The sequence below is a fragment of the Mixophyes fleayi genome, chromosome 4 (genome assembly GCF_038048845.1).
Source record: "Mixophyes fleayi isolate aMixFle1 chromosome 4, aMixFle1.hap1, whole genome shotgun sequence".
Taxonomy (NCBI): domain Eukaryota; kingdom Metazoa; phylum Chordata; class Amphibia; order Anura; family Limnodynastidae; genus Mixophyes; species Mixophyes fleayi.
In genome coordinates, this window is record NC_134405.1 from 23879745 (window position 1) to 24023923 (window position 144179).

The window sequence follows — 144179 nt, forward strand, 5'->3', positions numbered from 1 at the left end:
TCTCCACTTTCAGTTTCTCAGGCAATTAATGCTAGGAAAAAACTTATCTTTCCCAAAAGACCCAGGAATGATGCAGATGACTCAGCACAACATTTTGACATCTGGGGGTAAATGTATGAACTAGGGATGAGCTCACTCGGATTTATGAAATCCGAGCCCACCCGAACGTTGCGGATCCGAGTCGGATCCGAGACAGATCCGGGTATTGGCGCCAAATTCAAAAGTGAAACTGAGGCTCTGACTCATAATCCCGTTGTCGGATCTCGCGATACTCGGATCCTATAAATTCCCCGCTAGTCGCCGCCATCTTCACTCGGGCATTGATCAGGGTAGAGGGAGGGTGTGTTAGGTGGTCCTCTGTGCTGTTTAGTTCTGTGCTGTTTAGTTCTGTGCTGTTTAGTTCTGTGCTGTGCTGTGCTGTGCTGTGCTGTGCTGTGCTGTGCTGTGTTCTGCAGTATCAGTCCAGTGGTGCTGTGTGCTGTGCTCTGTCCTTCTGAGGTCAGTGGTGCTGCTGGGTCCTGTGCTGTGTCCTGTTCAGTCCAGTGGTGCTGTGTCCTGTGCTCTGTGCTTCTAAGGGCATAGTTATTTCCCCAATATTCCCCTGTGTTTAAAAAAATAAAAAAAAGTTTTTTTAAAAAATACCAAAAACTACTTTAATTTTTTTTAATTACCACAAAATTTGCACAACCAATCCTGCAGTATAAGCCCATTGGTACTGCAATATTACCAAGTTCACACATTCAGCAGTAAAAGTCCAGTGGTACTGCAATATTACAAAGTTTACACATTCTGCAGTATCAGTCCAGTGGTGCTGTGTCCTGTGCTCTGTCCTGCTGAGTTCCGTAGTGCTGCTGGGTCCTGTGCCGTGTCCTGTTCAGTCCAGTGGTGCTGTGTCCTGTGCTCTGTGCTTCTAAGGGCATAGTTATTTCCCCATTATTCCCAAGTTTTTAAAAAATAAAAAAAAAGTAAAAAAAAATAAAAAAATTTAAAAAAAAAAAAAATATATAATAATTATAACCAAATTTGCAAAACCAATCCAGCAGTATAAGTCCATTGGTACTGCAATATTACCAAGTTCACACATTCTGCAGTATCAGTCCAGTGGTGCTGTGTCCTGTGCTCTGTCCTGCTGAGTTCCGTAGTGCTGCTGGGTCCTGTGCCGTGTCCTGTTCAGTCCAGTGGTGCTGTGTCCTGTGCTCTGTGCTTCTAAGGGCATAGTTATTTCCCCACTATTCCCAAGTTTTTTAAAAATAAAAAAAAAGTAAAAAAAAATAAAAAATTTAAAAAAAAAAAATATATAATAATTATAACCAAATTTGCAAAACCAATCCAGCAGTATAAGTCCATTGGTACTGCAATATTACCAAGTTCACACATTCTGCAGTATCTTGTGCTACATATAATGGAGACCAAAAATTTGGAGGATAAAGTAGGGAAAGATCAAGACCCACTTCCTCCTAATGCTGAAGCTGCTGCCACTAGTCATGACATAGACGATGAAATGCCATCAACGTCGTCTTCCAAGCCCGATGCCCAATCTCGTAGTACCGGGCATGTAAAATCCAAAAAGCCCAAGTTAAGAAAAAGTTAGCAAAAAGAGAAACTTTAAATCATCTGAGGAGAAACGTAAAGTTGCCAATATGCCATTTACGACACGGAGTGGCAAGGAACGGCTTAGGCCCTGGCCCGTGTTCATGACTAGTGGTTCAGCTTCACCCACGGATCTTAGCCCTCCTCCTCCTCCCCCCCCCTACAAAAAATTGAAGAGAGTTATGCTGTCAGCAACAAAACAGCAAACAACTCTGCCTTCTAAAGAGAAATTATCACAAATCCCCAAGGCGAGTCCAAGGATGTTGGTGGTTGTCAAGCCTGACCTTCCCATCACTGTACGGGAAGAGGTGGCTCGGGAGGAGGCTATTGATGATGTAGCTGGCGCTGTGGAGGAACTTGATGTTGAGGATGGTGATGTGGTTATTGTAAATGAGGCACCAGGGGGGGAAACAGCTGATGTCCATGGGATGAAAAAGCCCATCGTCATGCCTGGTCAGAAGACCAAAAAATGCACCTCTTCGGTCTGGAGTTATTTTTATCCAAATCCAGACAACCAATGTATGGCCATATGTAGCTTATGTAAAGCTCAAATAAGCAGGGGTAAGGATCTTGCCCACCTAGGAACATCCTCCCTTATACGTCACCTGAATAACCTTCATAGTTCAGTGGTTAGTTCAGGAACTGGGGCTAGGACCCTCATCGGTACAGGGACACCTAAATCCCGTGGTCCAGTTGGATACACACCAGCAACACCCTCCTCGTCAACTTCCTCCACAATCTCCATCAGATTCAGTCCTGCAGCCCAAGTCAGCAGCCAGACTGAGTCCTCCTCAATACGGGATTCATCCGAGGAATCCTGCAGCGGTACGCCTACTACTGCCACTGCTGCTGTTGCTGCTGTTAGTCGGTCATCTTCCCAGAGGGGAAGTCGTAAGACCGCTAAGTCTTTCACAAAACAATTGACCGTCCAACAGTCGTTTGCCATGACCACAAAATACGATAGTAGTCACCCTATTGCAAAGCGTATAACTGCGGCTGTAACTGCAATGTTGGTGTTAGACGTGCGCCCGGTGTCCGCCATCAGTGGAGTGGGATTTAGAGGGTTGATGGAGGTATTGTGTCTCCGGTACCAAATCCCCTCGAGATTCCACTTCACTAGGCAGGCGATACCAAAAATGTACAGAGAAGTACGATCAAGTGTCCTCAGTGCTCTTAAAAATGCGGTTGTACCCACTGTCCACTTAACCACGGACATGTGGACAAGTGGTTCTGGGCAAACGAAGGACTATATGACTGTGACAGCCCACTGGGTAGATGCATCCCCTTCCGCAGCAACAGCAACAGCTGCATCAGTAGCAGCATCTACAAAATGGCTGCTCATGCAAAGGCAGGCAACATTGTGCATTACAGGCTTTAATAAGAGGCACAACGCTGACAACATATTAGAGAAAATGAGGGAAATTATCTCCCAGTGGCTTACCCTACTTAGACTCTCATGGGGATTTGTGGTGTCAGACAATGCCAGTAACATTGTGCGGGCATTAAATATGGGCAATTTCCAGCACGTCCCATGTTTTGCCCACACCATTAATTTGGTGGTGCAGCATTACCTTAAGAGTGACAGGGGTGTGCAGGAGATGCTTGCGGTGGCGCGCAAAATTGCTGGACACTTTCGGCATTCAGCCAGTGCCTACCGCAGACTAGAGGCACATCAAAAAAGCATGAACCTGCCCTGCCATCACCTCAAACAAGAGGTTGTGACGCGCTGGAACTCCACCCTCTATATGCTGCAGAGGATGGAGGAGCAGCAAAAGGCCATTCAGGCCTACACAGCCACCTACGACATAGGCAAAGGAGTGGGGATGCGCCTCAGTCAAGCGCAGTGGAGACTGATTTCCGTGTTGTGCAAGGTTCTGCAGCCATTTGAACTTGCCACACGAGAAGTCAGTTCCGACACTGCCAGCTTGAGTCAGGTCATTCCCCTGATCAGGCTGTTGCAGAAGCAGCTGGAGAAAGTGAGGGAGGAGCTGGTAAGCCATTGCGATTACACCAAGCATGTAGCTCTTGTGGATGTAGCCCTTCGTACGCTTTGCCAGGATCCGAGGGTGGTCACTCTTTTAAAGTCAGAGGAATACATTCTGGCCACCGTGCTCGATCCTCGGTTTAAAGCGTATGTTGTGTCTCTGTTTCCGGCGGACACAAGTCTACAGCGGTGCAAAGACCTGCTGGTCAGGAGATTGTCCTCTGAAGAGGACCGTGACATGCCAACAGCTCCACCCTCATTTTCTTCCACATCTATGGCTGCGAGGAAAAAGCTCAGTTTTCCCAAAAGAGGCACTGGCGGGGATGCTGATAACATCTGGTCCAGACTGAAGGACCTGCCAACCATTGCAGACATGTCTACTCTCGCTGCATTGGATGCTGTCACAATAGAAAAAATTGTGGATGATTACTTTGCTGACACCATCCAAGTAGACATGTCAGACAGTCCATATTGTTACTGGCAGGAAAAAAAGGCAGTTTGGAAGCCCCTGTACAAACTGGCTCTATTTTACCTGAGTTGTCCCCCCTCCAGTGTGTACTCGGAAAGAGTTTTTAGTGCAGCGGGGAACCTGGTCAGTGAGCAGCGAAGGAGGTTGCTTCCTCACAACGTTGAAAAAATGATGTTTATAAAAATGAATAATCAATTCCTCAATGAAGTACAGCACTGCCCTCCAGATACTACAGAGGGACCTGTGGTTGTGGAGTCCAGCGGGGACGAATTGATAATGTGTGATGAGGAGGAAGTACACACTGTAGGGGGAGAGAAATCAGAGGTTGAGGATGAGGACGACATCTTGCCTCAGTAGAGCCTGTTTAGTCTGTACAGGGAGAGATGAATAGCTTTTTTGGTGTGGGGGCCCAAACAAACCAATCATTTCAGCCAAAGTTGTTTGGTAGGCCCTGTCGCTGAAATGATTGGTTTGTTAAAGTGTGCATGTCCTATTTCAACAACATAAGGGTGGGTGTGAGGGCCCAAGGACAATTCCATCTTGGAACTTTTTTTTTTGCATTATATGACCAATCAACAGTCGTTTGCCATGTTCAAAAAGTAAAACCAAATGTAAAAAAATTCAAGAAATTAAACCAAAAGTAAAATGCCCTGTCATAATTTAAAACAAGAGGTATTGACGTGCTCTAAAACTACTGTATTGTTGTTTATATTTTATAAACACTACACTTGAAAGCTTGAGTCTTTCAATAGAAAAGTAACTGTCCATTGCACGAATATTTGCAACAGGGACAATTTTAGGGTTAAGAAAGTCAACTAATAACACTTCGACGCTGTCTGTCTTTATAAACACTACACTTGGAAGTTGGAGGAGGTATTGTGGCCCCGGCACCAAATTTACTACCGGGGCCACTCCACTGTGCAGTCCATATTTAGGTGTATCAGATATTAAACAACGGTGACAGTTGATGCCCAATTTTTTAATTATATTGTGGCCTCGGTACCAAATTGTGTACCGGGGCCACCACACTACGCAGTCCAGATACTTGTTTGGTGGAATTCAGACCAGTTGAGTGTTTTATTATTATATTGTGTGGACCACTCTATCTATACCACACTACAACTCTATACCACTCTATTTCATACTTTAATTCTATTTCATACTTTAATTCTATTTCATACTTTAATTCTATTTCATACTTTAATTCTATTACTAATTAATTACCATAAAGAGGAACAAAATAAACCAATTTTACCAAAAGTATAATATGACTTAGACTTACAAACACTACACTTGAAAGATCGTGCCTTTAAATGAAAAAGTCAGTCTTCATTGCACGACTATGTGCAACAGGGACAGTTTTTTGGGTTTACAAAGTCAAACAATAACACTTTGACCCTGTCTGTCTGGGATCTCAATGACGAATTGTCTGTACCATGTTTGGAGGAGGTATTGTGGCCCCGGTATCAAATTGGGTACCGGGGCCACCCCACTATGCAGTCCAGATACTTGTTTGGTGGAATTCAGACACGTGGAGGGTTTTTTAATTATATTGTGGCCTCGGTACCAAATTGTGTACCGGGGCCACCACACTACGCAGTCAAGATAGATAGATGCGTATTGCGTATCATAGATAAAGTACATTCAGTGGTGTGGGGCAAATTGAAAAATATTCCAAATGCACTGACATTATCAAAAACAAGAGGTTGTCACACGCTAAAACTCCAACATGTATATGATGGAGAGGATGGAGGAGCAGCCGTATGTGTAGTGTAATGCAGATCTGTTGAAGGTTTTTTATATATTTTATTGTGGTGCCCAGTGCCCACTCCTCTACGCAGTCCAGGTACAATTATTGGTGCGAATCATAAAAGTTCAGGGTTTTTAAGATATTGTGGTGACCCACTCCTCTACGCAGTCCAGGTACAATTATTGGTGCGAATCATAAAAGTTCAGGGTTTTTAATATATTGTGGTGACCCACTCCTCTACGCAGTCCAGGTACAATTATTGGTGCGAATCATAAAAGTTCAGGGTTTTTAAGATATTGTGGTGACCCACTCCTCTACGCAGTCCAGGTACAATTCTTGGTGCGAATCATAAAAGTTCAGGGTTTTTAAGATATTGTGGTGACCCACTCCTCTACGCAGTCCAGGTACAATTATTGGTGCGAATCATAAAAGTTCAGGGTTTTTAATATATTGTGGTGACCCACTCCTCTACGCAGTCCAGGTACAATTATTGGTGCGAATCATAAAAGTTCAGGGTTTTTAATATATTGTGGTGACCCACTCCTCTACGCAGTCCAGGTACAATTATTGGTGCGAATCATAAAAGTTCAGGGTTTTTAATATATTGTGGTGACCCACTCCTCTACGCAGTCCAGGTACAATTATTGGTGCGAATCATAAAAGTTCAGGGTTTTTAAGATATTGTGGTGACCCACTCCTCTACGCAGTCCAGGTACAATTATTGGTGCGAATCATAAAAGGTCAGGGTTTTTAAGATATTGTGGTGACCCACTCCTCTACGCAGTCCAGGTACAATTATTGGTGCGAATCATAAAAGTTCAGGGTTTTTAATATATTGTGTTGACCCACTCCTCTACGCAGTCCAGGTACAATTATTGGTGCGAATCATAAAAGTTCAGGGTTTTTAAGATATTGTGGTGACCCACTCCTCTACGCAGTCCAGGTACAATTATTGGTGCGAATCATAAAAGTTCAGGGTTTTTAAGATATTGTGGTGACCCACTCCTCTACGCAGTCCAGGTACAATTATTGGTGCGAATCATAAAAGTTCAGGGTTTTTAATATATTGTGGTGACCCACTCCTCTACGCAGTCCAGGTACAGTTATTGGTGCGAATCATAAAAGTTCAGGGTTTTTAAGATATTGTGGTGACCCACTCCTCTACGCAGTCCAGGTACAATTATTGGTGCGAATCATAAAAGTTCAGGGTTTTTAATATATTGTGGTGACCCACTCCTCTACGCAGTCCAGGTACAATTATTGGTGCGAATCATAAAAGTTCAGGGTTTTTAATATATTGTGGTGACCCACTCCTCTACGCAGTCCAGGTACAATTATTGGTGCGAATCATAAAAGTTCAGGGTTTTTAATATATTGTGGTGACCCACTCCTCTACGCAGTCCAGGTACATTTATTGGTGCGATTCATAAAAGTTCGGGGTTTTTAAGATATTGTGGTGACCCACTCCTCTACGCAGTCCAGGTACATTTATTGGTGCGAATCATAAAAGTTCAGGGTTTTTAATATATATTGTGGTGACCCACTCCTCTACGCAGTCCAGGTACATTTATTGGTGCGAATCATAAAAGTTCAGGGTTTTTAATATATATTGTGGTGACCCACTCCTCTACGCAGTCCAGAAAGATACCTTGTTGCAACGTTTTGGACTAATAACTATATTGTGAGGTGTTCAGAATACACTGTAAATTAGTGGAAATGCTTGTTATTGAATGTTATTGAGGTTAATAATAGCCTAGGAGTGAAAATAAGCCCAAAAACTTGATTTTTAAACTTTTTATGTTTTTTTCAAAAAAAATCCGAATCCAATACCTTAAATCCGAACCGAGACCTTTCGTCAAGTGTTTTGCGAGACAAATCCGAACCTCAAAAATAACGAAAATCCGGATCCAAAACACAAAACACGAGACCTCAAAAGTCGCCGGTGCACATCCCTAGTATGAACCTCCGATTTTTTCAACTCGCCGGAAATCGGCGACTTTGCAGGTAAAATTTAAAGCAGCGATGGCTTGTAAAGGCAAGTTTGCCTTTACAAGCCATCACTGCTTTAAATTTTCACTGCAAAGTTACCGATTTCCGGCGATTTGAAAAAATCGGAGGTTCCTACATTTACCCCCTGGTCTGATCTAAAAGAATTGACAAAAAAAAGTGACACCTCTTCAATAACGCCACCTGATTCTACTTTCAACATCCAAAGGATGGTGGAGGATTATTTTAACGACAGCATAAAAATATACACATCAGGCAGTCCCTTTACACACTGGGAGGAAAAAAAAGGAAATTTGGAGACCCATGTACCAACTCGCTTTGCACTGCCAAAGCTCCCCACCCTCCAGTGTGTACTTGGAAAAAAAATTCAGCACAGCCGGGAACTTTGCCAGCGATCAGCGTAGTAGGCTACTTCCTCAAAATGTGGAAAAGATGATGTTCATAAAAATAAAGTACAATTTCCATGAGGAAGGCCTTTACCGCCAATTACATCAAAATACAAAGACTTCTGTGATGGTGGATTCCAACGGTGATGAATTAATAATGTGTAAGGATGATGTACACACTGATGAGGGTGAGGATGAGGCTGAGGATGATGACAACACCATCTTGTAAAAGTAGAGTTCATTAACAGCACTTTTACCTTCTGTGCCTTCAGCTCATTGTTAGCTTGTTTTGTGGTGACCCAAACAAACCAAGCACATCAGCCATAAAAGGGGTAATCCTTGTCGCTGAAGTGCTTGGGTTGTTAAAGTGTGCATGACCTTTTTAAGATCCAACATATCGGTGGGTGGGAGGGCCCAAGGACAATCCCATCTTGCACCACTTTTCCTTTTAGCTACAGCTGTGTACCAATGTTACCTACATGTGCTATATATCTTTGTGTGCTTTGCAAAAATTAAAGACACCCATTGATGATGCAGATGACTCAGCACAACATTTTGACATCTTATCTTGTCTACTGTAAAAAAATTGACTAAAATTAGTGACACCTCTGCTGTAACTCCATCTGATCCTACTATCAACTATCAATATCCAAAGAATGGTGGAGGATTATATTTCATTTTTATGAACGGTATAAAGACAACAGTTTTATTAACAAAGAACAACGTTGCTTGCAGAAATAATGTAACCATGGGTGTCTAAATAGACGTGTATATGTATTACCTTCCAGTTTGCTGCTGTTTCATCATTGCACAAAGTGTTTGTAATCTGCAGTTTACGTCAAAGGTATCTAACAATTTTATAATTTTTGGGGAATTGGGGGGCTGATTCGAAGCTCAGTGATGACCTTGCTTTCTTGCTGTGCATTTCAATGGCTTTTTAGCGCATTGTCTGGAACAAGATCCGATATACTCATGTCAGAGTGATCATAGACAAATTTTGGACACCTGGCGAATTTACCCTTCTGAAGTTTGCTTTCAATCATACTTTCGATTTGTTGTCTCTCGTACGTGTGACCACATACTTTGTTTTTCACTGGGTTCACCATCTCCAACCCGCCGGGGCACCCTGGATTGGTCTTGGTCTGATAAAAGCATGCATCCAGAGGGGGGTAGCACTCGTCACTATGTATTAGCTGTAGAATTACAACAGTTATCCAATGAACGGGTGGAGCGATCAAAAGAACCATAACTGATTTCATGAGCCATTCTCAGTTTCACTGTACCGGCCGTGTGCTCAGAATGACGGCGAACTCCTCATCTTGATCTTCCAAAAGATTAGTATCCAGGGGCCGGTGACAAACCCATTTGTTTTCTCAGGTCTCTTAGCTGTACTTTAAACTGGACATATTTATCGTCTGCCTCATGGCCTCCTCTGTATTATTCTTCTGAAGCGCAGTGTATCTTTCGTGTGCTCTCTTAAATCCGGGATCTCATCTTTTAATTTAAGTACGGTCCCCTCAACTGAATCTATATATTGCTTTAAATCTCTGTTTAATGTGGCGTATTCCAACATGACAGATTCCATGCTGCCCACATGATCCGTGACACAGTCTGTCTGAAGCACATCTAATGTCACTCCGGTTGTAATATCCATTCCTGTGTCTACATAAGTTGTGTGGCAATGTTTCCTAGATGCGCTATGAACTGCCGTGTGTTTATGTCGTTGCTCTGCTGCTTAGCATCCAGCCAGGTTGCTGCAGTCTTTGTCAGAAAGTGTATGAAAATAATATTGTGACCTATTGTGGTCAAAATTGACTGCAAATGACTTGAAATTAGTGTTATTGAGGTTAATGATAATGTAGGAACAAAAAAAAGACCAAAATTATGTGATTTCAGCATAATTTAGCAATTTTTCTAAAACAAACAGATCCAAAACCAAAACACGCGAGGAGGGGTTTCCAAAACCAAAACCAAAACCAAAAGACGAAGTTAATCCAGATCTAAAACCAAAACCAGAACACGGAGGTCAGAGAACATCTCTAGTAAAAAGCACTAGTGCTTGTAGAACTACAAGTGCCAACATACCCAAACCTCTCAACTGCCCCAATTTCAGTGATACAGCTTCGAATTTAAGGCTCTGTCCCCCGGTGGGAATGTTGCAGAAAGGGAGATTGCTAATGGGCAGCCTAGCGCTTTATAGCATTTGGCAGCCTCAGGGGCATGGCCATACCCCCTGTCCTGCTGCCAGGGCTTGCATGCTGTGAGTTATGCCTGCCCATGGCTGCCACAACATGTTGGCTCTTGTAGAACTACATCCAGAGTCTGCTGGGACCTATAGTGCACCTGCAAAAAACACTGTTTAATAAAAATACTGACACTTTGACAAAATAACTTATTAAAACACTTTTGTATTTTTGCTCAAATATATTCAAGGAAAGATACTTCCTCTAGCTTTTAATCCATGTAGGGAAAAAAACCTTGACAGCAACAAGAACCTGCTCTGCAAGGAACAACAACACTACTGACAACAAGCCAGGAGGTCTCTCAGCTTCTTATATACAATACAGAGCTGCTTCTTTCTGATTGGTCAGAGCATGGTAAAGCCACTCTGTCTTTGTAAGCACTGTTTACTAACCGAAAGGAAATACACTGATACAAGGTAGCTCATTAAAATGTGTCAATGCAGTACACTGTAGTTAGACCCCATGTGGGAATGTGTCACACACTGCATCTTTGGGCACCATTTGACTAATCACTGTGTTAAGCTTATAATCATACTTACCAACTTTTAGTTGGAGCGCTCTGGGAGATCCAAGGGGCAGGTGGGCGTGTGGAGGCGTGGCTCATCGAATTGCTTCACTTGGCCCCGCCCCCTAACCAGGCAGTACAATTTTACCTTAATCCAACAGCGGCGGGGCCACGATGATGCAGGAATACGCATCACTAAGCCCCACCCCCATCCTGTTAACTAACTAAGGATGCTGCATGCGGGAGGGTGCCAGAAATTTGGGAGTCTCCTCTACTTTCCGGGAGAGTAGGCAACTATGCTTATAATAAATTCTCTGATTTACACTATCAACATTTTTTTTCTCATGCCTAACTCATTTTTGGACTTCCCATGCAAGAGATCCCAGAGGGGAGGTCAAAGGGGAAAGTGCGGGGGCCTGATGGCGTAATTTCCTTCATCAGGCACTCCCATAGCTGCATGATGAACACAATCATGTCCTCTAAGCAGCAAGATCCAGGTGTCACCTGGACTTTCAGTGAAAGCAGGCAAGTATGTTTTTTTTCGCTTATGGTAGTGTTACATTGCTACTATGAACATGCTGTATGCAAAGTTCTCAGAGCATAATAGCTCCTGCGTGATGAACACAATCGTGTCCTCTAAGCCGCAAGATCCAGGTGTCACCTGAACTTTCAGTGAGAGTAGGCATGTATGTTTTTTTTTTGCTTATGGTAGTGTTACATTGCTACTATGAACATGCTGCATGCAAAGTTTTCGGACCATAATAGCTCCAGAGTGATATGAGAGGAGCATTTTCCATTCAATTCGAAGTGTCAGTTAAGTGTTGAAACTGCCATTGTGGCATCTATCACAAAAAGTTTTTCCAAGTTCACTAAATGAAAAGAGGAAGTGAAAGTCATCATATATTTTGCAGAGATACATGTTCCCTTTTTTGTCACACTCAGTGCAGCTCAATAATTCAACATTATGTCCTGTGTGCTGGTTGTGTACTTGCTGTTACTATGGGGTATGTACTGTATATATAGTCTGTGTCTTCTATGTACTGGTTATATTCCTGATGTTACTATGGGGTATGTACTGTATATACAGTCTGTGTCTTCTATGTACTGGTTCTATTCCTGATGTTACTATGGGGTATGTACTGTATATACAGCCTGTGTCTTCTGTGTACTGGTTCTATACCTGATGTTACTATGGGGTATGTACTGTATATACAGTCTGTGTCTTCTATGTACTGGTTATATTCCTGATATTACTATGGGGTATGTACTGTATATACAGTCTGTGTCTTCTATGTACTGGTTCTATTCCTGATATTGCTATGAGGTATGTACTGTATATACAGCCTGTGTCTTCTGTGTACTGGTTCTATTCCTGATGTTACTATGGGGTATGTACTGTATATACAGTCTGTGTCTTCTATGTACTGGTTCTATTCCTGATGTTACTATGGGGTATGTACTGTATATACAGCCTGTGTCTTCTGTGTACTGGTTCTATTCCTGATATTACTATGGGGTATGTACTGTATATACAGTCTGTGTCTTCTATGTACTGGTTCTATTCCTGATGTTACTATGGGGTTTGTACTGTATATACAGTCTGTGTCTTCTGTGTACTGGTTCTATTCCTGATATTACTATGGGGTATGTACTGTATATACAGTCTGTGTCTTCTGTGTACTGGTTCTATTCCTGATGTTACTATGAGGTATGTACTGTATATACAGTCTGTGTCTTCTATGTACTGGTTCTATTCCTGATGTTACTATGGGGTATGTACTGTATATACAGCCTGTGTCTTCTGTGTACTGGTTCTATTCCTGATGTTACTATGGGGTATGTACTGTATATACAGTCTGTGTCTTCTGTGTACTGGTTCTATTCCTGATGTTACTATGGGGTATGTACTGTCAGTGCCGTAACTAGACATTTTAGTGCCCTGGGCGAGACAGGGCACCGGCGCCCCCCATCTAAGTGGGAGGGGCATTTGACAAGTGGGTGTGGCCAACCTAATGTGTGGGTGTGGCTAGCACTTTACTGAAATAATTCTGTTACACATATTTGCAAATGCATGATATATATATATATATATATATATATATATATATATATATATATACACACACACACACACACAGCGGTGGGATTGTTCCTGTCATTTCGTCCAGCTGCACAAAACATAGACCATGGATTAGAAAGTGTGCACACATACCTGTCGTCCTCTCAGGCCTTTGTACCGTTTACTAGAAAACACACTCAGGTTCTACGTCCACATAACTAGAGACAAGTACAGATTTAGGCAACGTCAGGCTCTGCAGCTGCTGTTTACAATTACAATTCACACATCACACCCTGTCAGGAGCTCATCAGAAATTAAGCTATTGAAGTTGTAATCATGGGGGGTGGGAGATATTCTTCCATGCACAGCAGACTTCCTGTCAGTAATCCTACTTGAAGGACACTGCCATCAGCCTCCCCTCAGCCTGAAATGACTGATAACATAAATCAATAGCTTGCACTTGTCAGAACTTGACACATTTCACATTGCATCTACAAGTTCTAGGACTTTTACTTATACATTTGAGAAACTTACTAGCAGCACTTTCATACAAGGCAACTTGGATATTAGGTTTAATGGTCTCGTGTTCAACCCAATAATTGAAACACCTCTCTTTGGTTTGTGGGCTGCCTTAAAGCTAATGTAGTCATTGCTGGGTTTTGCCTCCTTCAATTCGACTTTAAGTGTAACATACTCTTGCAAGGAAATTATTATTGCAACCATAATTCTAATATTTTTGACAATATTGCCAAAAGTAATGTGCAGATAACCTGAAAAAAAAGCATAAATGAAAGAATGAAAAGAGCTATATTGTGCAAATGATGTTTGTATTGGATGTAGTTTCCTGAAGGGATTTATACTATACAGAATATCTCTGATAGTGGGAGTGACGAACGTTCTGGGAAAAATATACTAGTCTTGTGTCTGCTGTCTGAGCACCATTACAAAATACCTACTGACCTGAACTTTAACCCTGAACCGTGACTTCTGTCCTTGCCTGCAGATGGTAGGTTTAAAGCACTACGGGGGACAGAGATGGATGATCTCCCCTCCTCTTTCAAATCCCTAGTCTCTTCTTACCTCGCTCTTACTGTCGTATATCTTACTAAAAAGCAACCACTGTACACATTATAGAGGAGCAAGACAAACTGGCTGTTTAACATCACAGAGGCAAAGAAAGTAAGTAAATCAAAGTTAGATGCAGTATTAGAACCAAACTGTCTCCAGCTCACCGACATCCAGCTCTGAGCCGTCAGTCGTGTAAAAAATTACATACTGAACGGGGTAAAATGACATTACAGCGAGTAACTGTGAAGTTACAAAGAAGGTAATATATCACTTATTGGGAAAATATACCAAGCAGTAATTAAGGTTTGTGTTATAAAGCACCATACATGTGCTAAAAAGTCAAATCATTTTAAAACAGACTTACGGTTACATTATCCTTTCCATCATGCTAGTTCACACAATTCTGCTTTTAAATAAAGTTTACCTAGCATTTCTCCCTACTGTACATGTCGCAGTGCTACTCACCCTACTTCCTTATGAACTTCCTTTTCACCTCGGGATAAAGTGTGCAGGACCCTAACAACAGGAAGCCAGGTGCCGGAAACCCACTTATAGCATGAGAAGGGCACACAGACTGAGCAGAGAGGGAGAACGAGACAAGGCAGAAAGAGAGAGATATTCTTCATCCCCTAAGTTCCGCAATGGAACGCATATGCGTTCCAAATGCCAAATTTCCTGTTAGTGGAACGCACATGCGTTCCACTGCGGAATTTAAGGGCTGAAGGTAGAGGCAGGTAGCGGGCGGCTGCTGCGCCCCCTTGGCCTTGCGCCCTGGGCGATGGCACCGCCCGCACCGCCCTCGTTACGGCTCTGTGTACTGTATATACAGCCTGTGTCTTCTGTGTACTGGTTCTATTCATGATGTTACTATGAGGTATGTACTGTATATACAGTCTGTGTCTTCTATGTACTGGTTCTATTCCTGATGTTACTATGAGGTATGTACTGTATATACAGCCTGTGTCTTCTGTGTACTGGTTCTATTCCTGATGTTACTATGAGGTATGTACTGTATATACAGTCTGTGTCTTCTATGTACTGGTTCTATTCCTGATGTTACTATTGGGTATGTACTGTATATACAGCCTGTGTCTTCTGTGTACTGGTTCTATTCCTGATGTTACTATGGGGTATGTACTGTATATACAGTCTGTGTCTTCTATGTACTGGTTCTATTCCTGATGTTACTATGGGGTATGTACTGTATATACAGTCTGTGTCTTCTATGTACTGGTTCTATTCCTGATGTTACTATGGGGTATGTACTGTATATACAGCCTGTGTCTTCTGTGTACTGGTTCTATTCCTGATGTTACTATGGGGTATGTACTGTATATACAGCCTGTGTCTTCTATGTACTGGTTCTATTCCGGTTGATACTATGGGATATCTACAGTATATACCGCCTGTGTCTTTTGTGTACTGGTTCAATTCCTGCTGTTACTATGGGGTATGTACTGTATATACAGCCTGTGTCTTCTGTGTACTGGTTCTATTCCTGATGTTACTATGGGGTATGTACTGTATATACAGCCTGTGTCTTCTGTAAACTGACACTTTTCATGCTGTTCCTTTAGTCTACACAACCTGTGTCTGTGCTCAGTAGGACCTGTTTGCTGGTTCTATTCCTGCTTTTGTTGTGGTACATGGAATGTTTATACACTTGGTGTATACACTCGTGTTACGTTGACCAGGGCTAAATTTGCCACATTTATGGTATATTGTCATTACTCATTATCAGTTTTTCATGATTCGTCTCTACTGTCACAAAATTACATTTAGTATTCATTTGAGTTTGTCGAATCTATATCAGATTGTTCACCTGTAAGTGTCAGTTTATCAGTTATGAGCTCATCAGCTGGAGAGCATTAAATACATTGCATGGTTTGAGTGTACAATAAACTCTGCTTTATTAGTTACAAGTCCCTATCTATATAGCAAAAATCACGTACACATCTACAGTCTACAGCAAAGTAACATAATGTGCAATCAATATTCCTCCTGCTTATATCAATGAACACCACTCTCTGGTCTCCCTTGGACATTTAAAAACTTGTAAAATACATTTTCCTCAGACTCCCCTTGTCTGAAGATCTTGCAGTGGGATGCGTGTATTCAGGTGTCATTTCCCTGTACTTCCACTACCATGGGAGTCGTCAATAAGACCTTGTAAGGACTCTCATATCTGGGTTCAAGACTCTTCCTGACATGCTTTTTCACGATCACCCAGTCCCCCCGGTTGCAGTTTATGGATACCTGCATCAAAATTAGGGCCTGGAATGGAAGAAGTCACTTAACCATGTATTTCAGTCAGTTGTTTCTATAATAAAGCAACATAGTTCAACAAATCACCATGTACATGCTGTAGTTGCTATGGAAAGTAACAGCCTGTTCTGTGTGCTGTGGCAAAACAGTATCTGATTTGGTGCTAAACCTGTGTCTTTCCTAGGAGTGTTTCCTACTGAGATCCATGGCAGACCTGTTTCAGCCATTATTTTCAGTATTTTCAATTGCAGAGTACCATTAAGATGCTCCACACATCCCGAACTTTGGGGTATGTGAGGGGTGTGAAGGGCAGATATGATTCCCCTGTCTTTTAACAGTTCCTGGAATCCTTGCCCCGTAAAGTGTGTCCCTGTCACTTACAATGACCTCTGGTACCCCATATCTGCAGATTACCTCACTCGTAAGTTTCTTGGCTACTGCTTTAATATTTGTTTTCCTATACAGCCATGTCTCCAGCCAGTGACTAAAGAGGTCGACACAGACTAGCACATTCTCAAAGGCCGAGCATTTGGGAAGTTGTATATAGTCTATATGTATCCTCTTATAGGGATACTGTGTCTGGGGTGTGGTTTTCCATGGGACAGACTTACCCAGGTTATTCTATGCACAGATTAAGCATCCTGCTACTAACTCCAGTGCTGCTTGGACAAACCCTAGCGCTATCCATAACCTGCTAGTGAGTGCAACCATAGCATCTTTCTCCAGATGCACTTTCTCATGCCCTATATTAGCCATAATGGGGTAAAGGGCTTTTGACAGACACAAACGCTGACCTTTACACCACTCTCCTTGCACTTCTAGTGCTTCATAAGTTGGAGTGTGGTACGTTCAAATTTGGGGTCAGGGGGTCACCATGTAAATAGACTTCCCTTGGGGTACTGGGGCTATGGTGGCTTCTCGTGCGGCCTGGTCTACCAGTCTATTTCCCTCAGCTTCGAGGGTAGTGTCTCTGTGTGTGTGTTCACCTTTATCACTGAGTTTGGAGGGCAGCTGCAATGCGTTGACCAGTGCCCTGGTATGTTCAGCATGTTGACGGGTTTGCTTGCTGAACCTATAAAGTCCCCAATTTTCTATATAGGGCTATAATCATGCGCACTTAAAAACGCATAACTTGAATCATTGTAAATGTTTACTCCTTGTCCTTTTGCATATATGCATGCAAGTGTCAGGGCCTTTAATTCAGCTTCTTATGCTGACATGTGACTCAGTAGATTCTGTTGAATCACTCTTTCTGTGTGTGTGGTTACAGCACACCCTGTATAAGAAACACCATCTATGTGGTAGCGTAAGATGTCTGCATTTGATAGCGGTGTATCTATGTCAGATAAAACCAAAGATCCTTGTCTCATTAGTTCTACACGATCATATTCAGAAAAATTTTGTGTTTGCATTTTTTTTGCTTCCTAGGGGAATCCCTAGGGGAACCCCGATATATACAGGTACTTCTCCCATCTTTTGAAACTTGCGCAATAAGGCAGCAGGATTCAACATTGTGCACCACTTAAGTGTAACGCTACAGGGAGTTAGCAGTGCTACTTAGTCTGGCTGCTGAGAAGTGTTTTGTTTGTGATTGATTTAAAATTTCTGTTACCGCATGTGGCACCATTAGGGTTACTGGGTGCCCTAGCACAATTTCTGTACTTTTTCCAAACACGATGGCCGCTGCAGCCATCGCTCGTATGACTGGGTCCAATTGTGCAGAGTAGCATGCAAGTGACCTTAGCTAGCGACCATGTATCTGTGTCAGTACTCCTTGTGCATGTCCACTTACTTTATATCAAAATAATGTGAAAGGCTTGTCATAATCTGGCAAAGTCAGTGCTGGCACTGAAGTTACTTCAACTTATAATTGGTTAAACATTTGGCTCTGCTCAGAGGAGAGTATAAATGGCTTGCTATCATCCAGAAGTGCTATTGCAGGAGCACAGATAATAGCTCATAAAGTTTTAAGGCTTTTTCATTTATGTACAGACATTGAATTCCCATCAATGCATTACCATACCATGATACAAAGAGGTATTTACAGTATATGATGATTATAGCACGGTAAATAAGGGCAGTGAATGCCTTTATAACACCGATTGACTCAAAACTATTATGAGAATAAAAAATAATAACCTTTGTTATCTACCATAATTTGACATTGCATTGCATTACTTTCTTTCAAACCATCTGATATGAAATTTGGTTAAAAAAAACCCAAAATAAACCTAAACACTATTTCATATTCAACTATGTTAGTCCATTTCTCATTTTCTCTTTAAAAACATATCTTCTCACCTTCTACGACATACAGAAAAATTACCTAGTTCATGCATTTGCTATGCGAATAGCCCATAAACTCTAATATCTCTTTCCAAAACAAGGTAATCATTACTCAACGGGGTCTACATTCTTTGAATCCTTCATTAGCCTATGCTTATGTTTGTTGTGGCTGTAGACCAAAATATATTGCAAACTTCTATTCATTGATAGTTGGATCAATGCAATCTGGATTGCCTAATGGGTCTTTGCAGCTGGAGACCTGCAAAGACAAAAAAACTTTTGCATAGAGATTAACATTTATTCACTAGGAATTACAGTAACTATCATTCTTGTCAGTATCAGTACACCGTTATCAGGTAACCAGTAAACATTTTTGTGCAGTGAACAGCTGCTAAAAGCTTAACTGTGACGCTATGCGTTCCATGCCCTGATTTCCTCAAAGGGGCAGTCACTAATCTCACAAACAGGGAATGTCAAAGTGACGAGACCTGGGCGTTCAAAGCCACTCCTTTCTCATCATCACCTAGTACAGCCCCTTTGAATGACACTAATATTTTTTTCAACCTTGAAACATGTCTCTTGTAAAACGGTCAAGACAGACAAACACGGATCTCCCTCACACACAGTAAGACGGAGATAAAACTCACATACAGAGAAAGAAAAATTAACTGTTATCTTCCAGCCTACTGCTGTGGAACTACAAGTCCCAGCATTAGACTAAATACAAGTTAGCTTCAACATGTTATTATCGCACTCCGGACATATAAACATACTTGAAAAACATTTTTATCAATGTTACATATATTGCCTGATAACAAAATAAAGTCCTTTTTATCTCAACACACTGAAATCTTTTACACAGAATAAGGGAGGGGCACATTTCACTCTTCAGCTGCGCAGCATCAAACATACATTTTTAGTACACAACCTACTTGATTCATTATTTTAGTCATTACATAATTTAGCTTGTGATACATTTAGCCTATCCACATATCTTGTGACTTTCCAGTTCTCTTAACTTTCCTTTGCCACCTCAAACTATCTCTTGGGGTTTGGGATCAATACCACTTTGTTCTTGTCACATTACCATGTGCAACACCCTTGTTTCTCCATTAACACATGTCAATTCCTTCTTTGGCTATCCCCGCTTTCTTGACAAGACCTCCTACTCCCCACACATCCTAGAAATCTGCGCAACATTTCTATGGGGGGGTTGCTGTCATCTATCTGTTTACTGTCTATATTCCCCTATAGTGACAGTACTTTTGAGTCCCAATAGAGACTCTGGTCTAGTTTCTGTGGGTTGTCCCAATAGTGGAATGTCCCGTTCTGTGGACACATTGGGGTGGATGTCTGATTCTTTGGACTCCTTACACTGGATGTCCGGTTCTTTGGACTCCAGACACTGGATGTCCGGTTCTTTGGACTCCAGACACTGGATGTTCGGTTCTTTGGACTCCAGACACTGGATGTCTGGTTCTTTAGACTCCAGACACTAGATGTCTGGTTCTGGATGCCCCTGTGCAGAATAGCCTGACAGTATCTGAGACGAAGGTCTGAAAACTCTTTCTAAACTTCTTGACAAAGTTCTGGGGATGGTGTATCACACATGCACTTAAAATTTACTCATCTTTCAGAAATCGAATTACCAATACAATTACAATAAACAAATTGTTAGTAACTGTATAATTCTGAGACTTACAGATCTGCGTGCCTGAGACCTTAGACGGACATGAGGAAGCTCTAAACAGAGGAGCCTGACGAGTAGAAAACTTTACTCACCCGGGTTATAGTCAGAGTCCTGTGTCCAGTGTGACCTCCAGTTCTGTCTGTCCTTGGCTCGGTCAGCAGTCTCGGTGGTACCTCCAATGCTGTCGAATCTATATCAGATTGTTCACCTGTAAGTGTCAGTTTATCAGTTATGAGCTCATCAGCTGGAGAGAATTAAATACACTGCATGGTTTGAGTGTACAATAAACTCTGCTTTATTAGTTACAAGTCACGTATTACAGAAAACTACGCCCCAAAAGGTTTTAACCACTAATGTTCCCTTCACACAGATGTTAGTATATTCTCTCATTATCAACAAGAAAACTCCCCAGGGGAAGGCTGGCTTATCTCCTGTCTGCTATGTCCAAGATTATAAGCATAGCCTTGCAAATAATGAATTACTCCTACAAAACAGATGCATCCAATGTGTATTTAAACTATAACAGAACAAAATGGCTATAAGGCATCAAGATGGCGTCAGCTTAGCAAAATCACATTTCTCAAGTTTAAGGGCATGTTTTATCTTGGGGGGTGATTCTCCATCGAAGTTATTCATTTATAGGATATGGAAAATTCCCAGGTATATTCTATATTGCTCAGCTGCTTTCTTGCATTTGGATACAGCAACTTGATAAAGTTTTCATCCCCCTAAACAGTCAACAGATTTGTCTGTATTAGAAATGAAACTTACACAGATTGTGTCAGGCAGTATTTTTATAGCAAACCAGTAGGCTGTTAAAGTAAATGTTCGAACACAAAATTTAGTATTTGTCTGTAGATTAAAAAAAACAAAACAATAAAAAACTGAGAAATGCTGTTTGTATAGGTATCCAACACCTACAGACTATTACTTGTTGGAACCACCTTTTGCTCTATTAAGTCTTTTGGGGCATGTTTCTGTTAGGTTTGCACACTCTATGGAAGGAATTGTTACACATTCTTCCTTGCAGATTTGCTCCAGGGTGTTCAGGTTGGTTCAAATTCTAAATTGGATTGAGATCTGGGCGTTGCTGAACATTCATCTTTTTTTGTTCATCCACAGCGGTGCTGCTTTAGTCTTGTGTTTGGGATCTTTGTCCTGCTGAAAGGTGAACTTTGTCCCAATATTTAGTTTTCCAGCAGACTGAAGCTGGTTGTCTTGCAGTATCTGCCTCTTTTCTGGCACCATCCATCCATCCATCAGTTTTAACAAGGCGCCCAGGAAAAGCATCCTCACAACATGATACTGCCACCCTCAAACTTCACTGGTTGGATGGTGTTTGTTGGGAATATAGTATTATGAATTGGGGCCAAATATCTACAGTCTCAGTCACTGATCTCTGTAGCACTTTCATAGTGATAGTTGGCCTCTCTGTGGTTTCCCTCACAAGTCTACATCTTGTTCTGACGCTTGTTTTGAATAACGACCTTGTCTAGGCAGTGCTTGGGTGATATGATACATTCATATTTAATAAATATGAATAATTTCCCCAGATACAGCCCTGACATTAAATTAATAGCTACCATGTTTAGTAATTAGTCCTCATACCGCTAAACCAGACAGACATTATAGCATCCTTATCCCCAACTATACCCGACATTAAATTAATACAATTCCTATTTAATAAACTGACCTATTCCTCTCCCAAGCAGCCTTGACATTAAATTAATAGCATTCACATATAATAAATGGACCAATTTCACCCCTCACCAGCCTCAGCATTAAATTGATAGCATTCCCATTTAATACATAGGCCTATTTCCCCCACCAGCCCCACAATCAAATGAATGGCTTACAATTTTCCCCATATTTAATAGAGATTATTATTACTAGCGAACACATCACCACCATTTTGAATATAGTAATTATTTATTTACTTATAGTACTTATTTAGTTACTTATAGTTGTATAGTATTAATGTAACATATTTATGTACCCCAAATAAACCCCCAGAAAAACAGTGGTAGTTGTGAGTGCGAGATAGCTCTATCTGACCTGTCGGCATGTTAAAATGAAAAATAAATTTGTTAAAAAAAACAAAACATCCTCCCCTTTATTATCTAGCCGTGTTACTTAGCATCTGTCCTTGCCCTCTGAGGGGATAAGAGGGCGAACCAATATTCAGGCCCCTGCACCTAGGCATGATGGACCCAATCCTGGTGAGTAGAAGGAAAAATAAACAATGTGCAGACTACAGTAACCTAAAAAAATGAATGCACTGTGATTCTTAACTAATTAAATAGTGTCTCTTTCATAAATGTAATAACATTAGAGAGAGCCCTGTAATAATGAAAGACTGCCCTTATTATTATTTGCATAATAAATACAGTCATGGCCTCATTTTTTATGATGCCAATTTGCATATACTCCGGAATGTCATGAAGAGTGATGAGATCACTTAATTTCAAAGTCCCTCTTTGCCATAGCAATTAACTTTATCCCCAATACAACATTTCCACTGCATATCAGCTCTTTCACAAAAGGACCAGCTGACATCAGGTCAGTAATTCTCTCGTTAACACAGGTGAGAGTGTTGACGAGGACAAGGCTGGAGATCACTCTGTCATGCTGATTGATTTAGAAAAACAGACTGGAAACTTTAAAAGTTCTTCCTCTGTTAATAATGGTTATCTGCAAGGAAACACATGCAGTCATCATTCCTTTGCACAAAAAAGGCTTCATTGGCAAGGATATTGCTGCTACTAAGATTGCAACTAAATCAACCATTTATCGGATCATCAAGAACTTCAAGAAGAGAGGTTCAATAGTTGTAAAGAAGGCTTCAGGGCACCTAAGAACATCCAGGAAGCATCCAGACCATCTCCTAAAGTTGATTGAACTGCAGGATTGGGGCACCACCAGTGCAGAGCTTTCTCAGGGATGGCAGCAGGCAGGTGTGAGTGCATCTGCACACACAGTGAGGCGAAGACTTTTGGAGGATGGCCTGGTGTCAAGAAGGCCAGCAAAGAAGCCAGTTCTCTACAGGATCTGGAAAATCGTTTGTTCGGAGATGGAAAGGTGAGCGCTGCCATTAGTCCTGTGTCATTCCAACAGTAAAGCATCCTGAAACCATTGATGTGTGGGGTTGTTTGTCAGCCAAGGGAGTAGGCTCACTCACAATTTTGCCTAGGAACACAGCCATTATTAAAGAATGGTACCAAAACATCCTCCAAGAGCAACTTCTGCCAACCATCTAAGAACAGTTTGATGACGAACAATGCATTTTCCAGCATGATGGAGCACCTCACCATAAGGCAAAAGTGATAACTAAGTGGCTCGGGATAAAAACATCAAACTTTGGGTCCATGGCCAGGAAAATCCCCAGACCTTAATCTAATTGAGAACTTGTGGTCAATCCTCAAGAGGCGGGTGGACAAGCAAAAACACACAAATTCTGACAAACTCCAAGCATTGATTAGGCAAGAATGGGCAGCCATCAGTCAGTATGTGGCCCAGAAATTGATTGACAGAATGTCAGGGCGAATTGCAGAGGTCTTCAAAAAGAAGAGTCAACACTCCAAATATTGACTCTTTGCATAAACTTAATGTAATTGTCAATAAACGCCTTTGACACTTATGAAATGCTTGCAATTTTACTTCAGTATACCATAGCAACATCTGACAAAAAGGTCTAAAAACACTGAAGCAGCAAACGTTGTGAAAATCAATGCTTATGTCATTCTCAAAACCTTTGGCCAAGACTGTATGTTTTTCAGTAGTATAGGGTGAGATATACTTACTATTTTCTTTTCTTGATCCAACATAATCCATCTTAGGAATGGATTCCAGTGTATGAATTACATGTATAATAAAACACATGGGCTATTTAAGCTCATGTTTTTAATGGTGGCCTAGTGGTTAGCACTTCTGCCTCACAGCACTGGGGTCATGAGCTCAATTCCCGACCATGGCCTTATCTGTGGGGAGTTTGTATGTTCTCCCTGTGTTTGCGTGGGTTTCCTCTGAGTGCTCCGGTTTCCTCCCACACTCCAAAAACAAACTCGTAGGTTAATTGGCTGCTATTAAATTGACCTTAGTCTCTCTCTGTCTGTCTGTGTGTGTATGTTAGGAAAATAAGACTGTAAGCTCCAATGGGGCAAAGCTCCAATGGGGCAGGGACTGATGTGAGTGAGTTCTCTGTACAGGGCTGCGAAATTAGTGGCGCTATATAAATAAATGATGATGATGATGCGGTCTAGGCAGCTCTACCAATGATGTCAGCTAAGGGGAAGCCATTTTCACAAACCACATAGTGCATATACAGGATTTTTTAAGCACAGTAAAAATATTATTTACAAAATAACTGGATTTTCTGGTAATACCATCAGCGCTGTACCAGTGGAACAAACATACCACACTATGACTCCTTGGACTATTGTGATATAGAACCATCTACTACTTGGTTAGTGATTCTGTATAGATCACTTTTTGTATTGAGAAAAGACCACATAGCACAGTGTGCAGTATTTGGTTTTATGTTATTCTGTTAACATCCAGATACCCTGTATCATCTTGTTGTGGAAGAGTCTATTTATTACATCATTTGTAGCTAACTAGCAATGCTAATAATCAGACAGAATTGTCTCAAATTCTAACTTCATCTGTTATTTAAACATCTGTTATTTTCACATTTGAGTAAGATACACTTAAAATATAGTATATGCTAAAAACGTACGTTACCATTAAGCTTGTCTTGTGGTGCCCGTCTTTAAAAAATTATTACATGGGAAAATCCCAAACTATACAATTGAATGTAATGCACTTCAATGATTTTTGTTCCCATGGGTCTAGTGAGAGCAGGTTGACCGTTATTTGTTAAGGGTTGTTTTTTTCATTAACCATTGTAATGCCACCCTGGACACCAAGGAGGCACAGTGGCCTAGTGGCTAGCACTTCTGCCTCACAGCACTGGTATCATGAGTTTGGTTCCTGACCATGGCCTTATCTGTGTGGAGTTTGTATGTTCTCCCTGTGTTTGCGTGGGTTTCCTCCGGGTGCTCCGGTTTCCTCCCACACTCCAAAAACATACTGGTAGGTTAATTGGCTGCTATCAAAATTGACCCTAGTCTCTGCCTCTCTGTCTGTCTGTGTGAGTGTGTGTCTATATTAGGGAACTTAGACTGTATGCTCCAATGGAGCAGGGACTGATGTGAATGAGTTCTCTGTACAGCGCTGCGGAATTAGTGGCGCTATAGAAATAAATGATGATGATGATGTCAGGACCTAAAGAGTTTGGTAAAGAGGGATGTGTGTGGCTTTATTTAGAATAAATGTGTTTTTTTACGTTGTGTTTTTTACCATACTTTTTAAGGTGTGCTGCAGGACCCAGTGGGCTATGGATGCCAGGGCATACTGGCACTTCTAGTTCTGGCACTGGTATCAGTATTTTCACGGGACTCCCAATTTTGCCTATACCAGCGTAGGCAGCGATAGAACTGGTTTGTATTTTTTTGGCTGGTTTAGGCGCATTCTTTTGTTTAATTCTAGTGCAGAATTCATGCTGCTGATCATCATCCCAGGAGGGAAACATCCGCAACATAGATGCCTCCTAAAAGGTGCTTCTCTCGCTACATCATCCTCTATATAACACATTAGGTGCATGGAACACCATCACTGTACTGGGGCTATGCCAGCCCGCACCTGCCCTCCCCTCTTCTGACTATCTAAGTGCAGAGAAGCACAACAGGCAGATACTTTTAAGTCTGCATATAGATTTAGGAATATATTTACTAAGTGGTGGTTCCGAAGAATCGCCGAGTCTCCGCCGCTTTACCGTTCAGTAGATATACTGCGTAGACTATGCCATTTACTGCGCATGTGCAGAACAGAATAGTGCACTTTGCTCTTCAAAGTTGGACTTGCATCTAACTTTGCATGAGGCCCTGTGTCTGTCAGATCGGTCAGCTTTCCCAGCACCACCCTGTCCATAGGAAATAGAAGTCTTTTAAATTGCACACTCCTCCCCAGTTCTAGCCTGATTGACAGAACAGCTTCTCTGCTTTGTCTGTCTGTCTCATGTGGCCACATCCTGAAGCCTGTTAGCTATGAAAGGAAATATCCTGCCAAGCACACGTGATAAGTCCCATATTTTACACAATAGATATATATATATATATATATATGTATGTATGTATATTTACCCCTTAAGAGACCTGTATGCATGAGCGTAGGGACAATGGGGTGGTGTGCTCGTATTGTTATTGCAAAAGACTGTTTGTATTTTTTCCATTTATCACAACCAACCGCTGCCAACAACTAAACCTATACCCCCTCACTTGGTACAATAATCTAACTATATAGTTGTACAATAATTTATTAAATCACCTATTTGGCCTATTGTGCCAATAACATGTCTATATGACTCTTGTGTCAACTAATTATTACATTGATAAGCGCAAGCATTGATGCCAGCGCACTGTATAGGGGTAGTTACCTGAACTACTGCCATGTGTGAGAAGTGGAAACACTTGTGCACCAAGGAAACAGAAGCCTACAGTAGGCATGTGTTACATTGCTAAACTATTGACTTTACTTAACTAACCAATCGTGGCCACTACTGGGAAGTCCAGCGCCCCCACAATAACCCCTCACTTGATCCGATACTCGTTGTGAGGATTAGGGCGCATGGCATATGCTGGCAAAACATTTACCAGGCTTATCATGTTCAGCCAGCCTTGTAACCAATAATAGCATTACCAATCACTTCAGCTGTAAAGAGTTCATACTGTATAGTGTACAGAATAGAATATATTACAGCATGTTTTTTATAATGTAAATAAAATGAAAACAACTTCTTGGTGACCTGCATTATTATTGAGTTTCATAACCAATAAAGACATTTTTTACCTGTCCCATGAAACGTACAGAGCACCGCAACATTCATGCCTCAGTGTGACACTAGATTACTGCTATGTGCTGTCGGAAGAACCAGCTCCTTCCACTGTTTAACTCTCAGTCTGTGTCTTCCTGCTTCCTCAGTTTCTCTCCACACATTACATGCCTCATTTTCATCATCACACAAGTGGACAGGTCACTCCCTCCCACAAGGTCAGCAGACTCACAACTCACCTTCTGATAATATGTCGCTGTAAAGTTTCCAATGTTCTGATTGGCTAAAAAAATTGTGACATTCTTTCATGAATATTGCCATCTATGTAAACCACAATTCAGCTTTCAGCACAATGTGCAGTAACTGACAGTGAGCTAAGTAAACTGTTCTTAGTGTGATCACTGGACCCTCAGGATTCCATTTGTAAATGTCATATTGAAGTGACATGACAAAGCATGAGATGAGATTTATAAAGTCTTTTCAACATAATATAAGACATTCCCAACTGACACCACATTCAGACAATAACTATCTTAATGTGTATTCAAATATGTCACATGATTAGCATAGAAGTGTTCAGTTTTTTTATTTGTTTTTGCTTTAACATTTTTACGATGGTTAACATATTTCTCTGTGTTATTCTCTTTAAAGGTCAGGTCTGTGACTCTACAGGACGATACTGTGTGGATCAGCCCAACATAGCGGAGTCACTAATAGGAGAATCTATCACCTTCTCCTGCAGTTATGTGTATCCGGAGAGTGAAGACAGCATCTCATCAGTGACTATCTCAGTGAAAGCAGCTGGCGACCATTATTGTGGGCAAGGAGATACTGAAATTTACAACAGTGACAGCAATTCCTCAGCTCGTGGATATGAGGGAAGATTATCTGCAATGCTGGACAGAAATACCAGGAGTGCATTAATTACCATAAAAAATTTACGGAGTATGGACAACTCAAGGTATTGTTGCCGTGTGAATATCGAACGTAAGAATCGCAGCCCTGAAAGATGGCAGAGTCCTACTGGCACTAATATCAAAGTGAAAGGTAAAACAAGACACAGGGTATCCCCGTCATTCAGAAATATATATATTCCTTCCCCTCCCCCCGATCATAGGCTTTCTGGTTTACACATTGGTAAACATATAATATCTTAGAAGGTACAGTCACTATATTGGGTCCATTATCAGGATGTTAATTTTTGGGTGGTATTGGTTTTATTAACTTTATTGCTCTTATTGACTACTATAGTCAAGGCTCAGAGATATAACCAGTAGGTGTTATCCCATAATATTAAGATATTAATGCTTGGTCAGGTTGATGATATGTACTAAGCAACAAAAATTGGTATCTGTATCTGATATATTGTCACCAGATTTGAGTTTAGGTATATGGATATAGATTAATCCACTGTTTGACAGATATGATTAGGTTATATGCGATTATGTATGTGCATGTATATATGTGTTTTCTGTATATGTTTTATATATTATGTATCACATCATGCATAACTGTTTTTAATGTTTTTTGTATTGGATGTTATATTACTGATTCCGCTGGCGTTATGGGGATTATGTAATATGTGTAACCATATCCCTTTACTGTATGGCGTGGCTAATGAGAGCAGATATCTCGATATTTTGTTGGTGTCTGTTGAGGGGTATATGGGTGGCTCCACTGGAATGTCACGCTGCATATGCGGGATTATTGTTCCGTCTAGTGTTTTTGTGATTATGAATAAAGTTGTTCTGACGCATGCGCAGTAAGTGGCGGCATCTGCGCATGCGCCAAGATGGCGTCCGGGCTCTATTTAAAGCCGGCAATGTAGCGGTATAGGTATCTGCTGTTCTCCTGCTCCTGATGAAGTCCCGTTTTTACTGGGACGAAACGCGTTGAGCCTACTACTTTAACATCTATCTGCACTCCTTGATGTAAGTGCATATATTTATTTTTTTAATAAAGCGCTATTGTACTTTTTACACCTCCTTTCTTGTCATTATTGCTGCCAATGACTGAGATTTGAAGAGAGGGACTATACAACTGATCCTCCAAAGGATTGATTTTATGCCAGTTTGAAGAGACCATCTGGTACGCAGTTTATATTTTTATACCCTTTTTTTGGGCTGGTACACACAGGTGTCCTATATATCATAATTGTTGATTTCTGGGCATATGTGTTTTTGCACGATAAGGAAGTCCCATAGGTGGTGTATATTCCACAGGTGGTGTGATTACACATCCTGACAATACTACTCTATGTTATATTCTGTTTTCTGCATTGTCCATTATTTTACCAACTGGGAGGAATAATTTATGAAGAGGATCCTCCTTATCTGATTAGACGACCTATCAATACCTTATGGTACGCATGATATTACATCCATTTATACTATACAAGTGGTAATACACATTGAGGCGCCCTGCCTGTCTTCTGTTACAGTGTCTTCATTTCCGGATTAACCATCTGGCTACAGGATATCGTGGCTGCCGCTCATACTTGAGCTATTTTACATCTGGAACTTTTCTGCTGCTTATTATATTACAATACTGTGACTACGTTGTGGTTGTGAGCGCCATTTTATATATCTGTTTGTTTGTGTTTTATATATATATATATATATATATATATATATATATATATATATATATATATATACACATATATACATATATATATATAAAACTCAGATTCTAGCTTTCATTTGTCTAGTGCATTCTACACTAATGACAGCTAGAATTTTCAAACTCTCAGTTTAGTATATATACCCCTTGGGGTAAATGTATCAAACTGCGAGTTTGCCAGCTTGTTTAAATCACGGCAAATCACGGGTGTTTACCCGCGATTTTTTTAAAAAAAACTGGAAATGTATCAAGCTGCGATTTTGACACTCATGTACAAAATCGCTGGTCATCTCTGGCGATTTTGAGCGATGTAAACACTCCCGAGTTTAGCTAACTCTCCTGTGTTTGGCAAACTCTCCTGTGTTGTAACAGTGAGTTGTAAACACATCACTGTTACACTGACCTGTCATACAGCTGCCGGAGCTCCGGCAGCTGTTAAAATATTATAGACAGGGCCTGATTAAGGGTTCTGGCCGCCCTAGGCTAATACGGCCGCAGCGCCCCCCCCCCCCCCCTCCTCCGAATATATAGGTGTATAGGAACACTCCTGAATATGAATGTTCAGGTGTATTCTCCAGCATTCAAATTTAGACAGATTGTGCCATTGTCTCTTACCTGTCCTTGCTCTTCTCTCTTGCAACTTTGTTATCCTCTCGCTGGCTTCTGGAAAGTTGGCGTCCTTTTTTGAAAATGCAAAAATGTATTATAATGCAAACCCTGAATGATTAGGCCCTTTAGTTAAAACAAAACACTCCATTATGGCCAGCTAAAAGTACCCCATTGGACAGGCATATATAAGCAATATCTGAATATTTGTTGTCAATCAAATACAAACCTCTACCAGCCCCATCTCACTAATATTTAGTATTCTAGTGATTGCTGAGACCACCCATGTGACCACCACACAATCATGAGATTCTGCCCCCCAAAGCTGCTCTATTTTTTAAATACCCCCTGCAGCCATTTTCCTTAACCACAACCCCCCCCCCCCGCACAGCCATTTTCCTTAACCCCTGCTGCAGCCATTTTCTTTACCTCCCACCCTGCATCCATCCCCCTTGCAGCTATTTTCCTTACCTCCACTCTGCTAGCTAGCTATCCCCCCCTGTCACATCAAAACTCCCCCAGTCACATATATCAGCCCCCCTCCTCTGCCCTCCTTCATACATATCAACCTCTCTACCTCCCTATAGATTTTCATGGCAGCCCCCCCTCCCACCCTATAGATTTGTATGACAGTCCCCCTCTCCCTCCCTATACATATGCATGACAGTCCCCCCTCTCCCTCCCTATAGATATGCAGGGTAGTCCCCCCCCCTCCCTATAGATATGCAGGGTAGTTCCCCCCCCCCCTCCTATAGATATGCAGGGTAGTTCCCCCCCTCCCTATAGATATGCAGGGTAGTTCCCCCCCTTCCTATAGATATGCAGGGTAGTTCCCCCCTCCCTATAGATATGCAGGGCAGTTCTCCCCCTCCCTATAGATATGCAGGGCAGTTCCCCCCCTCCTTATAGATATGCAGGGCAGTTCCCCCCCCTCCCTATAGATATGCAGGGCAGTTCCCCCCTCCCTATAGATATGCAGGGCAGTTCCCCCCCTCCCTGTGGATATGCAGGGCAGTTCCCCTCCCCTCCCTATAGATATGCAGAGCAGTTCCCCCCCCTCCCTATAGATATGCAGGGCAGTTCCCCCCCACTCCCTATAGATATGCAGGGCAGTTCCCCCCCCTCCCTATAGATATGCAGGGCAGTTCCCCCCCTCCCTATAGATATGCAGGGCAGTTCCCCCCCTCCCTATAGATATGCAGGGCAGTTCCGCCTCCCTATAGATGTGCAGGGCAGTTCCCCGCCTCCCTATAGATATGCAGGGCAGTTCCCCCCCCCTCCCTATAGATATGCAGGGCAGTTCCCCCCCCCTCCCTATAGATATGCAGGGCAGTTCCCCCCCTCCCTATAGATATGCAGGGCAGTTCCCCCCCTCCCTATAGATATGCAGGGCAGTTCCCCCCCCCTCCCTATAGATATGCAGGGCAGTTCCCCCCCCTCCCTATAGATATGCAGGGCAGTTCCCCCGTTCACTTACCTGTAGTTGTGCCAGCGTCGCTCCTCTCCTCAGATCAGCAGATAGGAAGTGAAGACGTCCTGCTTCCTGTCTGCTGCACAGCAACAGGCAGCCTGGCGATTGGCTGTGTGTTGCTAACCACTGACCACCAATGCTTTTGATCGTCGAGCCCTCCACCCCCCCGCGGCGATCCCCATAAATAAATGAAGAAAAAAAAATTAAAAAAAAATACCCACAGTGCAGCGCCCCCCGGGACCCAGCGCCCCAGGTTGCAGCCTGGTTATCCTAGTGGTTGATCAGGCCCTGATTATAGAACAGATAAAAGTTAAAAAAAAAAAAAAGTGTGGGGTCCCCCCACTATTCATGCTTGATCCTAGTGCTGCCTGACTAGTGCTGGTCCCATGAAAATTGGGGAAAAATGTTGCGTGGGGTTCCCCAGATTTTCCCTTTACCAGCACTAGGCAAACCAGCCAGGGTTGGCGGCACTATAGCAGAGGGACGCGCGGCAGGGGTCCACTTGCCATAATGACTAACCAACCCTAGACTGTTCAGCGCTGGGCTGGATTCCCTAGGGAGTGGGGTCCGCTGAAAAAAACGAGCAGGCCCCCCCCTAGAAAAAACCAGCCCAGTGCTGATAGCACTAGGGCTCTTCCTACTACCCCTGGGCTGTGGGTAGTAGGGTAATACGGCGGTAAAGTAGTAAAAAAAACAAACTGACACCAATTTTGTTTGTTGAACTACAAGTCCCAGCCAGCCAGGTTGCCAAAAACAGTGTGGCCATGCTGGTGCTTGTATAATTACAAGCACCAGCATACCCACGGCAGCCAGGGCATGATGGCACTTGGAGAACCACAAGTGCCAACATGCCCTGACATCCCTGGCTTGCTGGGCCCTGTAGTTCCACAAAGAAAAAAGTTTACAAAGCCACAACACCCTCTTATAAACCACAAGTATTTATTAAAAATAATAAAACCCACAATAAAGACACTAACCACCCTCTTTTAAACCACAAGTATTTATTAAAAATAAAAAAAAACAAATACTTACCGATGATGCCTTCTTTCTTGATCCAATGTCACTTATTATTTGTAAATCCATCTTGCCGGCTTGCCCCAGTCCCAGCTATTTGTACCTCCATAGGGGAATCTTTTCCAACAGGAACTCTTCGCCCAGAAGGGGCACATATTTGTACATCCCGACTCTTTAGTGTTGCTTGAAGATAAAAAAAAAAAAACCAGGAGCTGCCGCAAACACCTCCTACCTAGTAGGAGGTCCGTTTCGCAATTATTATGTCAAAGTAGACAGGAGACTTCACATTCCATCCTCAAGGAGAAATACGGGGCTGTATTCAGTGTCAGACTGGAGCATGAAGGGCCCACCGGGGAAACCAATGACTGGGACCCACCAATATCATGTCGCGGTGCAAAGGTTGTGTTGGGGGTCTGTTTAAGTGAAAAAGATACATTTACATTTACCATACACATTTATAGTGAAATATGTAGTTAGGTGTAAAAAATGGAGAAATGTATTATTATTCTTACCTATACTTGACAAATACATGTGATCTTCTGATTCTCAGACTGTGCTGAAGCTGGATTCAGGCTGGTCTGGTCCAAGTCCCCTAATGCAACTCATTTCTTGCCATTCCCTTGCTCTCTTAGCTCTCTCAGATCACCGGCTTTTCCTGTTGATTTGGATCGATTGTCAGTCCAGAGCATCCCCGAATCTCATACCCTATGTCTGCCCCTTTGTTGGCTCTGCTTATCTGCCTCTATGTCTGTCCCCATTGCCTCTCACTGACTCTTCTCTTAAAGAATATATGGAATGTTAAAATATATATATATATATATATATATATATATATATATATATATATATATATTAGAGATGTTCACTGACCCCTGTGTTCTGGTTTTGGTTTTGGTTATGGATCTGGATTAACTTCTTGTGGCAAAACCGCGCTCGTGTGCTTTGGTTTTGTATTCTTTAGAAAAATTGCTAAAATATGCTAAGATCACATAATTTTGCTCCTTTTATGTTTCTACATTATTATTAACCTCAATAACACTAATTTCAAGTCATTTGCAGTCAATTTTGACCACCTCACAAGTCACAATATTATTTTCATGCACTTTCAAACAAAGATTGCAGCAGTTCTTGGCAGTGAAAAGAAGGCCATTGTCATGCCATTGTTATTTTGACACAAATTCTGACAACAGTTGTCTAGCCATTTGTAGCATTGTAAAGCCCCAGTCAGTAGAGGTAGGGACCTTAACCATCTAGGATCCTCATCCATGTTATGCCATTTGAAGCAAGTTCATGGAAAGCTCTTGGGAAAATCAGAAACTTATGCTAAAAAAACAACAAGCAATCCAGCATCAGCTACCTCCCTTCTTTCATCTAGATCTCAGCACCTGCAATCTACATCCCCAACACTTTCATCATCAATATCCTCACAAGTGATCAGAGTTAGTCCTGCATGCAAGTTGTTAAGGTGAGATGACTCCTCCCCTATCCAGGACTCCTCTGAAGAATCCTTGAGCTTTAGGCCCACTGCTACTGCTCCTGCTGCTGGGGTTGAATCTTCAACCCAGAAGCAGACCAAGAAGAAGACTAGTAGTAGTTTACAACAATTGACTGTTAAACAATCCTTTGCATAGGAAGCAAGTATGAAAGCTGTCACCCAGTCGCAAAGCGGATCACAGACGCCATGGTGACTATGCTAGTATTAGATCCGCGTCCATTATCCACTATTAATGCAGCTGGTTTTAGACAGTTAATTGAGGTCTTGTGTCCCTGTTACTAAATTTCATCACTACACCATTTAATAGAAAAGCAATTCCACACCTGTACCAAGAGGTTACAAAAAAGAAAATAATTGTGATACAAAATGCCATTCTACCCACTGCACACTTATCCACAGATATGGGAACAAGTGGAACTGAGAAAACTAAAGATTATATGACTGTGACAGCCAACTGGGTTGGTAAATCGTCTTCAGCAGCAGGAACAGCAGCAGCATCTAACACCAGATCTTTCAGAGCCAGGCTACTCTGTATATCATGACAACTGCTTCACTAAGAGGCATACCGTTGACCACCTGGTTGTGGGCAGCACGGTGGCTTAGTGGTTAGCACTTCTGCCTCACCGCACTGGGGTCATGAGTTGGATTCCTAACCATGTCCTTATCTGTGTGGAGTTTGTTTGTTCTCCCCGTGTTTGCGTGGGTTTCCTCCGGGTGCTCCGTTTTCCTCCCACACTGCAAAAACATACTGGTAGGTTAATTAGCTGCTTTTAAATTGACCCTAGTCTCTCCCTTTCTGTCTGTGCGAGTATGTGTCTGTATTAGGGAATTTAGACTGCAAGCTCCAATGGAGCAGGGACTGATGTGAATGAGTTCTCTGTACAGCGCTGCGGAATTAGTGGCGCTATATAAATAAATAGATGATGAATTACTAAGTGATGTCATTGCAACATGGCTAATCCTCTTTGGACTCTTCTGAGGATATGTGATTTTTGATAACGCCACCAAAAATGTTAGAGCATTACAGCGGGGGGAATTCCATCACATTCATTGTTTTGCTCACACAATCAACTTGGTGGTACAGAACTTTTAAAAAAAATGACAGTGACATGCAGGAGATGCTGTCTGTGTGGCGTAATATTTCGGTTCATTTTCAGCGTTCTGCAACAGCTGTCAGAAGATTAGAATTTCAGGGGGAATGTACTTTAGCCCAGCGAAGTAGTCACCTGTGTGGAGAGTGCAGACATGGTTAGCTTGAGTCAAGTGATTACCCTAATGAGACTTTTTGAGAAGCAGCTAAAGAAATTGAAGGAGGAAATGAAACAAAGCAAATCTGCTCACTATATTGGAATTGTAGATTAAGTACTTAATTTGCTTTGACAGGATCCAAGAGTTATCAACATCTTGAAATCGGATCACTACATTTTGGCATCTGTGCTTAATCCTAGGTTTAAGAGCTATGTGCTCTCTTTCTTTCCAACTGACCCAGATCTCAAGACATGCAATGAACTCAAGTGGTACATGACACAACGACGTCTCCTCCTTCAGTTTCTCTGGCAACTGCTTCTAGGAAAACACTAAGCTTTCCCAAGACACCCAGTGGTAATGTAGATGAGTCAGCACAACATTTTAACATTTGGTCTGGTCTAAAAGAATTGTCCAAAAAGCGTGACAGCTCTGCCATAAAGTGAACTACAATTCCATGAGGAAGGCCATTACCGGCAATTACATTAAAGTAACCAGACTTCTGTGATGGTGGATTCCAGCGCGGATGAGTTAGTATTGTTTGAGGATGATGTACACACTGATGAGGGTGAATATGATGACGGTGTAGATTGCAGGTGCTGAAATTTAGCTGAGAGAAGGGAGCTACCTGATGCTGATATGCTTGGTAATATTTTAGGTAGAATGGCAATATTATGTTTTTAGACAGTAATCTTTAATAGAGAGGTTTTTTTCTTTAAAAAGGTAGAAGCTTTTTATTTACATTTTTGTTTCCCTGACTTAAAACCACTATGCACTTGAACATAGGCTTTAGCACATGAGGTAGAGGGATTAGTATCATCATGACTGAGACTGGAGAGTGACAAGAGCACCCCTCCTGTTTCTGAATGAGCTATGGCACAGAAGAATGCCACTGGAGACTTTTAAGAACACTGACAGCCCTATTATTACAATCTCTGTTTCAGCACTAAACTCTGCCACCTCTCCTGTTTCTGAGTGAGCCATGGTACAGTAAAATGTAACTGCAGATTTAAATATGCCAGCCCTATTATTTCTATTTCAGCAATGACAAATAGCAATGGAGCAATGGAGCTCTCCTATTTGTATGTTACCTATATAACACAGTACAATGTGACTGCAGATTTAGAAGACCAAGCCTGCCAGACCTATTAGTTATATTTCAGTAATGATAATTAGCAATGGAGCAATGGAGCTCTCCTCTTTGTGTGTAACCTATATAACACCGTACAATATGACTGCAGATTTACTCCAAGCCTGCCAGCACTAGTATTTTTATTTCAGCAATGACAATTAGCAGTTGAGCAATGAAGCTCTTCTCTTTGTTTGTTACCTACATAACACTGTACATTAGGGGACTGCAGATTTAGAAGACCAAGCCTGCCTTATTAATTCTATTTCAGCAATGACAATTAGCAATGGAGCTCTCCTGAATGTCACTGTAGACTTTAAAAAACACTGCTACACCCTCCCCTTTCTCTTCTACCTATGTTGAGAGAGAGAGAGAGAGAGAGAGACTTTTTTTTTAAAATAATCTTCAGAAAATGTAGTGTCTCACACATTACTCCTAAATAATTAAAGCCGGGAGCCCTTGGTCAAACAGTCACTGCTGTTATGTCAACTGTGGCTGCTGTGACCGTTCATTCCTCAGTTCAGTGATTAAGCTCAAGTTCTTTTCAACAGAGAGGAAAAGGACCTCAAAACCACAAGAAGAGCTATTATGGTGTGTAACGTGTGATAGCTATATAAAATTAAGAAAGTCTAATATGTCAAACATAGGTGTTTTTATAATCTGTAATAATAGATATATTGTGTTCTTCACAATAATTCCCTCTGATTCATAATATGTAAAAAAAAAATTTTTAGAAATTAGTGTACTCTCTGTTGTTAAATTCTGTAATTAATACATTTTAGATTTTGCTTACCTGATACAGGCGATATGCCATATCTTCGTGATGAAAGCTTCATTGGTAAAAATTATTTCTCTTAGGAGAAGTGCTTGAAATATATTCCAACATAAACCCATAGTGGAACTTGCAGACAAAGGGTTTGACGCAAATTGCTTTTTTGCCGTATAATTTACGTTTTTATACTTCTGTGTAAGCGCACGAAGCGCTAGCTCTGAAATAGTCATGGGCACCATGTTCATATTTAAAAAATTGTATTACACACCAAAATACGAACTTTGCATTTAATTCAACATGAGTCCCACAAGTTTTAAATTAGTGAGGTATATGTCACACTCACCTAAAAAATACTCTTGTCCATGGCTTTTCTTGTAATTTAAATAGTGAATTCTTTATACCAATAAAAAAGCCTTTATTACAGAAATTAATAAAATCACAATAGTGCAAAGCAATCTTATAAATGTTTTATTATTTGTAGATAAAAGGGATTTTGTTAATTAGAAACAATGATTGCTTTATTGATGAGCTGCACCTAAAGCCTATAGTAACAGGTTAAAAAAACATTATAACCATTTGGCAACAATGGAGCAGAGACTGTTGAGCAGGCAGAAATACAGGGCCTGTCTATCCAATAGGGTGACTATCCTGCAGCCAAGGGCACAAGGCTTTTGGTGGGGCACAACATTTTTGGGACTGCAACATTGTGACAGGGAGAGGTATGAACTGAAATTAATTATAAAATGTAAGAGAATGGTTATTCTTCAATGTAAAAAGAAAACATGAAAGAAAATCATAAGGTTTTAATATTTACAAGATTTAAGATTACAATGACCCTTTTAAAAAGCCAGGTGGAGCTGAGTTTTGGAAACACAAGCAAATATACATTGGTAGGGGGGTGAAAGAAGCCAGTCTTTAAATTAATTATGGGTTTGTCTTTACCTACCTCGTGCTAGCCTGACATGGAAGGAGAGGGGCGGGGCTACATGTGTATTAGCCTAGGGCGGCCTGAACCCTTAATCAGGTCCTGATCGAGTATGCATGTATGATAACAAATTTATCTACAACTACACTAGCTACAACAGGTGTAAAAGAAAAACAGACCGTACCCCAGGCATATTACAGGGGAGAAATTAAGCAACGTTATGTGTCTTTAGTCCAGACTAAATATCATTCTGAGGTTCTCTCCCTTTATAAGCACTTACAGAGTAGCTTCATCTGTCACTCTTCTTCCATGTACCACCTATGGACATTGTCTTCCATATGCTGACTGACTGTAGTGACTGGAACTGCGTCTCCCTGCTTTTGTCCACACACACAATGTTGTTGTGTCCTGGGGATAAGAAAGTGATTCTTTTCCTCACAACTGACCTGACAAGAGTGAACACTTTAGACAGGTATTCAGTAACTTGGAACACCCAGATAACTGCTGATTGGTGGTATTTATAGTGTCCCTTCTGACTGTGTAGTGCAGATTCCTCCAAGTCGATTTTTCTTTCCAGGAACAAAGGAATTACATTCTGTGGTGCTCGTGCAATGTTGTCTTCACATTCAATAAATGGCCCCCTTTGGATGGTGCTGTATCCCCCCCATTGACTCCAAAATCCAGGAAGAGGGGAATTAAATTTCACCCCCTTGCTGGGTGGTGCAGTATCATCCCTGTGGGTGCTTCCATTCCAATCCCTAGCTGGGAGATGTCTCCTCCCTGATCAACGCTGGTGTAAGCAAGACACCCCCAAATACTTTCAAGATATGCAGCCTATGGGGTGCTTATCCCTGTCAGTCCTGACTAGATTGTAAATGACTCCAAGTACAAAAGAGTTGGCCTCTGTCTGGACAAGAAACTATTTTTGAAGTCAGGAGAAGCTAAGACCAGTGACGTGGCCAAATAAAGCTTCCTCAAGCAGGCTTTTCCTACTGGTGTTCAGTCCAGGGCTCAAGCAAATCTCTAGGGAGTCAAATCAATGAGATGAGGTTAGTTCAGAAAGACCTCTACATTTCTACATTTGCTAGTTTGGCCAAACCTGACCACTTTTCCCCATCCATACCCATCTGCTTTTTGTCAGGTCTGATGTTTAGTTCAACCTGCTGTATGAGACCAAGGATTATAACGAGGTGTCCCAGGTATCCTCACAGGATGGAAATGTCATCTAAATAGTCCTAATTAGGTGACCTTTTAGCACACAGACAGGATCCGATCCATCAAATTGAGCCTCTCCTAGCTCTTCCAGCAGGTTGTCTACCCAGCACATGACATAAGAGTGTGCCACATACACTTCATTGAATATGCTTTTATCCTGCATTGTTGGTTTCTTACATTGTCCCCCTTGTGAAAGAAAAGCATTGACAGAATGCAAGTCTCTCTTTGGGGGTTGTTCATCCTCTGAATCGTCACAAATCATATATGATATTTCAAGCCTATCGTTTGGATTAATGACAATCTCTTCCACTTTTTTTACTTTAAATTAAGCCAGTCTTCCCTCTCAAGAGCCATTAATAAATTTCTGATCTTGGCAAGTTGTAGTGTACCTTCTAGGGGCGACCGGAGAATTTCTAGAGGTGGTTTTCAAGCTACGCCATCAGAGTGAGAAAGATCAATAAACAATTGGCTTGGCTTAATTTTACCTGTGCTAGGCTTCACTCCATCCCTTGCCACCCACTTCATATACATGGGCAATGCTACATGCACAACTGTTAGATGCACACAATTTAACGATAGGGTTAAGGTTAGGGATATTACTTTTAACCTAATAATACTGTCTACATTTGAATTGTTGACCTAATAACAAATATTTCATAGAACAGTGACAAAGTACAAATAGACAAATTCATAATCATGTAATTACCTGGCCTTTGTTGCTATGTAGCTCATGCTGCCTTGAGATAATATGCGTTTCAGTATGATGTTCTGTTTGAAGAAAGTGTTATGCAACCTGTTTATCTGTCTGACCTGTAAGTAAAGCTTGTCTGATGGATGACCTATGATTGGCCATCCATTCACAAAATGTTCTAGTAGTCATTCCCACTTAAATTAGGCCTCAGGGGCATAACAAGATATATATAACGTGGTCCATGGTACAGGTTAGCCTTTGTTTGATCTTAATTTTTTCCCACTGTGGGTACATGAAAGGCTTCTCCTATAATCATTCCTCTGCATTTTGTACAGTTTTTTCATTTGCAGCAACCTTATTTTCCAGATCCTAGCCAATTCATGTTTCTTTCCACAGCTGATTTCAACTCCTGTCTAATTAGGAGTTGTTTTAAATTATGATAGGAGATTAAAGGGGTTTGATACATTTGTCTGTTAATGTTGGATCTGTTACCATGATTGGCCAGTGTTAATTTATTGCTTTTTTAATCCTATGGGCCTCAGTTTTGTATGAAGTTATATAGACTATCCGGTAAGTTTTTTTTTCTTTCCAAAGTGATGTTGTTTTATAGACTTAGTGAGGCACCTCCCTATCATTTTTTTTATTGTATTCCCTCAGGAGGAAACGTGTTTTCATCACCTGGAGATGTTTTTCAACCAAGTCTAGCAAAAAATGTGGGATGGGTAGATTTTTCTTTAGTGCAGATGGATGATGACTAGTTGCATATAGAATAGTATTCTGATCCGTTTTTTTACTATAGAGTGTAGTCCCCAGTCCAGTATTATTTCGAAAGTTTGTGATATTATGGAAGTCCAGTTTGGTTTTATCAATACAGTACATGAATTTCACTGGTGTGTCCAGCATATTTAAATCACTTACTCATTTGATGAATTATTCCTTCGTATATACCCAAATTAGGAAAACCTTATAAATGTATCTTTTGCAGTGTAATATTTTAGGACCGTACTTAGGGTAGATATAGTTTTTTTCAAATTCTGATATGTAAAGATTTGTATAGGCTGGGGCCAGGTTTGAGCCCATGGCAGTGCCTTCCAATTCAAAATAGTAGATCTTACCTTAGTTGACATAATTATATTGTACGGCCACTCTTAATAGGTTAAAAAAAACTAATTTGGAGGGTTGGTTGTTTTTCTACCAATCATTACTCTCCTGACTGCTTCAACAGCTACATTGTGTGGTATAAAGGTATACAATGAAGTCACATTCATAATGATCGGTCAGGCTTCTCCTGGTATATCTTTTAAATCATATATTTTTGTAAGGAGGTCTGCTGTATCCTTGAAGTAACTAGGCATCTCTCTTTTATATGCCTGTAAGTAGGCATCAGTTTGCTCATTATCTGGGCAAAAGAGACTGGAACTCTCCATACAAAGTGAAAACTGCTGCTTGTCTGTGAGCTGGACATTAGGTACTTCCACATTGTCAAATGTATCAATTAGGCCTGGATAGGACAGAATGTTTTTATTTTATTTTCCTTTTTAATAAATCTAGCTGAGGTTACAACTAGGACATTGGACACCTGTGACTTTTAATGGCTCATCTGGAAAGTGCCCCATCTACCTCTGGAGATGGCATCTGTACCCTGATCTTATAACATATGGTGAAGAATGTAAGCAGCGCACTAAAATTTGTGGCTATGACAGCAGGATGGAAAAAGGATTTCTAAAAAGTTTGTGTTACAGTGCCCTAAGATGGAGGCCAAAATTAAGGCCTACTTCTGCATAGCAGGAGGCCACCAGGGTGCATCAAGTAGCCTTCAACCAGTACCAGATGGAACAGCAACAAGACCGCAAAATTTTGAAAGTGGTAGTGCAGCAGCTTACAGCCTCAACATGACTAACTCAAGCGCTGTACAATCTAATCATGTTCTTTTTTTTGCAAAATGTCTGCATGTGATAATTTTGAGGTTTATCTTTCCACCTTTGACAGAAAAGAAAATACCTTATTTTGACTTGAGCCTTGAGAATGCTCAAGATTATTATCTAAAAACAGAGATCCTGATTAATTTGTTAGTAACCATATCTGTTCAAGCACAACATATGCACCCTGGGCATATCTACTGGACAAGTCTTCCAATTCCCAGATGCATGACCTCATCTACCTCATCTACCTCATGAGGTAGTATGGCTCAAAGTAATGCACCCCCGTCCCAAGGAAAGAGATGCTGGTGAAATGGTTGAGAGTATGTCTGATCTTAAAATGAACAAACAGTTTTTTGCCCCAGAGCAAATAAAAGTACTGAATTTAATAAAAGATAGAGAAAATGTAGAAGTAATTAATGGGGAGCGAGTAGAACCGGACAGTGGGATTTCATACCCACACATGGCATTACACCAGGATCCGTTGTATCATGTCACAAAAATGACATTTTTGGGGGAAGACATTGTGGTACAACAGAGAAGAGAATGGTGTTAGACCTGGCTCATTGTCACACAACCACAAGACATTTAGAGGCAGAGAAAACCACTGAGAGAATCTTACCGTGCTTTTTCTACCCAGGGGTCCATAAAGATGTATGTGAGTATTATGCTTCCTGTCCTAAACACCAATATTATTCCTTCAGACCACATTTTTGGAGCCTGCTAGTCCCATTACCAATTAAAGAAATGACATTTAACAGAATAGTTTTGGATCTTTTGGGTCGCTAATTAACTTGGGGTCACAAATATATTTTGGTTATAATGGCTTACTCTGCCTGGTAACCAGAAGCAATTCCATTACTCAATACTTCAACCAAGACAAAAGCTAGAGATTTAGACCATGTTTTCAGCATAGTGGGAATACTTAAATAAATCCTAACTGACCAAGGCAGCCACTTTATGTCAAGAATCATGAAGAAATTGTATAGATTATTTAAAGTAACTTACTTAAGGACCTCAGTTTACCACCCTGTATTAGGTTAACATAAAGACATCAGTCAAAGTCTTTAGTCGGGAGGGCGTGGCTTGGTGGCCATCTTCAGCGGACGTGTGGTGCGGGAGCTCCTGCTATCGAGCTACTATCCTGGCAGTTTTGGGACATATCTGACCTGGTTAGTCCCAGCCGTGGAGTGGATTTGGCCCCAGGATCATCGGGGGATCAGAACAACCCCTGTTCTAGTGGCCGAAGTCCCGATATTAAGCTCCAGGCCTGCGGACGTCTAATCCGGGCCTCACTTCGCGGGATCTCGCCGGGAGGAAACCTCCCCTTATAAGTCAATCGAGCCCTTACCTAGGAGCGGGCATCCTCCGGGGGGCCTGGGCGGTGCTCCTCCCTGCCTCTGGGACCTGTCCTGAGAATATTCTGCCGGACCACCGAACCGGAAGTCCCCGGCCCACACTTCCGCTTGCACGAGCGGAGATTGAAGCTCTTTAAACACTCACCCTTCTGTATAGCTAAGGACACAAATTAAAAGAAATAATACTCACTCCCCTCCTGGATCCTCCCTTCATCGGGGCTCCCCCTGGCAACTGTGGGCAGCACACGGTGTATGGCTGGCGCAGTGTGAGGCCTGAGGACCGTCTGCAACAAAAAGCAGATTCTGCTCCTCCTCGGGGGGTTTGCACAGCGCGGGATCTCCTACTCCTAACCATCTGCAAGGGGGAGACGGAGTGTAGTGGAGCGTGTAACCGCTACCCGCTGTGGTTCCCTGCGGTCCCCCTATGCAGACAGTTCTTCTGAAGATCTGGGAGACCCTGAGACTTAATCAGGGGACAAATAGAGCAGCCCTTTGCCAAGAAATAGAGCAGCGCGAAAAAACAACGGGCTGAAGAGAAGCATTTGTGACACCCTCCCTGGGACAAGGAAGAAAGGCTCCAGCAGTTAAGAGGTTAATCACAATCAAAAGCAGCACTCTATTATCCTTCCTTACTTAAGATTTGCTGCCCTCTGCTGGTCCCTCTGAAAATGACGGCTAAAACTACTATCTAACTCAGCACGCCTGGCCATAGACCATGTATCAAACGACAGGGCCCTGTCTACCCACAAAGAACTTTAACACTGTGCTAAAAATCGGTTAGATGGCGGAATAGTCCACCCACTGGGGGGAGACGACATGTGACAAAGCAGATCATTGTTTTAAAGCAAGGCTATATGCAACCTCTGTACTTATATTCTATACTGGGGGACTTCGGAATGTACCTCTAATGGGCAAAGATAAGAAGAATCAGTCCAAGCGGAAACCTACGGAAACACCTAGGCGGCAGGATCTACGGCAATATCTCCATTCTGCAACCACTTCTTCAGAACAAGATAATAGCTCGCCGTCTTCACCAGAAGTGGCTAAGGCTGCAGAAATGGCCAACTCAACTGAATCCGCCTCCACTGATTGCTCGATGGGTACAAATCAAGACATCGGGGCGATTTTGCAATTAATAAAATCCTTACCTTCAAAGGCAGAGCTCCCCTCTAAGAAAGACTTTGAACAACTGGAGTCCAGACTTAAGGAGACAGTTAAGAAGGAGGTAGCCACTCTACAAGCAGATCTGGCCCGACTGTCATCTAGAATGTCTAAATTAGAGGATTTCAGAGGGGAATATGCGGCACGTCATGATACTCTTAGCGACACAGTAGCTCAACAAGCTCAAGAGATACAACTGGTCAACAGCAGAGTTGACAATCTCGACATTAGAGGCCGTAGGAACAACCTACGAATTCGGGGTATCCCTGGGGACATACCCACTCAAGACCTAATTGCCTTCCTCACTAAGGTCTTCAATGAGATCTTAGAACAAGACCCTACCTCCAGTATTCAATTTGACAGAGCCCATAGAGCCCTCAGACCACGAGGGTCTCCGTCTGATCGCCCAAGAGATGTGATCTGCCGCCTGCATTACTATGTACAGAAAGAAACTATTCTCCAGAAATCTAGGAAACTGGATACTATTGACTACGACGGCAATAGACTTCAGATCTTCCAAGACCTCTCGTGGCAAATATGCAGTTACGCCGGATGCTTAGACCTTTGACAGACATACTGCATTCTAAGAACATTAAATACCGCTGGGGGTTTCCTCTTAGCTTGCAAGTGTCTAACAACGGAAGGATGGAGATCTTGAGAACACCTCAAGACATTAAACCATTCTGCTCACACTTGGGCCTACAGGAGATAGTACTTCCGGACTGGCATCAACATTCCGTCCGACTACATCCAACCAGCAGTGATACCTGGCAAACAGTTGGAAGCCCCAGAAATGCGATGAGGAGACGCCGAGACCCACCGGAAACCCTGGTGTCACGGGCACTAGGAGTCTTTGCCCAGGATATCACCAGATGATGTTCTTACCAGGGTAATATAGCTAGTACTATGGTCCTCTGGTAGCAGGGTGACAACGGAACAGGAGAAACAGCAGATGGTGAGAGAATGCTCAAGGAAAGTCTATGACTAACAGCAACTGGTAATGGCTTAGATGTATGAACAAGGAGCCAGATGGACAAGTAACGTGAGGAGAGTCAGTGGCCTGCATATAGCAAGTTGTACCACTGCTATAGTGGAAAGGAATGTCCAGGGTATAGAGGAGGGAGTGGAAGTCAGTGGTCTGCGTATAGCAAGTTGTACCACTGTCTATAGTGCAGGGATGATTCCAGGTGCAAGTAGGTAACGGGGAAGTCAGTAGTCTGCGTACAGCAAGTTGTACCACTGCTTATGTGAGAGGATACTTGTAACTGTTGCCAATGGCAAACAGGAGTCAGTGGTCTGCATTCAGCAAGTTGTACCACTGCTATATATATGTGAGGGAGAGCACGAGGAGATGAATACAACAATGATCCAACGATGATAACCAGAATACAATGATAACAGACAAGCACTGCTGAAATACACAAGTCACTACCCTAATCTAGGTAATAGGAAGCAAAGTCAATAGCAACAATATCTGCAATGAAAGGAGAACTCCGGAGATGAATACAACACAGTCCAGGCGGATATGCAAACAATAGCAAAGTCAATGGAAGGCAAGCATACCGCGGTTCAGGAGAGCAGGCTGTCACGGAGAAGTGCAGGGATACCTGAACGGCTGGACGCCGGCAGGAGCAGAGGTCACTGAAGAATGGAAGCGGTAAGCAGGTAGGTGCAATTACTCAGGAAGCAGTAGTAAGCACAGCTGGAGGCACGATGAACACGGGAGTGTTGAGGCGGGCTGGAACCAAGCAGAGATAGCGGATTCAGCGGAGTGCAGCCACGATGGTAGCAGGAGAGTAGCGAAGGTCTGGAATCCGGCAGTAGCAGCGGAGGCAGTGAAGTGCAGACACGCTGGACACAGGGGAGTAGAGATGGTCTGGAAATCCGGCAGTAGTAACTGATGGGAATCAGCTGGCGGCATACACGATAAACATAGGAGAGTTGAGACGGTCTGGGAACCGACAGTAGCAATGAGGTATCAGCTGGCGCTGAATACACGAGGAAACACAGGAACACCTTCAGAGGCTCAGAGGGAATGAGACTCCAAGATCAGGCAACTAGGTAATGATCACAGGTGGTTTAAATAGGGAGGGTTGCCTGATCATCCAATTAAATAAAAGCAACAGGTACTGAAGGTTTCATAAGGGCTGCACATGCGCAGACCCTCAGGATGGCGGACGGCCACGGTTCCTGAATACAGGAGAAAGGGTACTCACAGTCCGGTGAGTGACACCTGAACACTTAATCTTACTTTTGCTGTAGGCCTTTTTACAAATGTCTACACTATGCAACTGAAAATTCTTAGTATCCTTTGGACTGTCTCATGTCACTTGGGCGTTCCTTACAGAGGGGTTTATATCCATCCCTGTATCCCGCTATCCTGGCTAGGCTAGAGAAATTGAATATCTGATCTAAGTTTCAGGTCAACAATGGCCTTATATGCTGACTTGTTTTTTTTGTTTTTTTTAGTCACTCAAGTCCTTTATTGTCAGAATATATAAATCCTAAAGTGACACCACATTAAGCAGATATGATAGTTCAATGTTCCTGCTGTTGACCCAGATCTCTCTGGTTTATTCCTGCAGGAGGTCTTACCACTAACTGTGAGACTTGCTAAGTTGTTATTGTTATTGTCATTACCACTTCTACTGGTCTTGCTGTTTAGGCCATTACAATTCTCTGATATACTGATAAGATGACTCTGTTAGTCACTGTCGTTAACCCCCCTTTACCCCCCACTGCTGGAAGAAACCCGAGAGATGGTTGTGGCCCCTCCACACCCGTCTCCCTGGAGCGGTTTTATGGTATACTATCTGTTGTGTTTTTTTCTGTTTGTTCGTTGGTGTCTGTCAGTGTTGTGTCCCCCCTCATGTGGCTTCCCTACCCCCCCTTCTCGCTAATTTCAACTTATACAAAGTCTTTAGTCGGGGTCAAACAGGAGCTTTATTTTGAGGATCCACAGCACAACACAGCAACACACATGAACAGCAAACCAGAGATATGGAAAAAGTTTAGCGCATTTTGGCTCCTTCAATGGAGAGATGTAAGACGTCCACCCTCCTTAAACACCAGCCAAGAAAAGACTGAATAGAATCAAAATCCTCCGCTATGTGGAATGGGTGAGTCCTCCTCCTGACTTCCAGGAGGATAACCATTTCTTTGGATATGGCAGTTTCTCAACCTGCCACATTTCCCACTCGATAAAGTGTGGTCCCTGACTACCTGATGTAAAAGCCCGGCACTCCATCCCTGCTCGTGACAATAATTCTGCATTAATATGCAGTGTCCTCAAAAAAAAATGGCTGAAGCACAAGTTACAACCTTGTTAGGTGTACATTTTAGTCTTGCATAGGATGTCGCCACCTTAAGGGTGCATGATCAGTGACCACAATAAAGTGTACCCCACTAAGGTAATAACAGAGGGCCTCTATGATCCACTTGACCAATTCATACTTCTTCCCTTGAGCTAAATACTCAACATATTGAAACAGGATTGACCTTAGACCCACACCAGAGACATCTGTCCGCAGTACATATTGTTTAGTGATGTCCAGAGACCTTGAAACAGGACACTCAGAAAGAATCCGCTTACTAAGCAGCCTGACACTCAGAAGGCCATGCTACCCAATTTTTAGCCAAATTTCAAGCCGGACCAATAAAGGGGCCACCAATCTAGACAACCAGGCATAAACCTCCTGTAGTAGTTTGTCATTCTTAACAAGAAGTGCAACTGTTTTTTTTTGTACAAGGGACTGGGGCACTGTCTAGGGCCTGGAGCGTTTTAACCAGGGGCTTTATGCAACTGCTACCCACAGTGTATCTCAAATAATTTGTCTCTGTTTTCCCTAAGGCACATTATTTTAGATTAGCCATTAAACCTGCCTACCGCAGGGATGAAGAACAGAAGGACAGCATGAAGATGATTAAGATGTGCATCTGATGTTCACTATAAATGACAGCAATATTAAGATAAGTGGCAGCATAATTTTGGTGAAGAAGTAGATCTAGATCCATAAAACTCTGAATAGAATAGATGCAGGTGCGGCATGAAGTGGGGTAACCTAAGAGAGTAGAAAATGTTATTTTGCATCTGGTCTGCTCGATCTGTCAATATCCTTTTGTAATATCAAGGGTAAATGATCTCCTCAACCTGCTGACCAAAGAAGATCAAGAAGATTATCCACACTGGGCATGGGATATGCATCAAATTTTGAAACTGTATTTATCTTGTGGAAATCCACTCAAAGGCGGTTACCTACATCAGATTTAGGGACAAGAAAAATCGGCCTACACCATACATGGGTAGACTCTTCTATGACACCTAAACGTAGCATGTCACATATTTCCTTTATCACATGCTCTCATTTCCCCCTATGGAATTTATATGGCCTTTGATGGACCACTGCACCAGATGTATTTACAATGTCCTGCCGAACCAAATTAGTCCTCAATAACATAACAGAACACATTGGGAACTCAGCCACTAGGACTTTTAAGGAGCTTTGTAGTTTCGGATTTAAAGTTGGTTCACAAGGAACTTCAAGCATCTTCATCTGGATCTATTATCATTTTTAATACTAATATGACAAATTCATGGGATAGGAATGGGACTTCAGCATGTAGTTTTTTTTACAGGTATAGTAAAATTTCTACTGAATTCCTGGATCTGACACTGTCAGCATAGTGAACTACCATAACTATTTGAAATTTCTGTGAGAATTTAAACACCGCCAAAGGGTCAATAATTTGTATTAGATGATGCTGCACTTTATTATTATCATTATTATTACCATTTATTTATATAGCGCCACTAATTCCGCAGCGCTGTACAGAGAACTCACTCACCTCAGTCCCTGCCCCATTGGGGCTTAAAGTCTAAATTCCCTAACACACACACAGACAGACACAGACACACACAGATTAGGGTCAATTAGTTAGCAGCCAGTTAACCTACTGGTATGTTTTTGGAGTGTGGGAGGAAACTGGAGCACCTGGAGGAAACCTACGCAAACACGGGGAGAACATACAAACTCCTAACAGATAAGACCATGGTTGGGAATTGAACTCATGACCCCTGTGCTCTAAGGCTGAAGTGCTAACCACTTAGCCACCGTGCTGCCCAAGAAATCTTTTAATTACAAGTAAAATTTATGTTAGCTTCTAGAAAAGGTTTATACCGCAGACTTGTTGAAAGAAGCATAATAGGAAGTGAATCATGTGCACCAAGATTCACTTCTCATAATGGATAAAATTAAAACTATTTGGAAAGCAGATTCTACCACGCAATTGTTTCTAAATTTAGTCGATCGTCACAAGAAATTAAAAATATACTAAAGAGGAATTATCCTATCATAAAACAAAATATATCCCTGAATATATTATTCCCTGAGGAACCTGTATTCAAGGACTGAACTTGAAGAATTTACTGGCTCACAGTTTTTTTAAATTCTAATAGAGAGCAATTTCTAATGGTAGAGCTAGTTTGATTCCTAATGTGTCATCAGGTTGTTATAAATGCAGTAAAGTTTTCTGCTTCCCCTCTAGACATACTGAGAATGAAATCACTGAGGTTTTGTCAACTATTAATAACAAAAGGTAAAAGCTCAGAAGCCTCATCAGCTCTATACCAGTTATATTATTTATATGTTAGAATGTATCTGCAATGTCGAATACATTGGTAAAACTACCAGACCTCTTAAGACTAGGTTCATTGAATATAGATGAAATACTGTGTCTCTAGACTCTTTGAACAACTGCATAGCAGTGATCCTGCTTATCTGAAGGTAATCGGTATTGAATACATACAATCAACAGGTATGGAGTACAGGTTTGACCACCTGTCTATACAATGACATAAGAGATGGTGGACAACCTTAAACATTAAGGGAAGGAAACTGTTATATTATCAAGATAAATTTCAGTGGTGTGAAAAGTTTTTGTCCCCTTCCTGATTCCTTAAATTTCTGCATATTTGCATACCTAATCATTTGAGATCTTCAAACAAAATTGAATGTAAGACAAAGACAACCTGAGTAAATACAAAATATAGTTCACAGTTTTTAAATGGTAATTTCAATTATTGAAGAAAAAAAGTTATCCAACACCTATATCACACATGTGAAAAATTAATTTTCCCCCTAAACTTAATAACTGGTTGTGTCACCTTTAGCAGGAGCAACAGCAACCAAACACTTCCGATCAGTGGACATCAGTCTTTCACTGATTGGGGAGGAATTTTGGCCCACTCTTCTTTACAGAATTGCTTTAATGCAGCCACAATGGAAAGTTTTCGATCATGAACTTCCCATTTAAGGTCCTACCACAGCATCTTTGTCATGATTTTGACTAGGCCACTCCAAAACCTTAATTTAGCTTCTTTGAAGCCATTCAGAGGTGGACTTCCTCTTGTGCTTATGATCGTTCTCTTGATACATAACCCAATTGCACTTAATGTTCAATCATCAGTCCACGATCTGAAGCTTCTCTCTAAAAATTTTCTAGTAGAGTAGAATTCATGATTCTGTCAATTTTGGAAAGTCGCCCAGGTCCTGAAGGAGCAAAGCATCCCCACATCATCACCACCATGTTTGACTGTTGGTATGAAGTTCTTATTGTGGAATACTGTGTCAGATTAACGGGACCTATTTCTACCAAAAAGTAAAATTTTTGACTCATCAGTCCACAAAACATTAGCCCAAAAGGCATAGGAGACATCAATGTGTTTATTGGCAAATGTGAGACAAGACTTTATGTTCCTCTTGGTTAGCAGTAATTTTTGCCTTGCAACTCTCCCATGGATAATTGACTTTAACTGAGACCTGCAGTTCCATAGATGTTCATCTGGGTTCTATTGTGACTTCCTGGATGAGTCGTTGATGCATTCTTGGAGGAATTTTGGTAGGCATTCTGGGAAGATTGACCACTATTACAAGTTCTTTTTAAATTGGGAGATAATAGCTCTCAATATGATTCACTGGAGTGCCAGAGCATTCTAAATGGTTTTGTAACCCTTTACAGACTGATATATTTCATTAGCTTTCCTTCTCATCTCTTCTGGAACTTCTTTTTTTGCTTGTTGAGACCTTTGAGCCAACTTCATATTGCTGAAAAGATTTTATTTAAGTGATGTTTAGATTTAAAAGGGCTAGCAGCAATCAAGCCTGATTGTGTCTAGTCTAATGGAACCTAATTATCAATTCAATTTGGTTCATTGGTTGAATGAGTAACTAAGAGGGCAATTATTATTTCACACAGGACCAGTTGATGTTGGATAACTTTCTTACCTTCAATAAATCAAATGATCATTTAAAAACTGTATTCTGTATTTGGTTGTCTTTGTCTTATTGTCTATATTTTATTTGAAGATCTGAAACAATTAAATGTGACTTAATTAGCAAAATCAGAAAAAATCAGGAAGGAGGAAAAACTTTTTCACACCACTATACATAACATTTTCTGAGAAAAGCCATCTTAGGGGTAATTTAAATAGTATTGTAACAAAATTGCCCTTCTTGTAGCACTTTTCACAGCACTTGTTGCAAGACCACCCTGCAAACATAAGCAACACGGAACACTTCTTGTTCCAAATCAAAATGGTGCTTTATTGTTGCATCACAATAACAGCCAAAGCAAACATCACTGGTCAGGACAACACCAGGCAGCCTACATATGGCTATATGGCAGTTCCCTAACTACCACCCGGCCACTAACTGGCATCGGTTGCAATTCACACATGCTCAGTTCAGGGTTTCATACACAAGACTCCTCCCACATGCTTGGCTTGACAGACAAGCAACACTCCCCCTTTGCCTTTAAAAGGAGTTCCCAGTAGATGTTCTGTAACCTCTCCTGATTGCAGACAACTTGCCAGCCTTTTGCTTTTGCTGTGGCAGACAACTCAAAGCATGTAAGTTAAACTACATTTTACACTTCATAACATAACATAACATAACATAAAATAACATATACACAGTGCTACACCTGTATATAGCTTGGTCTGCAACCTTTCACCTGCAGACTGTCAGCTACATAATCAATTCCACCCTGAGAGGCCCGTGGCAAGCCACTCCCATTGCCACAGTATCTATAAATTGATTTAAGGTTAATACAAAGGTTTTTGTAATACATTTCATACCCAGAACTCTACATGTAAAAAAGGGACATCCCCTGTGACTGGAGTGAAGACAGTTTCCTCATTAGCATAGAAAGGGGCCCTTCATCATAAGTGTAGTCAAATTATGGATCTCTCTACCTAGGTGGAACTAATGGCTGATTTATTAACTATAGTTACAATTGGACTAGATGGCTTTATTACCAGACATAATATATTTAGCTGTAATTAGTAAATAGCATTATTTTGATTGTTCAAATTAATTCAGCCAATTGCCATTTGTAGGATCTTCAAGGAATTTTTGTTCTAACTTGGATTGGTGACATCTTCACCAAAGATGTAACTAAGTAAACTGTAGTAAAATGCTAGTTATATGTCATCAATCTGCACTGCTCAAGCAATAATACCACTAATACCCCTGTACAAGTATACCATTAATAAGCCATTCAGTAGAAATATGCTCTTGATATGCCTATAATAATTTGCTAGTAATAGATAGAAAGTGAAGGTTCATTTCACTGCAAATCACTGGGCTTGTATTGAGCTGAACCTTTTTCTTCCAGCAATTTGCCTATTGGTTGCTACAGTAGAACATTATTTGTTCAGGTCTACTCAATCACATGACTTTGCATTAAAGCAATCCCCAGCCAATGATTGACCAAGCTTTCTCATTGGTGACATTTCTTTGCTTTGCATTTTCGCCTTCTTATAATTATTATTATTATTTATTTTTAAGGCGCCACATAGGGTCCGCAGCGCTGTACATTACTTACACAGCAAGCAGTGATCCATGATCCAACATGATACATGAAGAACAAAATACAAAGATCAGACATACTGAATAAATAAATATAAAATAAATAAATAAAATAAATAAAAATACAGGTAACATGGTAATGCAGATAAAAACATTTACATACATATATATAGAGAAATTGATGTAGAGAAGTTTCCTTCCTAGCCAGCAGATAATTGTTTCATATAAGTAGTTATATGTTCAAGCTGCAGTACTCACAGAATCAGCAGGCAGAGTATTATTGTGCATTACATGAGGAAGGGATTTCTGTTACTTGAAAAATTACAATTATGAATCATCCTTGACTAGACATGATCAAGAAAAACTAAGAATATTTATAGAAAGTGATGTAGAAAGATTTCCCCTCCTAGCCAACAGGCAATCGTTTCATATAAGCAGTTCTATGTTCAAGTTGCAGTACTCACAGAAAAATTCAATATAAGCTGGATGACAAGAAGCTGAGTTGGTGTAGTAGTGCTGTTTGCCAAGGTATTGAGTTAGAATTCAAGTAGAAACCAGTAAGTAAGGAATCTCAGGCGAGCCGCGGCGGTACTCACAGCCGCTTACTGTGTCCACTGGCATCCCGGCCGTCACCGAGACGTTCGGGACGTCACTTCCGGATCCTGGCCGTCCATTGCCAAGGCACCGGTCGGAAGCTTTGTGTTCTGCGCTGCGTCCCGGCAACGGAGGAAGCCGGGGCACGCATGCGCAGCAGTTAAACAACCTGTGGCTTGATTAAACAAGCCTTGCTCTAGCCTGTGGGCTGATTAATGCTTTGGTACATTAATCATGCAGGGGGCTGTGTGTGATTCAGAGCTAGGCTCTGATTGGTGGCCACTGGTACTTAAGGCAGTGAGGTCTAGCTTCTGTATCCAGTCTGTTGACCTGCTCTGCGCCTTGTTCCTGCCTGTTGGACTTTCTGCTGATTACCCGTGTATGACCCTTTGCCTGGAATTGGACTTTGCTTGTGTATCTCGTGACCTGATCTCTGGCTTGAATACCGACCTCCCTGTCTGCTCGTGACCCCTGACCTCAGCTTGTTTATTGGTACGGCTATCTGCTGCCGGCCCTTGACCTCTGCTTGGACTCCACTCCGCTTGCCTGGGTTCTCCCCAGCCGGTACACACTTCACGACCCTCTGTCAGTCTGCAGCCCAGACTGTCCCCACCATCAGGGGCTCCAGTGAACACCTGACTGGCAGAGTAGACTCCGGGTTGTGTTGTGCCGGCTGGAGGGGTTCCTAACAGTTTAACACATGCACAAACAAAACTGTATCAGATGTATGCACTGCATCTTTTATGTGCATAGCAAAACACTTTAAATAGTAAAATAATTTAAAACACTGAGATTCAGAATTGAAATGCTGCTACTAAGTGGCTGAAAAAGGGACCTGCAAGTACTTTATGGATTTATAAATTTGAAAAACAAACAAATGGTGAAGGTGACAGATTTGTCTTACTAGGTTATTGGTACATGCAAGAAAACAACATAACATGTCTGATTCAATCCCTTTCTCTTAGCTGGAAGCCTTTCTAGCCATCCTACCAGCTGCAAATAACACAAGACAGCATTGGAATGGAACATTCCCCTGAATACTGTGGATGGAGAATGGGCCATTGTTTATTTATTGATAGTTCTGAAAGTGGGATGCGCTACGATATAAAATAATAATTAATGATGAATAAACAAAAATATTACCCTTAGATCGCGGACAATCTACTATATAAATGGCTAGTGGCGTGTGGAAATAAAAAACCAAGCTGCAGCGCCACCTGCTGGGCAGAGTTATACACTGACCTATATATTTCTTGAAGGAGAAGTGACAGTTGGGAGTGGTTGGTGGTTGCCGGGGGTGACAGTGGAGAGTTTTTAACACCTTAAGTAGCTTGATGAAGGATGTGGCGATGAAGATGAAGGATGAGGTGATGGAGAAAAATGATGAGGTGGTGACATGTGGACAAAACCACGTTAAAAAAGGGCGCTTGCGTCGGGAAGTAACGCTCTTCCCCTGAGGAGGACTGGGCTAAGCCCAAATGCATGACAAGAACCTTTTTAACACCTTAAGTAGCTTGATTTGACTAAAATGCATGAGTATCATGCACGGGTTAACTTGTGTATAATATAAATCTATTTATTGAGTATACTGCAATGATGTACAATTAAGTAAAAAGGAAATGGACAATGTTGAATGATAAAATTAAACAGACAGATAATATAGAAATAGTGTCTGGCCAGTAAACTAGTAGATAATGATCTCATATATTGAGTATGACTGTCTAACGTCAAAGTTCCAAAAATAGATATCTATAAACTCTGGTCTGCAATTACAAATAGAAGTATGTCCATATCCATATGATGATAGGATAAAAAAACTTTAAGAAAAAATATAAAAATAAATATAAATATAAAAAAAAAAAAATGGGAATTGGACACTTATATGCCTTTTGCTGCAATAATAAAATGTGATCTTATTCCTGATTGAGATCAAAATGTAGTATTTCCGTATTGGTGGAAACGAGGAATATGAGATAATTCTGTGGTGTTATTATGATCTGTAATTCAGCGAAAGCCTCTGCATGAGATAATAAGGTGGATTAAGGAGGGGTGGTCGCTCCGAACTCCTATTGCAACAACTGAGTGTTGCTCCTTCATTAACGATGTCCCCTATATCCAAATGTTTACTATTATAGCGGCATGTGCTTTATATAAATATGGATCATGGCACCATATTTTTCTGTGATCTTGTATATTTTAAATACACTTCCCAATCTGTGTAGATATATCACATCAGATGGGTATCGTAGATGCACCTCCCGATCCGTATATGTTGTAAAGTCAGACTTACCCGGGATATGTGCAGTCTGTTGGTGTGGCAAGATCGTAATGATGCTCCTGTGCCGTGCTGAGCTGAGCAAGTTTAGGTGTAATTGTCCATATGTAAAGCAGCTGGTAATCAACCAAATAACGTTTCTTTCTTATGAATCAATCCAGGAAGGAAGAATAATACAAGAGCATGTAGTAACCAACTAACGCGTTTCGTCAGCTCTCAGGCTGACTTCTCAAAGATAGTTTATTTATTGATAGAGTTGAATTTTATGTCTAACATGTTTAGGACTAGAAGGATAATTAACCCCTTCACTGCGGCAACTTGGCTGTGTCTTCCTGCGACCCTGTTCAGCTATGTAGCTAACTATTCTCTTGGTAATTTGGTTGCTGCTTATTGTTGACCTCACTTTATTATTGACTACTCCAAGTTGTTGGTGACTCATTACTTACTTGTTTATCTCTTTTGAATCTTATCCACCTCGCCTGACTTTTGTCAGCCCTCAGCACTGCAGCAATATTGTAGCATAGAACACAAATTAATGAATTGGTTATTAGGGCTAAATTACTAATATTAATATACAACCTTATGAATTCTTCTTCAGATGGAAACACCCAATAAGCAGAAATATGGGATTTTTAATCACGGATGAGACACCTATATATACAGGAAGTAGATCACTTATTCCTCACTTTGGACATCACCACTATATAATATATTATTGTGCTTTGTTCTCAGGTGAGAATGACGTGATACTGGATCAGCCACATTTTATCACTGCACTCGCTGGAGACACTGTGACTGTTCTCTCTCGGTTCAAAACTAAGAACAGTAATATTTATCACAATGTGACTGCCTGTCATGTATGTTGGAACATGGACTACAATGAATGTGGCAGGAACAAGTATACAATAAACTGTACACAGAGGATCGGGGAAAATGTTGTATTTTTCCAAATCAGTCAAGTTAATTCTTCACACGAAGGCCAGTACTACTATGTCATAGATTTATCTACAGAAGATGGATCAGTTTCTTCATATAGAGGAATTGGAACAGAACTTCTTGTTACACGTAAGTATCTCCCATAGATAGGACCAAATGCTTCACCTGCAAGTACAACTTTTTTTTAACCAAACCAAACATTTCAGGTATATCTATATTTTCAAATCAAAATAGTTATATCAATACTGCTGGATTGAGGTGCTAATTTCAAACTTTGGTTCAGACATTTCCACAATACTAAACATATAGCCAGCACAAGGGTTCAGTGGTTAGCATAACAGCGCTGGGTCTATGGGTTCTATCATCCATCAGGGTTAGGGAAGAGGGACTGAAATCCCATTAACAAGTTTCCAGATTCAAATGTAAAGACACTTGAAAGTCTGTGATAACATAGGGGTGTTGCAAATATACAAATGTAATTATAAATCTAGATTGATACAAGTGAACCCTGTGTCCATTTGTGAATGAGAAGTTCACGGGTAACTTTCCAGCAAACTTCCCACCATGAAAGGCATAGAATGAAGCTGAGATTTTATGTAAAATCGCCAGAGTTGTGCTTCTGTCAAAATCACTATTTCCAAAATTGGTAGAGATCAAACCCCCGACTGTTTGCCACTCTGGCTATACAAGTCTCAAATGTATGAAGCTGCGATTAAGCAAACTCTTTGCTTTAAAACTTGCCAGATACAACACGCTGCTTGCTAGCTGTCCTGTCATACAGCCGGAGGTTCCGGCAGCTGTCAAATCTGTAAAAAATAGATGAAAGTTAAAAAATAAAAAGTGTGGGGTCCCCCCTCTATTCACTATTAACCCTAGTGCTGCCAGACTACTGCTGGTTCCATGAAAATCAGAGAAAAAATTAGCGTGGAGTCCCCTCGATTTTCAGCACTAGACAAACCAGCCGGGGTTGGTGGCACTATAGCAGGGGGACACATGGCAGGGGTTCCCCTGCCATAATGACAAACCAACCTCAGGCCAAAATAAACGAGCGGGCCCCCTTCCTAGGGACACCACAACACCTGTAGTGTCACAGGTTAGCCATCACTGGTATACATCATTCCCTCTTTTTTTAACAAGCTGCAATCAGTTGTTAGGGTATATTGACCAGCCCTGGCTGTAGTGTGTATTTTTTTAATTACTACAGTAATTTTTAAATAAAATACATGTAGAAATTATATTTTCTATTTACTCCTTATTTTTATATTTCATTTTTAGCTGATAAAAATACATTAAATATCAGTCAGCCATTAGAGGTTGTGTTCAAGAACGCTACCATAGTCAACTGCAACTTTTCTGTAGAAGACAACAGAGATATTCTGTGGACTGGGGTCTACTGGATGACGGGAAACCCAAGGGAGCACTTTGTTTATCATCCAGACTCAGACTACATACACCCAGATTATAAGGGGAAGACCAGGCTGGTGGGCAAATCCAATCTCCTCCTAGAAGAGTTCCGTGGTCCAGATAACACCACGTTCTACTGCCGTGTGGCCATAAGGCGATGTTTGCACGATACAAATAATCCTAATAGGATTGAAACAATCCTGGAGGAAGGTTCTGGCACACGCCTCAGATTTCAAGGTATGTAATAATTGTTGAAAATACCAAATTGTAAATCAGCTGCACTCGCACAGCACATGAGAATAAGGTAAGGCTCCACTGGGAAGGTTGATCTCAAAGAAAGCAATTTGGTCAACAGACATTGATTCTAGAATGCTATAGGTTTACCTATTGTCGATTCTGTAACCAAAGAAGATACAATGTTCCTGGAAGAAGGGAAGTTTTCCATGAGCATAGTGTAACTGGAAATGTGGTAAAGATTTTGAATGGTCCTAATGGTAAGAGTCACTAATAACTTTACCGGGACAAGCTTTTATATATATAAAAATATAGTGGTAAATATAATGTATGAGTCATATTGGACCTTATCTGGCAAAACCAAATTGCACTTCAAGGGAGGGGGCAAATATAAAATGTGTGGACAGATCTACATTTGGAACTAGGGGTGTCCAAGCTCAACTCTAAATTACAGTGTAAAAATAAAGCTATCTAGTGTTTATATGGTACATGCAAAAGCTGCCAGTTTTTTTCCCTGCATGCAAGAAAACAATAAATAAATGCATGTGAACCCCTTACATTGCAACATGGTTTATCCAGTAACAAATTGCCTTAGCTCCTAACTCTAAATAAGGATATTACGTCATTTTAAATGATTTATTTCAGTACTTTGGTCACGTCATCCTAAGAGTGTGTTAACTTTGGGTGAAAAACTTTTTGATAAATTGTATATTTTCACAACCACCAAAGAGCAATGTGAGGAATGGGATAAAGAGGGTTATAACCAGCAAAACAGGGCTATCTCCTACATTAACTGGTTTGTACATATGTCAAAGGGAAAACAAGCCCTATCCTGGGCACCTCTATGCCATACTCGCCCACTCTCCCTGAATGTCCAGGAAACTCCTGAATTCCAGGTAGGTCTCCCAGGAGAGTAATAATTCTTCTTCATCCTGCCCACTTCTTAGTGAAGTAGACAGGATATAAGCCTCAATGGTATGAGTCGCGGTGAATCGCACAAATTTGGCCCCGCCCGCAACAAAATGTCATTTTTGACGCATGGGGCGGTTCCAAGATGGCACAATTGACCTCACCCCCTTACATTCTCCTTTTTTGTCCTCCAGGAGAGCCCTCCTGGAGGACAAAAAATAAAAGTATGCTCTAGTCCCCTGTGTCTTATATGGATAGGCATTATAGCAAATAAGTTGTCATATTTATGGAATACAGATTCATGTTCACATATATGATAGAAATGCCATGTTTGAATTGACGAGGGACATAGTTTATTAAACTTAGAGAAAATTCTGGAAGCACAAAATGAATATAAGTTCCCTTCTAAGGCAGAGGGGTGCTTCACATACATCTGACATGCCCATAACTTCTCTGAGATGAGACAATGTCCAAGGTAATATATAAATGGGTAATCCGTGATCTAATGTTTATATTGAAAGGAAGACTAAATAGGGTCCATCTCCCAGAATGATTTGGCTTATCTGTTTGTTTTTTGATTCATCATCTTTTATCATGTTCAAAGGCATTTCTCCTGTGAATTTTAATCAGTTAACAGAGGATGTATAATACTTATGATAAAGTACTTCATTCAAAGGGGTACATATTTTAACACATTTTCTTATAGAAGGCAGATAGACCTGGAAATCTCCACCCTAGAGGACAATCATTTACGAATGGTCTTCATTTAGACATAGGCAGCAATTGACCCCTGACACAATAGCCAAAGCTGTATTGGACTTCTTGATAAAAAAAAAAAAAAAAGTACACCTGGATCTTTAATATCTCTATCCTCTACTGTCTGTCTCTTTCATGTATTCCAGTAGAAATATCCAGTCAACGACAAAATAACCAGAATTTAATAATTGCCCTGTGTGTTGGCTGCATCATTCTCATCATCATTATCCTTATGGTCGTCTATATGAAAAGAAGAACAGGTGAGAACAAGAAACTTTAAAACACAATTCGTCTATGAACCATAGGATGTACTGGTTTTATTTAGTATCACATATTTATCATATGTGTTTGTTCTCCATATGTAGGGTGTATATTCCAGTAAAAATGCAGTAACAACATATTTCCTCTTGGTGGCAGCGTAACAAATGTACATTAGTTATCTATAGCAATAAAAGAAAATATAACAATTATATTTGCAAAATATATATATCGTGGTGGAAGTGGAATTTTAGAAGTGCTAGGATGGAAAGTGAATGGTTTTAGAGATCTTTATAGTGTGAAATTAACAGTATGCTTTCTAACACCATACAGTGTAATATGAAACATATTAAATGATGCAAGATTATCCTTACTTTTTTATGTACAGTAAATTGCTAATGATTTTTTTACTTTACTGGTTTCTGACATGAAATAACTTTAATTATACTTTTTGAATAGTGAGAGTTAGCTGTTTCTATTAGCCAAATATAGACCTATAGATTGTAATCATTGTTAAAAACTAATTACAGTCAAATTTCAAGCTCAAAATAGAGCAAATGTTTATGACTGCGTGAGTCTAAATAAGTGCTTTATGATAATGTGTAAGCAAAGGTGGCAGTAGGAGAATGTGTGTCAAAATATAGTGAGTTAAATATGCCTAATCAATAATAGCTACTTACCTTTAAGTCAGTGGATCCTGGAGTCTTTTGTGTTCAGTGGTATAACTTTTATATGTACAAGGGGATGTGTTGTCTGGAAGTTAGAGGAGTAGCTTCCTCCTCTTTCTTGATGTGCTGTATAGAGTCTTTTTTTTTTTTCTGTGAGAATCGCTTTGGCACTGACATCACCAATGATTATACAGAAGCCCAAAGCTGGCAAAAAGCTCAGAAGAACCCATAACTGAATTGACCGCACACTTGCTGGTCAGGCAGCGGAATCAGTTAATGGTACGCTTAAGCAAATCGCCTGTCTGAGCTTGAGAGCAAATTGAGATCATCAAATGGAGTGAGGAGAAGAAGTGCCAGTTTGAGCAATACATATATATATATATATATATATATATATATATATGTACAGTGTACAGTGGTTGAAGTGTAGGTGCATTTGGTGGTATACCACCCCTTCATATCACAAATAGCACAGCAGACTCTTGTCAAGATGACACCACCCGACCCTCACTCTAGCTAGACACAGTTCAGCGGCCTAGTCACCGGCCAACTAGCTGGCAACGGTCACCCCGTCAACAAGAACAGGCGGTCTTTTTATCCTTCACCAAAGCGCCACAAACCTATCAGATAAAACTGCAAACTAGTTACACCCATGTGGTGCACCTCTGTGTTTGTGTGCTGCATGAGGGAAATTAACCCTGTCTGCAGCCTCTTTCTGCAGACTCCTTGGGTTTCTACCTATTCCTATACTGGTGGACTGGTGCGGTGTTGCAAATAAGTTTCTTTGTCACTATATATATATATATATATATATATATATATATATATTTATTTATATATATATATGTATATATAATCATGAGGCAGGCACACACGTGGAGAATTTAATGATTACCCCGGTGTCATTCCTAATCTTCATCATACAAAAACACTCCAAGCTTCAATAATGGATGTCACTCAGGAATTTTTTTATTTGAAAATTTCATTTAAATATCAACTAAAAACTAGTCACCAATACGTAGCAGGTTTCCAGTATTAAACAGGTTGACGTTTCAGCCTTATTTCTTCTGAATAAACTGACAATATATCATACATGAAAAAAAACATTGAGCCTTACCTGCTTTAAATAAGGCAAAAATACACTAAACCACCACCACCACGTTTGTGTAGGGGAGGTGGGAGAAGCGGAAGTCCTCAGTGATGCGAGGACAACAAAAGAGTAGAAACCAGACATGTGCCTTGAAGCTCCAACCAGAAACAGCAGGAATGTGTTCTGATGGTCAACACCGCTGACCCTGTGCATGTTTTAATAATGTATCAGGAGAAGCAAGCTAAAATTCCCCATGAAAAAGTTGCCAGGTAGAAGGAAATAATAAAGCAAACACATTATACTGAAAACTACCTATAACTAAAAAGTAGAAAAAGTTACAGGTCAGTAATTAGATGCATATTGGGACCTCTAAATCAAAACTAACTGAAATGCACAGGCAATAACGATATACATATGCCCTAAGCATGGCGGTATCAGGAAGCATGCAAGAATTTATATATACAATTAAATGTCAACCAGTTGTCGGTAACTACCAGAGGAACTAAAGACTCCCTGTACAGTAAATATGTTAGCCCATCATGGATAAAACTGTGTGAACAAGACATATGCAGCTAGAGAAGGAGAACATGCCCTATATATTATTTTTATGTGTGTAATACAATATATGGCTTTTATCAGCATTTAACTATGATTCATTTCTAGAAATGTAATCAGGGTAAAGTTCTGCTTACTTATTTTATTTTTCTTATATGCAGCTGACAAGAAAACCAGAACACCTGAGTATGTATATCTGTCTCTCTATCTCTCCATCTCTCCTCTGTCACTCCATTTCTCTATCTCTCTAACTTTCCTCTACCTCTCCTCTATCGCTCCATCTCTCATCTATGTATCCCTTTCTCCATCTCTCCTCTATCTCTCAATCTTTGCTCTATCGCTCATGTCTCTCCTATCTCTCCATATTTCAACCTCTCTCTCTCCTCTATCTCTCGTTTACCTCTCCTCTATCACTCCATCTCTTATCTATGTATCCCTTTCTCCATCTCTCCTCTACCTCTCCTCTATCTCTCAATTTTTGCTCTATCTCTCCATCTCTCTCCTATCTCTCCATATATCAATCCCTCTCTCTCCCCCTCTATCTCTCGTTTACCTCTTGTTTACCCCTCCTTTATCTCTCGTCTATCTCTCTATCGCTCCTCTATCTCTCATCTATCTATCTCATACCCATACCTCCCAACTGTCCCGATTTCAGTGGGACAGTCTCGAATTTAGGACTCGTTTGTCCTGCTGGTGAGAATGTTGGGGAAGGGAGATAGCTAATGGGCAGCCTTGCGCTTTCCAGCACAAGGCAGCCCTCTGGGGGGCGTGGCCATGCCCCCATCCTGATGTGACCCCCACCCCATTGACACATGTCACGCTGTTGGAGACTTGCATGTTGGGAGGTATGCGTATCTATCTATCTAATTCCTTTCTATCCTAATTTAATGAACTTTGTGTTCTTCAGAGAGACCGTGGTAGAGACCATATACTTTTCAGAATACAGTAATACAGGTAAGAAACTAATTTACCTTTTCTATGTAAATACACACACATTTATGAACCAAAGCCACCGTGTCATTTTCTTGCAAGTGCTGTTGTTATTTCACTAAACCCTGCTGTGGTGCTCTCTGCCTATTTCTATGGACCTGTGCATGGTTGTAATTTGCGGAATATGATGGATTAATCAACTGTTATTGTAGGCCATTCCTTTCCCATTAGGTCATTTAAAACCTGCTGCACATGTACATATGTGTACTAGTGATCTGATGACATTATTGATGCCAGTCTGCAACTTTCATGTGCCTTTAGCTGACCCCACAGAACAGAGGAAGTAAAGATGTTCTTATGTTGGTTATAGTCGCAGAGCTAATGTATAAGGTATAGAGAGAAATGCAGCCACTACAGGTAGCTGTGAGTGTTTCTATTACATTCACATTATTTTTAAAAAACAAAATAAAAAATTTAGATATTAACATTGCAATTAGGAAACAATGCTACTTTCACACAATATGACTTTTGAAAATGCTAAATCTGATGGTGATGTTTAAAAAGCACATTCAAAACCACCGGTTTATTTGTTCATTGTGAGAGGTCACTATGTGATGTCACCAGGGTTTTCCTCCTGATTGGCAGCACTAGGATCTTGCATGGAATAAATGATTAGTTTTTTCATGCTAGACATTACTTCTTGGTTCATGTTGAAATGAATCTAATAATCACTGATTTTTTTTTAATTGAAGCTTGAGGTGCATGCTCCAAATCATCCAGTGCAGTGACTGTGCTGGGGGCTTGGAACATCGGGGCCTTTCCTAAGGAAAGGGTCCCATTCCACCCCATCCACCAGGAGTCAAAAGGCCCCAGAAAGGGACAAGGTTCTTCACGACCTCCTTTGAAAAAGCTAGGGAGGGCATCTTGACATAAACGACCTTCAGAGCCAATAGGCCCCTTAGGCGGCAAGGGTCTTCAGTCCCACCTCCACCGCAAGGCTTGAACATCCCTCTTTCTCCACTAGGTAGGCTAAAGCCCTCCCTAGGAGAACTGACTCTTCAGCTTCCCTCAGAAGGAGGGATCCACTGAAAACTTGGGGAAAGGGTTACCAATAAGGGTCTATAGTCAAATCCTTTGATACATGCAGACAAAAACGAAAAACGTGGATAAAGTGTAAAAGTGCTAATGTTAATAAATAGCAAATAAAAAAGTGCCCCTGGAACCCGGCCTGTTGGCCGGTCGGGTCAAAATTAAATTCTGCTGCAGCCAAAAGGCCAGGACCCAGAAATATTATGAGTGCATTGTGCTAGTTCCTTACTCTGTGCTAAGCTGAAGGTCCCTCTGCCACCATCTGTGCATTATGCAGTCACCTCCAGACCCTGTCTACCGGAGGCACAGGCATATCGAGCTATAAACACCACTGGCCTTCTGGTAGTCTATATCAAAGGGCCATGTTCACCCCTTGATAAGAACAGATACTGCACATGATCTTAGCCAAAAGGCAGTTACAGTTGCTAATAGATACAGTTGTATTAAATTAGTAATACAAATATTTGGGTCTCTAGTGACTTCTGAAGACCTTCCCTAGCTGCAAAAAGTGAAAATAGAAATTGGTTTAAAATATATTTTTGATATCAATACAGAATAATTTAAATAAAAATTGGTTACATTTTCCAGGAATGCTGCTGTATGTTGAAGTAACAAAGGAAGGAATTATCGAGCATCATTTTTTTTGTCTATTTTCCTGTAGATAAAACAACAATACATTTTGTTGGTTTAAATAATAAATGCAAAACATTATTTTCTGCAAAGCTAACTAAGCGAAAAGCCATGCAAATAGTTCTAGAGGTCATAGATGTATAAAACCCCTCCTTTAGAGTCATTTGGACAAAATTTTGGACAAGCAAATCATTGTACAATTTTGACACATACATAGAAAACCAGGCTGTACAAATCTGGTCATTTGGTAGTCAGGTTGAATGACCAGATACAAGGGGAATCAGATGTCCTGGTCAGACAGTGTTTATTGGTTAATTGTGCAATAAGCAATATTTCCATACTGTCTGATCAGTTCCAGTCAGAAAACATTTTGATTGGACAGGATGATTATTTGAAGGCCACACATGCTACAATGATTGGACAATTGAGTAGCAAACTTCCTGATCTTAGAACATGTGGAGAGAATAAGTGAACTGATTCTAAGCATAATGTAAGTGAACAAGTCACAAAAGTCACTGAAACACTTTTGTGGAATAAACACAAGACTTCTGCTTTATATATGCACATATTGTGTATCACATAGAGCTTACTAAACATCTAAATATATCTCTCATTCTATCATCAACCTTATAAATAAATAATGATGATGTTTGATTAACAAGTGCATTTTGTAACATTTCAGGTTATGAAAACCCACAAGTGGTGAAAGCACAAGAAATGGTAATTCAGTTTCTTTTTGACTATTTTTCCCAATGTATTGCAAAGAAATTTACTTGAACACTTCATTTGTCTCGTGTACACTCATATCACATGACACCTGATCAACTTACATTTGTGCACATATGTTCTTTAGTTAACACTTTGTAATACAATATTCCTTATTCTATTATCACTATTATTAACCCTCACTGTTTCACCGCTGTTTGTCAACCGCTGACATTACAAGTTATCAAAGATAATAATATATTTCACGGCGGTGATCATTTAGGACATGTCTCATCCATGTGAGACAGTGACAAGGATAAAATGCTTCACATTTGTTCATACACTGTCTTTGAACAATGCTAACTGCTTCTCTCCTTCATTATTGCCAACATCCATCATATTGACCTCATCTAGACATTAATCTGGTCAATAGACACACTATCATCCCTACTGCTGGTACCAGTGAAGCCCCTACCCCATGCAGCACCATGTCACAGAATTGTCTCACATGGCACAGCCGCGTGACACGCTTGAATTACTCCTATTACAAATAAAGAAAAGAAATATTAAACAAAATTAATGTACTAAAATGTAATTTAATGCAATGGTACTCAAAATAATTATTTTTTTACATTAATTTAATTCCTTAACAAAACTATTGCTTATAAGAAATAATTTATATTAAATAGGATAATATAATTCAGCTCCGAGTTCTGCAACTTGTATAAAAGCATTAGACATGTGGCCTTTTACTTTTATAAGGTAATAGAATGTTTTGTTGACTTTTAATATCCTTACATGCATTATCTCCCATGTTATTATTATTATTATTATTATTATTATTATTATTATTATTATTATTATTATTATTATTATTCACCTATAGAATATGCATTTTATAAAATGAAGGATACTATATGGATAGTGTACAGTCCACTACAAATGATAAGAATATTGCAAGTCACTGAGTAGTACAGTGACCATATAAAGGAATGGCTTTTCAGGCCAAATACATTTATCCAGGTCAAGGAAAACAGAAGTGATATTCATAATAAAGTATTTACACCTACTATACAAAATGTTATAAGAACATATGGATAATCTACAGTCATGGCCAAAAGTTTTGTGAATGACACAAGTATTGGTTTTCACAAAGTTTGCCGCTTCACTGTTTTTAGATCTTTTTGTCAGATGTTGCTATGCTATACTAAAGTAAAATTACAAGCATTTCATAAGTGTCAAAGGCTTTTATTGACATTTACATTAAGTTTATGCATAGAGTCAATATTTTGAATGTTGGCTCTTCTTTTTGAAGACCTCTGCAATTCCCCCTGGCATGCTGTCAATCATCTTCTGGGCCACATACTGACTGATGGCCGCCCATTCTTGCCTCATCAATGCTTGGAGATTGTCAGAATTTGAGGGTTTTTGTTTGTCCACCCGCCACTTGAGGGTTGACCACAAGTTCTCAATGGGATTAAGGGGTGTGGATTTTCCTGGCCATGGATCAAAAATTTTGATATTTTGATCTTCAAACCACTTAGTTATCACTTTTACCTTATGGCAGGGTGCTCCATCATGCAGGAAAAGGCATTGTCCGTCACCAAACTGTTCTTGGATGGTTAGGAGAAGATGTTTTGGTACCATTCTTTATTTATGGCTGTGTTCTCAGGCAAAGTTGTGTGTGAGTCTACTCCCTTGGCTGAGAAGCAACTCCACACATGAATGGTCTCAAGATGCTTTACTGGTGGCATGACACATGCCTGATGGTAGCGCTCACCTTTGCTTGTCCGGACAAGCGTTTTGCAAAATGCCCCAAAAAATCTGAATGGGGATTCAACAGAGAAAATGACTTTACCCCAGTCGTCAGCAGTCCAATCCCTGTACCTTTTGCAGAATATCAGTCTGTCCCTGATGTTTTCCATGGAGAGAAGTGGCTTGTTTACTGGCCTTCTTGATACCAGGCCATCCTCCAAAAGTCATCACCTCACTGTGCGTGCAGATGCACTCACACCTGCCTGCTGCCATTCCTGAGCAAGCTCTGCACTGGTGGCGCCCCGATCTCACAGCTGAATCAATTTTAGGAGATGGTACTGTCGCTTGCTGGATGTTCTTGGGCGCACTGAAGCCTTATCAACAACTATTGAATCTCCTTTCTTGAAGTTCTTGATGATCCAATAAATGGTTGATTTAGGTGCAATCTTACTAGCAACAATATCCTTGCCTGTGAAGCCCTTTTTGTGCAAAGCAATGATGATTGCACGTGTTTCCTTGCAGCTAACCATGGTTAACAGAGGAAAAACAATGATTTCAAGCATCACCTTCCTTTTAAAGCTTTCAGTCTGTAATTCTAATTTAATCAGCATGACAGAGTGATCTCTAGCCTTGTCCTCGTCAACACTCTCACCATATTAACAAGAGAATCACTGACCTGATGTCAGCTGGTCCTTTTGTGTCAGGGCTGAAATGCAGTTGAAATGATGTTTTTGGGATAAAGTTCATTTTCATGGTAAAGAGGGACTTTGAAATTAATTGCAATTCATCTGATCAGTCTTCATGACATTCTGGAGTATATACAAATTGCCATCACAAAAACTGAGACAACAGACTATGTGAAAAATAATATTTGTGTTATTCTCAAAACTTTGGGCCATGACTGTAGCTTGACTGTAGTATTATAACAATAGTATTCATTATATTGTCTATTGTTAACTATTTTACATTACACTTCTCACTGTTCTGATACTGTTGTTACCTCTATGTTTAACTTTTGTGTTACCGTTCATATTAGTTTTAATACACACTTGTGAGTGTATACAGTATATTATTTCCAAACGGACAGCTTCGTAAATCTGAACGTCATTGGAAGAAATCTCGTACAGGATTCCTCACATATTCTGCAATCTACCGTTCCTAACGAAATGCCTTGGACACTGCAAAATAAAGCTGCTTCCAATCTCTCATCTCTGCTCAGGCTTCTAAACACAAACAACTTTTAATATGTTTCAATCTTTTCTCAATCCTCCCACTCCAAACCCTCCGACTAGATCCATAACTAAACATTTCAGTGCCATGGGCAAGAGAGATTGCTCCCCTTATAGCACACATGCGGGAATGCACCGCTAGAGGAGACATTCCTTTCTGATGGTTCTGCCGGTGTCTTAAACTCAATTGCTGCTTGGCTCGATCCTGGAACACTGGCACCCTGTTTGGAAAATAGATAGTTATTATTCACCTCCTGGAAATTCGAGCAGTCAGTGAACAATCTAGTCCTCCCTCCCCCTAAACCAGCTGGGCATTAAATCTAAATTTTGTGTTCAATAAACAGGCCTCTATGCACCCAATCAGGCCAAGAATTTAAATAACAACATTCAAATTTAATAACTATGCTTATTTTCCCCATATAGACCTGACATTAAATAAAATAGCACCTGCATTTAAGAATTAGGCCTCCTTCCCCCTAACCAGCCTCACATTTAATTAACAGACCTATTTCACCCCTCAATGGCCCCAACATTAAATTATCTGCATTCCCATTTAGAAAACAGGCATACCCCCACTCCATCGGCCCTGACATTAAATTAGTTGAACTCCCATTTAATTACAGACTTTTTTCACCCCTCACCAACTGTGAAATTAAATTAATAACATTCACATTTAATAAGCAAATAAATTTCACCCCTCACCAGCCCCGGCAATAATAGCATTCCCATTTGATATAAAGGCCTATTTCCCCCACCAAACCCTACAATCAAAATAATGGCTTACTAATTTCTACCACATTTGATAGAGATTATTATTACTAATAAACACATTACCGCCTTTTTAAATATAGTACTTATTTAGAAACACTCCTCTTTCTATGCAACCCCAAACCCCCTCTCCCCCATGTTCTCTCCAGCCCCCTCTTACAACCTATTTATAACAGCCTCTACTCCCCACATTTTTGTACAGTTCCCTCTCCCATTATCTACAGCCCCTCCCCATCCTGTTTTTTACAGCTCCCTCTCCTCCTCCCATTTTTTACAGCCCCCTCCCCCCTCTCCAATTTTTTACAGCCCCCTCTACCCCTCTGTACTCTCTATCCTTACAGCCTTAGGGCTCCTCAGATTTTCTTATCTCTGTGTTTTCTTCTTGTTTCTTCTTGCTGTCATCTTCTTGCTCTGTCTTCAAATTGCTCTGTCACCATATTGTTCTCTCTTTCTTCTTCCTGCTTATTGTGTTCGTGCTGGCTCCAATATACAGCATCCCATTTGCACATCAGGCAAACTGCAGGGAGAAAGGGTACATAGAGACTGGTGCCTTTATAATTTTGCCGGCTTCCTGTCGCTGACAAATGACAGCCCTGTGCTAAGTGTCATGGGGGCTACATACAGCGGGTGGGCGTTGCGCCCCCTCAGATTTGCACCCTGGGCAGCTGCACCGCCTGCATCACCCTTATTATGGCACTGCCTCGGATTGCTATCAGTGCTCAAGAGCTTGCTTCCTATTTCAAGGATAAGATTGATAAGATCTAGCATGAAATGTTATCATCTTTCTCAACAAACATCCAGCTCATCACAGTTCCTTCCCTGCACTCTCTGACACTTTCTCGTCATTTGATCACACAAATGAAAATTAAGTATCTACTTTTTATTATCTTACTACTCTACTACCTGTTCTCTTCATCCTATACCCTCACAAATCATTGCCATCTAAGTTTCTTGAGCGATTTGCCTACAATCACCTCACACGCTTTTTTCCTCATGCAACCTTTTTTCAACCACACAACACATTAGACCCTCTTCATTCAGACTTTTGCTCTCGACACTCCACAAAGACAGCACTGAATGAGGTTGTAAGTGATTAGTTCACTGCTAAATCTAAATGCCATTACTCACTTCTAAGTTTCCTGGATCTCTGCTGCATTTCACACTGTTGACCAATCTTTTCTCATAAAAACACAACAATCCCTAGCTCTTCAGGACTCTGTCCTATCGTGGTTCTCATCCTACCTATCTTATCACTCTTTCAGAGTTAATTTCTCTGGATCTACCTCCTCTCTGCTTCCTTTATCAGTTGGAGTACCACAAGGTTCAGTCTTGGGTACTCTGCTCTCTTGTAAACTAATAACGCTTAGGATTTCAGTATCATCTCTTTGCAGAGGATTCTCAAATTTATCTATCATCTTCGGATCTACTAAATGCCTTTCCTGCCATTTCATCCTGGATGTACTCTCACCACCTCAAACTCAATATCTCAAAAACAGAGCTAATAATATACCCACCAGACACCTACCTGACAATTTTATTTCTGTCAAAGATATGGCATTAATTCCAACCCTCAAGCTCACTGCCTAGATGTGACCCTTGACTCAGAACTATCCCTTGTTCCCCAAATCCAATCTCTATCTAAATCCTGTTACATACATCTAATAAATATTTCTAAAATATACACCAATCTCACACAGGACACTGCAAAAATCTCAAATTATGCGTTCATCATCTTCCGCATTGACTATTGCATCTGCCATCCACACTCATTGCCAGCTTCCAGTCCTGGTTACAGAACTATTTTTTGGTCTGCACCCACTTTGTTGAATGCCCTCCCTTACACAACAACACTTTCCTCTAGTCTTCAAACCTTCAAGCATTCTCTGAAAACCCACCTCTTCAGACAAGCTTATAAAATTCCTCAACCACCTCTTAACTTTCCTAGGATACCATATTACTAACTCTTCACACAGTACACACAAATCTTACATGTGTTCTTTCTATACTCAAACAACTATCTGACCTCCTGAACAATATTGCTGTGTGACTGGATCATATACCCCACTAAACACTTTTTAACTTTGGAATCTGGCTGGTCCAATATGCAAAATGTAGCACTTAACTTCAAGTATCAAAATCCTATTTCCCTATAGATTGTAAGCTTGCGAGCAGGGTCCTCTTACCACTTTGTCTGTTTGCAATATCAAAACTCATATTATTACTGTGTTTGTTCCCAGTTGTAAAGTACTATGGAAAATGCTGGTGCTATTTAAAGAAATGTTCATAAAGAAATAATAATAGTTTGCTAAGTCTGCAGTATATTGGCATGGTAAGCTAAGAGTGTGTCACACTTAAAGAAATTAGTGGTCTTTGTTGAGGTTGTAAAAAGTAACCCTGAATGCAACTCAATAACCCATCTATGTATGCTGTTATCTTGCATTATCATTGTTTTTATGTATCCAAAAGGCACTGTTAGAGGATTCAGACATTTTAACCGTAACTCTTCCATGTCATTGCTTTTACAGGGAGACAATTTGGTATATTCTACAGTGCACCATCAGCAATCTTCTACACCAGCCAAACCACAAAAACGGCCAGCTCCTGACACCGAAACTGTCTACGCTGATGTGAAAAAACATTGACATTTGTTAATATGCACTGTAAATTGAAGGACATTATGGATTTGCATTTTAGGATGCCAATGAGACTTAACAAAAAGTTTTCTTGTTTTCTCTTTTTAATCATTCTGGTTTAAAGGTCTAAGGTCGCTTCATAGCAAAGTCATCTGTTTGTACGCTTGCCTGGAGGCATAATGGGTCTTATGACCGTCATTTGATCAGTATTTATATTATCTATATTTGGCTGCTTTTACAATAGATTTACTTTAATTTTGTTTTTTTAAATTGCACTATTTGTATGTCAAATGAGAACTTTTGCAGTTTACATTACAATTTACCGTACTGGGCGTTTTAAGTGTATAACAATTTGATTTATCATGTACATTTGTTTGAATGTGCTTTTATTTTATTTATTTTTTTCAAAAATAGCATGTCAAGGGACTGATTTGCTTCCAATTCAAAAACATTTTTCTTAGAGCGACTTTGTGAAGTCTACAATCAGCAGTAAAAATTATTATACACTTCAGCTATTCATAAAAGCGGGAATGTACAGGGCCATCTTAACAACATTATAGGCCCCCGGGCAAAGCAGTGCACCGAGGCCCCTACATATATATATATATATATATATATATATATGTATGTATATAGATATAGATATAGATGTATAGAGATACAGATATAGATATATAGAGATAGAGATAGATGTACTTGCTCAGTGACCCTTGAAGGTTTTATCTGCAGGTTTTGTTTTTTTCAAGATTATTTATTCTAATTAAGAGCCCTGCTTATGGGGCCCCCTTGTCCGTGGGGCCCCCGGGCACCTGCCCTTCGTGCCCAATGGAAAAGATGGCCCTGGGAATGTATAATCATTTGTAGTTTAGCCGAATTGTTATATTTTTTAGAAACAAACCATTAGAGGTAAAGCACATTGTTTGGTGTTACCCTTACAGTTATTATTATTATTATTATTATTATTATCATTTATTTGTTGGGCGCCACAAGGTTTCCGCAGCGCCGTACATTGTACAAACAGAAGACCATACAGGGTTAAACAGTACAGAATGATAAACACAAAGTACCAATGCTTCAGTAACTCCGGGACAGCCATAAGGAGTAAGGACAGAACAGAAGAATAGGTATGGAGACACGGGGGAGAGGGGCCCTGCTCATAAGAGCTTACATCCTAAGGGAGGGTGGACAAATCAAACACGAGAGGGAGCTGGTGATGCCAGGGGAGAGAAGAAGGGGCCAGGGGGGAGAGGGGCATTTCTGTTTATAAGTTAAGTATTATACCTTCTCCATTACAGGCAGCTGAAGCTTCTTCCATGTATTTAAAACAGTGTTAATAATGGGCGGTCATACAAAAAATTCAATCTGCAGGCAATTGAGACACTGTGACATCCATGTGTATAAATCAACCAATCACCACAGTGTATTTCTGCAAAGTCAATCTGTAAAGTCGTCTCTTAAACTCTGCTTAGTAAGCAAAGAATCTTTCTCCTAATATACCAGCCTGCTGTTGAGGAGTGAAGGACACATTAATTTAAGTATAAATCACCCGGTAGTTTATATATATTATTCAGCCCCGTTATATATAGCCTTTGCTGGTTATTAAGGGTTTTTGCTCTGTTTGTGACCAGCCTAATATTTAGATTCCCTGGGAATTTATTTTTCTATTATTTACTCTATCCAATCCCATTTTATACTTGCTTTTTTTCAAGGAAATAGGGCTTTTCTTTTGGTACGATATTGAAATAAATATATTTTAATGATGTTTATATAGGGAAACATTGGCAGAAAGAATACAATATATGTTTCCATTATTCTTCCCAAAAGTCCTTTAGGACAATCGGTGTAACATCAGAAATTGTGCGCACAAATCCTTAATGTGTGACACTGTCATGCTATGAGGAGGACAAAGGGGGAAAGCTTAATGTCAGAGTTATATATTAGAATGAGCAGGGTTCACAAACAGCACAGAATAGTCATGTGAGACTGCTATTTCCAGTCTGAGGTTAGATTGAATTCTGTTCATTTACTGCATATTTATAATTTATGTGTTCATTATCTCCTTTCTGGACCTGCAAAGTTCCTAATCTCATCTGAACCTGTGTTTAAAGTTCAAGTATCTGAAAGAGTTGTTTATTATGATTACCTCCTACAATTAATATTATCAGTATTCCTCTTATTTGTTATCTAGTTTGTGTTAATTGGTGCAATTATTTATATTTTATTAATAAACATTACTATTTTCTTATGAAACCAGTTCTTTGTCAATGAATTCTGATTTCAGGTAATTCTTCCATCTTTTTTTATTTGTTTTGTCGGAATTGTAAAATGTATCTGTGATATATTACTTTATTTGCATTATCACTAAGCATAAACATATTTTTATTCGTTAATATACTGAAACCCTTTCCCCAGGCACAATGTTTCAAACACTGGGTGGTATTCCACAATGTCAGACTGCCTTATCTTTTTACATTATCACCTTAAAATCCTTCAATTTGTCCTGGCAAATATCTGATTTATTTTGCTATTTCCTGTCTGTTTTACCAAAACCCCACTCCTTTCTTCTTTCCAGTAATCTGGTTATAAATTTGGGAGGAGTCTAGGAATCCAGTTTTTGATATTTTTTGGAGATACAAACAACCATGAGTATCTAGCCTAACTTTTTCTCCCCAGTGCACACACTATTTGGGGATTTGACTGTATAAATTATTGGAGACAGCAAAGTCCCCCTGTGAATAAGAACCATATGTACAATATATAAATGTTCACATAATTAATCTTACTACTCCTGATGAAGTTCATTGATTGAACGAAACGCGTTGAGCCTCTATACTATATCTGGAGACTACTGGCTATACTGCTACACCCTGAGACATATACTTTTAGAACATCCTGCACCTAGCTTCTGTGTGGAGCCTGCTGAGGGATTTCTACTACCTAAGGAGATGAGACTGCAGACCAGTTACTTACAGATAAGCCTATCTAAAGCATATATATTGTGACTTTGTACTCTAAATGCAATACCTGATTAAAATGTTTTTACGAAATACTACACCATATGGCCTTTTATATATTTCCTTTTTATGATGAGCGGATGAGATTGGTGTTGCGGTTGTTTTAGAACATACATTTTTCCATCGCTAAGGAGATTTGGTTGCAGATTATACTCCGGGATTTCTAAGGAGCTACTATACAGATAAGCGGTTTAATTTTATATATCTGGTACGCACGCCACTTATTATTATTCTGCACGATCAATATATGTCAATTGATGCTTTTATCCTGCACATCAGTTTTATGATTCACTTGCGGTGCATTTATACAGACACTGTTCTGTTATATCTACCACTCTGGACTATTTTGTGTACTTTAGTGTTTATATTCACTGTCTATACACCTGAAGGAGCCGCCCTTCCCTATATATATATTACTATATATATATATATATATATATATATATTTATACAAATACCTTAGGTATGATTTTATGCTTTAAAGATTTTGAAGACGATTAAAGTTTGTTCCAGTCTGGTAATTTCTGATAAAACATACACAGTTTTTATGAGAATGACCGTTGTAAACCTTAGGCTTTTTAGTGTACTTGTCAAATACCATTTAAATGGCAATTTTCCATATGCAAAAAAAAGAAATAAAATGCATTCAGAAGACAAACAGATTTATGAGCATAAAGTACCCTAACAAAAATATACAATAATGTACAATGATGTGTTTTCTGTCAGTAAAAACTCACAATAGAAACAGTGTAAGAACCAGCAAATTGATTGTTCAGAAACAAGACTTTTATTACTAAGTACACTATCGCATAAATATAATACTAACAGGCCCGGCACCATAATTAGGCAGCCTTAGGCAGATGCCTAGAGCGTCCTCCGCTGGGAGCTGCACTGTGGCCGGCTACCCACACTAACAATGTAACAATGTCTCTGATTAAGATTTTGTGTGTTGTGGGTTTTTTCCAGGGCAGAGGATAGTGTGTGTGTGTGTGTGTGTGTGTGTGTGTGTGTGTATGTATGTGTGTGTGTGTGTGTGTGTGTGTGTGTGTGTGTGTGTGTGTGTATGTGTGTAAAAAAAGAATGGATGTTACACCCAGGAAATTTTAGCTCTTAAAATACACACATCCAATGACTGTTCATGCTGTTTCTGAATCTGTTGGAGTCAGTAAATCCAGTGATTCAAGGACTCACAGCAAAAATGGATGTGTCACCGAAAGGGCAAGGAAAATGCAGAAGGAAACGTAACTCAACAACCCAAAGTGTGGGATTATGATGATGAAATATGACATCTATATAGCAACTTGCTATGTCGATGTCATGTCATGAAAAACAAATTTTTACAGCTAAGAGTTAACATACTAATTATTTATAATTAGAGATGGTCACTGACCCCCGTGTTTTGGTTTTGGATTCGGTTTTGGATCTGGATTACCGTCGTGTTTTGATTTTGGTTTTGCAAAACCGCCATTGCGTGTTTTGGTTTTGTTTGGTTTTGTTTTGCTATTTAGTTGGAAAATCCATGTTTTTGGGCCTAAATTAACCCAATTTAGTACTCCAACTGTTTTAGAGATAAGTAATCTAATTGCTGAGGTAATAAATCATCCAAAAAAACAGTTTAATTCTTCCTTGGTAGGCCTTCATTTATTCTACACACAAAAGAGATTGTCTTCCTCTCCATCTATGCATTTTGGCAATGCAGCCATCGTCTTTAGATGTATATTACACCCTATACTTATAGTTAAATATGTAAAGAAATGGAAAAAGACAGTTTGCTTTCTGTCTCTATAGGCCCCCCTCCACTTTTTAAAAAAAAACAAAAAATTCAGCCGTTATAGACTGTACAATATTAATTGACATGGAGAAAGCCAGTTTGGTTTCTGTCTCTCTAGGCCCCCTTCCACTTGTATAAAATACTAATAAATTCAGCCGTTATATACTGTACAATGTGAATTGAAATGGACATAGGCAGTTTGGTATCTATCTGCATCAGATCCTCTCTCCACTAGGAGTAAAATAGAAAACTATTCAGCCGTTATATAATCTAGAATATAAATAGAAATTGAGAAAGGCAATTTGGTATCTGTCTGCATCATAATCATCAACATCATCATTAGCGCCCTCGTCGCATACACAAATCTCCCCCTCATCCTCTTCTAATTCCAAAGTGGCATCCTCAATTTGGGTATCACCGGCTACACTCGGGCTATTAAGGCACACATCAGCAGAATGGTCACGATTAGACATCCCACTGTTGTATGGACTCTCCACAGGGATTGTTGTCATTTGTGAATCAGAGCAAACATTCTCCTCTAATGCCTCACTGTTATCTTGCAGCTCGGCTTTGACGCGTAACAGTAGTTGTGCACCAATTGTAGGCTGGGTAACTTTTTGGGATCTGCCACTAATAGCCAAAGGTGAAGGCCTCATTCTCTCTTTGCCACTGCGTGTGTAGAATGGCATGCTTGCAATTTTTTTTTTATCGTTACTTAACTTTTGCTCAGTTACACTTCTTTTTCGCTTCAATACAGTAAAACATTTTTTGGTTTTTGTTTTTTGCACTAGTTTGGAAACACTGTTGTTTGACATCGCCTTGGCCAGATGACGTACTGGGAACACTAACATCAGGACTGGTGACAGAACCTGGTTGCTCATTCTGATCATATGTGGACTGCTTTGAATCCATTCTGAGCGCAAACCACTGGGGAGTGCTAAAAATTATTTGGTAGATACTGCTGACAGATATGACTTTTGACAGCCAGAAATATTAATGCACAATTAGGGAGGACACCCCAAAAGCACTGAGGAATGCTAAAAATTATTTAGTAGATACTGCTGACAGATATGACTTTTGACAGCCAGAAATATTAATGCACAATTAGGGAGGACACCCCAAAAGCACTGGGGAGTGCTAACAATTATTTGGTAGATACTGCTGACAGATATGACTTTTGATAGCCAGAAATATTAATGCACAATTAGGGAGGACATCCCAAAAGCACTGAGGAGTGCTAAAAATTATTTAGTAGATACTGCTGACAGATATGACTTTTGACAGCCAGAAATATTAATGCACAATTAGGGAGGACACTCCAAACGCACTGAGGAGTGCTCAAAATTATTTAGTAGATACTGCTGACAGATGTGACTTTTGACAGCCAGAAATATTTATGCACAATAATGGGGGACACCCCAAAAGCGCTGGGGAGTGCCAAATATTAACAAAAAATAATAAACCTCTATCCTTCTCTCTTCACTAGCGATTTTTGGTTAGAGCAATTGCAAGAACAATATTGTATTCTCTGTCCCTGCTCTAATCAGCCTATGACTACACTCTGCTCTCTCCCTCTGTCAAATGGCGATGGATTGCTGTGGAGGTGTGTATTTATAAAGTTGAAGTATCGCGAGAACCGCGCCACGAGATCCGACGACGTCACGATGATGTTTGGCCTCGATTTGGATTCAGAACGGGCGGGAGAGTACCGAGCTGCTCAGCTCGGTACTCGGATACCCAAAGTTCGGGTGGGTTCGGTTCTCGGAGAACCGGACCCGCCCATCTCTATTAATAATATGTAAATAATTCTATGTATTTTTTTAATAATCAAAAAATCAAAAAAGGACAGCAAAAAAATAAGTTACCGTATATACTCGAGTATAAATCGACCCGAATATAAGCCGAGGCACCTAATTTTACCACAAAAAACTGGGAAAACGTATTGACTCGAGTATAAGCCTAGGGTGGGAAATGCAGCAGTTACTAGCTCTGACATACTGTGCTTTAATGACTTGTTACAGGTCCATTTGTTTATATAAAAATCCAGACACCAACTTTATTCTATAGGTGGAATAAATTCTAAGCGGATTATATCCCAGTTACTGATTCCAATCGTGACATGAATAATAAGTTATGTTCTTAGACGTTCTGCCTCCTTGGGGGAGACGTTTGGCATTAAATCCTTTTTGTGCAGTTATTTTATGTTCTATTCAAAGCTGTCATATCACACCGCAAAGTACAGTATAGCACACAGGACGAATCAATTGTAATGTGGCAATAGACACAAATTTGAGTTAAGTACCATAAAAGCCATGCAGTCGTATATCACATGAATACCACTTTTTCCGGATTACTGTGATACGGGAACATTTTAAAGCTTTCTACACAAGTGAAATAATTATTTCAGAGTCCAGTTACAATGTATAAGTTTGCCGCTGGCTGTAGCATATTATAACGGCCATTGTACACAAATCACACAGCCCGATTAAGGGAACCGTTGGTTAGGGAGAGAAAATTTCTACACCCAGAGGAAATAAAACTAAAAGACAACCGTTAAATTACATATCTGAGCACAATAATGGCATGCAATGAAATGCGGGCACCGCTCACCCGGAAGCATACAGAGCAGAGCAAGTCACCAGCGCAGTGGAATCAGACAGGGCTGTGTACCCCGGGGAAATCTCACACTGCTGCCGCCGGCCACCTCAAGCAGGTACTTTTCATTGTGGTCATCATCATTATCATCATTTATTTATATAGCGCCACTAATTCCGCAGCGCTGTACAGAGAACTCACTCACATCAGTCCCTGCCCCATTGAAGCTTACAGTCTAAATTCCCTAACACACACACACACACACACACACACACAGACTAGGGTCAATTTGATAGCAGCCAATTAACCTACCAGTATGTTTTTGGAGTGTGGGAGGAAACCGGAGCACCCGGAGGAAACCCACGCAAGCATTGGGGAGAACATACAAACTCTTCACAGATAAGGCCATAGTCGGGAATTGAACTCAAGACCCCAGTGCTGTGAGGCAAAAGTGCTAACCACTACACCACCGTGCTGTCCTGGAGCATCAATCGAGATTAAGCCGAGGGGGGCTTTACCAGCACAAAAAACGTGCTGAAAAACTCGGCTTAAACTCGAGTATATACGGTATGTTCCAATTAATTGGCACACCACCACATCTCCACATTGGTGTGCAGTTAATGCTCACAGTCAGTTAGTGGGTGATTTGGTCAAGCAGTACCAGAAGGAATAGTCAGAGAATTCTTATTGCTGAGCATTAACAAAATCCTCATAAGGCGCAGTGTAGCCGGGTGTCAGAGTAAGCTCATCCGTCACATGTTTATTAGTCACAAATATATTTGGTATTAGAGACACATCGTAACAAGTTGCCTAAATTGCAGATGTGTAACAATTTTCTTAAAGTGTTATCTTATCATATTCGGTTTTATATAACTCTAAATCTGATCTACTTTTATATATATATTATCTAATGACTCTTTTTAAAAAAATTATGTTTATATTGAGAAAATCAGGTGGAGTCTTACCGAAGTCAAACTATTTAGCAGATTAATATAAATAAATTAAGCTAGAGTGACTATTTGATAGATTCAAGCGGAGTTACTACTAAGCAAGTTCTGATGTAATTGTTTGTGATTGTTTAGAATGTGGAAAGGATAGATTTTTAGCAGAAAAAGATGGCACCTTTTACGTGCACCTGCTGCCAATGCAAAGTCTTTCATGGGCTCATCCAATAACAGTCCAATTCAATTAGCTAGGAATAAAATGGGTCATGCTTCAGTGATGTCACTAACTCCGGCTTTCTCATAGATATTGTCTTCACTGTATATATTGGTCTGATACACTTTAAGGGTTAAGTGCTGTCAATTTGTGTTCTATAGGCATTAGACCTACAGCAAGTAAGCTTCCTATTACCGTATATACTCGTGTATAAGCCGAGTTTTTCAGCACATTTTTGTATGCTGAAAAAGGCCCCTCGGCTTATACACGGGTGAACTTACCTGGTGTCCGGTCCCTGAGCTGTTAACTCTCTCTCTCAGCCCCGCAGTGGAACGCATGTGCGTTCCACTGACAGAAAGTTTTGCATTTGTAACAGAAATGCCGAACTTCCTGTATGTGGAATGCACATGCGTTCCACTGCGGGGCTGAGAGAGAGAGAGATGTCAGGGCTAACGCGGGAATACAGCTGCTGCTGAACTGATTGAAGAATCAGAGCAAAAAGTGAAGGACTTTGAGGACCAGTAAGCTTCATTCTTCTTCTTGAATCTTTGGGGATGTTGTTGTGGATCTGTGGGGTGACACCTCTGTCACAAAGGATTACGCCTTAAAAAGGGATACCCCAAGGTTGGCTACCAGCGCATCTGAATGGTACTGTACTATGTGTTATGTTACATGTGTAACTTAATCCTTGCTTAAAAGCTTTCTTGGTGCTTTGCATTAATAAACTTATGTATTCTTTACTTTCTTAAATGTGAAAATATTTTACCATTTCCATGGTACTGGAGGTGAATGATAGGCTGCAGTTAGCCTGGTAAGATGTGATCTGGTGCAGTGTGTGTTTGCTGGTTAACCCTGGTTACACACTCCAAAAGTTGGCCCAGATAAAGAGCCTGTGGGTTCCTCGTTATGGTGACAGCACCATACATTGATTTTTGCTTTACCATTATCATATTCATTTTTTGTTTTTGGTCTATGTTGTTGTTCCTGTTTCACAGTACACATTTGAAAAGTTTTTTATTTACCTAGTTGGAGTTGTCTTTTTGTTTTGTGTTTCCATGTGCATAGAATCCCTATAGAAATGTTTGAGTTATGAAATCATTTGTTAAGACTGTGATTATCCTGATTGTTTAAAACTCTGACTGAAATTACAGTAATTAAACAGAAGTGAGCTTTTTAAAAAAAAAAAAAAAATTACCAGTAGCTGCTGCATTTCCCACCCTAGGCTTATACTCGAGTCAATAAGTTTTCCCAGTTTTTGGTGGTAAAATTAGGTGCCTCGGCTTATATTCGGATCGACTTATACTCGAGTATATACGGTAGTTTTATGTTGAGCTTTTGAATTAGGACAAAGTTTATGGTGACTAAACAGAAAAGATTCCATATGTGAACTCTCAGACGTGGTAAGCAGAGGGTGATACAGAAACCTAAAATTCTTATATCTACTCTGAGATGTGACAATCACCAAGATAATATAGTATTGGATAATCTATGATGTCATGTATATACTGGAGGGAAAACTGAATAGGGAAGTATAGGGCTCAGCGTTTATATTCTAGAACAATTTAATTATGTATTTATTTTTTTTTGAATCATCATTTTATTATCACTAAGTTGCATTTTCCTTGTGAATTGAATTTAAGGCAGGTAAAAAATTGTGCACAGTCCTTACGATAAAGTATTTTCACCCTAAACTTGCATCCCTTGAAGATAACTATACTAATGGTCAAAGAATCATGAAGCCTCACTGCGCTGGACCGTGGTTACATTTAGAAATAGACAATTTATCCCTGGCATACAAGTCAATCCTGCAAATAATCGCTTGATAAAATAAATCTACAACTGGGTCTCTAATCATCATCATCATTTCTTTAATATTTCTATCTTTTCCTGTCTGCCTCTTTCATGTATTCCAGTAGATGCATCAGATCTACCACAAATTACCAAGATGTTAATAATTGTCATGTTTATTGGCTGCCTATTGCTCATCTTCCTTGTCCTGTTTGTCATCTGCAGGAAAGAAGAAAAGATGAGAAGAAACTTTAAAGCTCACAAAGAGCAACAGCCTGTAAACCATAGAATGCAGTGGTTTCATTGATTGTCACATATGATTTAAAGTAGACTTCTGTTATGTACGCTGTGCTTCTAAGTAAAGAAGCAGTAGCAAGTCATTTCCTCTTGGTGGCAGCATAACAATGTACATTAGTCGCTACCCTGCAAATATGTTTCGAGAACCTTTTCTATAACAATGAAAGAAAATCTAGAAATCATATTTACAAAGCCAAATATATTAACTGATTATTTTACAAATGTTTTGGTGTACTTTTGTGGAGATGGCTTAGTGGTTAGGAACAACAACATAGGTAAATGACTGAGACTTGACAGCTGTTTCTTAGGTGTCACAATATTGAGTGAGCATTTGTAGCACCAAGTGTTATGAAATAACACTAAAAAATAATATAAAAATACACATTTAGAAATGAGCATTTGGGAACAATGTTTAATTTTCATTCATGGATCCAACAACCACTTCTGTTGTAGTTACTAATAAATCCAGATTGCATTGATTCTTTTGCAATGCAAATATGGAAGCCCATACTTGCTTACTCTATTGGAATGTCAGGGAGTCTACTAAATTTCAGGAAGTCCTCCCGAACTCTCGTAAGAGGAAGTACCCTCTTATGGTCCCAGGGAGGCTGGGCTTAATTATGATAAGCACACCATTACGTCCCACACCCACATTGCAAAACCAGTAAATAAGACAGGGGGTGGGCATATGGTGATCTGATGGAGTGACCACATCCTCTTGCACACTTGCTATCTGACCTCTCGCCAGGATCTCCTGGACAGGAGATACTGTAAGTTGCCAAGTATGAGGGAGACCCATTTAAGATTCTAATGACTTCTGAAGGTCTAGTTAGAACTGTGACAAATCAACATCTCAACAAACTGAAGTCAACAGGACCAGGACAGATAAAAAAGGAGGGCAGCAGTAGCAATAGATCAACACATACACGGGCTAAACAATGGAACAGAAAAACCAGGTTACACAAGACAAAGATAATAACAAGGACAGAAGGTAATAATTACGTAAGCCCACCTTTACTGTACTCAGCCAACATTAGAATGCCCCTTCGCTTCCCATTCCAGCTTCTCTAGGTGCAGACAGGTGTAAGTGCCAGATACAGGCAAGTCTGCATAGGTGCATATGTCTGCGTCCACTTTAATGGGCATGCGCAAAAGTGATTTCATGCAAGATTTCCACTTAGAGACTGGAATTCTGAGTACTAGGTTCCCACTTACCCACTATAATTGAAGTACCTGCCGTACTTCTCAATGTCATCTCAATCAGACTATTACCAGAGGACTCATATACCACATATATCGATCTTGGACCTGACCTAAGGACTTTGTATTTGCTATTAAAGTGGTCCTTATCCATGCAGCGCTGGTGCTAAGGTCCTTGGCGCCCTAGGCACACTGTGAAAATCAAAGCCCGCCCACTTTAAAAATGGGCGCCCCCCGCCGTGGGTACCCTGTCAAAATTGGCACTTCCCTCCCCTCCCCACGTCTTTCTTTATCTTACCTGCATTAAGCTGCTCCTCTCTGCTCTGTCATCTCCCCTCCACTCACAGACACTGTCGGGCCATGATGATGATGTCACGCCCGACAGTCAGTGAGCGGAGGGGAGGAGACAGAGCAGAGAGGAGCAGCTTAATGCAGGTAAGATTCATATCCCCTTTCCCCCTCCCCTCCCCATGGCTTTCTCGGAAGCTGTGCGGCAAACGACCATAGTCATTTTTTTTTTATTTTGAGGCGCCCTGCAGAGCCCGGCGCCCTAGGCAGTTGCCTAACCTTGCCTAATGGGAGCGCCGGGCCTGTATCCATGTATTATGTACACTGCTTGATACTGGCATGTGATTTTGTTCACCAATGACTATGGTTAATTATTTCTTCTAAAGGTTGCAACCTTTGTTTTATACAATATTTGGTATATGCTCTATTCCAGCATTGAAACTGCCATCACTGTGTGATTAAAATTACCTGCCTATTATTTGAGCTACTCTTTAACTAATTTGCGCCAAGGGAATAACTTACGTCTACATTTTATAGCACAACTATGTTTAATATTAACAGATAAATGGATATAATCTAGAACAAAATAAAAGGAAAACAATCTATATAACTGAAATATACTTCACCAATCTGAGCAGAAGAACATCAAATTGCAGAAAATGGTTGCTGTCAGGATCTGTGTGCAAGCCCCTTGCATTGCATGTTGCTTTGCCTGGCAGCTCCTGCCTTTTGGACTTATTATTTGCTATATATATATATATATATATATATATATATATATATATTGCAGCAGTACCTCTATTCACCAGAGGTGCTGCTATTGTGCCTTCTTTGTTGTACTAGGGGTTAACCTTCTCATTTATTATCCCTTGCACCTGGGCGTTTCCCTACTTATACCAGTCACTCCATGCATACATTGCTGGTTATTGTTGTCCCATGCTGTTGTTGCTTTTCCATGCTTCTGTGCTTCTGGTTTACCTGCTGCCTGGGATCTCTTCATTTCACCTGCTTACCTGCATCAGCTGTATACCTAGTAATACCTTCTGCATTTTCCTGCTATGCTGATTACTACTCCATCTGGTTTGTACTTCCCAATAAGCATCATGTGTTTCATCATATTCCTGGCTCTTTAGCTGTATAAAAGCGTGACAGTTGCATGTAGTGGACAAATATAGGGACACCAAGCAAAATAACACACTACCTCTCCCCTACTGTCTCTATTCTAATAATAGAATCAGTACATTTTAGCATCAAATCATGAAATGAAGGAATAGTTTTTCTGTGCTGTGTGTCTTTTCTTGAGACCAATTATTACAGGTTATTAATGAGTTTACTAGATCACTGACATCAGTATACAAAGCAGAAAAAGGGAACATTAGATATTTCTAGAGCTTGAAAGGAAATAGAACCCCTGACAATGGGGCTTTAGAATGAAAATAAAAAATGTATTATAGTCTCTTCCTATTTTATCTTGATCTAACTAACCACTTTCCTCAGTACAGCTGTGAAGGAAAGTGACACATGGTTTCATTGGAAAAATAGAGTAGGGGTGAGAGATGGAGGATATGTGTTAAGCAAAATGTGTTTACAGTGAGCCTTCTGTGGAGAAATGTACAGAAATACAGGGTGATGTTTATGCTGTATTTTGTTTATGCAATTACATTACATGAGATTGCATTAGAAACATTAAAAGCACCTGCCTAATATTGTGTAGGTCCCCCTTGTGCCGCCTAAACAATTCTAACCCATCGAAGCATGGATTCCACAAGACCTCTGAAGGTGTCCTGTGGTATGTGGCGCCAAGACATTAGCAGCAGATCCTTTAAGTCCTGTAAGTTGCGAGGTGGGACCCCCATGACTTCAGTTTGTTTTTCAAGCACATTCCACAGATGCTCAATTGGATTGAGATGTGGGGAATTTGGAGGCCAAATCAACACCTTGAACTCTTTGTCATGTCCCTCAAACCATTCCTGAACAATTTTTGTAGTGTGGCAGGGCACATTATCCTGATGAGAGAGGCCAATTCCAATAGGCAATACCATTGCCATGACGCGGTGTACTTGGTGTGCACCCTTAAAGTTTAGTTAGGTGGTATATGTCAAAGTGACATCAACATGAATGTCAGGACCCAAATTTACCAGCAGAACATTGCTTCATACTGCCTCCCCCGGCTTGCCTTCTTCCCATGGTACATCCTTGTGCCATCTCTTCCCCAGGTAAAACAACACACATGCAGCTGGTCGTCCACATGATGTAAAAGAAAAAATGATTCATCAGCCCAGGCCAGCTTCTTCCATTTCTCCATGGTCCAGTTCTGGCACTCACATGCCCATTGTAAGTGCTTTCGGTGGTGGACAGGGGTCGGCATAGGCACTCTGACTGGTCTGTGGCTACACAGTGCGCCCATACGCAGCCAGCTGTGATACACTGTATGTTCTGACATCTTTCTATCATAGCCAGCCATAAATTTTTCATCATTTTGTGCTGCAGTAGTTCTTCTGCGGGATTGGACCAGAACGGCTGACCTTCGTTCCCCACAGGCATCAATGAGCCTTGGGTGTCCATGACACTGTTGCTGTTTCACTGGTAGTAACTTCCTTGGAGCACTTTTGGTAGGTACTAACCACTGCATACCAGAAACACCCCACAAGTCCTGACAGTTTGGAGACGCTCTGACCCAGTCGTCTAGTCATCCCAATTTGGCCCTTGTCAAAGTCGCTCAGATCATTACGCTTTACCATTTTTCCTGCTTCCAACACATCAGCTTCAAGAGCTGTCTGTTCGCTTGCCTAATATATCCCACTCACCCCTTGATGGGGCCATTGAAACTAGATAATCAATGTTATTCATTTCACTTGTCAGTGGTTTTAATGTTTGTGGTTGATTGGTGTATATCTTTACTTTGGGAGATACAAACCCCAGGATGTGTCAGATCTGCGCTATAACCACAAGAGTCCCAATAGGCATTGGGCCATACGTGTGAGGAAAAAACCCTTAGCCGGGATAGTGGTTACCCTCAATGGGATTCAACTCAGGCAGACTAAAACATATCCCAAAAAATGCTTTATTATGACTCAATAGATGTTCACAAAGGTAAAGAGTAAATGGTAGCACGTATTCTCAAGCTGCCACTTGCAGTCAGCCACCCTAAAGTAACAATCTCAGTATCCTTCAGAGTCTAATTCTCCTGCAATATTACCACTACCACTAGACAGTCCTGTATCCCTCAGCTTAGGCTACTGGCGAACACAGACAAGTCTTTTGTGCTAATGTCCTGTACTCCAGGATCCTCCAAGATAGAATGATTTTATTGGCATTCTATTCTCCTTATATTCCTGGCTGTTTACAAAGGGAGTATGGTCAAATGTCTTAATCCTCCCCCTTTCAGCAGGGGTCCTTCAGTGGACATTTAAATTATTGTTAGACATACTGTCTCTGTTACCTTGATTATACAATGAAATGGCATGACTGAATTATCTATGTGGCTGGATACACTTAACAAAGGGTTACAATATTACCTCAGGGAATGACACATCACACTTGCGTGAAATATTAACAAGCTTGACACATTGTATCTGTAGTGTTACACAATCTGTTTCTATGATATATTGTGAAACAATAACATTTATATTGATACAAATCAATGCATTTTCCAATGCTATTTCAGCCAATATAGTGCTGTAGAGGCACATTGAACATAATCTGGAAGTCTTAACCTATTTACCCCATAGATTACCTGTTGACCTAGATAACTAACTTGGGCTGCCAGCTAGCTATATTAACAGTCATTCAGACATTGTTCTGATTGCTAACAGACCAAATCTGTGCCACACCTCAAAACAATGGACATTTAAGACAAATGGTAATTATCTTAGCAAACTCAACTACCTTAGCTAACACAACTTTCCATCCTTTTAAACAATATGGATTCTGCTTTATTTCACACAATAACAGTCTTTATATTTCAAAAACATTAAAATATATTAGGTAATAGCAAGGACTAAATGTTTCTAATAACATGAAATAACAATACTCATAATACACGGATGAACTGGTGTATAAAGAATTAAAAAACTACATTAAACTGTGAGAACCAGGTGATGAAAATAGGGTCCTCAGTCCAGTGGGACCCCATTTTATTACAATAAGTATAGCAGAATCCTTACAAAGAGCTATAGGTGCATCAATGCATATAGTAGTGTAAGAGGAAATTTAGAAAAGGCAGTAGGAAAATTGTAATGCAATGTAAGTGAATAGAATTCCTAAGCTTTTCAATGAAGGCAGTAGGCGGTATGGCATACCATCGTATGCACACTCAATAAATGAAATAGGTGTAGTGTCACCTCACCTTCATGAGTTGAATTATGTAAAACACATGGTAAATCTAGAGATATTCTATAAAAAAAAATAATATATATATATATATATCTATATATCTACTATATAAATGCCTAGTGGCGTGTGTGGAAAAAAAACCAAGCTGCAGCGCCACCTGCTGGGCAGAGTTATACACTGACCTATATATTTCTTGAAGGAGAAGTGACAGTTGGGAGTGGTTGGTGGTTGCCGGGGGTGACAGTGGGGAGTTTTTAACACCTGATGTAGCTTGATGAAGGATGTGGCGATGAAGATGAAGGATGAGGTGATGGAGAAAAATGATGAGGTGGTGACATGTGGACAAAACCACGTTAAAAAAAGGGCGCTTGCATCGGGAAGTAACGCTCTTCCCCTGAGGAGGCCTGGGCTAGGCCCAAATGCATGACAAGAACCTTTTTAACACCTTAAGTAGCTTGATTTGACTAGAATGCATGAGTATCATGCACAGGTTAACTTGTGTATATATATATATATATATATATATATATATATATATATATTGTGACACCATCAGGGGAATAGGTACCATCTCCTGGGGAAGATGGCGATGAACAACAGCAGTAAACCACACAAGTCCAGAGGATTCAGGTTAAAAACTACAGCTAGTTTATTCACCAGCTTGCAAACAAAACAAAACATAAACAAAATCCTACCCGTCTGGCTACTAGCTAATACATTTTTGCGACACCCTCTCTCAGGTTTTCAACACCTGTTCTTCAATTTATTAATAAAGGTGGTCTTCATCTTTTACTCTATTGGAAAGTCTTCTGGCAATCCAAGGAAATATCACTCATTTGAAATCCAATGGGAAAAATTGTATAGAAAATTATTATTGAAATCCACAATCCTAGATTTTAACTCAAAACATATCTTCATTTTTCAATCCAAAAGGAAATTGTAATCTGAACACAATTTTTGCATTTCAAGAGAATAAAAGTAAAAACCACGGACGCAATCTTCTCAGAACCCTGCCATGGGACGAAAGATAATTGAATTGGTTACATGCTTTAATAGCGCATAAATAAAGATTAACTGAATGTCTATTGATGTGTAAGAAAGAATAACCAGTGCTGTTCAGCACCATTTATGTAAATGGCCCATTCCTTTCAATAACCCAATCTTTTCAATGGGGTCGCTACATGCAGTGCACTACTACTATTGAAATGAATGGACTATTTAAATGAATGGGATATTGATATGAATGGGGCAAAAATGCAGCACAATGCGGGTCTTCCACTCATGTTAATCCCTAGTGAGCATGTAGGTAATGTGTTCTCACAGATAAGAACTTCTTTAAATATGTTTGCATCTAAAAATATGCACTGTACACAAACAGAGGTAAGAACACAGATAGGTATGGACACATTAAATAGAATGGGTTTTATTTCAACATATGGTTGCATGCACTGTGCTTGCATTAAAAAGGCAAATCAGTGTTTGGAATAGGTGGTTTCAGGACCTGAGTAAGTTTCTTTTTTATTACAAGGAAAAAAGAGGAAGTGAACGTCATCCAGTTTGCTGTATATGTTGCAGTGATGCACGTTTCCTTTATCTCTCTGTGACATTCAGTGAGATCAGCTTTAAGCCCAATAACTCAGTACTACAGTATGTCCTGTGTGTTGAGTCTGTACTTGCTGTTATGGTGGGGTAAGTATTTAAAATACAGCCGGTGTCTTCTAAGTACTGCGTCTATTCCTGATAGCACTGTAGGGTTTGTAATGTATTTTTAGCCTGTGTCTTCTGGGTGAATTTTTCTTTGTCTTGAGCTCAGTTGTACCGAATTATTGGTTCTGTTCATGGTGTTGCTATGGGCTAGGTGCTGAATATATAATTGGCTTATTTTGGCCCACTCTGTTGTGTCATTCTTCATAATTAATTTTATAATAATAATAATAATAATAATAATAATAATAAAAATAATAATTTGACTTATGTAATACTATAGTGATTATTATTATTTACTATATTTTTAATATGACCAAAGCACAATTTATTTTTGAGGAGCAAGGTTATTGGTGACTGTTGTAAGTACTTTATTGTAATTTATCCACTAATGAAATGGTAGAAGCACTTCTGCAATTGCAAACAAGTGTGAGGATGTGGACTATCTGGCTCTGCCCTTGACGGACAATATTTTCATTATGTTATATTACACTAATTTGCTGTGTTTTTTGTTGCTGGTTTTTCTTCTAGTATCCTATCTATTATCAAGTACTAGTCAATAATTAATATTATTTGTTTCCATTTTACATCTAAATGATCCCTATCCTTTTATATATATTTAAAATCATGTTGTGCATCTTAGCTCCCTGCTACTATTCTCACAATCCTCACTATTCACATGTGTGCCAATTGCCTCTAATGTAGATATGAATGAAGTTGTGACAAAATTCTGAGTTCCCCAGTGGAACAGGTGCCCTGACAGAGGTGGGAAGCTCCAACAATATACTCTAATAGTTTTGATTTTTCATTGTCATCTTGTGGGATGTAATCTGCACCGTATTTGTAAATTCTTATATGGCAGAATTTATATCTATGAGTCTCTTTATGGTTGGGGTGGGACTGGGAACACTTGAAGCCAAATTCCATCAGTGAAATGTGCATAAAATTCACGGACCAATGTGGAATAAGGCTAAATGTTCACTGAACAATTTTGAAAATTGGTGTCATCTCTACCCCTGTCTCACTGAACTCAGCTGTAGCCAACATCCGTAATGGGCTTAAATGTCAGCTGATGTAGGATCTATGGCGGTGGCCACCAAGGTGGCCTTTCCCTAACTTCTACAAAGAGGGCACTGAAAGTGCTAAATTATATATGTTAATACTTTTATTAAAACTAGCTCCCAGATTGTCAATTTGCCAACTTTGAATGATTCTACTGCATATTGTTCTCCAGGGGGATTTTTTTTAATCTATATTTTTATGCTATGTGTGTTTATATCCTCGCTGATATTATGAGTTTAGACTACATACTGAGCTCATCCTCTATACTCAGTATCTTGTTATTGTTTGCTCTGTTTGAGCTGTGTCTCTGGGCTAGTGCCTTATGGGCATTATATTGCTAATGGTTTGCTTAATACAGTTAAACCACATGCATATGGACTGAAAAATAAGATGTATTGCATTGTATTAAAATCCCCGACTTTGGAAATACTGTGTGGTAAAATTTATGTACTTTGTTTATCCAGCCCATATTAATTTATCATTAACTATCAGTAGTACGGTTTGCCAAGTCTTCCTTCACTGTCTCCCTTCATTTCCAACCAGAGATATTGTACATAATTCTGATGACTTACAGATCTGTTTAAAGACGGGAGTCAATTAAACCTACACCAATTCCACATTGATTGATAAATGTATGTCACATGTATGTATAATTTTAATAGGAACTATGGGTGATATTATTGGCGTGTAATTCAATTTGTGACTTGTTGCGCTGTTTTCATCGCAATAAGTAATAAGGCACCTGTGACATCTGACATGATTGCAAGGGGCCTCTTTCTATACAACCTTTTTTAACAGTGGTCTTGGACCACTGCAACCATAGACAGGGAATCCCAGTTGTTACACTAACGCATCCCACCAGAAGTCTGTGAGAGCTAGTCATGTGACTCCTTCTTTTGACCGGATTCTATGCCACCCAAATAGCACACGTTGCTTGATCTCCGCGTTAAGTATCCCACCAATATGTGTAATCACTAAATAAACATATCATCAACTTCCCCATAATGTACTGTGTTATACATATTGACAAACCATTTATTCATCCTTTCTCTGTTGTCATAAACCTAAAGGCAAACACATAGTAAAAAGTCTTTTGTTTCAAAAAGATCAGCTTGAGATCATGTGCAAGGTACATGGAATCCTTAAATCCAGGGGGCCAGATTCATCAAGGCATGCATTCTGAGAGCAGCCTACATTTAATATTAAACGTATGCATTTAGGCTTTGCGTACTCCCGAATTTACCAAGGTGCGGATCTCAAGATAACGTGCGCTGTTGAAATCGGGGGGCAGGTTTGCTGTGCTCTACTGCACAAGACACTGCAGGATACGTCCAATACCTATGTGGATTATAAATTGCCACAGATGGCACAGATTCTTTTTTTTATTGAATTAATGTCACCTTTATGTCTACTGTTAATAAAATAGGCATTAATGATAAAACAACCAGCACGCCATCTGTCAACATTAGACAATCGCCACTAAGATTGTCACTCTACCCTTCATGCTCATTTTCAAATCCCAGTGATAATTATGGTCAAAATCAGTATCATTTGTAATTCCCACCTGACCTTATTTCTCAAACCTTAATCCAGCTACAATAAATACACGCTGCCTTTCCACTTCCATATCCACCATCTGTACTGTTTCCAGTAACTCCTCCTCCATGCGAGCAACCAATCAACACACAGAGTGCCCAACCAATCAGGTGACCTCCACCCCCTCAAATACCGGCCTCTCATTCCCACCCACTCACTCCTTGAGAAAGTCCATAGGACGAAACGCGTCGGAGCGATACACCACTCCTGCATATCCCTCCATTGATTGCCAAGTATTTTCCATGTAAGTGCTGCATTACACTTGTAATAAACTGCATTGAGATACTTCACCATGTAGTTCCTCGAATTCTTCCCTCCGCGATCCCACGCATGCTCGCTCGACCAGCGCTAAACAGATCCCGACGATTAATTGACGTCACTCAAGCGGCGCCCATAGATCCCGTCACGGATGAGCGACACGGCGGCCAGCAACAGAGACAACACCATCCAGGGAACCTCACACTTTTCTACAACTGAAGTTAGTCGGTTCCAGAACCGTACCAGCACACGGCGACACCAGGCAATAGACCATCGCTAACGGATGCCATCACTCACGCGCTTGACATAGCGCTGCAAGGTAATTGTACATCCATTCTGCACCACTACTCATCTCTAATACTTCTCACACGCGCTTGGCATAGTGCTGCAAGGTAATTGCACAGCTATTCCACACTTCCACGGTATCTCTGCATAGACACAGCAGTGTCACAGACCCAGATCCCTAGCTTACTCATTTGTTATCCTGCACAAGACGACACGCAGCGGCTACAGAATTCCTGTTCACTCATCATTAACTCCAACATAGACATTTTATATGTTATATGTTATTGTATTTACATCTGTTACATTTCTTATTGCTGTACCTGTGAACCTTAATTTTCTAGGGTCCTAATAGGTCACCACACCTTACTTGTTCTGTATTATACACTGCCACTCATAGGCACACCTCAAGGCATTCTTCCACCATTCTCAGAGACACAGTCCAAGCACCACACTCCTATAATATATCAGTATTTGAGCGCATCAGGACTTCTTTACTTTCATCCTAATCGTACAAGGGTTGGTTACCCCGTTCCTGAGCTGCAGCTCATACCACATCCCAATTTGTCCAGTGCATCCTCCTATTTCCCTATTAATGATAAAACAGTTAAAAAAATTGCGTGCCCCCATGAAATACATGTATTAGAATTTTGTTAATGTCTACTGAGCATCAAATACATTTTTACAGTTGCTTGTGATTGCAAACACATGTTCTAGCACTTTTTGATAAATGAAAAGTGATAAAAAACGGACAACACTCCTACCAATCACTGCTTCCCGCTCAAGGAGAATCACACAGAAATTTCGAAATGTGTAAGACATTTTAGAAAGTAGATTTTCCAACACTATTGGTGTCACAGAAAGTGAAACAGCAAAATAAAAAAAAAAAAGAATTTATACTTATTTTTTTAAGAGGATATTCTTCCTCTTGTGCTTTGTGTGGTGTTAACTCTTCAAAAACTTTTAAACATTGTTGGTCACATTATGTTTTTTTTACGTGACCAACAATATTTGCAAGTTTTTGAAGAGTTAACACCACACATAGCACTGAAGGAAGAATATCCTCCTCAAAAAATAAGTATAAATTCATTTGTTTTCCGTTTTTTCTGTTTCACTTCTGTGACACCAAAATCTGGAAAATCTACCTCTAAATGTTCTTACATGTTCTAGAATGCATACGAGATTGTCATCACTACTGATCAGAACTTAAACTAGCCCTTTGGTTGGGTCAAGAGATACGGCAGAAAAACAAATAAATTTGAGATGTCCAGAGCTGGACTCGGACGTGACTGTGTGTGCTTGAGTTTGACATGCACATACTGTAAACTGACTACAGCAAAATGCACCTGCTGATTAGCAACATAGAGGGTGCGAGGAGTTAATGGAATTATAGCTCGTTAGATTTAAATAAAGACCAATTTGCAGCTCCTTATACAAATAGTGCCTCTAACACCAGATGAGGGATCGTGTAGCTACTCTGATTAAGAACTGTCAAGATAATGGCTAGTGAACTATAGCAGCTCATGGACAGCAGGCTGATCGTTAACATAGAGGGTTTAAGGAGCTAACTCACATTGGTATTTGCATGTGAGCCATCAGTGAGAATATACTTCTCCTAATCCTCTTTCAACCCGTCTCCACACAGTATAAATGTAGTTGGTTAAAACAGTGCCGTAACTAGATATTTTAGTGCCCTGGGCGAGACAGGGCACCGGCGCCCCCCATCTAAGTGGGAGTGGCATTTGACAAGTGGGTGTGGCCAACCTAATGTGTGGGTGTGGCTAGCATTTTACTGAAAGAATATATAATATATATATATATACATATCTATATATACACACACACACACCCCCACACACACACTGGTGGGATTCCATTAAGCTAGCTTTTTTTATATAGAAAGGAGAAGCCCTATGACATACATTGCTATTTTAATATAGTACACTAAAAAGAGGCAAGATGGGAATATTAGGTCAAGTAACAGAACAGATCTTATAGGTCAGAGGGTAGTAAAGAAAATAAATGTTCACCAGTGTGCCTCCTTTAGCACTCACAAGCGCCCACAAGCAAAAAGGATATTTAATTTTGCAGAACACAAATTTTTTTTTTTTTTTTTTATATTTTACTTTTTTTTCTAAAATACAATTGACCTACTAACTTGCTGGATAAGTTAATAAATAAGCACTTTAGGTACATTCCAGATCGCTTATAGATCAATTGTTTAGTAAAACAGTTACTGGATTGTTGTAAAAGGCATTTTGCAAAAAAATGCTGGCTTTTGAATATTGAGTGACATCCTAAGCTGAGTAAAAATACATAGCTTGCCCACACACACTATAATATAAATACAATTTTACTTACCCGCCCTGTGTCCTGTGTCCTGTGCTGTTACGCTGCCTCTGCCCCAGCAGTGCTCCTCGCTAAATACGACGTCACATTCAGTGGGAGCGAGGAGACTGCCGGGAGGCGCCGGGAGATCAGGTGACTTTTTTTTTTTTCCCCCTCCTTTTGTATTAACTTTATTGACACGGCTGCAATTTTCTTTTTCTTTTTTTTTTTTAATATGCCAGCGGGTAGGGGAAGGTAGCGGGCGGCTGCTGCGCCCTCTAGGGCTTGCGCCCGGGGCGATGGCACCGCCCGCACCACCCTAGTTACGGCTCTGGGTTAAAAGGGAAACACTAAATACTTAATTTCCCTATAATTATCTGCCGTCATACAGACTTCAATACAGCATGAGAAGAATACTGGCCGGAGTGTATATTTAAGCAGAATATGTTAAGAATTTCTCATATTGACATCTATAACAAATAACAGTGGCATTTAGGTGCCGCAGACTAATTAAGATATTTGAAAGAATTCAGGTTTGAAGGATTATCATCTATCATTTATGATTGCAAGTCTTTGAATCTATTGTGTTTTGAAAGTAATATGAAGGGGAACCCTTAAGTATATGATAAAACGTGTTGCACTATAAATTGCCTGATTCAGTCTGATCTTTTGTAATTAATATCGGTAACCACTGATCGGGTTAGAATGAACATATTTGGTCATTTTGAATTGAAAGTAACACGGTCCAACTACCATTTCTTCTTTTTTTTTATTCATGAATAAAGGTTAAAGACAGCCCTGGGATGGCGTGAGTTAATTGAGCGATATATTGAACACATGTTCAGGAATTTATTTGAATATAAAGCATTTAAATCAGAGATACCAATAGACAGGAGTTGTAAACGTTAGTATTTATTATGTGTGGAATATAGAAAAAAATACAAATTCTCCAGTATATGACACGATGGAGATCAATTTGACACAATTTAGATACAATATGCTACTATGTTGCTTAACTTATGCAACAAAGTATAATTTATCATTCTGTCAGACACACATAAAGAGATATTCTAACTAAGATAGTATATTGCACACCAGATTAGCAAATCAGTTTATATCTAGGGAAATCAAGTGGAAGGTAAATTGTACTATTCATGAGAATGATATTCAGTTAAGACGATTAAATGTATTTTTTTTTTTTGGGGGAAAGCAATCATCATAATCATCATCATCATCATCAGTTATTTATATAGCGCCACTAATTCTGCAGCGCTATACAGAGAACTCACTCACATCAGTCCTTAACCAATTGGAGCTTACAGTCTAAATTCCCTAATACACACACACACACAGACTAGGGTCAATTTTGATAGCAGCCAATTAACCTACTGAACTAGTCATTAAAATACACAAAGTGACAACAAACAACATTGGGAAGTAAAGAAAATTTTAATTGTATTTTATTTTCACAAATTTTCAATTCATTTTCACATTATTTTCTTTCAATTTTAACGGTATTTCGCTCAGGTACTTTTAATGATTTTAATAAAATTTATAATAATGTTTAATTGATTGATGAACCGAACTGTGCATCCGCTGTAAGATAACTTTTTATTTTGCCTTTTTGCTGTAATAGCAAAACGCACCTTCCCTGCCAATTTCACACCCCAAAATCATAGGCTGTAATTAGTGTCCTTTGCGTTTGAAGACGTAGTGGACATGGCTGCGTCCGCGGGTGTAATTCCCTTTTCTGGGTATTTGCAGAGTGATTTTGCGCACGATGCGCTAAAAATTGGCAGACACGTGCCTTGGTGAATCAGACCCAGTATGTATAATACAGTACAGTTTGATAGGCAAGATATTAGAAGATATTACTAAGCCACTCTTAGAATTTAGATTGACGTTTATTTACAATATGTGTTAACCCAGTCTGTTATTAAATTAAAAAAAGAGGGGAAAAAAGACCTAAAGACAAAGTCTACAAGAATTTACCAGGGCTCTTGGTGGTAGAAAACAAAAGAAGAAAATGGGATATGGAGGAAATATCAAGGGGATTATCAACAGAGGCTAACATATCTTACTAGAATTGTCACTTAACCCTTAATTAATGATCAATAACAGTGCAAATACTGCAATACAATTAAAACATTAATAGAGGGAGAACAGAGCTGCCCTTTTTAAAGATTTGTTGCTAACTTTACTCTGTGTTTTATTAACAATTTCTTGTGTATATAATGTCAGGGTTTCTTTGGTTTCAGTGTATGTGTATATGTGCATTTGTGTGTAAAATCTAGAAAAAATACATGTGTGCATCATCATCATCATCATCATTTATTTATATAGCGCCACTAATTCCGCAGCGCTGTACAGAGAACAAAGCCAGTTATCAGGAAGCAGCAGACAATAAGTTCCAAAGTCAGGTATCAGGAACCAGGAGACTGCTGAATACAGAGTCAGGAACTGCTTTATGCAAGGTCAGAAACACACAGGACACAGTAACAGGAACCAGGAAGCTCACATGTAACATTATCACTGGTAATGAGTGTAGGACAGGTGAAAGCTTATAAAGTTCTAAGCAGTACTCAGAGGGAGACATACCTGAATTACATATCAGATCTGAGTAATAAGCAGAATGAAACAAAACACTAACATCAGTTATTTTATCTAATATTGATGTTACTAATCCCAGCATGTTCTACTGAACAACTGTATAAAATGTAATTAGGGTTAACAACTAGCTATAGGCCATCCTCCACTTTATACGACTCAATCCTCTCAACACCCCCAGTAAAAAGTAATATTTGGGCATTGGGACACTTATTTTAATGCTAAAAACCATTACTGACAACAGTAACATTTGGTACAGCCAGCCTATTGATATATATAATTCCCAGTACCTGTATGCTCAATGATTGTGAGAAGAACTGCTGGAGAGATAGATTTATTTTATTATATTATTTCAGTTATTTAACTTTTTTGTTCTAATTGTATATTGTTATTTATGGCTAATTTTATTATTTTATTATTTTTTTCTTACACCCATTATTCCATTCTTCAATTTCCCGCGATATTTGACATGTTATTTAGTTAATTATTTGAATGGCAAAAATATGCTTATAGATTATGTATTTTGTTAGTATCGTATTTTGGCCATATATTGTAAATTTATCTTTATACTCATTATCAACACACAAAAACTTGGAATGATAACACTTACAGATTCTGTTGATACTGTTGTATTTATGCATCTGACAACTACTGTATTTAAAAGGGTTTGATACCATGATAACTGTACAGCAATACAAACTAATACATATTTTTACATTTCTGAGCAATGTACATATTTTTTAAATAGAAATGTTTATGTGATGACTCACATCCTCACCAGACCAGTTATCTGTAATGGGATCAGATGTGCTGATTTGTATTTAGATAATGGTCAATATTTCATACCATCTCTACACCAGTTATCTGTAATGGGATCAGATGTGCTGATTTTACTTTAGATAATGTTATACTTACTCCTCTAAACTATGTGTTTGCTTAACAAATGTATTGCACGGTGTCTAAGTGGTTAGCACTTGACTCACAGTGCTGGGGGTCATGAGTTTAATTCCTGACCATGGCCTTATCTGTGTGGAGTTTGTATGTTCTCCCCGTGTTGCGTGGGTTTCCTCTGGGTGCTCTGGTTTCCTCTCAACTTCAAAAACATACTAGTAGGTTAATTGGCTGCTATCAAAATTGACCCTAGTCTCTCTGTCTGTCTGTGTGTGTATGTTAGGAAATTTAGACTGTAAGCTCCAATGGGGCAGGGACTGATGTGAATGAGTTCTCTATACAGTGCTGTGGATTCAGTGGTGCTATTTAAATAAATGGTGATGATGATATCTTCGTAGCATGAGATTAGTGGGGGTTAACTTCAGACACTGATCACATGACCATGTGGACCGTTTAATCAATTAGACTATTAGCCTTGATGGATTTGTTCTATGTGTGGTTTTGTTTCTAGTGTATATGCAGACTTATATAGAATATTAAGAGTAAATCAAAAGTTAAACATCCAGCACTCTCCTCTGCTGACCAGGATCCATTATAGATCACATCCATTCATTCATCTCACACTGACCCTTTGCTTCTGTCCTGTCTGCCTCTAGCCTCCCCTGACTTCCATGCCTCAGTACTCTATTTAAGCTATATTACTGTACTGTCTCTAAATGTATTTCCTTTCCATAATCACTGCATTGCTCTACTATAGTAGTAATGTACCATAGTTTTGCTTCACATATCTCATTGTACTGATTCATCATCATTGTTTTTCATCTGCTGTAACCTACTAAGCCCAGCAATGTTCTTAACTGTGATTTCTTTCCTGGTTTTAACCAGTTTTTTACTGCCTCCATCTTGTCTATTTGGGACTTTACTTGTCCTTGCCGGACAATGTACTACAAATATTTGGCTTTTCTCTTAGCTATGGCACACTTTTCTGGGTAAGCTGTCAAGCCCAGGGGCCTTAATGAAACTAAGACCTCAACTTTGACCAGATGTGACTTCCAGTCTGAGGTATAAATTGCTATGTCATCTAAGTAGGGGGCTCCTTAAGCTGTATGGGGTCATAGCAATTTATTCATGGCCCTTTGAAAGCTGGCAGGTGCCCCATGCAACCCAAAGGGTAGAACCTTATACCAAAAGAGGTTATCTGAAGTGGAAAATGCAGTCTTTTGCTTGACTGAGGAGGTAAGGAGAATTTACCAATACATGCTAGATTTGTTCCGCCCTCCTCCTTCCCAATTAACTAACCCTGTAATTAACAGGGTAGACAGCCTATTGGACTTGATAAGGACCCTTCCAGTAAGCAAAAAGTTTGCTTTCCTGGGATGAAACTAGAATCAGGACCTTTGCCCCAGAATTGAAAGATTGAACTACAGAAGTTTTGTCATAACTTCTTTTTTGCAGTTAAATGTTGTTGAATAATGGTCCCTATCTGTCCCAAACTCTTGTACATTTGGTGTACAAATTGTACCTGATTTGATACTTATCATTCAAAGGGAATCTGAACTATTGGTATTGGTACCAGAAGTGCCCTATACATGGGTTTGGGACAGGTTCTCTAACAAATGGGAGATGATTGGCAGTAACTTGGTACTGCCATATAAACGAAGAGACAGTAAAACCTGAGCAGAACTCATTCCCTTGTTTTATCTATGCCCAGGTTTCCCCCACAAACATATGTATATGCTGCTTTTATTTATCATATCACCAACTTGTGATATCTCTATGGGCTCGGCCTGTCCACGAACCCCATTGCAAACTAATATATCTTTATTGTCATTAAGCATGGTTAGTTGGTGGATCAGTGTTCATCCAGAACCATATAATATAGCTGAGCTTCACTAGTTGATATGGCACCAGCCTCTCAACCCAAGCTTTAATAGGCCAATTAGCCATTTTTGCAACTCTCTCAAAAGACACCATAAATGCTTCTATGTTTATGTCTATATCTATATATAGTGGTGATTTTTTTATGCAAAGCTGGACCAAGTGGTATGTTTCTTTCATGCCTAACAGGGCTAACTCTGCCTGATATTTTCCTCCTGTGCCTCTGTAACTTGTAGCACTTGAGCCTGCTGCTATTACTTTGCGGTACCAAATTCATGTGGGCTCTCAAAACTTCCTCTTTGGAAACTCCCTAAGCATCCTACTTCTGACACCATATATGACACTAACACTCTTCCAAAGAAAACTTTTAACTTGAACTTTTATTATCAGATTGGCAAATTAGGTCACAATACAATATTCCACACCATTTTCTTGTGACCCTGATACCAAATTTAACAGAGACCAACTTCCTAGTCACTGGCCAACTTGTTCAGCATTGGTCACACTGCATAATGGACAACTCAGGCTTAAATAATTTACACTACTCTCCTCCCCCAAAGCTTGATGGATCTTTAAAGATGAGGTCTCTTCATGTTCTCTGTTTGATGAGTCTTGCTGCAGCCACATACTGTTAACTGTTTTTACCTGTCCTCCACCTGTATATCTTTAAGCTCGGTGCGACTGCTATACAAATAGGTAACCCTGTCTGCAAACTTGCCCTGCAGAATGTTACCTGAAGTTTTCTCTTAGAAGCCTGTGTCACAATATGTATAACAAAATGAAGGAAATGGCCACGCTAATTGGATACTCAATATAACAAAAAACACAAAATATATTTTATTTAGGGAGAAATAATCATCAAGTTAGGCATAAATTGAAATGATACAGTTTTAAAAATAAAATTGTTGGGGGTAAATGTATCATGCTGAGAGTTTTCCGGCGGGTTTGAAAAGTGGAGATGTTGACTATAGCAACCAATCAGATTCTAGCTGTCATTTTGTACCTCCATACCACGCTCAATCAGACTTTCCCACAGCCTTCAAATCGTTAGATGCTCGTTGAAAACTCATCTCTTTTTTTAGAGGTGACCTTAACCTCGATAACACTATTCTTACTAGAGATGGGCGGGTCCGGTTCCCCGAGAACCGAACCCACCCGAACTTTGGGTATCCGAGTACCGAGCTGAACAGCTCGGTACTCTCCCGCCCATTCCGAATCCAAATCGAGGCCGAACGTCATCGTGACGTCGTCGGATCTCGGGGCTCGGTTCTCGCGATACTTCAACTTTATAAATACACGCCTCCACAGCAATCCATCGCCATTTGACAGAGGGAGAGAGCAGGGTGTAGTCACAGGCTGATTAGAGCAGGGACAGAAAATCCAATATTCTTCTTGCAATTGCTCTAACAAAAATCGCTAGAGAAGAGAGGAGGATAGAGGTTTATTAATTTTTGTTAATATTTGGCACTCCCCAGTGCTTTTGGGGTGTCCCCCATAATTGTGCATAAATATTTCTGGCTGTCAAAAGTCATATCTGTCAGCAGTATCTACCAACTAATTTTTAGCACTCCTCAGTGCTTTTGGGGTGTCCCCCATAAATGTGCATAAATATTTCAGGCTGTCAAAAATCATATATGTCAGCAGTATCTACCAAATAATTCTTAGCACTCCTCAGTGCTTTTGGGGTATCCCCCATAATTGTGCATAAATATTTCTGGCTGTCAAAAGTCATATCTGTCAGCAGTATCTACCAAATAATTTTTAGCACTCCTCGGTGCTTTTGGGGTGTCCCCCATAATTGTGCATAAATATTTCTGGCTTTCAAAAGTCATATCTGTCAGCAGTATCTACCAACTAATTTTTAGCACTCCCCAGAGGTTTGCGCTCAGAATGGATTCAAAGCAGTCCACATATGATCAGAATGAGCAACCAGGTTCTGTCACCAGTCCTGATGTTAGTTTTCCCAGTACGTCATCTGGCCAAGGCGATGTCAAACAACAGAGTGTTTCCAAATTAGTGCAAAAAACAAAAACCCCAAAAAATTTTACTGTATTGAAGCGAAAAAGAAGTGTAACTGAGCAAAAGTTAAGTAACGATAAAAAAAAAATTGCAAGCATGCCATTCTACACACAAGGTGGCAAAGAGAGAATGAGGCCTTCACCTTTGACTATTAGTGGCAGATCCCAAAAAGTTACCCAGCCTGCAATTGGTGCACAACTACTGTTACGCGTCAAAGCCGAGCTGCAAGATAACAGTGAGGCATTAGAGGAGAATGTTTGCTCTGATTCACAAATGACAACAATCCCTGTGGAGAGTCCATCCAACAGTGGGATGTCTAATCGTGAGCATCCTGCTGATGTGTGCCTTAATAGCCCGAGTGTAGCCGGTGATACCCAAATTGAGGATGCCAATTTGGAATTAGAAGAGGATGAGGGGGAGATTTGTGTAGGCGACGAGGGCACTAATGAGGATGTTGATGAGGATGAGGATGTTTGTGTAAGTCCTGCACCAGTGGCAGCAGTTCTGGCACGTGACAAGAAAAAGGCCATTGTCATGCCTGGGCATAAAACAAAAAAATCCACTTCTTATGTGTGGAATTATTTCTACCCAAATCCAGACAACAATTGTATAGCCATTTGTAGTGTATGCCAAGCCACAGTCAGTCGAGGAAGGGACCTTAACCATCCTGGAACCTCGTCTATGTTACGCCATTTAACGAGAGTTCATGGCAAAGTGTTGGGAAAAGCTGAAAGTTCTTCCCAAAAAAATACAAGCACTCCATCATCAGCTAAGACCCTCCGGTCACCGACATCCCGACGGCTACAAAATACACCCACCACACCATACTCATCAATATCCTCAGTAGTTCTCGGAGTTAGCCCGGCATCCCACTTAAGGCTGGATGACTCCTGCACTATTATTGATTCCTCTGAAGAAAGCGTTAGTCCCACTGCTGCTGCTGTTGCTGCTGCTGGGGGTGAATCGTCATCCCAGAGGCAGGTCAATAAAATGAGCAGTCCTACATTTCAGCAATTAACTGTGAAACAATCATTTGCGAGGGGAAGCAAATATAACAGCAGTCACCCAGTCGCCAAGCGAATCACAGACGCCATGGCTGCAATGTTAGTGTTAGATCTGCGTCCAATCTCCACAATAAACGCAGCTGGTTTTTCACAGTTAATTGAGGTTTTGTGTCCGCGTTACAGAATTCCATCGTGACACCATTTCTCCCGTAAAGCAATTCCACAACTATACCAAAAAGTGTGTAAAAATTTAGAGATTGCGCTGAAAAATGCCATTCTGGCCACTGTTCACTTAACCACAGATATGTGGACAAGTGGAAGTGGCCAAACCACTGGGTTGGTCATTCACCTTCACTAGCAGCAACAGCAGCAGCATGTACACCACTACGTAACATTTGTCACAGGCAGGCCACTCTTTGTATCACCAGCTTCACTAACAGGCATACGGCTGACAATTTGTTACGCAAACTGAGAGATGTGATTGATGCATGGCTTATACCACTCGGACTCTCCCCAGGGTATGTCAGTTCTGATAACGTCAACAATATAGTGCGAGTTTTGCTCACACCATCAACTTGGTGGTGCAGAGCTTCCTACGAAATAACCGTGAGGTGCAGGAGATGCTTTCGGTGGCCCGTGAAATTTCATGCCATTTCAGGCATTCAGCCAAAGCATGTAGGAGATTACAGCAGCTCCAAGAGCAGTTTAACTTGCCCTGCCACCAACTTAAGCAAGAGGTGGTAACTAGGTGGAATTCCACCCTATACATGCTTCAGAGGATGGAGGAACAGCGCAAAGCCATCCAAGCATATTGCACAAGCCATGACATTGGGAAAGGAGGGGGGATGTATTTCACTCTTGCACAGTGGGGAATCCTTTCAGTGCTGTGCAAGGTGCTGAAACCATTTGAAGTTGTGACGTGTGAGGTGAGTGCAGACTCTGCTAGTTTGAGCCAAGTCATTCCTTTAATTAGACTATTGGAAAAGCAGCTTGAGAAAATGAAGGAGGAGCTGAAAGCAAGCAATTCAGCAAAGTATGTTGGCCTTGTCGATCAAGTACTTAATTCGCTTCACAATGATCCTCGAGTTATTAAGAACTCGGATCAGTACGTTTTGGCCACTGTGTTTGATCCAAGGTTTAAAACCTACATTGAGTCTTTACTTGTAAATGAGCGAGATGTGAACTTTTGCAAGGAGCTATTGCTCAGCAAGTTGGCCGCTGAACTGGGCCTCGGCTTGACGACGTGTCCTCCTTCACTTTCTCAAGCTGCTGCTGCTCGTAAAAAATTAAATTTCCAAAAAAGAAGCAGGGAAGACGCAGGGGGCAGACCAGAACAATTTAACATCTGGGCTGGTTTGAAGGATTTTTCAAAAAAATGTGTCACTTTGCCCATAACTCCATACAATACGAGTATAAACATGCAAAGGATGGTGGAGGATTACTTTCAAGAGGTAGTTGATATGGAAATGTCAGACAGTCCCTTTCCTTACTGGGAAGAAAAGCAGGCCATTTGGAAACCCATGTACAAACTTGCTTTGCAATACCTAAGCTGCCCACCCTCCAGTGTGTACTCTGAACGAGTGTTCAGCACAGCAGGGAACTTAGTCAGTGATCGCCGTAGAAGGTTACTTCCCAAAAATGTGGAGAAAATGATGTTTATAAAAATGAACTACATCTTCCACGAGGAAGGCCTTCACCATCCAAGACATCCAAGCACTGACTGTTCTCTAATGGCGGATTCAAGCAGCAATGAATTGATAGTCTGTGATGATGACGTACACACTGATGAGGGTGAGGATGAAGCTGAAGATGATGACGATAACATCTTTTTAAAACTTTCTATGTAAGTGTAGGGTGCAATCTACCCCCAAAGAGGAAAGGGACTTGTGGCATTTCCATATCACATACCATCTTGAAAGGCTGCTGTTAGGGCAATTTATCCTTAAGGGTAGGGTGTCATAGACAGAGTGAACCCAAACTGGCTTTGTCCATTTCTCATAATATTGTACAGTCTATAACGGCTGAATTTTTTGGTATTTTATACAAGTGGAGGGGGGCCTAGAGAGGCAGAAACCAAACTGGCTTTCTCCATGTCAATTAATATTGTACAGTCTATAACGGCTGAATTTTTTTGCATTTTCGACAAGTGGAGGGGGGCCTATAGAGGCAGAAACCAAACTGGCTTTGTCCATTTCAATTAATATTGTACAGTCTATAACTGCTGAATTTTTTGTTTTTTTAAACAAGTGGAGGGGGGCCTATAGAGACAAAAAGCCAACTGTCTTTTTCCATTTCTTTACATATTTAACTATAAGTGTAGGGTGTAATATACATCCAAAGACGATGGCTGCATTGCCAATATGCATAGATGGAGAGGAAGACAATCTGTTTTGTGTGTATAATAAATGAAGGCCTACCAACGAAGAATTAAACTGTTTTTTTGGATGATTTATTACCTCAACAATTAGATTACTTATCTCTAAAACAGTTGGAGCACTAAATTAGGTTATTTTAGGCCCAAAAACATGGATTTTCCAACCAAATAGCAAAACAAAACCATACAAAACCAAAACCAAAACACGCAATGGCGGTTTTGCAAAACCAAAACCAAAACACTACGGTAATCCAGATCCAAAACCGAATCCAAAACCAAAACACGGGGGTCAGTGACTATCTCTAGTTACTAGGCCTTAGTAGTTAATGCTAATATTAAGACAAACTACTCATTAGTCGTATGGCATGGTACTTTAGGGTTAATCTAGAGGGGATAAGGGAGTTTTAATGGCAGAAGTGGAAGTAGATCACCTGGTCATCACTTTGCTCATTAAATTATATAATTTATTATTATACTTTGTTTCACAGGTGAGAATGACGTGATCCTGGAGCAGCCACATTTTATCCCAGCACTCACTGGAGACACTGTGACTGTTCTCTCTCGGTTCCATTCTAAGAACAGCAATATTTATCCCAAAGTGACTGCCTGTCACGTGTGCTGGAAGTTTGAGAAGTATAAAACTAAATGTGACCGTAACAACTATTCAACAAACTGCTCACAGAGGATCGGGGAGAATATTTTATTTTTTAAAATCAGCCAAGTTAATTCTTCACACGAAGGCTGGTACTACAATGCCATAGACTTTTCTACAGACGAAGGACCACTTTCTACCTATAAAGGGATTGGAGCACTACTTATCATTCTGTGTAAGTATCTGTCACAGATAGATATATGATCCTGACCCATATATATATATATATATATATATATATATATATATATATATATATATATATATTATATTATAGTGGCACGGGCACCCTTCTGGTGATGTGCACAAACAAACAACTTCTTGCTTGGTTAATTTGCCTTATTGTCAGGGTGGCAAAGTAATCAAAAAGCTCCACAAACTTACTTGTGCCCTTAATGCTAAATTGACAGAGACCAACCTACAAAGAAATCCTTTTTGATGGCAAGGTGGAAGTGTCAGCTGTACATCAAGCTAGGGCTGTGGGAGGAGTTTAAAGTATTTAAACGTGTCGTTTTCATTTGTACATGGTCGACCGATGCCAGGCAGTAGCTGGTGTCTAGGGAGTTATTTACCTTTAAACTAGGTGCACTGCTATGTGAAGCTGCCCAAGACTAAGAGTATCCAATCCCAATAACTTAACATGAAAGAGAAAACAATCTGTGCACATCTACATGTCTATCGTACAGATATGTGACAGAAATATACAACTTTTGATTAGAAAAATAAGTCAAATATCTAATGTCTGCACTTTGGCTTCACTAGCAGCCGAGACTTGACTGCGCTTTGCTGTGGTTGTTATAGATATTATCTTTGCATAAGATTTTGTAGATGCAGATTGCCTCTCTCTGTGGGTTTTATTTCAAGAGAAATCTTCCCCTCCACTCTTAGAAAACCACTATAGACAAGTGACAACTGAGATAAAACATATAAAGGATACCCATACAGAATTTAAGGAAACTACACAATGTATAAAATACTTTAGATAGATATCTGCTCATACAGTGCACAATGTATCTAATAAAGTATTAAGAACACTGTAGAACTAGTGTTGGGGTGGAGTCTCGGGATCTGGTAGATTGCAAGGGCCACAGCAGCCCGTGAGATTCAAACACAAGGTCATCACCATGATTAATCCATCCTTATTTTGCCACAAACTCATCTATGTGCATTCAAGATTCTTGTACTGGTGGATAAAGTAATATTAGCGATGGGGGGGGGGGGGGTTTAGCGAAAGCCAGCAAGCCTGTGATGTACAATTTATGAGTGTAGTGGGCCTATGTGTTAAGTAACTTTCAGGTTGTTTGTTTTTCATCTTGATAATGAACAAAATATTTTCCAGTGGTATGTACACTCAAAAAAGTCACTGCACTTTGGGCAATGTACACATGTATTTAAATATGATGACTTCACAATTAATTAATTACAATCAGGGGGTAAATGTATCAAGCTGAGAGCTTTCCGGCGGGTTTGAAAAGTAGAGATGTTGCCTATAGCAACCAATCAGATTGTGTTTTTAACTACCATTGTCCTATAGATTGTAAGCTTGCGAGCAGGGTTCTCTTGCCTCTCTGTATGTATTACCCAGTATTGTCTTATCAATGTTTGTTCTCAATTGTAAAGCGCTACGGAATTTGCTGGCGCTATATAAATAAATGTTGATGATGATGATGATCAGATTCTAGCAATTATTTTGTAGAATGTACTGAATAAATGATAATTAGAATCTGTTTGGTTTTTCAAATCCGCCGGAAACTTTCAGCTTGATAGATTTACCCCCAGATGTTAATGTACAGCTTTCACAAAAACCTCCCAATATTTAATATGGAGTTACTAATATTCCCAGATACTAGCTATTGATCACCTCTGACAACCTCGTCAAAGTATAATGAACAGTCGGAGTCTCCATAAGACAGATATATGTAATACATGTATTGCATGGCACTATCACCAGTTTGGACAGGTAACACTGCTTTACTATAGCAGGTTCACCTGTTGCCTACATGGCCCATCAACCATTCTAATAAAACAATGAAAGCATAAGGATCCTCTAAATGGTTGCAGGAAGGTTAGATGTCAACATGTCTATCATTGGCCGATTCATAACTTGATGGTTCCTTTGTCTCTTATCATTTAAGAATATTGAACTTCTCTATCATTCATCAGTTTTTGACTAGACTCATAGTCAATAAATGTTCTCTACAGATTACCAGATAAACTCATAGATCAGCGGTAGTGATTGTACAGCAAACCTTTAATATATATTATGTTATATTGTGCTATATATCTACTATTCTAAACTTGCCATATTCGGTATTGTCAGCATTATGTCCAAGGACTGCAATGTTTTATGTTTGTGATTGGAGGACGCAATTCTCCATTATTATTTCCTATTCCACAAGCAGAAATAGAATGTTAGGGTAACACTGAACAACACATTCTGACAGGACAAATGTAACATTGGTCTAGTTGTGTTTTAAGACTACTCCAATAAAATGTACTCAGAAAACATGAATGTACAATTACTGCTGCATGAATCATAAATATTTTTGGCATTAGAGAATGTTAGGCTGCTGGCCCTGATCGCCAACCCACAGAACTAGATGACAGAGATCTTCGCCTATAACAGCCACCTTTCCCTTAGAGCTTGATGCGCTCACCGGTACTCGGATGCCCCCAGGACTTAGCTCCAGGAGTAGTGTGGGTTGGTAATGCAGGACCACAGCGGCGGGCCAGGAGACTGATAGAAAGCAGCGGGTAGTCAAAACGATAGCCAAGGTCAAAGGTCACAGTCAAGCAGGTTAATCGATAAACACACCAGAGGTCGGGGTCACAGGCACAGTAGCAAGGTCCAAGGTACAGGCAAGAAAGGTCAGGGTCACGAGCAAAACAGGCAGAGTCCAATAATCCAAGCAGGGGGTCATACACAGGGAATCAAACAGAGTTTTCACAGGACAGGGACTAGGAAGCAGGAGCAGGTCAGCAAGACTAGAACAGAGAAGCTATAACCGGCAGTGAGGCTCAGACCTCACTGCCTTAAATAGTACTAAGAGCCAATCAAGACAGAGGAGGACAGGGCTGACAATCAGCCTCAGGAGGCAGCTAATTAATTACTAGCTAGAACTAGTATAAACCAGTAAGCATGTATAAAAATATAAATGAACCAGTTTAAATCATATGAGAGCTCCCCCTGGAGTTGGAGGATGTCCCTACACCCTCCTATATCTATGCCACAAGGATAAAAACAGAGCACAGAAACTAAAGCACGCGGCCGGCTGCTAGTTCACACCAGGATGCGGCGTACCACCGCGGCTCGTGACAGAGACACAATGTAACAAAGTGTAATAATTGTCTTTTTAAATGTGTTCCTATGTCACACATTCGGTTTTTATTTAACCATCTCTTTAGATGAATATCATTTACCTATTGACTCATATTTTTCTTTTATTATCTTTCATTTTAAGATAATGAAAATACATTAAATATCAGTCAACCACAAGAGGTTGAATTGAAGAATTCTGCCATAATCAACTGCAGCTTTTCTCTCCAAGACAACAGAGATATTCTGTGGATTGGGGTCTACTGGATGACGGGAAACCCAAGGGACCACTTTGTTTATCATCCAGACTCAGACTACATACACCCAGATTATAAGGGGAAGACCAGGCTGTTGGGTGAATCCAATCTCCTCCTAGAAGAGTTCCATGGTCCAGATAACACCATGTTCTACTGTCGTGTGGCCATAAGGCAATGTTTGACTGATAAAGATAATTCTAATAAGATTGGGACAATTCTGGAGGAAGGTTCTGGAACACGTCTCAGAGTTGAAGGTATATTAAAAATTGTACTACATACATTTATTTTCTTTTAAAATGTTCCTAACAGACTGCTGAGCCTAGTCTCACCTCCAGGGCTAAAATTTTCCAGTTAGCCCTTTATGAAGAACCCACATGGCTTTTATGTTGTGGGGTTTTTTAACAAGAATTTTTATTACATTTTCCAGAGAAAAGTGTATATACAGACAATCACAGTTTAAGTGACAGGTGAAGATAGCAGGTATCAAATACAAATGTACATCAAACCAAAAAGACAGGACAGGGGAAATTACATCCTACAGGGAAGAGGCAAGGAGAGGGGGGAGGGATAGGAGACGTCACCAGGGGCTGCTTTGATAGGGGAGTCAGTGGAACATACGGGAGACCTGCGTTTAATAAATTAAAAATAAAAAAACAGATGCTCCAACGTGAGTTAGGGGACGAGGCCTCAGCTGAATGAGTAGCATAATTGTCAGACCATGTGAACCACTTTATCAGGGGGGAGGACAGTGAAGCAGAACACTTGAAACCAATAGTTTCAATTGTGTAACTATGCTGGGTTTTTGCTATGACTTTGGAGAGAGATGGGGGAGCCGGGCAATTCCACTGCTGAGCAATAGCCGCCCTAACGGCAATTAGGATATGACCCACAACATACCGATGATGAGCTGGAAAGTCAGACGGATATAGTTGGAGGAGAGCCATAGTTGGTTGTGGTGTGATGGCTAATGAAGGTACCTGTCATCCCATAAAGGTTTAATTTTGGGCAGGTATACTTTCACAAAACTTGAAAGAGGGATCCGGCTTCCCCAGGCTCCCTCCAACAAAATTGGGATACCAAATTCTATGCAGTTTAACTGGGGTGTAATTTAGCCTGTGGATCATTTTATGAGCAACTCTGAGTGGTTAATACAGTTTGTCATTTTATATATATTCTTGAAAATGCGTTCCCAGTCTTCCTCCGTCAGGGGGTGACCAAGGTCAAATTCCCATTGTATTTGGGATGGCAGCTTACTATGCACAGGTGCTGTTAGAAGATACTGGTACCAGACTGATTTACCCCAGCATGGGAGCGAAAGTAGATCAAGATCTTCACTAGCGGTGGGGGGGCGTAGAAGGAACTAACCAGATTTCTGCGATTGGATCCACTGGCGTACCCAGAGATATTTGTAGATAGCAGAGGTCGGGATTTAGAAGCGCTCCTGAAGAGAGGAGAAAGGTACCAGGACATCCTGCTTGTGAAGGTCTGAGAGCCTATTATCTCCCCGGGAGATCCAAAGATCCAGGCGCAGGTCTGGGATTAGGAGATGCCACTGCATAGAGGGAGAGATGGGGGGAGGGAAGGGAGAAGTTCTGAACCACCCTCCCCAAGTTATCCCAACTAGCTAAGGAGTCTTTGACACTAAGCAATACGGACACTGTGGAAAGGTAATGTATAACACCTTACTGCACTGCTGCTGTTGTGAAGTGTGCAGAAGGGATGATGGTGCTCAGGAAAAGTGAGAAGGATCCCTCCCCCTATGATGGAGAAACAATAACATACAGATATATCCTGGTGCTGCAAAATAGTAAAAAAAAGTAGGTATGTAAAATAAATGGTTGTATTGATATAAAGTGCTGAGAACAGTATATGTATGGAACCGAAATTTATAGATTCAAATACCTGGCAGATAATATATCAACATCACATGATATGAAAATACTGCAGTGGATGTAGATGAAAAATAATAATATACCAAAAGGTAATAGAATAAAATATATAATCCATATAGTATTCAGACAGTGTAAATCAAAAGACACTTTATAGGAGAATGGTATATCATTGATTGTTAAGTCAAATGAACACAGAATGAAAATTAAAAGTCCACATCAATATGCCACTGGGGATGTGGTAGTTGGTCGGTAATTGCAGAAAAGGACCTGGTGTGAAAGGTAGCCATAAAACAGTCTATGGTGCTGAGGGGTTGAGCTTGTATCGTTGCTCCAGAACAACAATCTGTGCTTCACAAGATTCAAGCACCTCTAATTAGAAGCATCTAATTCTAGCTGCGGCTTGTATAGCTGCTAACCTCATGACCAAAGCGCACCAAAGCGTGAATTCTGAGTTGTCTTCTGGGGTATTAGTCTGCAAAGAGGTGTCTAACGTATCACTCAGTACCTGTTTACCCATATTGTCCAATAGGATGTATTCAGCCATTTGCCAGATTCCCACTGATTGGAAGCTGGTCAGGGAAATTAGACTCACAATGTGAGGAAGGCGAGAATAGCTGGGGGCAGTGACAGGAATAGAGAGGCAGCTCCAGAGTAGCAGTCAGCTGGTTAGGGGTTATGGAGAAGCTCACCTGTGTCGGATGTCTAGTGAGAGGCACGAAGTAGGACTCCTATTGCAGCACCAACCTGTCAGCAGTCCATGGCAAGTCCACACTGAAGGCACCGGGTGTTAGGTACGTTGGTTCCGCCATTAACCTGGTGGTGTATGAGAGGCTCCAGGGATAGTGCCTGACCTGCATATATGGGAAGAACCAATCAGGTGTTTGTAAGGCAAAAGTCTAGGTTCCGCTGCGTGATCCTTAGCCCACGCCCCTGAAAGTGGAGTGCCAATAGGGCAGTCGGGTACTATAGATCGGGGTCCGGGAGTGAAAGTAGGCTATTCTCCAAAGCCACACTGCCGAACTCTATCACACAGCACCGGAGGAGGAAATGTTCTGCAGGATGAATCACCCGACCAGCAAGGCAGCTCGACCGAACTGCGAGCAGGAGGAACGGCTCAGCGCATCGGCAGGTCCAAGCCTCATGACATTCAGGAAAGCGGGGTCTGTGGCAGTTCTTCTCCAGATGGATAACCCCCGGTAGGTGGCAGATATCAGGCGTGAATGGGAAGATGGAGGCGCCACTCTGGGCAGGCTGAAGCCTCTTAAGCTTGTGGGAATATGTGCCGGGATCACAACAGTATCCAACCCAGGCTCAACAGCTTCCTTGGTTAACTAATTATTAGTTTCTTCAAAGAAATAAGTATGGAGACCTACAAATAATAAGTTATTTTGGACCATAAACTCAGAGCTCTTGTGAAGCACGTCCAGCCAGCATGGCATCCAAACTTAAGGCCCCCTTATGTTGTGCTTTTTAAACAGAGAAAATTTGGAGCCACAGAAAAGGCGACCACATCATGACATCCAGACATGAATGCCTTTTGTGTACATGCCATAAGAATGACACATTACTGGTCTTAAAATAAAGCCATCCGGGCATGCTTACATATCTCTTTTGACCTCTACCCCATAGCCACTCTGATCCCCACATTAGACCATCCTCATCAAGTGGGTTTATCTGGGGTCTACAGGCCATGCATAACACGAGGCAAGTGATAAAATTGATATCTACAGCTAACAAACTTTCTACTCCTAGTTTGGTGGTGTCACTAGATGCTGAAAAGGTCTTTGATAGTGTTTCCTGGCCCTTTTTGAGAGGTACACTCAAAGAAATCGGCTTTCAAGGTTGATTCTTATGCGGTATTGCTGCATTGTACCATAGCCCTTCTGCTGCCGTCCTTGTTAACAGTGCCACCTCGGTTCCTTTCCTTATTGAGAATTGCACCAAACAAGGCTGCCCAGTGCCTCCTCTCCTTTTTGCTTTATTGATGGAGCTACTGGTGTCAAGGATCTGCAATAACAGCAATATCACAGGCATTCGAGCTGACCCTGGAGAATAGATGCTTTACTTGTACTGGATGATATCCTCTTAACACTTACAAACTCTCTCACTTTATCATTAGCTGTTAATATGTTTTTAGCACTGTAGAGTTTTGTCATTTGTGGGTATTCTGTTTAATGAGGCTTTATATTTTTAACAAAATATTTGACATCTAGGTTTAATACAAAACTAAAAGCAGAAAAACAAAAAAAATATCTTCTGGATGTAGCCCACCTTCGTCTATCTACTTGTCTAAAATGATCATCCCGACCATCCTATCAGCCAGTGTTCTGCCACTGTGTTTCATAGGGATTGCACACAAAACTTGGTTGTTCATTATCATCATCATCATCATCATCCGCCTCCTCATCCTTTCAGCATAGTTATGCTAGCCCACAATGCCAGGTGATTCACAGGCAAGCTACTCTTTGTATCACAAAGAAACATACTGGTGTCAATCTGTTAGAAAAACTCAGGAATAACATAGCAAAATGGCTCACCCCACTAAGACTCTCCTCAGAATTCCTCATTGCCGATAACGGAGAGAAAATTGAGTGTGCATTACTAGAGGGTAAATTTCAACACAATAAACTTGGTGGTGCAGAATTTCTTAAAAAATGAGAGGTCCGTGCAGGAGATGCTGGCTGCGTCCCATAAAATATTTGGGCGTTGTCGGCATTCAGCGACTGCAGGTAGATCATTGCAGCTACTTCCAAAAAAATTACCTACCATGTTACAAACTGAAGCAAGAGGTACTAACAAGGTGGAATTCCAGACTTTATGCACACTGCTCTTCCATTATGTTTCATAGGGATGATATCTTTTATTCATCTGTCATGTATTTGTGCTGCTGCTCTGTCACTATTAGCCAATCAGCTCGCTGCAGCCTTTGGCCACATTGGTGAAAATTTTGACAGTTGTGAAGAGATCATTAAAAAATAGACTGTAAATAATTGTACATGAATGTTAGTACTATAAATAGTAATTTAGGATCAAAAGCATCTAAAAATCACATGATTTTACCTGTCTTTCACAATTTTGTATTAAATCCAGAACCAGAACACATGAGGATTTTTGGCCAAAGTCAAAACCAAAACACGAAGATGGTTTTAGAACCAAAACCAAAACCACACCTCCAATGATGGGTAATTCATTCCCATGCTTTATGCATATTAGTCAATGCAATATAGAGTAAAACACTGTTATTTTTTAAAGATGTATCTTAGTAAAAGTAGAATTTCAGCTCTCACCATCATGGATTTTTTTTAAAAAATGTCCATAATGAAGATTAAATGACTGTTCCATAAATTTAGGAAATGTTACCGCTAAGCATGTCCTGACATAATTGTGATTGTTCAGAATGTGAAAAGAACATAATATGAGCAGAAACTTACAATTTCAAAGTGTAGACACTGCTGAGAAACAATCCTTTCATGGGCTCAACAAAAAAGGAACCTATCAATTATCCAGCCTCAACATGGTTCATGCCTCATGAAAATGTCTGCTTTCACTCTGTTTATAGATGCCTGGTACACTTTAAGGCAGAGGTGCTCAACTCATTCCTCAAGAGCTACCAACAGTCCATGTTTTCAGGATTCCTTTAATCATGCACAGGTGAGTTAGTTTACTTTTCTGTAATTATTCCACCTGTTTCTACAGACTGAAAAACATGATTTTTTGGTAGGACATGGTTTGAGCAACTCTGCTTTAAGGTCTATGGGGTCTATTTACCAATGACCGCATAATATGAATGAAACTTTTCAATCCTCATCGCATAGATGCGGATTGAAAAGTTTCTCATATGTATTAAAAAAATCAACACAGGAACAGCCGTTCCGAAAAACGGCTGCTTCTGTGAAGATTAACACTTACCTGTCACTGAAGTCTTCTCTTCTCCTCACTCTGTGGTACTGCTCGGCCCTCTTTCAATCCCTGTGCGCATGCGCCGATCAGTAAACTCGGGCATGCGCACAGAGATCCCTGTCTGACGGAACCTGAGGCAAGTGTGGAGGGATCACGTGATCCCTCCACACATGCGCTGTGCAGCCCTGCTCGTCAGAGCAGCGCTGTTTTCAGTGAAGCTTTTCAATTATGGTAATGTACGCCAACTTCAGATGGCGTACATTACCATGATTGAAAACTAAGTATCAGTCATTGATACATAGCGTTACTGAGCACTTCCCATACACTGTTATGGGGAGTGCTCAGTAAACCGATGAGAGAAGCAAAGCAGCAGATATCTGAGATATCTGCTGCAATGCTGCAATAATACATAGTAATTTAGTGGTAAGTCCCCGAAAACTGCTGTTTTCGGGGATTTACCTCTAAATTAGAGGGGAGAGATCTTTGATAAATAGGCCCCTAAGTCCCGTAGGTAATGTAGGTGACCTGTGAGTGATTGTGGCTCATATAAGCAACCTGCAAGCAAAATGACAGTAAGAGTGTTTGTATCCTGTGTGCATTAGCCCTACAGCAATTATGTTGTCATAACAATGAAATCAAGTTGTATATTATTATTATTTTTCTTTATTTGTTAGGCGCCACAAGAGTTACGCAGCGCCGTACACAGTACATTCAGTAGACTATACAGGGTGAAACATTACTGAACAATAAACAAAAAATACCAAAACTTCAGAAACTCCAGGCAGGCTAATGCAGTAAAGATGGAGCAGAAGAACAGGTATGGAGACAGGAGGGAAGAGGAATATTGAAGAACGACATCGTTTATTGAGATTAGACAGAGAAAATTCTGAAAGCACAAAATATATATAAGTCCCCAAAGTGGTATATTAGTATTCCATATGTGCACTCTCAGAAGAGATCAGCAGAGGGCGTTGGAGAAGTGTGAAATGCTTAAGACAACTCTCAGATAAGATAAGGTAATGTAATAATAAATAACCCATGATCTTATTGATATATTGAAGGGTAGAATACATAGCCAAGTTTAGGCTTCATCTCCCAGAATGAGTTACAGGATATGTTCCTTTTTTTTTTTGGAAACAACATCTTGTATCACTTTATATTGCATTTCTCCTAAGAATTTAAAACATGTAAGTACTTCATTCAAAGTGGTGCAAATGTTAGCAAATATTGTTATAGAAGCCAGAGAGACCTGGAAACCTTCACCCTGAATGACAAACTGTACTAATGGCCAAAGTATCATGAGGTCTTATTGCGCTTAACAGTGGCTCCATTTAGAAATAGGCAGCAATTGTCCCCTGACACATGAGCAGTCCTGTATAGAATATGGTTCCCTCTCTAATATCGCTATCATCTTTTGTCTGTCTGTTTCAGCTGTTCCAAAGGGTAATTCAGATCCACAAAACATTACCCAAGTGATAACAATTGTCCGGTACACTGGCTGCGTCTTACTCATCTTCTTCGGTCTTGTGGTCTTCTTTATGAAATAAAGAAAAGGTAAAAATTAGACATAATAAAACGCACAAGGAATCCTCAGTTTGTGAACCATAGAAGGCAAATGTTTCATTCATTTATTTGTTGCCATGTATTTATCATATTTATATTTATCATAGGATTTGGATGTTTTTGTTTGTGTGCTGTATTTCCAAGTAAAGAAACAGTAGCCGTTCCTATTGACGGCAGCGTAGAATCCACATTAGTTGATAACCTGCAAATATGTATCCATTTTAAGACGATAAAAGAAAACATAGCAACCATATTTAAAAATGCAAATTGCATTTTTAAAAAAAAAATACACATAAACACGGCATATGTACATCTCTTGTTGAATATGGGTCTAGGTGCTCTCTGCTCTGACAGACAATACACTGCAGCATATGTCCAATACATATATGGAATATAATACCCAAGAGAACACATGGAATAAACAATAAAAGTATTCAATGATTGTCACGTTTAAATAATAATAATAATATACAGTAGTCATTAATGCCAAAATTGTAAAAAAAAAAAGTTTTCTTTTTTTCCCATTTTTATAAACTCTAAAACATTTATCATGATTCAATTAATGTCTACTGTACATAAAATACATTTTTGCTGCTGCTCCTGATCGCAAACACATGCTGTAGCATTCATACGCAGCCATCATCACTAGTAATCGGCACTTACACCAGACCTGTAACTGGAGCAAGTGATAGGACAGAAAAGCATGTAACTTTGAGATGCACAAAGGTTGAATCGGATGCTTTTGCATGTGCTCTAATTTGGCACGCACTTACTGTACTTTGACTACGTCATGGCTGTAACTAGGGCTGTGCGATAGGGGCGACCGCCCAGGGCGCAACACTGAAGGGGGGCGCAATTTAGGAATATTTTAGGTTAATTTGGTTAAAATTGAGCGCTAGGGGGGGCGGCATTTGTCTTTCTTGCCCCAGGCGCTAGAATTTTAAGTTACGGCTCTGGACTACGTGCATATGCCTAGTCCCCTTTCCGGTCCGCCCCTGAAATCGTAAGTTGCTGTAAGGGTCCTTTTGCACTCTATGATGTATTGGATGCTTCTGTGTTCACTGATGTATAGTCTGGCTCTGGGCATGTGCAGAGTAATTTTACGCAATATACGGCTTGTATTGGCATTTACGTTCCTTAATGAAACGAACCCCTTGTGTCCAAACTGTTTAATCTTCGATTTTTCTTTTCTAGATGAGGCACTCTTTTATTATTCTTTTTTTATAGGGGCACTCTCATATTATTAATTATATATTGGGTACTATTTCACTATTCATTTCTGTAGGGAGCACTCTTTCAGCATTAATCTCTATAGAGGCTTTAACGTGCAAGTACAGTGCAGTACGGGTATGCAGATGCAAGTTTTGCAGGCCCCTTGGATATTAATTTATTACATGGATCTTGAATAACATTATCTATGAGACATACATTTTACACCTACATGAAATGGGTTCATGCTTTGGAGTTATGATGAAAATTTTTGCATACGTTACTCCAGATACATCTATATGCTAAATTTGCTTGGGTAAATTAAGAAATTGTAAAGTAATTTCCAGCAAAAACAACACAATAAAAATTGTTCTGGTCAAAGAGGTTGTTAAAGGCAATAGACTTTTTGCCACCTGTAAAATCCCTTCTAATTGAGGTATACAGTGCGCAGTGGAGAATTGATCTGAGATGCACACAGTTGTCTGGAATAATCAGTTCTGTTTTACTGAAACTGGTATACTAATATCTATACACAAAACAAAGCATACCCTCTTGTGGTTACATAGTATAATAATTAACCTGCTCCTGCTTGTGATTCTGTCTACTGATTTGACTACCGTTTATGACACCTGGCTTGTTCCATGGATTTGATTATTTGCTTGTGGCCCTGAACCTTGTCTGTGACCCGGACATCATTGTTTGCTGCCAGCCCTGACCATTGCCTGCTCCTCACCTCACTGTCTGCTTATATCCTTGGACCCCGACTTGTTCCTGACCATTCTTACCTCCTGTCATCTCATCCTGTTCTGTGGTATGGGGTTGCTCATTAACTTGCACTACATTGAGTTTAAGACCTGGGGACATCTGTGTACCTGTAAGCGAAACTAATCTCTATGGGAAAGGCGGCTGCTATAGATGAAGACCTCTCACCTAGTTCTGCAACTTTATGAGAACAGCCATTAGCCGTAACAACAGGATCCTAACCTCCACCAGTATAACAGATTGGCAGTGTAGAATAGAGGACGGTGTAGTACCAGCTGCGGTCTGTGTAGAGATGGAGCTAGAGATCAACACAATGCAAAGGAAGGTGCCGGAGCAAGATCGAGCTGTAAATCTGGAAACACTGCTAACACAGATGAAGCTGTGGAGCGGATAGCAGGCACCACGATCCTGCATCTGGGAGTTGCTCTCACAGATGACAAGGCAGAGTCAAATAATAGGCAAGGGTCGGTTTAAGCAGTGATATACAAAGTCAGGGTCACAAGCAAAAGGTCTATACAGGCAGCAATCAGGGATAGTCAGGGCACAGGTCAAAACCGAGTATCAGACAGGATCAGAATAATCTCAGAAACAGGATAACAGAGAAGCAAGTGTGTGAACGCTATAACTGACAAAGGCTCAGTGAAGCTGACAGGTATTTCAATCAGTACTAGTCAATCAGGGCAGGTTTCAGACTGAGCTGCAGGTGAGTGAAAATCATGTGACCACACCCAGGCTGTCAACAACACTGCAGCAGCCAAAGTGAAACAGTAGTTACCTGCTGTCCCTTACACTTCTGCTTATTATGGTACTGAAATAGTTGCTTATTTTGGTGGCACCCTTAATTCCACTTTGGGTAGTTTGCACATTGTGAATCTCCACTATTGTGTTTGTGAGTTCCAGAAGCAAAGACAATGTCAATATAATAAGTCTATATTTTCTTGGTAAGCAGTGAGCTTATCACTCATCAATCATTTACTTAGAAAACCTCTTTGACATTTACAAAAATAATTTACTGACCATTGCTGAGGATTTAAAACTGAAACTTTATAGTCAATACAATAACTTCACAAATGTTGTTCCATCGAATCATCATGATTTTTTAAGTATTCAATGTCCACAGTTAGAGAATTCTGACATTTAACCAGAACTCTCCCATTTCCATCCTTTTCAGGGAGAACATTTGGTATATATTACAGTGAATCATCAGCCACCAGCTATCCTCTACACAAACCAAACCACGAATACCACCAGATCCTGACACAGAGACTGGCATTTATTTCCGTCACACAATCTCACAAAATGGGTACAATTTACCCAACACACAACACTGCACAATGTGACACAGTCAATGAAAAATACTATACAATGTTGTAATTTACCAACAAATACTTGGAGTTGTAAGAGTCCATAACAGAGTTGATTTGCTGTCAATATCCCACTTCTGCATGGACAGATGAATGATTCATGAAAGGAAAGCATGCAAGAGAATCCTATTTGTCTCAGAAGGGGAAGATTACCATGGATAACACTGATCACATAAGTCCTCCCTATTTTAAACCCTTACATTTTTTGTGGGTTGTATGAGAGGCTATGGAAAATCCTTTAGTTCAATACTAAAAACTGTTTATCCCAAGTGTTCACTAACCCATTCAATATCGCGGCTGTAGCTAAATCATTATAGATCAATAGAACAGTCCATATATAGGCTGCATATTTGCAGTTGCTCTTACAATTAATCACCGAACATTGACTCATGAGATGTATAGAAGTGATGCAAAAGTATTTTAGTGTTTACGACACCTTTGGAAAGTACCACCAGGAAATCCAGTTAATTGGAAAAAATTAACAGTTTGAGCCACGGTGCTCACTTATGTTTGAAATACATTCTTTTAAATCTATTTAGTCTAAATTATTCAACAGAATGATATTGGTGCCATTCAGTGTTTATTCGGAACCATGTATAATTTTTCATGCACTACTTGTAAGTCCTTAAGGGCTTCAGTAAGCATTTACTATTCCTTGCTTGTATACACATATTATATTTATCCAGAATAAAATAAATTCTAATAATGTATTATCTTTATTCAAAATAAAATTAATTCTAATATATTGTACAAATTTGTTTTCTCCTTAAATTCCAGAACTAGTAAAAAAAAATACAGTTTTTTAGTAAACAAAGACTGAAATTGAGAGGATGCAGAATATGTGTTACTGTATTTTTAGCAGAGATGACAAAAGCTCATACTGAATCATAGGTGATGCATTGCCAACAAGTCATTTGTTATTTTCCATCATGCAAAATTAAAACACTGTTATCTATTTGTGTAGTCCATGTGCTGTCAGGCAACACAGTGCATTGGAAGGGAGAGAATTGGCAAACCTCATAGTTGAGGTCATCTCACCTTTTCCCGACATCTTAACACAGTGTTCTTTCTTCAGGCTGTAGCAGGGTTCACTAGTGGAATCCTCCGTCTGTCTCCCTAAAAGAAAATTGAGAGAACTCACACACACACACTCACAATTAGAGTGGATAAGCCACAGGTTTATTGTAAGGCTTTGTAACCTAATGGCCTGGAACCTGATAAGTAGTGGTGGCATACAACAAGTTTAATCTCTGATATGATGGAAAAGACCTGCAAGGCAGGTTCTGTACCAGCACAGAATCTGGTTAAAAATTTTGATATATGTGAAAGCTTCAATTATATGTGTGGTTACAGTCTATACAAAGTCAGACATTTGCCAGTATCTCTAATGTGCAGCTTTTGTTAGCATAATACAATGTCTTGTTTTTTTTATTATAATGGATCATGATGTGTAATATTAGTTATTATTATTATTACCATTTATTTATATAGCGCCACTAATAATGCAGTGCTGTACAGAGAACTCGCTCACATCAGTCCCTGCCCCATTGGGGCTTACAGTCTAAATTCCCTGACACACACACATAGTCACAGGCAGACTAGGGTCAATTTATTAGCACATAAGATCCAATATGCGCTGCTGGATTATCTACAATGCAGCTCTCAGATAGAATTAGGGGGTGTCCCTCGCCCTATTTTAAATAAAGATTCAAGAATACTATTCTGGGCGCAAAGTATGATAAATTGAGAGTGGAAATATATGAGATATATTTAATAGATAAAATATCTTAAAGCACATGAATGGTATGTCAATATAAATATGCAAAGGTAATATCGATGTACATATGAAAAAATCAGTGCGCTGATGACAAATCACAATTGTATATACAAGTTGTAACGACAGATGTATATGGGTTAACTAATAACCTTTATGTAACATACACAATTTAAACACAGGTGTGTATGCAAACATGTAAACAAAGTCCAATAGTCAATAAAGAGAAAAATGTTCAAATAGGTATAGAGCCAGGATTTTAAATTCTCTATGTTTTTACAGTAGGAGAGCAAAGGGGTCTCCTGCATAAATAGTTGGTTAGAATAAATGTGAGAACTAGCTTACAAATCACTGTAAAATCGTAAAAAGAAATGTTGATACAAGATATCAGTGGAACAAATCATTCACCGCTGGGATATCCAATTAGTCAAATCTTATTTGTGATTCCCTTAAATAAATTGCGGTGTCCACACAGTCATAATAATTAACTTATTTCTCAAACTTAACTTCAAGACTAAGTCAAGGCGGTGGTGCAAGTTAATTATGAAACAGCTCACTCACCCCTGACATTTCCAAACAGTCCGGTCCTTAGCAGGTTCCTATGAAGTATGTCACACTGAAGTCGGGTAATTCCCCGGTAAGTCCGGTCCTCTCCAGTCCTGTAACCTGTTGGATATTCGCGCCGGTGACTAGACGTCACACATCTGCGTCTTTCGCTAGATTGTCCTCGCTCATGTGCGGAATCCAAAAATCTTCTATGATGTATTTTAAATGAATAAACAAGCTTGTTGTATTGAAAAAATAAGATGCATACAATAGGAATGAATATATTGGTACCAACGCGTTTCACCCATGTAATTAGGCTTCCTCAGGGCAAGTGGCTCTTAATTCCTTTTGGACATAATTTATACCCCTTTCAATCTGAAGGTGTGGTTATAATTTAACCCTTGTCGTTATTTATTTCCTGGCAGTAGCACAGTACCAATTGGAAAATGAAAATAAAAATAAAAATGAAAATGAAAATAGATGTACAAATAAAATTAAAAAGTTTAAAAATTAAAGGTATATAAAAATGTATATGTGCTTTAAGATATTTTATATATTAAATATAATATCTCATATATTTCCATCCTCAATTTATCATACTTTGCGCCCAGAATTGTATTCTTGAATCTCAATTTGTTAGCAGCCAATTAACCTACCAGTATGTTTTTGGAGTGTGGGAGGAAACTGGAGCAGCCGGAGGAAACCCACGCAAACACGGGGAGAATATATAAACTCCACACAGATAAGGCCATGGTCGGGAATTGGACTCAAGACCCCAGTGCTGTAAGGCAGAAGTGCTAACCACTTAGCCACCATTTGTACTTGACCCTAACATGCTGTGATGAAGGGGCCCGTCTGTCTTTCTTTTCTAAAATTTCTTGTAAAATAAATGTGACCACTGACACTGGAACTGCAGATGGACTTGATATTATTAAGCTGGTGATGTGCGATCTATCTATCGCCAGTACAGCTGTGAAAGGAAGTAACTCAGGTTCTCTTTGGTGTGAAAGTAGAAACATAGAGTTGGAGTGAGAGACGGGGAACTTCCCAAAATAAGTTGTGGTTACAGTGAGTCTTCTGTGAAGAAATGTACCAAAATGGACTACGTTCTTGCTTGATTTTGATAATGAGAGTATATGGGTGATGCAAACCCTTGGATGTGTAAAACAAGAACATTAAAATAAAGATTAATGGGGTGGAATGGTGTAATGTGATAATAGCAAGTAATGTGTGATGATTTCACTTAATTGTGCCATGGAGGTAAAAGCATATCATCATCATTATCATAATTTATTTATAACATGCCACAGATTCTGTAGCACTGAACAATCATCGTAAAAATATGACAAACATGAGTACATTAAATATTATGACATATGCAGACTATAGCAATGACATGAATACAATTAAGCATAATGAAATATCCATGGATGGTCTCAACCTGGCATTAACAGCATGAGATATTGGAGGATTCAAGTTAAGACATGAAAAGAAAGGTGTATGAGGCAGACAGACATGAGGACGAGAGGACCGTTCTTTTGAGAGCTTTCAATCTAGAGACATATATTGTATACCACCAATTGCCAGAACAGATTAATACGGCAATGAGACTTTCCCTATGTCTGCGTGAGAGATTGAAGAAAGAGTGAAAATGTGTTAGGGAATCGATTTAAAGGGGCGGCATTAAAGCTACTGTAAGGGGAAGGCCAAATGTAAAGGTTCTGAAGAGATGTTTAGGATTATTGGGTAGAGGAGAGACTACTGTGAGCTCTGAAAGGGGGAAATATACAGAGGGATACAGAAATATTCCACAAGCTATGACATTGCAAAACTCATGTGCTGCTCTTGCAGGGCTGGAATGTACAAATAATATAGGAAATGCACAACATGAGGATAGGGGGACTTCTACTAGCTATAGGAACAGGAAAATCAAATCTCCAAAAAGGAATATACTTCTCTTGGGGGATTCCATCATAAGAGGCATACATCTGGGAAAAGCTACTGAAGTAGAGAAACAAGTAAGGTGCTTACCTGGAGCCATAGCTCAGAGGGATAAAGAGTGCATGTTAAGAATTGTGAAAGCAGCAAGAAAAGATGGAGAGGTGGATGTCATTGTCCATGTAGGGACAAACGAGCTGGCTAATGCTGAAGTCATGGCAGTAAAAGGTCAATTTAGAAAGTTAGGGACTGCTCTAAAGCAGGTGACAACCACTGTAACTTTTTCAGCAGTATTGCCAGTGCATAGAGGTGAAGACAGAACTCATTGCATTAGAAACTTCAATGTGTGGCTAAAGAAGTGGTGTTATGAGGGGAGATTTGGATTAATAGACCACAGTCATGCCATCTGGCAAGATAGGGGCCTATACAAAAGGGACGACCTGCACCCATCTTCAAGGGGAACCAGAATACTAAGTGAGCAGTTTGAAAGCTTCATCAGGAACTATTTAAACTAGCAGAGGGGGGCAGTGAACTAGACAGGAATATAACAATCTGTTCCCCAAACTAAGAGGTATCGTTTCTGCAGACTAATAGTACAGGAAACATATTCACAGCAACAGAAGACAATGCAGATCAAAACATAAAAAAACATAGAGAGAGATAAACATAGACGATAGGAACAGAAGATGCACAAACAAACCTCTTAGAGCTATGTGTGCTAATGCTGGGAGCTTAGGAAATAGAATTCCAGAACTAATTGCTTTAATGACAAGGGATGAAATGGATATTGTGGCTATTACAGAGTCATGATACAATGAAAATCTTGACTGGGACATAGCTATACTGGGATATACTTTATTTAGGAAGGAGAGATTGGGAAGAATCAGAGGAGGAGTAGCAATGTATATGAAAAAAAGCATAAATACTACTTTAATACAAAGCATTGAAGAAATCACTGAGGCCCTTTGATTGACCATAGAAACAGGGGATAAGGCTATTTGTTGGACATCAATAAAATGGCAATAAAAGGGAGGAGTCTTTTGCAAGTTCTACTAGAAGTAGGGACATTCTGAATTCCTTCCAGAGAGCATCCCTCAAGCAAATGGTGAGGGAACCCACTCTCAAGGATGCAATATTAGACGTAATTATTAGAAATAATGTAAATGTGGTGAGAACCTAGGATCCAGTGATCAGCAAGCAGTATGGTTTAGTATAAAAACAGAGACTGACTAATACCACACAAAAATAAAGGTGTTAGATTTTAGGAAGGCTGACTTTGTAGAGATGGGAAAAATGTGAAGTGACTCTTTGGCAGAGTGGAAAAACTTGAAAGGAGTGCAGGAGAGGTGGGAAAAATTAAAAAGTGCAATACTACAGCAACTGACCTTTGTATCAAAAGGGTTAAGAAAAGTACAAGGAAAATGAAGCCAGTGTGGTTTCCAAAAGAGGTACCAAGTATTGTGAAAGAAAAACAGATGACCTCTAGGAAATATAAGTAGACTCAGACTAATGAAGAACAAAGATGTGTATCTTGTTAGACAGAAGGAGACTAAGAAGTAATCAGATGTGCAAAGACACAAGCTGAAGAGAATATAGCCCAGTCAGTGGGCAAAGGGGGCAAAACTTTTTTTTTAGGTATATAAGTGAAAGGAGAAAAACAAAAGGAGGAATAATAAGTCTAAAGACAGAGAGTGAGGGTCTTGTTGAGGGAGACAAGGTAATAGCAGATCATCTTAATAAGTATTTTTGCTCAGTGTTCACTACAGAAAAGCTGGGAAGGGGCCACAGTTAAGTTGCAAGTATACTCATAAAAATGAGGTAGATACAAGTACATTGACAGAGGAGAAGGTCATCACAGAAATCTGAAAACTGAAAGTGAATAAATCAATGGGGCCAGATTGGATACATCCAAGGATACTAAAAGAGCTTAAAGGGGGTGCTGGTAACACTATTAACAGAATTATTTAATCAGTCACTAGCTATAGGAGTAATTCCAGAGGACTGGAAAAAAGCAAATGTAGTTCCACTGCACAAAAGTGGAAGCAAGGAAGAGGCGACTACAGACCAGTGAGCCTTACATCAGTAGTAGGAAAATTGATGGAAACTCTCTTAAAAGAAAGAGTTGTAGAATATCTTAAATCCAGTAACTTACAGGATCCCAAACAGCAGGATTTACTGGGGGGAGAACATGTCAAACAAATCTTATTGACTTTTTTGACTGGGTGACTAAAGTAATAGATCAATATGGGCCGTAGATGTAGCTTATCTAGATATTAGTAAGGTATTTGCTACTGTCCCACATTGCAGACTGTTAAATAAATTTGAAAACTTAAGGTTTTTTATTAATGACCACATGGCACAACTAAAACGCTACTGTTTCCTTATAGGATTGAGTGTAAAAATCACGTGAGAATCAATGGAGCTTTTCACGCAATATCTTGATTGAATTATGAGTGGTTTGTGAGGGCCATTGGTAAAAATCAAGTGGCACAAGATTTTTAAGTAAATGTCTTTACTAGAGACCTCGTGGTAGCGCATTTGAATCCAGATCAGAATGTTCCGTATTCAAATCACGTCGGGGTCAGTTGCCATTTTGATGGTAAAACTGTCAATTGTGCATAGTGATACGCAACAGAAGCCGCTAACTTTCATGAATTTCTATGGCCTTCTGAAGGGGCGATGACATCTAACATAGACGCCTGTATCACATGGGCAGTCTCTTGACATTGGTTTGTGGTTAACTCTCATCCATAGTAAGCAATAAGGATCCAGTTCATCCTGACGCATCCTTTGTTTTTCTCTTTGAAGAGTAGAAAATAAAGGCTGCAGGTCACCAACAAAGTTTCCCATGTAAAAAAACGAATATTCAGAGGTAGTTTAGCTAATATTAGGATTGGATACTAAGATGGCTGAATGGATAATATCTAGGTTGCAGGCTAGAAAACAGAATTATAGTAAATGGAGCACATTCACAGGAGGGAAAGGTTACCAGTGGAGTACCCCAATGATCTGTACTTGGACCAGTGCTTTTTAATATCTTTATTGGAGGCATTACAAATGATATTGAAGGGAAAGTATGTCTTTTTGCAGATGACACAAAGATATGCAACAGGGTATTCACACCAGGAGAGGTAAAACAAATGATTGATGATCTAGGTAGACTACAGGAATGGTCAAGAGAGTGGCAACTACAGTTTAATGTCAAAAAATGCAAAATTATGTACTTGGGTCTCAAAAATTCATAGGTTAATTATAGTATTAATGGCATAATAATGGAAACTACTGAAGAGGAAAGGGATCTAGAAGTCACTATTTCAGATTTAAAGGCAGGTAAGCAATATAACAAAGCAATGAGGAAGGTTGCATAGGGAGAGGAATCAGTAGCAGAAAGAAAGAAGTAATAATGCCACTGTATAGGTCATTGGTACGGCCTCATCTAGAATACTGTGTTCAATTCCTTGAATCACACCTATCCTTTATTCCCCACATTGACTCTATATCGAAATCATGCTACATACATCTAAAGAACATTTCCAGAATTCCCACATATCTCACGCAAGACACTGCAAAAACCTTAATTCATGCACTAATCATCTCCCGCATTGACTATTGCAATTCCCTTCTTACTGGTCTTCCCAAAAACAGACTCAAAGCCCTACAATCTATTTCAAATTGGAAATTGATTTTCCTTGCAAATCGTTATTCCTCTGTTGAGTCACTCTGTATGTCTCTACACTGGTTGCCTGTTTTCTACTGAATCCAATATAAAATACTTTTACTAACCTACAAGGCCATCAACAAAGCTGCACCAACATACATCTCCTCTCTTGTCTCAAAATATCTCCCAACTCAGCAACTCCGTTCTACACAAGATCTGCGTCTCTCATCCACACTCATTACATCCTCCCATTCCCGGTTACAGGACTTTTTTCGGGCTGCACCCACTCTATGGAATTCTCTCCCTCGCACAATAAGACTCTCCTCTGGTCTTCAAACTTTCAAGTGTTCTCTAAAAACCTACCTCTTCAGACAAGCTTATAATATTCCTCAACCACCCTCTTAACCACACTACCTTTAGCCTGTTACCACCTGTTACACAATTTCTCACAAGACAACTACCCCCTGACCAACATTGTTGTGTGACAGGATCATTTAGCTTATGAGTCACTTTTACCTTTGCAGTCTGGCTGGGCCAAAATGCAAAATGTAGACTTAACCTCATGTGTCAATCTCCCATTGCCCCATAGATTGTAAGCTTGCGAGCAGGGCCCTCTCACCTCTTTGTCTGTTTCACCAAGTTTGTTTATTAGTTTATTATGTTTGTCCCCAATTGTAAAGCGCTACGGAATATGTTGGCGCTATATAAATAAATGATGATGATGATGATAATGATGAATTCTGGAGGCCATATCTACAGAAGGATATAAATTTATTAGAGACTGTACAAAGAAGGGCAACTAAAATGGTGCATGGCCTACAGCACAAAACTTATCCGGAAAGACTCAAAGATTTTAATATGTATAGTTTGGAGCAGAGAAGGGGAAGAGGAGATATGATGGAAACTTTCAAATATATCAAGGGTTTGAACAAGGTACAGGAGGGAAACATTCTTCAAAGGAAGAGAAGTATTAGAACATGAAGAAATCCACTGACACTGGAGGGAAGTTGGTTCAGAGGAAATGTGAGGAAAAGCTACTTCACAGAAAGGGTAGTGAATCAGTGGAATACCCTCCCATCAGAGGTGGTAGAGGCTAATACAGTAGAGCATTTTAAATATGCTTGGGATAGACATAAGAATATCCTTATAAAGAATAAATGATCAAATAGGGTTTAAGGTAACATAGGTTAATAAGAAAATGGGCAGACTAGATGGGCCAAGCAGTTCTTATCTGCCTTCAAATTCTATTAGAAGAAAGATTTTATATTGGACTGTTTTCCTAGGTTAAAGGCCTAAATGTAGACGTGGAGATTTCATCCAGTGACACTTAGCAGACTGGTAGAATTTTTGTAGGTGTTACATCTGTAGGGTATGTCAATGTATAAATAAGGACTGTGGCAGGGTTTATAGGTCAACTATAAATGTCTGATTATAGGTTATATGCCCAGGTTAGAACATGAGAAGGAGGAGATAATGGATATGGAAGGGTTTTTAAATATCTCTGAGTCAGATGAGATGGTGAGAATGTTCTATATTGGATGGAGAAAATAAAAGGAATTGGTAGGTTTTCCGATAAGAAACAGTGATCAGACAGAAGATAAATAGAGATGGTGACAGATCAGACGTATGAAGATCAGCAGAGTAGCCATATTGATGTCTGGGGCATATAACTGACCAAATGAGGAAATTAATAGCGGAGTTTGGAAGCAGTGAGGGACAGAGGGTTATCAATATGTTTCTTACAATATACCTTAAATTTAGGTCAGCAGTATTTCATTTGATTGAAAGTGAGACAGAGAAAATAAACTGTCTAATTAATTAATATGTAAAGCCAGGAGGACAGTAGATAAATACAGTGTGTGAAAGGATAGGATGGAAGAGATTGATAGTTTTTGTGGGGAACAGACTTATGTGTAAAGCAAGGGAATGTTAACATACCAAACCAAACCAGGGGCCTTATTCATTAAGGATCTTAACTTGAGAAACTTCTTATTTCAGTCTCCTGGACAAAACCATGTTACAATGCAAGGGGTGCAAATTAGTATTCTGTTTTGCACATAAGATAAATACTGACTGTTTTTTCATGTAGCACACAAATACCAACTTTAAATTTCAGTGTACAAATAAGCTATCAAATATTTGTGTGTTACATGAAAAAACAGTCAGTATTTATCTTATGTGCAAAACAGAATACTAATTTGCACCCCTTGCATTGTAGCATGGTTTTGTCCAGGAGACTGATATAAGAAGTTTCTGAAGTTAAGATCCTTAATGAATCAGGCCCCAGATTTGTAAGTGTGGCTATACCCTATATAGCTATATCTGCAATGGGATACAAGGAAGCAAGAGAAAAAAAAACTACTGTCCTTGTGACTTAAATGTTCTGTCATGTCTATAATCTCTGTACAAAATTCTGGAAGTTCCTCGAAGAGCTCTATCTGATCTGTTATGATTATAAGGGTAATCCCATTCTGCTATGTGTACACTTAATCATCTTTAGCTTCTCTATTCTTTATCATCATCATCACCATTTATTTATATAGCGCCACTAATTCCGCAGCGCTGTACAGAGAACTCATTCACATCAGTCCCTGCCCCATTGGAGCTTACAGTCTAAATTTCCTAACATACACACACAGACAGACAGACAGAGAGAGACTAGGGTCAATCTAATAGCAGCCAATTAATCTATTAGTATGTTTTTGGAGTGTGGGAGGAAACCAGAGCACCCGGAGGAAACCCACGCAAACACAGGGAGAACATACAAACTCCACACAGATAAGGCCATGGTTGGGAATTGAACTCATGACCCCAGTGCTGTGAGGCAGACGTGCCAACCACTAAGCCACCGAAAGTATGTTGCTTTTCTAGGGTGTAGCATGTTGCTACTTTTTAATATATGATGTATGTATGTATGTATGTATATATGTATGTATGTATGTATGTATGTATTCACTTATTTTGTCTATCTTATTAAACTATATTTAGCGTGATCATATTCCCTAGCACTTTAAAATTGGTAACAAACACAGTAAAAAAATAAGACTAGATATTACAGACAGACAGACAGGTTAGAGAGCCATGTTTACAAGCTTACAATCTAGATAACAATAGTATTTTTGATACATGAGGTTAAGTGTCACTTATTACATATTGGTACGGCCAGATTGCAAAGGTAAAAGTGCTTAGTGGGCTATATGATCCAGTCACATAGCAATGTTGGTCTGTGTGTCAGAGGGTTGTTTGATTATAGAAAAAGAACACATGTAAGTTGTGTGTGAACTGTGTCGAGGAGTGGTAATCAGGTAGACTAGAATATAGAGGAGTTTTTTTGGAAGAATAGCCTAGGGTAGTGGGGTGGTCCAGGAGTTTGATTAGCTTAAGTCTTCTGAGAAGGCTCGAAGATTTGGAGGCTACATTGAACTCTTGTTGTGTGAGGACGGGCATTTCATAGAGCGGGTATAGCCCGATAAAAGTCCTGGGAGTGGGAGCCGGTAATGTGTGTGGACCCAGGTCTTACCCACAGTGGAGTGATCGAGTTGTGAAGTAAAGAAATTGCGCAGTTTTGTTGATGGCCTTGCATGATAGTAGAAGATTTTTATATTGTATTTGGTAAAATACAGTCAACCAATGTAGTGAATGACTTTGCAAAGCAGCAGCAGAAAGACATTTTTTTTTTAGTAAAATTAGTCTAGTTGCTGTGTTCAAAACAGATTTTAGGGGTGAATGTTTGTTTTTGGGGATGACCAGAAAGCTGGGTTTCACAATAGCCAATGCAGGATGTAATAAATGCATAAATTAAAGTTTTTGCAGTGCCTTGTGTGAGATTTGTGCATATGCTGGAAAAGTTTCTTAGATGTATGCAACAGATATGGATGCAGATTGGCAGATTGGGTGTGGTGAGAGTTCTTTGTTGCTTAATGGGTGTATTTTATTGTCATGATGTCAGGTAGGTAAATTATGTTGGCTAGTGGGAATGCTATTAGATATGTTTTTGAAAGAGTGTGATTGAGTTGTTGATAGAACATCCAAAATGAAATGGCAGAAAGACATCCAGTAATGTGGGACAACACAGATAGTGAGATCCAGAGAGTATAGATAATTTTGGGAATCGTCTGCATAGAGATGATATTGAAAGTCAAGTGAGCTTATTAGTTATTCAAGAGAAGAGGTATAGATATGGAAGTGGGCTTGAACCTTATGGTATTCTGATTGATAAAGGAAATGGAGAGGGGGTGGAACTACCGAATAATAAATATAATGAAAGAGCTATTTGATAAGTAGGTGGAGAATCAGGATAGGACAGTGTCCTGAAAGCCTAGGGATTGTAGCATTTGTATGAGAAGAGAATAGTCAAAAGCAGCATAGAGTTCCTGGAGAATTATAAACAAGTAATGACCTTTATATTTAACAGTGATCATATCATTGACTACCAGTGTCAATGCAGTTTCTGTGGTGTGTTGGGAATGAAAGCCTGACTGAACAGGGTGAGCAAGCGTCTCAATTTGCTTGAAGGAGCATAAGAAGAATGACTGATTTGCAAGGGTATAGGATGAAGAGGACAGATAGTATAGAAGGAAGATGAGAAATGAATACATACTCTCTCTTCATTTGTGAGTTCAACTGAAAAGAAAGTGCCAGAGGGCAAGGATTTCCACAGGTTGTTGATTGAGTGAGAAGATAACATTTCATGTTGGATCTTATCAATTTTGTCCTTAAAGTAGGAAGCAAAGCAGGGGAGCACGCAGGGGGGGTTTTCCCAGAAACCCCTCCCCTCCACAAAGAGCAGTGTCTCTACATAGCGGCACTGCACTATACAGCAGCCGCGGCGCTGTCAAAGAAGTGCCAGCAACGAACGCTCCTTTGACAGCGCCGCGGCTGCTGTTCAGTGCAGTGCCGTCTAAATGGAGCATGCGCAGCGGCTCTCTCTATAAAAATCCTGTGTGCGCCCCTGCAAAATCTTTAGCACTGATGGTAGACTAAGGGTTTGGGGAGGAAGGGTTAAGAAAACTATGTATAAAATGTATTAAAAATGTATTTATTTGTCATAATAATAATAATAATAATAATTATTATTATTATTATTATCAAAATTATTATTATTACCACTACATTTACATGTCTGTAGGCATAAAAAGGCTGCATAAAAGCAACATAAGTATAGTATGACATAACAAGATATAGAGACATTTCAAGAGAGGTTGAATAGACATGACATGAACAAGTGCATGTGTATTATTATTATTATTATCATCCTTTATTTATTAGGCGCCACAAGAGTTCCGCAGCGCCGTACACAGCACAAACAGTAGACTAAACAAGGTGACACATTACAAACGGTTAACAAAAAATACCAAAACTTCAGAGACTCCAGGCAGGCTAATGCAGTAAAGACGGAGCAGAAAAGCAGGTACGGAGAACAGAGGGAAGAGGGCCCTGCTCAAATGAGCTTACATCCTAAGGGAGGGTAGACAGATCTCAGGCACACAGGGAGCAAGTTGAAGTAAGTGGGGAGAGAACAGGGGGGGCGGGAGGAGAGAGGGGAAGAACAGGTGGAGGAGAGGTTAGGTGGAAGGTTGGTAAGCCTTTAGGAACAGGTAAGTTTTGAGTGCCCTCTTGAAGGAGGACAGATTGGGAGAAAGACGGATGGAGCGAGGGAGGTCGTTCCAGTGAAGGGGGGCAGCACGGGAGAAGTCTTGGATTCTGGAGTGGGAAGAGGTGATCAGAGTGGAGGAGAGGCGCCGGTGATTGGCCGAGCGCAGGGAGCGGGCAGGGGTGTGAATGGAGAGGAGGTTAGAGATATAGGGAGCAGTAGACTGGGAGAGAGCCTTGTAAGTGACGGTCAGGAGTTTGAAAGGGATTCTGTAAGGAATGGGGAGCCAGTGTAGGGCAAGGCAGAGAGGGGAGGCAGACGAGGAGCGGCGAGAAAGGAAGATGAGTCTTGCAGCCGCATTGAGTATAGAGCGGAATGTGTATGTTTTAAATGCACTGAAATGGAGCAAGCGGAGTGCAAATAAATGCAGATGCAACCATGAACGCAAATATGACACGTTGAATAGAATGGATTTTACTAGTACACGGTATTGTATGCATTGCACTTGTATAAAGAACATTAATCAGGTGCAGTGTGTGAACACCAGTAGATAAGGGGCCTAACTGAGTAAGTTATTTCTAGAGCACAAGGAGAAGAGGGGAAGTGAACGTCATCCAGTATGTTATATATTCTGCAATGATACCAGTTCCCTTTTGTTTGTATTACGTTCATTAACTCACCACTATGTCCCGTGTACAGGCTGTATACTTGCTGCTACTATGGGGTATGTACTGTATACAACCTGTGTATTCTATGTATTGGTTCTATTCCTGATGTTATTATGGGGTATGGACTGTATATACAGCCAGTGTCTTCTGTGTACTGGTTCTATTCTTGATGTTACTATGGGGTATGTACTGTATATACAGTCTGTATATTCTATCTATTGGTTAATTCCCTCATATTATTATGGGGTATGTACTGTTTATACAGTCTGTGTCTTCTGTATATTGGCTCCATTCATGCTGTCTCTATACATATATTCAACAAGTATCTTGTGCTTAGTAGAACCCGTTTTGAATAGAGATGAGCGGGCTCAGATATCTAAAATCCGAGCACACCCGAACGTTGCCGATCCGAGCCGGATCCGAGACAGTTCCAGGTATTCCCGCCAATTGCAAAACTGAAACCGAGGCTCTGAGTCATAATCCCGCTGTCGGATCTTGCGATACTCGGATCCTATAAATTCCCCGCTAGTCGCCGCCATCCTTACTCGGGCATTGATCAGGGTAGAGGGAGGTTGTGTTAGGTGGTCCTCTGTCCTGCTATATCTCGTGTTGTGCAGTGCTGTGCTGTTCAGTTCTGTGCTGTGCTGTGCTGTGCCGTGCTGTGCTGTGCTATGCTGTGTTGTGCTGTTCAGTTCTGTGCTGTGCTGTGCTGTGCTGTGTTCTGCTCAGTCCAGTGGTGCTGTGTCTTGTGCTCTGTCCTTCTGAGTTCAGTGGTGCTGCTGGGTCCTGTGCTGTGTCCTGTTCAGTACAGTGGTGCTGTGTCCTGTGCTCTGTCCTTCTAAGGGCATTCTTATTTCCCCATTATTCCCAAATTATAAAAAAATTCAAATAAAGTTATAAAAAAAATTACAAAAAAAGTAATTAGAAAAAAAATAAAAAAAATATCCCAAAACAATCCTGCAGTATAAGTCCATTGGTACTGCTATATTACAAAGTTCACTGATTCTGCAGTATAAGTCCAGTGGTACTGCTATATTACAAAGTTCACTGATTCAGCAGTATAAGTCCAGTGGTACTGCTATATTACAAAGTTCACTGATTCAGCAGTATAAGTCCAGTGGTACTGCTATATTACAAAGTTCACTGATTCAGCAGTATAAGTCTAGTGGTACTGCTATATTACAAAGTTCACTGATTCAGCAGTATAAGTCCAGTGGTACTGATATATTACAAAGTTCACTGATTCAGCAGTATAAGTCCAGTGGTACTGCTATTACAAAGTTCACTGATTCAGCAGTATAAGTCCAGTGGTACTGATATATTACAAAGTTCACTGATTCAGCAGTATAAGTCCAGTGGTACTGCTATATTACAAAGTTCACTGATTCAGCAGTATAAGTCCAGTGGTACTGATATAATACAAAGTTCACTGATTCAGCAGTATAAGTCCAGTGGTACTGCTATTACAAAGTTCACTGATTCAGCAGTATAAGTCCAGTGGTACTGCTATATTACAAAGTTCACAGATTCAGCAGTATAAGTGCAGTGGTACTGCTATTACAAAGTTAACTGATTCAGCAGTATAAGTCCAGTGGTACTGATATATTACAAAGTTCACTGATTCAGCAGTAGTATAAGTCCAGTGGTACTGCTATATTACAAAGTTCACTGATTCAGCAGTATAAGTCCAGTGGTACTGATATATTACAAAGTTCACTGATTCAGCAGTATAAGTCCAGTGGTACTGCTATTACAAAGTTCACTGATTCAGCAGTATAAGTCCAGTGGTACTGATATATTACAAAGTTCACTGATTCAGCAGTATAAGTCCAGTGGTACAGCTATTACAAAGTTCACTGATTCAGCAGTATAAGTCCAGTGGTACTGATATATTACAAAGTTCACTGATTCAGCAGTATAAGTCCAGTGGTACTGATATATTACAAAGTTCACTGATTCAGCAGTATAAGTCCAGTGGTACTGCTATATTACAAAGTTCACTGATTCAGCAGTATAAGTCCAGTGGTACTGATATATTACAAAGTTCACTGATTCAGCAGTATAAGTCCAGTGGTACTGCTATTACAAAGTTCACTGATTCAGCAGTATAAGTCCAGTGGCACTGCTATATTACAAAGTTCACAGATTCAGCAGTATAAGTGCAGTGGTACTGCTATTACAAAGTTCACTGATTCAGCAGTATAAGTCCAGTGCTACTCTCCTGTGCCGCATATCATTTTTAAAGGCTTTGCCGAGTGTGTGTGGCTTAGGGGTATGCTCTCTTATGCTACATATAATGGAAAACAAAAATTTGGGGGATAAAGTAGGGAAAGATCAAGACCCACTTCCTCCTAATGCTGAAGCTACTGCCAATAGTCATAGACGATGAAATGCCATCAACGTCGTCTGGCAAGCCCGATGCCCAATCTCCTAGTACAGGGCATATAAAATCCAAAAAGCCAAGTTCTCAAAAAGTAGCAAAAAGAGAAACTTAAAATCATCTGAGGAGAAACGTAAAGTTGGCAATATGCCATTTACGACACGTAGTGGCAAGGAACGGCTTATGCCCTGGCCCGTGTTCATGACTAGTGGTCCAGCTACACCCAAGGATCTAAGCCCTCCTCTTTCCCCCCCTACAAAAAATTTAAGAGAGTTATGCTGTCAGCAACAACAACAAAACAGCAAAGAACTCTGCCTTCTAAACAGATGACATCACAAATCCCCAAGGCGAGTCCAAGGGTGTTGGTGGTTGTGAAGCCTGACCTTCCCATCACTGTACGGGAAGAGGTGACTCCATCCAGCATTTGCAGCACGCCCTCTGCATATGCTGCAAGGATCACCCACAGTCCAGTTACAGATTTGGCTAAAGAAGGTGTGAATGTTGTACACCGGGAGGAGGATATTGATGTAGCTGGCGCTGAGGAGGATGTTGATGATTATGATGCAGACAGATACCAAATTGCCTTTCTCAATTTCTATTTATATTCTTGATTATATAACGGCTGAATAGTTTTCTATTTTACTCCTAGTGGAGAGGGGATCTGATGCAGACAGAAACCAAACTGCCTTTGTCCATTTCTTTGTATATTTGAATTTCTAGTTCTACAGTCTATGCAGGCTGCTCTTTTTATATTCAACTACAAGTGTAGGGCGGGGGGGGGGGGGGCATAGATAGCCACCAAAGTAACGTGGTCCATTTAATTTCACTTTCTAGCTCCACAGTCTGTGCAGCCTGCTTTTTTTTTATCTTCAAAGTATTTACAAGCCTTGCAATCTAAATTAACTAGAGGTAGTGATGTGCTAGAACTCCACCCTCTATATGCTGCAGAGGATGGAGAAGCATCAACAGGCCATTCAAGCCTACACAGCCACCAACGACATAGGAAAAGGAGTGGGGATGCGCCTGAGTCAAGCATACTGGAGAATGATTTCCGTGTTGTGCAAGGTTCTGCAGCCATTTGAACTTGCCACATGAGAAGTCAGTTCCGACACTGCCAGCTTGAGTCAGGTGATTCCCCTGATCAGGCTTTTGCGGAAGCAGCTGGAGAAAGTGAGGGAGGAGCTGGTACACCATTGCGATTCCACCAAGCATGTAGCTCTTGTGGATGAAGCCCTTCGTACGCTTTGCCAGGATCCGAGGGTGGTCAGTCTTTTAAAGTCAAAGGAATACATTCTGCCCACCGTTCTCGATCCTCGGTTTAAAGCGTATGTTGTGTCTCTGTTTCCGGCGGACACAAGTCTACAGCGGTGCAATGACCTGCTGGTCAGGAGATTGTCCTCTGAAGAGGACCGTGACATGCCACCAGCTCCACCTTCATTTTCATCACTGTTTGTGCAGGTCCAAAAAAGAGGAACTGCCATTTCTATTGCTACCTTCTTTCTTTCTGTGTTTCCTGTGTCCTGTGGTCTGTTCTGCTAAGGGCATTGTTATTTCCAAGTTATCCAAAAGTTTAAAAAAATATATATATTTTTAATAAAAAAATTATAAAAAATTACTTTAAAAAAAAAATCCAAAATTAATTGGAAATAAATATTACAAAATTTTAAAAAATCTAGCTTGTACTGCTATTTAAAAACCTAACTACGATCATTCACTGTTGCTGTACCCAAAAATAATAGGTACTGCTATTAAAGTACAGTCCAGTGGTACTCTCCTGTGCCGCAGATAATTTGTAAAAGCTTTGCCGAGTGTGTGTAGTTATGTATCACAGGTTTTAAGAAGAGGCACAACACTGACAACCTGGTAGAGAAACTGAGGGAAATAATCTCTCTGTGGCTCACCCCACTTAGACTCTCCTGGGGATTCGAATAAATGCAATTTCTATTACTACCTTCTTTCTTTCTCTATTTAAAAGAAACTAAATAACTGCCATTTCTAGTACTACCTTTTTTCTTTCTCTATTTAAAAAAAAAAAAATAACTGCCATTTCTAGTACTACCTTCTTTCTTTCTATATTTAAAACAAAAAAAACCTGTCATTTCTATTACTACGTTAATTGTTTGTGCAGTCACAAAAAGAGGAACTGCGCCCTTAACTGCTATGTTGGTTTTAGACGTCCATCCGGTGTCCGCCATCTGTTCCCTGGAATTCAGACCAGTTGAGGTTTTTTTTATTATATTGTGGCCCCGGTATCAAATTGGGTACCGGGGCCACTCCACTACGCAGTCCAGATACTTGTTTGGTGGAATTCAGACCAGTTGAGGTTTTTTTTATTATATTGTGGGGACCACTCCACTACGCAGTCCAGATACTTTTTTGGTGGAATTCAGACCAGTTGAGGGGTTTTCTATTATGTTGTGGGGACCACTCCACTACGCAGTCCAGATACTTTTTTGGTAAAATTCAGACCAGCTGAGGTTTTTTTATTATATTGTGGCCCCAGTATCAAATTGGGTACCGTGGCCACTCCACTACGCAGTCCAGATACTTGTTTGGTGGAATTCAGACCAGTTTAGGGGTTTTTTATTATATTGTGGGGACCACTCCACTACGCAGTCGAGATACTTTTTTGGTGGAATTCAGACCAGTTTAGGTTTTTTTTATTATATTGTGGGGACCACTCCACTACGCAGTCGAGATACTTTTTTGGTAAAATTCAGACCAGTTGAGGGTTTTTTATTATATTGAGGCCCCGGTATCAAATTGGGTGCCGGGGCCACTCCACTACGCAGTCCAGATACTTGTTTGGTGGAATTCAAACCAGTTGAGGGTTTTTTTATTATATTGTGGGGACCACTCTACTACGTAGTCCAGATACTTTTTTTGTAAAATTCAGACCAGTTGAGGGTTTTTTTATTATATTGTGGCCCCGGTATCAAATTGGGTACCAGGGCCACTCCACTACGCAGTCCAGATACTTGTTTGGTGGAATTCAGACCAGTTGAGGGTTTTTTTATTATATTGTGGGGACCACTCTACTACGCAGTCCAGATACTTTTTTGGTGGAATTCAGACCAGTTGAGGGTTTTTTATTATATTGTGGCCCCGGTATCAAAGTGGGTACCAGGGCCACTCCACTACGCAGTCCAGATACTTGTTTGGTGGAATTCAGACCAGTTGAGGGTTTTTTTTTATTATATTGTGGCCCCGGTATCAAATTGGGTACCGGGGCCACTCCACTACGCAGTCCAGATACTTTTTTGGTGGAATTCAGACCAGTTGAGGTTTTTTTTATTATATTGTGGGGACCACTCCACTACGCAGTCCAGATACTTTTTTGGTCAAATTCAGACCAGTTGAGGGTTTATGCCTTAGAGGTTTTCACATGTTAGCTCTGTTCCAGTTTCACCTGGGAGAACTTTCTAAACTTTTTAGTTTATAAAAATAAAAATTAAATAATCATTTAATATTTCAAGCCAGATATAGCTTTACCTTGCCTTAGTCCCTTGCCACTCATTCGAAAACCCTGAAGGCAGAATAATCTTTATAAAACCCTTGGAGAGCTGAGGGGTTTGGAATACTCAGGTTTTTGCTTATACAGAAGCAGTAGGGGATATCCACTCACACACAATGGATATATTTAGAGTAATTGGAACACAGTGTGTAATGCTGTGGTGTTATTAACTTTTTGAAATGAGTGCAGAGGGCTTAGAACACACAGCAATTGGTTTATATAGTAATTTTAGGCTCATAATACACATCATTTAAATTTTTAGATAATTTGGAATGCCTTTCCTAAATTGGCATGCTGGAATTAGCCTTAAATATAAGAATTATACTTGCTGAGTATTTAAGTTATTATTGATTTTTATTTATTAATATTACATAATTTATTTATTCTTAATTAAATGTATTGCTTTAATTAAATATTATTATTATTATTATTATTAATAATAATAATAATAATAATAATAATAATAATAATAATAATAATAATAAAAATAATAATACTTATTTTTATTTTTATAATTTTTATTTTTATTATTATTATTATTATTATTACTATGCAATACTATACTGATTTTTTATTATTTATAATGATATGATTAAAATGACCAAAACACAATTTATATTATGGGGGAAGGTCATGGGTGACTGAAGTAAGTGCTTTCTTATAATTTATCCTCTACTTGAATGATAGAAGCACTTTTTATCATTTCAAACAGTTGTGTTTATTATTTATTATTGTGGTTTTATTAAATCTATGGAATTTGTTAAATACTTTTTTTGTGTGTCCACTCACTAAGTATGTCAGTTACTTGTGCAATAAAAATGTGAGGAAGAAAATTTTTAAATTGATAAATGTTTAATTATAAAACTTATTTTAAATAAATAATTTGTTAAATATATGTACATTTTTAAACATCAGACCATTTGTTACAAACTAAACCTGTACAATTCTAAGCCTACGTCACTTATTCTCACTGACGTTTATAATCACAGAATGTTGTGCATATAATCCAATCAGCGTCACTCACTACAAATTGGCCGCTCCAACATATATAACGTGAGGATATCATTTTTATTAACAAAAAATATTGGGTCATTTACTTTTATACTGACAACCACTTCTGACAACAACAGCATTTGGTACAGTCAGCCTATTGATCTACCTCTAACTATATATCCGATGCTTGCAGGAACTGCCGGAGAGTTTTTATTTTGTTGTTTCAATATTTCAGTTATTTCACTCCCTTATTTGTTCTCAATATATATTTTTATATTTTTTTTATTGTATTACTTGATTTCATTTCATTCTTCTTCTTGCTAGTTTAATTCCCCATCATATTTGTCGCTCATATCTTATTTAGTTAATTATTTGAATTGCAAATGCATGCTTATTGATGATGTGCATTGTTAGTGCCATATTTTGGCCATACATTGTATATTTATGTTCATGCTCATTGCCAATAAACATGAACTTGGAATGGTAACAAATTAAGTTTCTGTTGTATTTATGGACCTGATAACTTCTTGCAGCTATTGCATTTTATTAGATAGGATATTTAAACATCAAGATCTAAGAGCTTTACATACATTTTAAAATAGACAGATATAGGGCCTGATTCATTAAGGAAAGAAAGGCAAAAAAAATTGTC

The 144179-nt window shown here is 40.0% G+C and overlaps 1 protein-coding gene across 2 annotated transcripts; it reads left to right on the top strand.

Moving 5' to 3' along the window:
* Positions 1–11875: 11875 nt before the first annotated feature.
* On the top strand, positions 11876–76146 carry LOC142151115 (uncharacterized). Of its 2 annotated transcripts, none has more exons than XM_075206444.1 (9): positions 11876–11938; positions 27843–28238; positions 57283–57615; positions 58762–59127; positions 60936–61049; positions 63522–63546; positions 64268–64314; positions 66692–66729; positions 72992–76146. In XM_075206444.1, exons 1-9 carry the CDS (start codon positions 11899–11901, stop codon positions 73106–73108), a joined length of 1476 nt encoding a protein of 491 aa, XP_075062545.1. In that variant the 5' UTR covers positions 11876–11898; the 3' UTR covers positions 73109–76146. The 2 variants fall into 2 exon arrangements, with proteins under 2 accessions (XP_075062545.1, XP_075062547.1); XM_075206446.1 differs by having other exon boundaries at positions 60939–61049.
* Positions 76147–144179: the final 68033 nt, after the last annotated feature.

What these genes read in the sequence shown, in the direction of transcription:
- LOC142151115 (XM_075206444.1), top strand. Translation starts at nt 11,899, where the DNA reads ATGTCCTGTGTGCTGGTTGTGTACTTGCTGTTACTATGGG. An exon ending in GTACTTGCTGTTACTATGGG is followed by an intron (nt 11,939 to 27,842) that starts GTATGTACTGTA and finishes TTCTCTTTAAAG; the next exon opens with GTCAGGTCTGTGACTCTACA. An exon ending in AACAGAACTTCTTGTTACAC is followed by an intron (nt 57,616 to 58,761) that starts GTAAGTATCTCC and finishes TTTCATTTTTAG; the next exon opens with CTGATAAAAATACATTAAAT.